Raw genomic sequence first — 140,898 nt, forward strand, 5'->3', positions numbered from 1 at the left:
GATTGTGCATCGAGGGATATCTTGGCAAACCCGGCATAAGGAGATAGAGAGAGAATTAGAAACACTGAGCCCAAGAGTAAAGGTGATTTTCTCTCTCGCCAAATTTTGCGTATTTTTGTGCCTGTTAGGTGGACCTGGCGTAACCCTTTGCTGATGCTGGTGGAGGGAGGCAGAGGAGAAAGACAGACAGAGAGCGAGAGAGAGAAAGGCACAAAGAGAGATGGAGCAGGAGAGAAGGGAGCGAGAAACAGAAAGTCAGTAAGGTAGAGAGAGAGAGATTTATCAGCCATACTTCCACACAGGGCCCAGGGACTGCGAGGCACTAAGACCCAGTGGAGAGCGTCGAGGCTGGTTGCTGCCTGCCTGCCCGCCGCCTGCCTGTCTGCTCTGCAGTTGCCCTGAGCGCATGCCGGAGCCAGCACACGTGTGTGTGTGTGTGTGTGTGTGTGTGTGTGTGTGTGTGTGTGTGTGTGTGTGTGTGTGTGTGAGTGTGAGTGTGTGTGAGAGGAAGTGTCTTTGTGTACAGCTTTTGCGCATCAGAGGCTGGAAGACAGGAGCCTTCTCCTCCTATTTGCTTGGTCTGCCCATTCCGCTCCTGCTCTGCCTTTTGCCACCTGGATCGAAGACCTGGCTTGAAGAAAAGTGATAGGGAGGTGTGTTACTGGGCGTGTGTGTGTGTGTGTGTGTGTGTGTGTGTGTGTATTGTATGTGTGTGTGTGTGTGCACGCGCGCGTGTGTGTGTGTGTGTGTGTGTGTGTGTGTTGTGAATTTATGGGGATGGGGAGATCAGGGTTGGGAGGGGAGGGGAGGCTGGAGAGGAGATGAAAGGCCCAGGTGAGGAGGAGACACAGGAGTGCCCCTCTCCTCTCTCCTCTACCTCTCTCTGACGTGGTCCGTGGCGTTGTCTGTGGGCGCGTGCCTGTCTGTGTGTGTGTGTGTGTGTGTGTGTGTGTGTCTGTGTGTGTGTCTGTGTGTGTGTGAGAGAGAGAGAGAGAGAGAGAGAGAGAGCGAGAGAGAGAGAACGAGCGCGAGACACAGAGAGAAAGAGAGAGAGTGTGTGTTTTTGTGTGTTAGACTGACAGAGAGAGAGAGAGAGAGTGGGAGAGACGGTGTGTGACTGTGTGTCTGTGTGTGGGAGCCAGAGAGTGAAACGGGTCCACTTCCTTCAGCAGACTGGGATCCTGGACAGGGGGGGAAGCAGCCCTCTTCAGACTGAGGTATGTCATCTTCCTGTTATATCCTAGCATAGCTCCACACACACCTGCGCTAATGGTCGTAGTCGGTTGGCGGAGGTCTCAGAGCCATAATAATGTTGAAGAAGTTAGGACGCTTTAAAGGTGGGACAGTCACGGATAGCTAGGCAGCCTGGATGGAGAGAAGGGTTATGATCTGACTGAACAAGAACAAAATTAGGGCTGGCGTTATATCATATCGGATATCATATCATAACATATGATATCAAATCATAACTTGATTGTGATGTCTCATTTCTCTCATGTGATTTCTTGATAAATCCTCCAGCTGCAGACTGTGTGGACTGCTGTAACTCTTGTGTACTGTGTGTTGTTAGGTGTGATCTGTGGTACTCTGCTGTCAGAGAGTGGAGATGCACCGTAATGAGATAGACAGTTGAACAACAGGCTAGTTTTCTCCTCGCTGCAAACACAGAGTCATGTGCATATAACGGGGTCATACGGTCTCCAATTGCCGACTAGCAAGATTTTGTCATGGCCCTAAATTCCTCCTTGAATGTGAAATGTTCGCTGCTCCTGGGAAGTGGGATCAATGGTTCAGTGCTTTTGCAAAAAGGAAAAAAAAGTGCTCCTTTCATTGAGTTTGATCGCATTAAATGGAAGGCTTTGTTACATGCAAGCCATGCAGTATTCATCTCGGTTTCATACAGGCAATAAAAACAATTGTTACCCTTAAAGACTAAAAAGAAAATAGACATTGGTTTGGATTAACTGCGATAAATCTCTTTTTTTTTAGGATGGTCACTGTTATCTTTTAATTCTCACATGTCACGTTTTAATAGGGAGAATAAACATTTCACTCAAGTGCGGAGTGGGTATGGAGGTTGGGTGGGTGGGTGGGTAATGTTGGTTATGTGTTTTGTTTTTTAACGAGAAATATACCTCTGGTATAACCCGAACCTTGAGCTGCAGAATAGGTGACCCTTGCATAATGGTCCCTCGTAATGTGGTCAGGAAGCCCTGGGCGCTGGAGAGCAATAAACCAATCAATGCTGATTGGAGTGAGCATCTCCAGAGAGCTGCTCCACAGTTGTCACTGCATCATAACTCAGACATTGTTTATAGTTTACCTAACTGGGTTGAAGGTGACTGTAACCCTTTGACCCATTTTTCACAAAGGCCACCGGCTTAACCCTGTGCGCGTTGTGTGATCGCCATGCTCGATGTGAAAGAGGGCAAGGAAAAGAACAGGCGCCTCACAGCAATGGATCCTGTCACAGTTGTGACATGGAAAACTTGTGCATGCAGGTGCATGGCGCATGGAAATGTACAAAGGGCCCAGTGATCGTTCCACAGCTCTGCCAGTGTGTGGGGTTGTATCCAGGTGAGGTTGTGACAGTAAACAAGGCACGGGGCCTCCCGGTGTCCACAGGTTGTAAGAAAAACTTTCACGCACCACTGCTGGAGCTGTGCCCAGTGCCACCATTACCCCTAACATGAGACCACATCTTTATTTAGCTATTTCCTCCTTTTCTTGCCCCAGTTTGAAAGACTCCCCACGGATCATAGCATTTACAAATAGATGGCAGAGAGATTATCTGGAGGTGTTTGAAATTTGGGGCGCTTATCTACACGTTCAATCAGTCGTCATTCTGTGTTCAACTTGCTTATCACTGATCATCATATACATCCACAGATATGCTCAGTGTTGTATCACTCTTTTCTCCACATCACAGTTTTACAGTTTACTTCCCCTTCTTCCCTCCAGCTTGCATCTAAACTGTGTTGGGGGGGGCATATGGTCCACTTTGTGCTTTTAGCTTCTCCCCAAGGCACTAACTGTCCTGAATACATGCATCTGAAGATGCAGATGTCAGCGATGTAGCAAGCTGGGACCCTAGCTAAAAGTAAATAAGGAGTACATGGAGTCAGTGGTGTGTGGGCTAACACAAGCATTTTTTTTTTGTGTGTGTGTGTGCAGATGCCCAATTTTCTATTAATTTTAAGTTTGTTTGATATTTTTTTTGTGCAGATGCCCAATTTTCTATTGATTTTAAGTTTGTTTGATTCTGATTCTGTAGAAAATATAATGCCGTCAATTTGAATGCTCGATGGATTTCAAACCTGCCCCCAGCTAATCTAATATTTTGAAAAAAAAAATTTTTTTTCAAAATTGTTGCGTTAAAACTACATTGACCAAATTATCAGTTGGGACTATTTCCTGTGAAACCACTAGATCAGTGTTTTCTCCTGCCTACGTTATGTCACATCTTTTGACTTCACATTTATGGCCACAGTTTTTAGGTTTTCACACAGCAAACATTTAGGTTTCCAGTCAAACTTTGAGAAGCCCAGTATTTTCAAGTAACTTTAACACACAATTATGCTGAGATGGAGAAATCAGACAGAATAAACATCCATCAGATATATGACTCTTAGTTGAATCTTTTTGGAAAAGAGCAGCTTCCCTTATGCCTATTTTTTTTTATCTTAAATATATTTCTTTTATTGCAGATCACATATCTCCAACTGAAGGTTATGTTGAAGAGAGAGAAGCAAGAAAAAAGAAGAATGCCCGTACTCAGATAAGAGAGATAAAAAAAAATTGTAACCACAAGGAGCTGACTGAGACCTGTTACCTCTCCTGCAAATTCCAGGAGAGAAGCCAGTCCCCTGAACAGACTATCACCAGGGCCATGGTCTGCACTGCTCCAGCTGCTATCACAGGCAGCCTGAGCACCTGAGCTCCTCAGAGACACCCGGGAGGATGGGTGATGGGCCCGTGAAAGTCAACGGCCTCTCTCCTCCTCATCCCTCCTCATCCTCTCATGGAGCATCCTGCCACACCCGGCTCCTCTTGGAATGCCTCTCTCTCTGGCCTCCCCTGGCTCCCAGCCTCCCTGTACCCTAATGCCTCCGCCAACAAGACCCAGGCCAGTGTTGTCAGTGGAGGTGGGCTGGATCTGACCCGTTCCCTGGCTCTGTGTGCCATGCTCATCATGGACGTGCTGGCGGTGGTGGGGAACTTAGCTGTCATGGCTGTCATAACCAAGACGCCGCAGCTGCGCAAGTTTGCCTTTGTGTTTCACCTGTGTCTGGTGGACCTGCTAGCAGCTCTGGTGCTTATGCCTCTTGGGATGCTGTCAGACCGTGTGCTGTCGGACGAGGCCCTCTGCCGGAGCTACCTATGCTTGAGTGTGTGTCTCGTGAGTGCGGCCATCCTCACCATCTCTGCTATCAACGTGGAGCGCTACTACTATATAATCCATCCTATGCGCCACGAGGTGAAGATGACTATGGGGGTGGTTGTCATGGTGCTGGTGGGGATCTGGATCAAGGCTGTCATTATGTCGGCCCTACCTCTCCTTGGTTGGCTCCTGCAGGGCGACCAGGGGCCGGGGACCATTACAGTCTTGCGTGCTGGCCAAAGACAATGCTCCCTGCACTGGACAGGGGGTGGGACCACACACTTGCTGTTCATGGTCTTCTTTACCTTCATCTACTTCCTGTGCCCCATGCTAATCATTTTGGTGGTGTACTGCAACATGTTCAAGGTGGCCCGCGTAGCCGCCATGCAGCACGGCCCCCTGCCCACCTGGATGGACACACCACGACAACGCTCCGAGTCCCTCAGTAGTCACTCCACCATGGCAGCAAGCTTGGGTGGGGCTGGGGCCCGCACCACCCCTCAGAGGGCATTTAGTGGAGGGAAAGCTGCAGTAGTACTGGTGGCAGTGGGTGGTCAGTTCCTTTGCTGCTGGCTGCCATATTTCTCCTTCCATCTTTATTCGGCCCTGGTGTCTACCTCTCCTGCCTCCCTGGCCCAGTTGGAGGATGTGGTCACGTGGATTGGCTATTTTTGTTTCACCTCCAACCCCTTCTTCTATGGCTGCCTGAACCGGCAGATCCGCGAGGAGCTTGGGCGCCACCTGGCTTGCCTCTTCAAGCGAGCAGGACCAAGTGAGGGGGAGCAGCTGCCCAGCCGCGAGGCCTCCATTGAGGAGAACTTTCTTCAGTTCCTCCAGGGCACTGGGTGCAATCTGGAGCCCTGCAACTCTCACAGCAGAGCCAGCCCAGAGGCACCAGAGACTGAGAGCCCTCAGGACTTGGCTGTTCAACAGAACATGCCAGCTGACTTCCATATCCCAGGGCAGATCCTAGAGGAAACCTCAGAGTTCATGGAGCATCAACAACTGCACAATGTGCTAAACCCATCAGAAAACTGCTGCAGGACTGTGCCTGAGCTGTAGCTGCCTCTCATATGCTGTAGATAGTCTATTTTGATGGCTGGTAATCCAATTGATACTGTTGGGTTTATTCACATTTTCTACAATTTGTTGAGTGAACGCAGACCTTGTTTATACTAGAACAGTGCTTTCAAGCTGAAAATCCAGTTAAGTGTAGATAACAGTATCTTCTTTGAAGAACTATAGTTGAAGGAGCACTTCACACAAAAACAAAGCTGATATGTTATCATCTCATGGATACACTAAAACAATCTTTTTTTTAAAATTTTGCTTGCTCTTTAGAGAAATGAGAGTCATACAGCGTGAGGTGGTTTTTTCCCCCCATGTGACATCACCTGATGGATGTCAGACTCCTGTTGTGTTAAACACAGTTTTGCAAAATAATGTACCTTACCTCAAATAATGTTGATAGACAAACTAAATATCTGTGAACAAGACAGCAGTGGCAAAACAAGCAGTTACGCTGCTGAAATGTCCCTTTGAGCTCAGTATTTATTCCTTTGGCTTTGAAACATGGGCTGTTCATTGAACATTAAATGCTGATGGCCTAATGAAGATATAGGTTTTGCTATTAAATGACCAGACACTTTCTTCAGATACATTTCAATCATTGCCTCCCCTACTTAATGACGTTATTATATGTGGTCCCTGTAATTTGGCCATATGGGGAATCCTTAAGACACTGCACCTGACAATCTTTAACTAGTGTAAGGAAATTCCTAATCTTTGTTTTCAAAATCTGAAAAAGCCCCCCGACAATCAGTTGCAAGAACTGACCTTGAATCAGCTCATGAATCGAGTCTCATGAACTGATTGATTGGACACAATTGTTTTGACTTTCACTGAAATGCCATTCCTGTTGTCAGATTTGTTGTATGTTGTGTTAACATTTTGGATGGTTAGCAAACTATCAGCATCATTTCATCATTCTATTTGACTCCTGTTGCCATATTTTAGTGTTTTACTTTACAGCAGCTTAAGAGCAAATAGAAAAGCGGTGGAAATTGGGATGGACACAGTTACTGTAGTTGTCATAGCCAGTGTGTGGAGAGATCAGCAAAGAATATGTTTTCATCAAAGTAGGTTTATTCCAAATGCACACCTCCTAACACAAAAACAAAATCAAATGTTGCTGTTTCCCTCAGAAGACATGGAAAAATACTCAAAGATCTTTTTTTTTCCGTCTGCCTCTCCATCTGCAATATTCATTGTGTTAATGGGATTGTTTCACAGCTGGTGCTGCTAATGGTATTTATAGTAAACAAGCTCACACACCAGTGTATTTTTAACCTTATTCTTGGGAACATTGTTATCATGTTTATCTGTTGGTAGGCTCGTGATCGTTACCTCCTCAACAAAATCATCTCACATCAGTGGACTTGTGATCTTCACCTCCTCAACAAAATAATCGCCCCTACTCTAAGAAAAACATAGTCTTATGTGCAGGGTTTTTTTTTCTTGCAGTAAAGGGGTGAAGGACTGAAGGAACATGCTTTATTGTTAAAACACTAGCAAGGATATGTTAAAAAAATGTCAATAAAACATTCCATTGAAAGGATGCCCTACTACAGGGATAGATTAGAAGATTGAGAATAGTGCCCATTGCCCACTGATGTCAGTGCTGTTTACTGGTAAACCTTGGCCAACGCTGCACACAAGAACAGTATGAGTGCCGTTGTGTTTAGCCAAAAACAACCAGGCTTGTTGTGGCTACAGAGGCACACAGGTGTGACGATGCTTACGCATGGCAAGGCTCGCCTTTGGCCTCATTTAGCAACAAATGGAATGGCATTGGTGATACTTTGATCTCAGGTGGGGTACCGACAGCTCGCACAAGTCACACATGGCAATGACATCGATGCAGAAAAAAAATTACAAGGCAAAAGTCTCTTCCCATTCATTTTTTTTCTTTTATAGACCTCTCCCTCTCTGTTTGCTGCCTTTCTTCTTCTGTTTCAGATCACCTAATACTGGTCATGGTCTAGTAGCATGATCACAAGACGCTCAACACAAGGCAAACAGGAAAGTTCTATATTTTGAGGGGTTGGAGAGAAAAAAAGACCTCTTTGTTAATGGAAGACACAACGTTCCTAATTTTCTTGTGCGGGGCACATCAGTGCTCATTGCGAAACAACTCGGCTACTTCTTGCTAAACGCTCCTATCATCTTTTTAAACGCTTGTGCCACCTCACTGAAAGTTTCTTTTAAGTCAAGAAATGGGTTGGGAAACAATGTTTAAATGAGTGCTTATTGAGTTAGACAAAAACAGTAGACATCCGTTTGATCGAGTGCCACGCCAAGCAGCTACCTAATTTGCTGCCATGTTTGCTAGCACAGTTCTCTGAGATACAACACTACAGGAGTATTACCGCACAAGTACAGCAGCAAAAAAGTGTTGACTCTATTACAACAGCTCGCAGCGGATAACAAGAAAAAGCATTTGAGCTTGACTTAGATAAGGAGATAAGAAATTCACAGGAAGATTTCTTGTGCTCTCCCTCACAGAGAATTCTTAAAGGTGGAACGAGTAGGATTTTCCTAAAAATCAATGACTGATACAAAAATGATCCCTCTCCGTAATCACTTACGACCCATTAGACATGTGTGGCGATGTCTGTATCTGAAGAGACCCTGTCCTCTGCCTGTATTTTCTCTTTTTTTCTTATTTTTCTGTGTATGGGATGTTTCTGGGCGTTAACCTTTGGGCAGCGGAACGACCAGGTGCCAGATCGAGATCGTAAGCATGCATCCAAGAGGAAGCTATGACAATGGAGGACACCGCTGAAAACACGCAAATATAGCCAGGTGAAACACCAAGCGGACAAAGCTCGTTCGTAAACAAGAGTGAATCTGTGCTTGAAGGAGAGGATGGGGATGAGGAGTGACGAGGAGTTGGCCTGTACACTAGGATGTGTTCTGGCTACAGTGGTCAGGGGGTGTGTCCTTCTGTGACGTTGAGCCGGGGAGGAGGGGCCAACTTTGAACGTTGTGTTTACAAGCCGCAACCGACAAATCCTACTCGTTCTACCTTTAATGTTGCTCATAAACTGTCTGTCTGGACGTCTGCATCTCTTCTTTATGGCACAGCATGCTAGCACGTACTGTACCGTTGCATACTGGGGAAGGTCAAATAATGTATAGTCTGAGCTCTTTAAACAGTCTCGTGTTGAGTGTTCATCAATCCACCCGTCAATCAGCTGCATTTCAGTTACTATAGCAACAAAATTGCCCCAAACAAATCTGATTAATGTTTAAAGGTTTGTTTCTGTTCCTGTCTGTTGATTGTGACAAGAGAGACAAATAAGCTGAAGCAAGAGCAGGACACTCCTAAATGTGTACTGTAGAAATATTTTGGACATTGTTAACAACAGATTTTGGCTATTGTTTGTATGGGTCATTATTTTGCCTTTTCCTCTTTGTATGTCTTTTGTACCCGAGCTGAAAAGACTGTTTGGATCCTTCACTATTAGGGGTTGTTTTCCTTGTTGAGATTTTCACTGTATTGGTTACCCGTGAGATGTATTGATTAAAGAAATGGCTACAAGATTAGCATCAGCTTTGTTACCCTTCTCGCCAAACAAAAGACCATTCATTCATCCATCCATCCATCCATCCATCCATCCATCCATTCATTCATTCATTCATTGTGTGTACTCACTAAAAGCAATTCAAGGTCATGGATGGGTTTAAGACTTCCCAGTAGGCATTGGTTGGAAGGCAAGTTTATTTTTGTAGCCCTAAATCAGAGCTGCAAATCTCAGAGGGCTTTAAATTAACACAATGAAAATATGTAGATATAGGACGACGCCCTCTACCCCTCACACCCTCAGTTCGCATGGTGGTGATGCTGGTGACCTATCCTGGGTGTCTCCCTGCCTTCTGCAGACATATACCCAGTGAAAGGCAAGGAGACACCCAAGACAGGTCACTAGTCCATCAAAGCGCCCTGACACACACATTCACAGCTAGGGTCTCCTTATTCAGCTGATAAGTGTTTTTACAGCCTATATCTTCAGCTTGCGGGAGGAAACCCACACCAATATGGGGAGAGCATACAAACTCCACAAAGAAGGTTTGGGATCTTTGTGATTCAAACACACATATGCATATGATTCAATTAGACAGAGCATTTAATCTCTCTCTCTCACTCTCGCTGTCTATCCATCTATCTCTTCTCCTCTCCAGCTCGTGCTATGTCTTTGCATGCATATGTCTTTGTATGCACGTCTATGTGCAGTTGTATGTGTGTGGGATGTGTGGGCGCATGTGTTTGTTCATGGTGCAGGTGGGGGCACAGAGACAAAGTGGTGAAATATATCTCTCGGGACGAAAGAGGAGGGATATTTCGAAGGAGGCAGCACTGATAGGCCCATTATCAATGTGCTATGTGTGTGTGGGGGGGGTTGTTTGCTGGGGGGTAGGGTTGTGAGTGAAACCGTAGTACTCAGTGGCCCAACTGATGCCCACCCTCACTGACCTGTCTCTCTCACTGACCTTAACCATACAATGGACTGACAGTCAAATGAATACGCAACGTTGGGTCATGCACATCAGAAGTAACATCAAAGGTAAGTGGTTCATTGGCGGTAACATTTCAATTTCGGTATGTAAAACTTCACACATTCAAAGAATCTGCGGGCTTTGATCAACACAAACAATATCTCATTGCCGATTGCCTCCTATCTTACAAAACAACAACAACAATGCAGTCATATAGAGGGGACCACCATAAACATAGCACCACCAAAGGTTCATCCTTGTTCTTTACACTTCTATTTACCGGATCCCATTTTCCTTTGTCCTCCTATCCTGATGTTCTTATTCTCCCTTTTCCCTCTCACTAACTGATGCAGTGACTCAAACATTGCTTTCATGTTAAGTCGTGGAGAGCTTAGTGAAACGGTTCAAACAGCCTGACCTTTCTGATGGTTTTACAACAGTCCATTGAAAGTACACAAGGACAGGGAGAAAAAAAGAGAGCGAGAGTTGGCTGTCTCTCTCCAGAGGACCATTGAGTACACACCCAGAGGATGGGTTGTCCACAAATCTACAGTACATTGCGTTTTAGCACCATCAAATCTTCAAGACCCCCCCCCCACACACACACACACACACGAAGAGAAAGAACAGCTCAGGGCATTAGGGAAAGGCTTATGGATCTCTGTGTGTTGACTAGTGCCAAACGCATCAAAACATGTCCGTCTGTGATGTTTGCTTCACTGTGAAGTCTTCCTCGGTGGAGATAGGGTGAGCTCACTCACATGAATTTCTCACTTACTTCCAAGTTCTGACTACCCTCAGATCATCTGTTGCCTTGGTAACGTTTGCCGATGACATTTCAAAAGGGGGATGTGGATGCGAGGATGAGCGGGAGACTGGAGCTGCTCAGGTAAAAGGGGCAAAAGTCATCAGAAATGTGGTTTCAGAAGTGGGGTATCCATTGGAATCCTTGAGGAATTAGTACAGGGCCCTCATCAAAACGTTGAATAGGTTAATTACATTATCACACTGACTCTCAGCACAATGAGAAAATGTACAAATGAGGAAACAAAACAAAAAAATAACTGTTTTGACCGAAGGTTTTATTGTCACTCTGGGTGTCCCACCTTCAGTATTAAATGAACGTTATATAACTGTGAGCTTAATAACAAAAACTTTTTTGAATAGCGATGCCAGAGATAAAAATCTTTCCTAAACTTTTTGTGGGGCATTGACATGATAAAGACTGGGAGTTCATAGATTATGACATGCATACTGACACTGTATAATGCTGGAAATGTAGACCCACTGTGTATCACATCACATTTCAGAAAATGTTTACACAGAAAATGAACGTTAAATTTGAGCTCATTGCCAATTTTAGACAGAGGAAAATCTTTTAAGTGCCCATTATGAAGGTAGAAAAGAACCATAAACAGGTAAAAAAAAAGGTTACAAAAAAGAACCATAATATAAATTTCTGTGATTATGGTTTCCTTATAATAGCAGGTAGTTATCAACTGTCTACACTGCAGATAATATAATAAACGTGTCTCAATAGATAATTATTATAATCTAAATTAGACCCTATCATGGATGGGCAACATAATCCAGAAAGGGCCGGTGTGGGTGCAGATGTTTGTTCCAACCAAGCAGTTACACACACGAGTCTACAAATCAAGGTCCCTAGCGAAGACTTTTGGCTGACTAATAGAATCAGGTGTGTGACTGCTTGGTTGGAACAAACACCTGCACCGAGACCGGCCATTTCTGGATCAAGTTGCCCATCCCTGCAAGACAAAATGAAAAAAATACACAAAGCAAGAACAAATTAAATTATGAGATTTTGAATTAAGTTAATCGTTATTTGAGTTGATCTTTTTTGTCAATGCATTTAAAAGCTGTTTTTCTGTTCGCGAAACGACGCTAAATGTAGTTACATTGAAATCCCACTGGGGGCGCTCTGTCATCATACAAAGTCTTGCATGGATTCAAAACTTGTAAATGCACGGGAAGATGATGATGATGATGATGATGATGATGATGATGAAATGAACGGGAGCCGCTTTGAGAACTGTTCGCTGCCTCGTACCTTCATTACCAGCAGTTAGTCGTTTAAGTCAAGGTTTTTCGGGAAAGCATTTAGAAGAGCACAAAATCTGTATCTGAAGAGACCAGGTCTCCTCACCCTCCGTAAATACACGGTGAACAAGGACCGGCTGTAAGGAAGACTACATTTCCCGACCAACGGAGGAAGCAATAATTTTTTCCCTCCCTAGCAGTTTTTTCTCTACATCTGGATCAGCGGTACACAGCGAGCGCGGCTGCGCAACAGCAAGTTGAATGATAAACCGGGATATTTTTTGCGTGTGAATTTCTTTCGTCTTCTTCTTTTTCTTCTTTTTGCTGAAACGGCTGGATAAAGCTCACTAAAAAGAAGCTACATTTTGACATCTTTCGCTTGGAGTATAAGTGTTTTTTTCCCCCCTGCGTACTATTTTGGTTTGAGATACTGCGCTGGCTTTCTTGACACTTCTAGTCGGTTGGCTGTGGACGAGTGTACGGATAAGTTGGACAAGACATAACAGATATCCACATTATTAGGGAACATCCCCCCCCCCTCAACTCAACACTACTGTAAGTAGACTCTAGCACTGCGTGAGATTACCATCAACTCCCATGTGGGGCTAAATTGGCGAGACAGACGTATAGTGCCAACGCCTTTCCCTTCCCTGTGTGTGTGTGGCAGGGGAACTTGACGCACCGATTTACAGCCGTTCATTTGGACAACTTTCATGAGCAGCACTGCCGGAGCAAGAGGCCACTAACAGTAGAAAGTTTGAGTAAAATGGGTTGCACGATTAGCGCCGAAGACAAAGCTGCCGTGGAGAGGAGTAAAATGATTGACAAAAACTTGCGAGAAGATGGAGAAAAGGCATCAAGGGAAGTGAAACTGCTTCTGCTCGGTGAGAACACGCATGATTTTCTGCACACTTTCTGTAATGCAGGAACCGATTTTTGTTTTAGGACTACACTCGTCACTCAGACTGAAGGCTTGATCGTTTATGTTTGGATATTTCTGCAAATCGAGACTAAACCTCGGGGTGTTTGTCTTGGCTATCATATACATTACCCACCCCCATCCCTTCAAAACACACACACACACACACACACACACACACACACACACTGTCTTGTTGATAGTAGGCAATAGGTTATTGCATATATAGTTGAACTCAGCTTTATTCTGAAATTTGTGAGAAGGTAGTGTTGGTGAGAACAGGCAAACTCAAGTCCTTCAGAGCCTCAATCCATTTCCCCTTGAATAAACAAGCAAAGCATGCATATCAAATATGCACTCTTTAAGGCAAAGGTCTACAGGTGAAAAATCAACTTTCACAATCTTCATTTTAGCACAGGCCAGCTGTGCAATAAAAATTTACAGCTTCAAAGAACATGTGTTTATGATAATCCCTAGATAAATTGATTAAGTCCACCTGTTAGGGCTAAGATTAATGTGTGGGCCTTTAAAAAAAGGTTTTCCTGGTTAACTTTTATCACAGTGAAAGAACTCATGGACCAGATGCATAAGAATGGAGGCCTGCCAGTTTCATGTCATGATCTGTCCCACAGTGGGTACACAAGCTGAGCAGTAAGGGAGACCACCCTGTGACAGAAAAGTCCTAAGTTCGATCTCTGCAACTGTCAACATCTGTGTGATCTGCCTAGTAATTGTATATTGTTGGTTTTACCAAAGTGCCTAAAAACATTAATGTAAGGGAGACGCATAAAACATGTAGTGTTTCCATCTCTGAATTGCTGGAAATTGTACCCATTTCTCATGGGCGTCTGTTGAAATCCCTCTGTAAAAATCAATGAAATCCAAACTACCCTGAGACCTTGACCATGCCAGGACTTTGCCAGTGTTTTTTCTGTTGTGTTCAGTTCACAGATTAGGTTAGGAGCTACAAAAGCTTGGAAGCAATGTCACAACAGGACCGTTTTGATTTATTGCATGCAAGACAAGCAGTTTTAAGTGGGTGGAATGAGAGGTGTGAAACCTGAACTAGATTTCAAATGAGCTAATGTAGATTTGGTTGCCAATGAAACTTTGCCGCAAGAGTATGGATGGATCCCAAGCGGTTGAACTCGCCAGCTAACCGCTCTCTTGTGAATTAACTGGAAAGTGATAAGGGCCATGCTGCAAGAGTACAAAACGGCCTGAAATCCCTTCATATGGAAACATTCATTTTCAAGGCCCAACCACAGGGCTACGCGGAAAGGGATTTTTCCAGGCACAGCCTGCCTCTCTTGTCTGTCCTGGGATAGGAGAGTTATAGGGAAAAACAAAGGGGAGCTTGGCTGGTTTCTTTATGCAAAACCACAGTGCTGGAAGGCAAGAGCACCCTTCCAATGAAAATGACCTCCTGTTTAACCACCAATAGTGATTCATATAGAATATCTATTCAACATTCTTGTTAAATGAGGCTTGGTTTGAAGTCTTACTCCGTGACGTTTCCCTAGATGGGTTTGGATGACACCCCGAATGCCTGTGTGAAGTTCGATTTCTGGGCCAAAAATGGCCAAAAAATGCCATGAATGAGAAAACTGGTGAATGGGAATATTAAAGAACGACCTCGTCACATTGTGTGCTCTTCTCCCTGCTTTGCGCACACATCTGAAGATGCAGTATTATGCATCTTTGGGCCTCTTTGGGTAAAATTCTGTGCTTTGAGGCAGTGGCAATGCCAAATATCTCGCCACCTAGGGAACATATCTTTAAATATACTTAAACTAAAATATAAGTTTAAACTAATTTCTACACTTATCTTGGTTGTCTCAAGGAAATGATAGTCACCCATATTTCTAAGTCCAGTGCCTGAAATCTTCATGCTGCGGTTGCTGATAACTGTTGTGGCTTTGCTTTGCTTTGCTACAAGCAATTCCCATGCCAGTGTAAACTCACCCCAGATGTTTATGGAAAGCAATTTCTTTCCATTCGACTCAGTCAGTCACATAAAGTCCAAGTCAATATAATGGGCATGAACCTTTCACACCTCTTTTCTGAGAGTCTACCAAGGCAAGGATGAAATGGATGATCCGCTGTGGCGACCCCTAACGGGAGCAGCCGAAAGTAGTAGTAGTAGTACCAAGGCAAGGATGGATTTTGTGTAGTGGATGGGCATTTTCCTAGATAGCCAATAGCCCCGCAGAAAAAAATCTGTATTTTTTTGCCCTTTGTGCTCCCTAATGTCCCAAACAGCATGATATCTGCAACTGTCTCTCTAACATTAGTGGAAACATTTGGGCTCAGTCAGCAGCATGACAACTGTTTCCTGTTTGGATCATTCAATTAAGAGATAAAGATTCTTTGTGGTTAAATTCTTTCCAAATTTTTCTTAATGTTATCTTAACTGCTGAAAAGTTTAATCATTGTATACCATAATACAGCCAATGACAGGTTTTTCCTTGTCATTTTTGTTTATCAAATTAACTGCAATCATATATACTAACCATGTAATGTACCACTGTAATCAGTTTCATTGTTTCCTATAGGGGCAGCCATTAGTGTCTGTCACTATTTAAGAATTGCCATGTTGCCCTGCAGCTGTGCTTCACCATCTCCCAAACTCCACTGTAGAAGGGGCTAGCAACTGTTTGCTGATTCCTGAAATGTATTGGTGTTCATGTGCCTTCCTATCCTATAGCCCACTCACTTTGTGCTATAAATATGATCCAATAGAGGAGTCAGATTTGTGAGGCAGAATTCACAAACTCATCCTCCCAAACCTCTGCTTGGCGCATCAAATAGTTGTATTAGAAGGGAGCATGTTATGACTGTAGTCACAGCCTGCTTCTGTATAAATGTCATCCTGTAACATTCATTACGTGGCTGCTTCTGCTTGATGCCAACATGTGCACAGCATTTAGAATGAATAGACTTGAGTTCAAAGTAAGTTCACACAGAATGAAAAGCTGACTTTGTATTTCTCCATTTCAAGATATTAATGTGTAAGATAGCTACTAATGCAAATGTGAGAATAAAGCTTCCTGTAAGAGCGGTCTAAAACTGTGACACATTGCAGACTAGATGTTTGTGGCTGATGTCATTCGCAGTATTGTTTCTCTTTTTCAGGTGCTGGGGAATCTGGGAAAAGCACCATAGTGAAGCAGATGAAGTAAGTTCCAGTCAATCACATAGCCATATTAATAAGTCCAGATGATATTCAGTCATACTTCTTTTTACTGCAGAAAACTTCAACGCAATTTCTGTGATCCACTTATAAAAGACATAGCCACTGTGGTCCAAATTCAGCTCTCTTGTCAGAGGTTAATGGTGCAGGAAAAATTGCAATTACAGGCTGAGTTCAATCTTTGTGGAAGTGCTGTGGAAGCAGAGTTATAGAGCCTCATTTTGCTCGGCTCAGGCAAAAGAGGAAGTACCCTTTTATGTAACCTGCCAAACAATGGTCACCGAGGCCAGCCATAGCCTGGCAAGACCTGAATAGACTCCCCCGGTTTCCCACATTAGGCCTGCTGCATACTCATTCAGCCACAAATTCCAACACTAATATCAGTGTTTGCATGAGAAAAAAAAATTCAAATCTTTTATTTGTTCCACATTTGTTACAGACATCCCCACTGTGTTCTGACTGTCACTCAGACTCACTCAAAGCCTAAGAGCTCAATGGGTTTTTTTCTATCCCCCAGAATTATTCATGAAGATGGCTACTCAGAAGAGGAGTGCAAGCAGTATAAAGTGGTGGTCTACAGCAACACCATCCAGTCTATCATTGCAATCATCAGGGCGATGGGCCGGCTAAAGATAGATTTTGGGGATGCTGTACGTGCGGTAAGCTGACTCTCGGCCTCCATCCTACAGTGCTCTGGCATTCAGAGAGCTGATTTGTAGTGGTTCTCATCGAGCTCACTGACCTTTACACAACTTTCACAAAATTAATCAATGCAAGAGAAAGATTCAGAATGACAGCAGGTATTGTCTCTGTTACCAGGACGATGCCCGCCAACTGTTTGCTCTAGCGAGCTCTGCAGAGGAGGGGGTGATGTCAGCAGAGCTGACTGGTGTGATTCGGAGACTCTGGACGGACGGTGGAGTTCAGGCCTGCTTCACCCGATCCCGAGAGTATCAGCTCAATGATTCTGCATCATAGTAAGTCTGTTCCCTTTTCTGAATATTTGACTCACCACCAACAACCACATTTAGTGAATCTCTCAGGTGACCGCAGTGTGTCCGTAGCCCAGGATTCAGGCAAAGATTGAACTTTCATTCCGGAGATGAAGAAAACATCCAAAAAATAACAATCATGATAAAATTAAGATAGCGTTGAGTCTTAAGAATCTTATTATTCTTGAATCTAGAATCCTTAAGATTTACATGCCAACAGATGTCCTTTTTAAGACAAATGCTAATCCATGAATGAATATGCAAATTGTGAATGCTTTTGTAGATGCTCATTTTAAAAGTTATTGTCAGGCAGGAAAATATACAGCACTTTGTGCTGTATATTTTCATAATTTATAATTCTCACACAGCAAGTTTGAAGAAGAGAAGTTGCAGTGGCTAAAAAGTGGATATGATGAAGCCCATAGAAGAGCCTTTACTAACAGAAAGTGCAACATCAGTCATTGAAACTCAGGTTCAACCTTGCTTTTTTGGTATGGTGGTTTCAAATGCATCCATGGGATTTAGAGGGGGGGAGTCAAACAGGGTGTTAAAACTGCAAGTCAACTCCAAAAAAAAAAAGTTTTTGAATCAAACGTTCTCTTGGTGCTAAAGCAGTACTCTTCTCCACACTCGATTGTATGTATTTCTGAAACAAGTGAAACTCTTCAACAGATAGCTCAACTCATTTCTCGAGCTGAACTTTCTAACCCCTTAAGTCGATATTTACACTTTGCATGAACCATTCTTCTTCAAGCATGACTTACTCTAGGCTTAAGAAAGGAATGCCTCCTGCTCTTATTTTCATCACTACATGGAGGGTGACAGTTTTTTGCTGTGTAAGAATGAGAGCTGTTTTTTTTTTGTTTCCTGCTTGTGCGTGAAACGTCTTTCTTTGCAAGAACAGGACGGAGACAAGATAGGTCTTGTTCTTTGTGCTCTTGTGTCAGCTTGTTAACAAAATACTTGTTCAGCTGAAAATTTTCCCGAAAGGAACAAGAGGCAAATATGAAACTGGCAGTTGGAACCGGCAGTATTTCTGTCCATTTGATCCTTACCTTGACTTGTGTTTTTAGGTTAAGATTAAATTCAGTCAGTTAAAAATGCTGAGTGCGAAGAATGCATATTTTTCTTAAAAAAAAAAAAGTCAAGTTTATAGCTGTTTGTTACCTTTTTGTTTGACCTCCCCCCCGAGGTATTCATTTTAGTAGCTTTTCTTTTGTAGCTCCCCCAAAAGAAGGTAGCCGTGTGTGAAGGGCATGCTCTTTGTTGTGAAAACAGAAGATGTGTGGTGGCTCTAGGTTCACTTGGTCTGTAATTCCAGATTGCAGAGACCAGTGGAGTTAGTTTGGGATGACTCTGTTTTCAGTCATCCTATAAGCAGTCAGTGTTTATCATCCATCAAAATATGAACCCATATTTAGTGTGATTTTGCAGGGTCCTTGCATATCTGTCTTCAGTACAAAAGCTCCAGTCCACCTGATTGGCCCAGAGAACATCTTACTGTTTTGCTATGTTTAGCCTGCTTTGGATGCACAATTATTTGGTTATTGATTATAGGTTTTCCACGTGAAGTGTTTCGACAGGTTGTTAATAAAAAAAAAAGTTTCAAAAATGAAATATTTCTCCCTGTGGAACAGATATTTTGAGTTGACTGTTGGTTGTGTTTTGGGTCTAATGTGGTGTTTGTTTTTGTAGTGTGAACTTCTGTTGCATGTCAATGTGTATGTTTTGTGTCCATGGGCATCTTCATATATATAATGTGTGTGTGTGTGTGCCTGCGTGCGTGTGCGTGTGCGTTCCTCAGCTACCTCAATGACTTGGACAGGATCTCTCAGCAGAGCTACGTCCCCACTCAGCAAGATGTGCTGCGTACACGTGTGAAGACCACTGGCATTGTAGAAACCCACTTCACCTTCAAAGAGCTCTATTTCAAGTGAGTCTGAGTGATCTCATTTCTCACATGTTTGTAGCATACATCTTATAGGACTATCTTGGCGACAAATGTGTGCCATTTGAAGTTTAAAATGTTCCATTTGTGTCATACAACATATCATCAGCCTTTAGTAGTCTCTCTGAGTCAGTTTATTTGCTCAGCAAATAGACAAGTTCACACGAGCAAAGATTGCACCAGACTTTATCAATGGGAATTATTTTGACATAGATAGAATTTGTACATTCACCTGACAGTCATCAGCTGAGAATTTGAAACAGCCTGAAAATAATTGTCAACAATTAGCAAAGGAGGCCGTAAACCACAAACAATCTCTTGGTGACACACTAACTTAGAAGACTTGTCCATTACACAGGGCTTGGTTTCCTGAGAAATGTAGTCATAGATTCTATTCAAGACCACATAACAATTTTTCCTTTTTTCTGTTTGTTGAATTGGCTCAGCGGCACAGTGGTGCAGTGGGTAGTGCGGTTGCCTCACAGCAAGAAGGTCCTGGGTTTGAACCCCGGGGTTGTCCAACCTTGGGGGTCATCCCAGGTCGTCCCCTGTGTGGAGCTTGCGTGTTCTCCCCCTGTCCATGTGTGTTTCCTCCGGGTGCTCTTGTTTCCTCCCACAGTCCAAAGACATGTAGGCCAGGTGAATCGGTCGTACTAAATTGTCCCTAGGTGCGAATTTGTCGGCCCCGAGATGGCCTGGCAGCCTGTCCAAGGTGTCTCCCTGCCTGCCCGCCCAATGACTGCTGGGATAGGCTCCAACATCCCGAGACCCCAATTGGGATAAGCAGCTTGGATAATGGATGGATGGATGAATTAGCTCAAAATAGCCTCAGTTTGTCTTAGAGGACCTCAGGTGGAGGGAAAAACAGCATGACAGGCGTGCTACAGAGATAATGATGATGATGGAGAGGTCTGTAGACTTGTTCAGTTATTTTGTAAATTGTCCTTTTACTCTGATTTTAAAAAGGCACCTTGCTCAGTTGCATCAAGGCTAGGGGAATGTGCAGTGGTGTATTTTTGCAGTACTTGTGTGCATGTGCCCCTGTTTACAGGATGTTTGATGTTGGGGGACAGCGATCAGAGAGGAAGAAGTGGATCCATTGTTTTGAGGGCGTAACAGCAATCATCTTCTGTGTAGCACTCAGTGACTATGACCTTGTCTTGGCTGAGGACGAGGAGATGGTAAGACACAGTGCTGTTTTGATTGTTTTCTTTTTTTTATTCCCACCCCCCCCTCCCCTTTTTCTCCCCAATTGTATCCAGGCAATTACCCTATTCTTCTGAGCCGTCCCGGTCGCTGCTCCACCCCCTCTGCCGATCCGGGGAGGGCTACAGACTACCACATGCCTCCTCCGATACATGTGGAGTCACCAGCCGCTTTTTTTCACCTGACAGTGAGGAGTTTCGCCAGGGGGACGTAGCGCGTGGGAGGATCATGCTATCCCCCCCCCCCCCCAAACAGGCGCCCCAACTGACCAGAGGAGGCGCTAGTGCAGTGACCAGGACACACATCCACATCCGGCTTCCCACACGCAGACACGGCCAATTGTGTCTGTAGAGATGCCTGACCAAGCCAGAGGTAACACGGGCATTTGAACTGGGATCCCCGTGTTGGCAGGCAGCGGAATAGACCTCTATGCTTCCTGGGCACCCCCTTGATCCTGTTTTCTGTGTTGTTTACTTGCTTACATTTTAGGTTGATCAATTTGGCCTACCTTTTGGCATACAAAGAAATTTTGATTTTGTTTGATTTGATTTTGTGATATAGTAAGTTCAAGTGTAGTTTAATGTGTGATTATTAAAGGGACATTGTTGACAAGGTTGGAAAATTGGGGTTTGTTTGATTTGTTTTCCTCAGAACCGCATGCATGAGAGCATGAAGCTTTTTGACTCCATCTGCAATAATAAATGGTTCACAGACACCTCCATTATACTCTTCCTCAACAAGAAGGACCTGTTTGAGGAGAAGATTAGCAGGAGTTCACTTACCATCTGTTACCCCGAGTACTCAGGTAACACATATTTTAATACATTTTACAAGCCTTGATTGATATGTAATCAGTATCACATTACAAAAAACACGGTAATCCTTTTTTTTCTTGTGTAATGTTATGTTGTCTGTGTACATGGGTGTTTTGTTCAAAAGAAATATTTTGATCCATTTCTATTACTAATACTTTGGAATTATTCTCAGCAACTGAACTAAATTCATTGTTTATTTTTTGATAGAGTTTAAAGCAAGTTATTCTTCATTTTAGCAAATGCTGTTTTTATTGCTCCTTTTTTATGAATTACAAGCAGATGAAGTGATGTAACACAGCCCTTGCAATGACAAGAACAGCTATCAGTGGACAATCAATAAAAATACACAATCAATAATATATTGAAAAAGAAGAAACTGTTCAGTATCTGTTGGCAGATACTGAAGGTTTTAGTCTCTCCAAACAGACAAGCAGTTTTGTGGTTGGTGGTCTGTGTAAAATGATCTTTTGAAAGGATTCAATTCCCAGACATAGGCATAATAATAAATCTAGTTAAAATGTTATCCTCCACACAAGAGGTTGCCAGCTCTACTCTGATCTATGGCTTCTGTTTTCAATTCAATTAGTAAGACAAGCCTTCCGTTGCCTACCAACACGGGGCTTGGCGATTTGAATCCCCGTGTTACCTCCGGCTTGGTCAGGCATCCCTATAGACAAAATTGGCTGTGTCTGCAGGTGGGAAGCTGGATGTGGACATGTGTCCTGGTTGCTGCACTAGCACCTCCTCTGGTCGGTCGGGGTGCCTTTTTGGGGGGAGGGGGAACTGGGGGGGGGGGTAGCGTGATCCTTCCACGCACAACGGCCCCCTAGTGAAACTCCTCACTGTCAGGTGAAAAAAAGCGGCTGGTGACTCCACATGTATTGGAGGAGGCATGTGGTAATTTGTAGCCCTCCCCGGATTGGCAGAGGGGGTGGAGCAGCGACTGGGATGGCTCGGGAGAGTGGGGTAATTGGCCGGATACAATTGGGGAGAAAAGGGGGGGGGTAAAAAAAAATATTATTAAGACAACCTACCTGCCCTGAATAGTTCAGATTTTGTTAATGACTAAAAACATGTCTATACAGAAATGTAGTTTAGCCTAACACTAAGTATTAGTTTGTTTTTTATGGATAACCATATAGCCAACGAATAATGCAGCCCAGCTGCATCAGAAATGGAGTTGAATATGGGCCTTAGATATCCATGCTGCTTCTTCACTGTTTTGGGTGTTTTCTTCCCATTGGTCAGTTTTTGTAGCCCAGACCTTTCTTTTGTTCCTAATGGATTCGGGCAGACCTAATTTTGTACTTGGAAAACAGGGAAGAGTGCTGTTGTTCCTCTTATTTAATTAACCAGCATCACAGAGGATAGATTTACACAGTAGTACTGTAATAGCATTGACTTTCCAACTTCGTTTGCTCAGTGTTGTTTCTGATTTGTACAGCATTTTGGCTTTTGCATTGGTGTCCCTCAACCTCATGTTTACATTTTGTTACATTTTGAATTCATTTCTCCATTGGTATTTTTTGTACTCTTTCCCTAACACCGCTTTCTCATTATTTTATTGACTTAAGGTGCTAACACATATGAGGAGGCAGCAGCTTATATCCAGTGCCAGTTTGAGGACTTAAACAGACGGAAGGATACCAAGGAGATCTACACCCACTTCACTTGCGCCACAGATACCAAGAATGTCCAGTTTGTCTTTGACGCTGTCACCGACGTCATCATAAAAATCAACCTGAAGGAGTGTGGGTTGTACTGAGGCAGCAGGCCCTGCAGGTCAGCACCGTCATTTTCAACATTACTGCATTTCATCAATGATTTCCTCTCATTCAGATCATTGGTGAGATGTGGCAATATAGTAATGAAGTCAGAGCCACGAGAGTCAGCCATAACAGATTGTTGCACAGCCTCAAGGAACATGAATCAAGTCTCGCTCCCTGTGATTATTTTTTTTTTTTATCTCACATGTAGCTAATTTTTTGGGACTGCTTTTGATGAAAATTACATGCTTACTGAATATTTATAGATGTTTTTTGAAATGCATTTTTCTGATCCTGACATGATGCAGTGCTTGCTGTGTTAACAGGGTATTAATGATGTCATTCCATCTTTCTGTGACGCAGGTGATGGGAGCCGAGTCGGGACTAGGGTGCCGGTATGTCTTATCTGCAGTAGACGGTTTGGGAAGTAGGTGTGGTTAAGGACTGAGACGGCGGCCATGCTGCATGCCGAAACCTAAATTCTACAAGTTGGGGACTTGTTACTCTGATTACTTTTTTCTTAACAGATTTTACAATGGTCAATGCAGAGCATATTGCAGGGAAGCTGAGTAGTGGAAAAAATGCTTGTGAAGCGATCACTGTGAGTTCATTTGGAGTCCTGTCTTATTTATGGTCTTTGTGCCAGTCCTGGGGCTGGCAGTTAAATTTCCTTTTTGTCTTATTTCATATCCACTCACCAAATCTTTAGATTGCCACAGTACCATGTACGAGGACCAAAACAAACTGCTTGCTTATCAAATCCAGTGCTGAATCTCAGAGTTTAACAACCGATATGTACATTTTGTTCAGCTCTCTTTTTATGTCGCCTCTTTTCTTAGCCGTAAGTCTGTATCACATTTCTTTTTATTCAATATTTGATTGATCTTTTTTGCATTTGTTATATTTTATTTGAACTTTTGGTTGCGCTTACATAGAATACCCATCTGTCTGATGTGTGAATGCAATAACTTAATGTATTGAGAATGATTTTGTTTGAACCTTTCTGATGTATATACTCTAATTAGTTGTGTCTGATATTATTAAGCAAGAGTCTAATGAATCCAGTAGTTTTCTCATCTAAACACAAGGGGTTTTAACAGTGCAGCATAGTTGTGTATTTAGTTATTTTTATTTTGATCAGACCACTTTGTATTGAATATTTTTATACTTAGCACACTTCACTCCAACACAGTTTCTAAGATGTCTTGTTAAGGGAGAACTGTGATTGTTTTGTTGTCATTTTATCAGACTTTTAAGAGAAGAATCATATTAACTGCAGTAAAGTCAATGCAGATATGGATTTTAATTGAAAAATTGGATCATTGGGATGTCAGTAATGAAATCCAAACACAGCAAACGAGATAACTCAAAAAGTCGTTTGCTACAGTCAGTGTTATTGTGCTTTGGCCTTAACCACGCCGTAATTCTGTTCTGCTGTAAGGAATCTGTTGCCAATAAAATCAAGTGTGGTTCGGGTCAGATCGGCTGCTTTCTCCACTGAGAAGTGTTTAGCAGCCATCATTCCTTAAGGGCAGGCAGTAGTTGCGTGTCTGGTTCAGTGTGAATTTGTGCAGTTATATTGTTCATCTTGACACAATTAAATGATGGCACAAAGTGGTCATCTTCCTTTGTACTGTCACTTGCTTGATCATGACCAAAACATAACAAAGGGAAGCTCTCTCTGTTTTATCCAGTCATCGGCCTTTTTTGGCCTGTGGTCTGAGGTATGGGCCTCGCACACAAATGGAGAAGGATTTCATAAAGCAGATCTCCAATAGCTCCCTTCTTTTTTTTCTTTTTGATTTTATCCCACCTTTTCCCCCCCCAATTGTACCTGTCCAATTACCCAACTCTTCCCGAGCCGTTCCGGTTGCTGCTCCACCCCCTCTGCCAATCTGGGGAGGGCTGCAGACTACCACATGCCTCCACCGATACATGTGGAGTGGCCAGCAGCTTCTTTTCACCTGACAGTGAGGGGGTTTCACGAGGGGGACATAGCACGTGGGAGGATCACGCTATTCCCCACAGTCCCCCTGAGCAGGCGTCCCAACCAACCAGAGAAGGCGCTAATGCAGCGACCAGGACACATACCCACATCCGGCTTCCCACCCGCAGACACGGCCAATTGTGTCTAGGGGCGCCCGACCAAGCCGGAGGTAACACGGGGATTTGAACCAGGATCTCCATGTTGGTAGGCGACAGAATAGAGCGCTATGCTACCCGGACACTTCAAATAATAACTCTTTATTTTCTACTCTGGCATTGTTCCTTTGTTACCTTTTTTTTTCTTTCACTTGGAAAACTTGAACATTGAAAACATTATCACTCAGACACAGGTGGAGTTAATGCATCTTTATTTCATGCCTCTACATTTCATAAGAAAGGACAAACTCGGTAGATTTACAATCCCTTTTGAAAATAAAACGTCGCCCCTCTAGTGTTTTTCCCTCTCTCATATATTCCTCATAGAATTATGCATCGCTTTTAAAATATAGCAGTTGATCTAGACTTATGTACAAAGTGGTTCTACCATGTTTCATTCTCTTATATTTTAATGTGATGAATAAAATTTTTAAGTTTCGTAAGTGAATTGAAATACATAAACACTATCGAGCATAGATACATGAACAATTTGGTTTGTAATCTGGATATACTGTATGCACTGGGATATCTGCTCAGCAACTTTTTACAGTTAAAATATCGAGACCACAGAGACTACTGCACTTAAAACAAAAACAAGGTCGCAATGTTGCTATTCAGTATATCGATAGTTTTCCTTGGCTATTTTATCCATTTGACAGGCTCTGGTTGCCAATTTCAGTGTGAGCAAAAATACAGTAGTCAAAAACACATCCTAAGAAGCGGTTGAGAATTGACTGAGCAACTATCTTATTTTCATACCAGCAGCCTCCGGGAGGGGGGGCATACTTCAAACGCTATCAAATACATAACTGGAAAATCATTGTGTCGGACCTCTTCTTGTAGAAACTGGACAACCACAAGGACATCTTGACTTAATAGTTGTTTCAACCCAGCTGCATGTGGCATGCACTGCATAGCAGGGATGACTGGTGGTGGGGGTGGTGGTGATGGTGATGGTTATACCCAAGGAGCAGCTGAGGACCCAGGACTTGGCATGGAAGTGGTGGCGTGAACACAAACACTGGGCAAACTGAGGGTCCTCCAGGCTCCTCCTTCAGAACGCTTCTCAGATCATGCCAATATGTGAGGTGAGGGGTTAAGGTAGGAAAGGAAGTTCTGCCGAAAAAACAAAGAGATCAATCACAGGTTTTATTCTTCATGATCTATCACTGAAGTATTTATGCTCAGTTGACGGCTACTAGATACCCATCACATCACACAGTTAAGGCTTTATTGAGGCATATTCAAATATTACTTTAAACATACAAGCTGTATGGTTTAATATATTGTATCTCAGACTAGTCGATTTGAAAAGTTCTCATGATCTGTAGCCACGGAAGGTATTGACTGAGATACTCCATTGGAGTGCATCATCATCGGAGAGGTAGCACTTGATCTGACTTCCCTCATCCTCGGCAGTCCCAAATGGTCAAAACTGTCTATGCAATATGAGTTCTTATTGGTTCAAATGGTATTATGGCTAACAGTTGTTGCTTGGCAACATGAGAGGGCCAGACATGATGTGTTGTTGTTGAGGTTTAAATTGAATTGCGAGAGGTCTGCCTCCCCATGACTGGCTGCAGCTGAACCTTATTACGCTGTATCAACAAAGTCTCTGGTTTGGACGTGGCTACTTCACAAATCTTTCTTGTCAAGCGATGGCATCAGTTGTGCTGCACTGTACCTCTTTTTTCTTTTCACTGTGGAGCTGCTTAGAAAAGACCGCAGTCTTTTAGGTTTTCTTTGATGATGATGTCCGTCACGGCGTTGAACACAATCTGGACGTTCTCTGTGTCTGTGGCACAGGTCATGTGGGAGTAGATTTCTTTCACACCCTTCTTCATGTTCAGGTCCTGGAACTGTGTCTTGATGTAGTTGCTGGCATCCTCGTATGTGTTTGGCCCTAAAGGAAGTTGGGAGTGTGCAGTTTAGAGTGGTTTTGGTTCAGTAGTAATTTTGAAAATGACATTTCTTCTATAAGGGATCTGTGAGTATCACTGGATGTTAATCAACTGACTTGATGCAACTTATATGTCATTGTTTGCATAATACAGTCATACTGAACCTCTAGCCTCCACACTTTTTTAGCTGTTAACTTTGTCTGAGAAGAGAGAATCACTGAGTGACTGAGTGACCCTCTCCCATGTACTGTTAAGCTGGTTAAATACAAATCATAAGGAATCCATCATGAAACTATAAGGGATTGTTGGGCCTTTTGTGCAGAAAAGAAAATTGCATGATTTATTACATTACTGCAAGACTCAAAATAACTCTATTTGTAGCCTATGCATTCTAGCAGTGCTCAGTAAAAACTGTTGCATGTCACTCCACAGGCGCTCACATTTTGCTGTGATAAAACTAGTTTAATATTAACCAAAAGGCCCAGGTTGTAAGATATGGCCTGGTATACTGAGCATGCCCTGACCATGCATCAAACCTGAAAAGCCCCCAATAACATTTGTCAGTCATATAATGGGTTAAAATTGAAACTGAAATTAATGAACAAGGAAAACAAGCATTTCATCATGAGAATAAGTGTAAACTTGCTTTACCTTATGAAAAATAAACTTGAAACTAAGGTAAAGCTGGCATAATTCTTGAACTTTTAAAGCACTCAGGATTTTGCCTTATGGGCACTCTGGCTTGATGGACCTCAGATGTTTTTTTGTCTACCGCTGTCCATCAGACTTACCATCATAGTCTGGGAAGCAGATGCTCAAGTGAACCTTCTTGATCTTCTCTACGAAGAGATCCTTCTTGTTGAGGAAGAGCACGATGGAGGTTGTCGCAAAGAATCTGTGGTTGCAGATACTGTTGAATAGATGGAGGGACTCGTGCATGCGGTTCTGAAAAGATCACAGAGGAACAGAGTAGGTACAATGATCTCCTCTGTCTTTGTATACTTTGGGGCTGAGCCATAAGTTCTATCTCAGGGTTGTGACTCTCTTAACTCACCACTTCATCATCCTCTACAAGCACCATGTCGTATGCACTCAGGGCTCCACAAAAGATGATGCAGGTCACACCCTCGAAACAATGGATCCACTTCTTTCTCTCTGACCTTTGGCCACCCACATCGAACATCCTGTCCGTCGAGGATTGCAAAAAGAATCAATGAGATGTAGTAATGCTCAAATAGTTTGCAGTTGTTGGGGTTAGGGGTAATAATTATGACGTTTTTAAGGCGGAGTTTATGTTATTCTTGCTAGTGACTAACCTGAAGTGCAACTCTTTGCAGGAGAACTGTTCTTCAATGATACCAGTTGTCTTGACTCGGGATCGCAGCACATCCTGCTCGGTGGGGAGATAGTCTGGCTGGCAAATTCTGTCCATGTCGTTGAGGTAGCTGTGGATATGATAGTAGAAAATAGCACTTGATCTCTTGTTTTTGTGTTTGCAGTTTTACACCACCATTCATTTTATTAAGATAGCCAGCTCTTCAAACAACAGTAGTGTCCTGGTCATGTTTAACAGTTGTGACCAAACCACCAGTCCCAGAAGTATGTACAAGGGCTAATCAAAGAGGAGGCTGTGTGGTTAACTCACTAGCCAGCAGAGTCGTTGAGCTGGTACTCGGCAGCTCTATCATAGGAGGCCTGCACGCCACTGTCTTTCCACAGTTTCTTAATGACGTCAGCCAGCTCATTGGGCATTGTGCCTTCCTCAATGGAGTCTGACAAGTTCTGCAGCTTCTGTGCATCCTCCTACAGTTGTATACACATAAAGCAGCACAAAATGAATAAAGAAGAAATCATCAGTACTCTCAAGTATTATGATCACTAAAGTTACATATTACAATTTTAATTTATGATATATGGACTCCATCCAAAAGTTTACTATGTCTACTATATGTGTGTATTTTAGTGTAGTATGAGACCTGTGCACTGGGTGAGCCAAAATCAATGCCCAGCATCTCCATGCCTCTGATGATAGCCAGAGCAGACTGCAAGATGTTGCCGAAGATGATACTTCTAAACTCCATCTGTTCCTCTTTTGTGTAACCACCTTGATGGAGAATCCTTTACGGAAGAGGATGGGTGGGGGAGAGGAAATGGTGTCAGAGCAAGAAATTATCAATCTTTGCTACAAATAGTTAAGCCGAGTTAGCAACTATGTCATCTCGCTACTGATAATATTGAGGTCATTGGTGGAATTAGGTCAATTTTCAAGCAAAGTTATTATTTTCTGCGACAATCAAGGGCACTTTCACAAGGATAGAGTTTACGCTTGCTAAGGTCAGATGTCTATGCATACTATTAAGACCTAACACCCTCTCTAGCATGCTGCAACTAGTTATCTGTTTACAGTGCCATCCTGTGGTGTCTTGCTAATCATGTCCAGCTCCAATAGCTGACAACCACCATCTTGGCTCTGTGAGCAAACTGTGCACAAAGGCAAGTGCTGACAAATCAGTGCAAGCGGATGTCTGCCCTGATGACCTTTTTGTTTCGCTTCACTGCAAGCGAAGCAGCCAGAGGTGCGGGGGCATGTTTGGCCTGCTATCTGCACTCTGCACCCGTGAGCTCAGAGAGATTTTTCAGCTGCTTTGTTATTCTTCAACAGCAGCACAGCTTACCCTGCATACATATCACACGTGCAACACAATACACAGACACACACACTTATTCAAGTCAGAACAGAGACACGTCTATACTTACTTCATTTGTTTTACAATGGTGCTCTTCCCTGACTCACCAGCACCTAGAAGAGAGCACAACATAACATGAGCATCTTGTTGGAGGTCTGATAAAGCAGCCTCTTTAATTTGTATGGTAGACAATCATGGCCAGGGCTTTCTTAACATGATTACAGTCTTAGTTACTGAATTGGATTTCCGTGACTTTGCAGTAAGCGCCAGTGTTATAGGCCACAAACAAAAAGCCTGTAAGGAGATCATGAATCTCGGGACATTCTTGACCGTTAGTGATATCAGGACAGGGGAATTCTCCATGCCACATGGAAAACACAGACTTGATATAAACCTCCTACTAATACCAAGGTCTCTCAACCTCCAACATGTCATTCCTGTGGCCATAGACAGTCCCCCTGTCATCGGCTCACTGCTGCATAAATTGACTACAGGTTTCTCTGTGTGTGTCATCATTGATATTGACATTATTTTTGCTGGTTTGTGACATTAGCAATGTAACAGTATAAGAATTGATCCCTAAGATTTTCATAGTGACTATATTCTGTCTGTGTGTATCATTTATATTGTTTTACTCATTGTCCATTGACTTTTGGTGTTCCCTTGTTATTCTGCAAACAAACATTTTCTATACTTTTTTCTGTTTCATAACGTCTTTATTGTCTTGCAAGAAAAAAAAATACATGGCCGTGACACTGTCAAAATTCATAGTGGAGTAAAGTTAAATGAAACAGTGCCCACTTTGCTCACATCTGGTAGTTTTTATACATTTGACCAGTTGACAAGGCAGGAAATGAGGGTGTAGCTGCATCCAAATATTTCAGTTATATGGTACTCATCACCAGCTGACAGAACTGCCAGGATGCCCCCAGAAAGAAGATTTAGAGGCTTCTCATGTTCACATCAACCATCCACACTTTTCTTTCTTTCATAATTCTAGCTGTTTAGTGTAGATATAGGAACTGAAACTGGCCAGATAAGAAATAAAGATGGGCGCAGCCATCTTAACTCTATAATTTGTTTTTCTGATCACAAGTGGTAATAGCTCAAAAATCCTCAGACAACCTGGAAATGTCTGCTTATGCATTATTGTGGGGCAATTTGGGTGGAATTGTCAATTTAGCAACCCCATGAGTAATGGGATTACTGATGCTCCTTTTAACGTTTTTTTTTTTTTTTTTGCATTAAGCTTCAAGGACAATCCTTTACAAAAGACCAAAAAAAAGAAGCATTTCTTTTTACAATTATCCAAAATGCATATGGATTTTAAACCACATGGTCATATTGGTGATCATATCCATGCTGGTTAAAGGGCAACTCCTCTCCTGCTTTCGTTCATGTCCCACAGGCCGGCGCTCCTGTCAGCTCTTCGGTTCCTATTCCAGCTGACTGATACAATTACAGGCTATTGCTGGCTTGCAGCACCTACGTAGATCTAATTACTCTAACTGTTCAGTCTGAATGCATTTCGTTGTCGTTCTTAGTTGTACATATTTTGAAGTTAAGTATTTAAATCAAGGCTGGACATGCCCCAGATACCATAAAAAAAAAGTAATTTCATGGGGGGGTGGTTTTGTCATAGAATGGGTCCTACATTACATTTCTAATACAATGATTTAGATTTCGAAATAGAGTTCCTTTTTTTTTCACATTATCACCGAAGTGTTTACTTTTTTGACAAATAAATCAGCAACATTAGCAATGTGGAGCAGAACTTTTTTAAAGTGATAAAAACAATTCTTCTTTCATGATACGTGGTACATGCATGAACATGATAAAACAGAATTAAAGGCGCGGGTGCACTGCCATTATCGTTCATCCTGTATTCATGTTATGTACAAAGTTTTAGGGACCAACGAAGGATTCACCAAGCCGATCTGGACTAAACCAGTTAGCTAAGCGGATTGGCATATTATCACTGCTGTACCATGATTCATTTAGACCAAAGGGTGTGATCTTTTAATCACTAGTCTCCCCACATTACAGTTGAAAAGTCATCCTGCACTTTGAGGAGACTGTTAAAAAGAGGTGAAATTTGATAAGCTGCACGTTCCTCACTGATCTCTTTAATGTCGTTCCTCACATGTTGGTCAGACATATTCTAAAAAGTTGCTTGGACGTGGTGTCTCTCTGTTTGAATCCTTGAAGGAAGTCAAGCGACCACTGTGAACGCTTTGAAATCTATTCCTGGTGTCTGTCTGTGATACTGACTTGCAGTATTGTCCAGCCAAATCTCCTGTCACCAGCTATTGGTGAGCTACCCATGCTATACTTACACTAACTGTACTTGACATGATATGCACTATGATCAAATTTACTATCTAGTGCTCCAAAATAGTAGGAGTAATAGCAGGCTAATTGTTGACTCTTGTAAAGTGCTTTGGATAAAAGTGCCATGCAAATGTGTCCAAACCATAGTCTGGCTGCAAAAATTAACTCCACAACAGCTACAGTCCTCTGAAATTCTTACTATGTAATATTTTCTCGGGCATTTTTCCTGGCGAGGTAGGTTGGATAACTCATGTTTGACCAAAGACAGGACAGCTTGTAACCTGAGCTCCATTTCAGATCACTAACCCTCTCTCCCTCCGTTGCCCTGTCTCCCCTCATATGCCCTTTCAAATGAGTTAACTTGTCTTCTTCCTTTTCATGTCCAATAAACTAATTAAGAAACTGAAAACTGGAACTAATAATCTGTAAGTGCCCATAAATCCTAAAGCATCTCTCACTCTTGACTAAACAAAGAACATATGTCCAGCTTTGTGCCTCCTGCGATGGCTCAGGTCCAAGACCTCAGCAATACTCAGAAAACTAACCCACAGATGCGCCAGGATGTCCTGAGGAAAACATCTGGCCCAACAAATGCAGCTATTTCTCTTAATTTGTTTGTTGTGGGGTTTTTTTTAATCGGTTTCAATGGTTTTCAAGACCAAGATGTTGAATGACTTGCATCTTAGGGGCCTGAGGAACATCACAAAAATAACCCCCATTTTCACACAAATAGAGTCAGCATTTCATTGAGTAATCCTTGAATGTTGTTAAGAAGAAGCTGAAGTCTACTCCACTTCATTACAGACTTCTACAGTGCAGTCCTCCACCTCGGTAGATGATATGGCAGAGTTCAAACTGCAAAGTTAGATCTGTGATCTAAAGAACATTGCTAAACTGAAATCTGCAAGACAAGAGTATATGGTGCGATTGTCTCCACTACTGCGGCTTTGGTCTAAGGGTTTCTATGCCAAGTGGCACCGAACGGACTTTGCTTGATTTCTGGGTTCACTTACCAAGCAGTAATAGCTTGACTGTCTTAGAATCCTTATCGGCATCCTCCTGGAGTTGTTTCTCCAACTCCTTAGACTTTTTATCCTCGGCGCTTGCTCCTGCACCCATACTTTCTTCCTCCTCCAAATCAAGATCCTCCAGATAAGAAATTTTGACGGTTACTCTGTGGATAGCTACAGAGAAACTGGGCACAGCACTAATCGTGCCGAAAGGCGATTTCCAAGCGGAAGGGGATTGGGAGGGAGGTGCTTGAGACTTCCTTGCTTCTTAGGCCCTTTTCGATCAGATGATCAAATAGGTGAGGTTCAAGGGTCAAATCAATTCAGCAGCTCTGGCTTCCTCCAAGAGCCACTCTTTAATTCCCTCCCCTTAAACCCTCTGTATTAGGAGGGTGCCTCTTCCTGATTGGCTAGTCAATCCAATTAGCCTAATAAGACAATGGCGCAGATTGGGGAAAAGGAAGGATACTCCTAGTCTCAACTTTCTTTTTTTTCCTTGTCATAATGACATGGGAATAGCATTTCAAGTATACAGTGTGTTCACAGTAGTTGATTTTTATTCCTTGTGTATGTATTTGTGTGCAGCTTGTGTCTAAATTAATCCACACCTATAGTGCAAGAGTATTGAAAAAAAGTCACATTTTCAACAAACACCACACAAGTCCTAATGGACCCACGGTATATTCTTCGATTCTAAGTGGCGGTCACATGGATATACCAAGGAGGGAGGCATTAAGGGCTTGTAAACGTCTTATAGTTAAGAAGTTTAAATCCCAGGTGGTGTGGTCATGGCTAAAAACAGCAACCGCCACTGTACTGTGACATTTAGAGGGGGCTGACTGAACAGGGCCCAAATGTGACCAACAATTTACTTGATATTTACTCTCAGTGACGTGACCCTCAATGCCGATAATGTGCCAACGTAGTCGAAATGATCCCAGACGTAGTCTAACTATTCAAATATCATGACAGTGAGGGCAGTCACATTTAATTTGTTGTGTTATGTAAGGATGATATAGCAGAGATGTAAATACTGATCTTTGAACCACAGAGGTCAATGGTCGAGGGCTGAGGACGGAGGTCAGTGGGCCTGTCGCTCAGGACATCTGTTTTTTTTTCTGCTCAAATGTTTGGCTTTGTTAACTTATGTGTTCCTGATTACTAATTTGACAATAATATAAGTTAGTATATTTCAACTAGCAGAAAGAGTCACAGGTGTGCACATAGCATATGTAGCTCATATAAGCTTTGTTTTATTTTTTGTCACTGTGCATTTGGTGCATCAGCAAAGCTTTCCATTTCTGATTTCCTTTCTGCATAAACCTCCATTTTTCACCTGCTGAACCTGCTAGTGTGATTTTATAATGACGTGAAGAAAGCCGATTCATTTATGAAATTTAACAGTGACTGTAAGGAAAACGAATGTGGCTTAATTAATGTTCAAAGTCATTTTTGTTAAAAGAAAAGGTCGTGGTCCATAAAATTGTGTCGTGTGGACTTGTAATAGACTCTTGGTGTGCAGAGTACAGCAAAATATAGAAGACTGCCACAAGGAATATGAGGAAGAAATATGAATGATCCATTGAGTAGGCAGTTTCTACAAAACTTATCTGAGCAAGCACTGACAAATTTAATTTAGAAAATGTAATTTTACTGAGGCACAGCTGAAGTTCTTATTTTAACTGCATTTAACAAAGATCTTATTACCTAGTCGTTAGTTTGCTTTGAGTCCAAATTTGCAAAGTGGGCTACAAGCTATTGGCATTTATGAAGCGACCAGACCTCTCCTTCATTAAAACTACATGCTTGTTTTGTTTCTGTTTATTATGAAGCATTTCGTGTACTAGTAATGTACTATTCTTCTTTATATAATAGTTATTGTTGTTTTTGTTTGTTGTTGTTGTTGTAGTCAGTACGGTGGCCTAGTGGTTAGCACTGTTGCCTCAGAGCAAGAAAGTCCTGGGTTCGAACCCCAGGCCATCCCAGGTCCTTTCTGTGTGGAGTTTGCATGTTCTCCCCATGTCTGCGTGGGTTTCCTCCGGGTGCTCCGGTTTCCTCCCACCATCAAAAAGACATGCATGTTAGAGTTAATACTCCTGCCTGTGCCCCTGAGCAAGGCAATGGAAAGAAGAACTGGAGTTGGTCCCCGGGCACTGCAGCTGCCCACTACTCCTATACAATAGGATGGGTTCAATGCAGAGGACAAATTAATTGTAAGAATACGATGACAAAATAAAGTGGCTCTCTCTTGTTGTTATTGCTAGTGTTGTTGTTGTTATAATTTATTATTATTTATTAGCAGCAGCAGCAGAAGTAGCAGCAATACCATTACTGTTACCGTTACTATCATTGTTGCTACCACAACAACTACAATACAATAACGCTGGGAGTTTGACATCAAAAATAGACACTGATGTAGATCCCTACTACAGAAATGAAGATTAATTTACATCTCTTCATTGTAGGCCAAAGACACATGTGCTGTGTTGGTTGTATTGGTAGAGAAGAGAAATATCCATTTGGCATTGTTACTGATTTTTCTTTTTTGGCCCAGCGTAACGCTCTGTCTCCCGCTGTCCCATTCAGGCACTCTGCCAGCTGCAGACACATTGAATGCCTGTATTTCCAGTCACCCAATTCATCCTGTTAAACCTCTTTGGTTGTCTAAAATACCTGTGGGTTGAGGTTTCAGGTGTATCCTTTTATCCATAAATAAACATGGACAAAAGTGTCTTTCAATGTCCTCTAAGATCTGGATTCTGGATATGTGAATACAAAATATAGAGATTTAATATGAACATGGAAACTTTAATAGCAAGAAAACTTAAATATATTTTTTCACCCAAAAAAGGCTCTTTATTTCTGCAAATATTGTAATGAGCAATCACATCCCATTTGTGAGCCAAAGCTCAAATTTTGTTGACAGACCAGTAAGTTTGCAAATACAAGGAATTTACCTTGGTTGGATGATGCTTTCTCATTTACATGTAATGGAGGAATTAGGGGCAATTGGTAAGGAATGCACACATTTGCCTATAAAAACCTAAAAAAAATTTTTTAAGTGAAATTAAAGAATATTTAATGGACTTATTGAAGTATAAAATGTACCTGTACTTTTGCAAGACATGATTGTGTGAAATAGATTTTTTTTCTTTCTGCAGAGAGCTATTAAGTTCAGACTTCAGCCCTAACTCGCCTATTTGGAAACCATTGCAACGAAACAAAACAAAATCAGTAAAAGGGAGTCAGCGTTGAGGAGACTGGTTATGTTATGTCCGTAGTCTCCCCTAACTGAACAATCACCGTGGATGTAACTGAGTTAGCCTGTTGCACAGTTAGGGACACCAACTATGTCTGCGATGTTTAAATCAGTTTTTACCGGCGAGTTAGGTTTCTTTTTTAACCAGTCGCTATGCACCATGTGTTATCTCAGTCGTCACAGCCTTGGTGTGTCTTTTAACTTCAGTTCTGTTCTGTTGCTGCATCCACTTGCTGTGAGAAAATTCACTCCGCTTCCATATACAACAAAACAACTAAATACCCTTTGAAACCCCCTCTTTCTTCTTTTTTTTTTTTAAGAAAAACAACTTTAAATAAAGGAATGTTGTAGAGAAAAGCCCGGTGTTAAAAAATTTTCAGACTCACCCACAGAATCTGTCTCCCCTTGTCGTGAACGGGTTATGGTTATGGTTGGGGGTAGGGTTGGAGGGTTAGCATTGGGGGTGTGGTAGGGTTAGGGGTTAGGGTTAGCCTAACCTAACCTAGCCTCATGCCAAGGGATGGGGGGGTGGGGGGTCAGAAAATACTATAACACCGGTACTGTGCAGCTGAATTACACCCAATCCTCCACCTACCCAAAACCTTTTTAGACACGTTCTGTTGAAGTTACAGGTTTCTGTCTGCACATGTGCCTTTTCTGTTTGGGCTTATTTCATGTGTATTGGTTTGACATTTGCTGTGTGAGGGAAAGCAGGTTGAATGGCACTTGATTCTGTCCTTCAGGTGGCCAGACAGATAGTCCCAGATTCAACTCAATGACGTCAGGGTCAAATAGGCTCAGAGGGTATCTAAGGGATTGACAGACACCGGCAACGTAGAAAGAAAAGTTGCAAGAAGGGGATGACGGTAGAGTAAAACTACTTTCAGAAAGTGAAAATGGGAATGCAAATACCATCTGACTGCTGACAGGTCGATCTTTTCTGTCCTTTTTTTCCCCTCTCTCTCTTTTTTTTTTTGGATTCCCTGGGTTTCAAATGCTAATCCTAATACTATAGCATCTCATATACCTGACTACTGTAGCATCAGATGCCACCTGTGTTTCCACACAGTTGATCTAAAACAGTGGGTTTCAATCTATGGGTGGCAACCCGGAAGTGGGTCTCAGCAGGGGGCCAAGTGGGGGTGCTGGATATCCACAATAAACAGAGAAAACTGCACATTTACACTTTTTGTTATCAAATATATGCTTTTTTTTAATAAAAAAATGAAAGAAAACAAATGTCATACCTTATGAATCAATTTAAACAATGCAATGGTTTAACTGTATTCAAAAATATCACTAAGATAATATTCAGTGTTAACATGTCTTGTCTACTTCAAGGTCAAGGTAATCTTTATTATTCCCGAGGGGCGATTTGTTGCATAGCAAGCAGTAAATACCATCATCATCAATGATCAACACAAACCCATCAACACAAAAACATAGAATTACATAATGTTATTCAATAGGCCAATAGCAGCAGGGACAAATGAATTCTCAAATCTATTGGTCCTGCACCTTGGCAACCTGAACCCACTGAACAAGGGGGTGACTCGGGTCAGCAAGAACTGACCGGGCCTTCTTTGTGGCTCTGACTAAGATGAAAAAGGGGAATACTGCATTAATGAACAATATAGAGAGGACTGTTAATCATCTCACTTTTCAACAGGTAATGTGACTTTATTGCTTATTTCGTTGCACAAAGTGTTTGGTGTGTACTGAGTCAAAAACTAGCTTCACAGGTGGGTCATGGGATGAAAAAGTTTGGAAACTCCTTCTGAAAAGAATCTGCAATGCCCCAGATATGCTATAAAATATATATAAATGCTGAAAGAAAAAATGTTAGTGTTGAAGATCAAGTACTTTGTTTCCTATTTCTCTTTCAAGGATGGAGCCCCTTCCATTTCATACTGCTCCAGATTGACCCCTCAGCCCATCAGGCATGTCAGAACTCGGCTCGGTCCAAAAATACAGACCATCATGCTCACGTCACTCTGCCTAAGCATGCACACTAATTGCCAGGGGCAGGATGCTTGCAACCTTTAAATCCCCCAACTCATCCAAGCAGGCTAATCATGGTAACCCCTTGAGCAATAGCGGCCAATCTCATTAAGCACTGGGTGGCGTATCCCTGCCTTGCGCACACTCCCAGCATCTCTGATCTGTTGACAAGATTACCCAGAGCACCTCGGATAAAGCCTGGGAGACAGGCCTTAATGCATCCTGGTAGTTTCTTCTGAACGACAGAGTGTGATAGAGAACTTATGAAGTGTGTGTGGGAGGGTCGATGATCAATAATTTTGTGTTCGTGAAGGGCTTTGTTCATGTCTTTGTTCATGTCTTTGTGAGACAAATTCCTAGCATTTGTTAATCTACTTGGTGTCCAGTAAACTTGAAACTTTAAGCTAACCTTCTACAGCTTAGTAATGGGTGTATGAATAAGTTTCTCCCATGTGACCAGATGGCTGTGTAGTGGTAGATTGTGTGATTATAGCACCTCAATTTGTGGTCATGGGTGGCACGGTAGCACAGTGGTTAGAGCGGTCACCTCACAACAAGAAGGTCCTGGGTTCGAGCCCCGGGGTAGTCCAACCTTGGGGGTCATCCTGGGTCATCCTCTGTGTGGAGTTTGCATGTTCTCCCCGTGTCTGTGTGGGTTTCCTCCGAGGGCTTCGGTTTCCTCCCAGAGTCCAAAGACATGTAGGTCAGGCGAATCAGCCATACTACATTGTCCCTAGGTGTGTGTGTGTGTGCGTGTGCGTGTGTGTGTATGTGTGTGTGTGTATATGTTGGCCCTGTGTGATAGTCTGGCGGCCTGTCCAGGGTGTCTCCCCGCCTGCCGCCCAATGACTGCTGGGATAGGCTCCAGCATCTCCGCAACCCTGAGAGCCGGATAAGCGGTTTGGAAAATGGATGGAGTTGGCCATACTAAATTGTCCCTAGGTATGAATGTGTCGGCCTTGTGATGAACTGGCGTCATGTCCAGGGTGTCTCCCCACCTGCTGCCCAATGACTGCTGGGATTCTATTCAATTCATTTCAGTTCAATTCAATTCAATTCAATTCAATTCAATTCAATTCAATTTATTGTCATTAAAAACAATGTGCAGGCACATGTTAAAAATTAAATAACGGCTGCAGCTTTGCCAAACAGTGCAACACAAACATAGACAAACACAGTATAAGATATAGACAGATGAAGACAAACAGCTTAAAGTAAGTTAAAAAAGAGCACGAGTACAAAATATTTAAAAATATCCACAGACATTCATTCAGTGGGTAGCCAGGTTCAGGTGGGCAACAGCTTGGGGAAAGAAGCTGTTTTTAAGTCTGGTAGTGTGGGCTCTGAGGCTTCTGTAGTGCCTCCCATAGCACTGGGGGGAGAACAGTCCATGGTTGGGGTGGGTGGGATCTCTGCTGATGCTGAGACCCCTTCGAAGGCAGCGTTTGTGATAAATGTCTTTTATGGCTGGGAGCTGGGTACCGGTGATATGCTGGGCCGCCTTGACGACCCACTGCAGAGCTTTCTGGTCTATGGGTTCAGTTGCCGTACCACACTGAGCTGGTTAGGATGCTCTGTATGGTGCAGTGGTAGAAGTTCATGATAATTTTGGGGGATAGACAGGCGCTCCTCAACCTCCTCAGGAAATGCAGGTGTGGTTGGGCCTTTTTCACAAGGGCTTGGGTGTTTGATGCCCAGGAAAGTTCCTCGCTGATGTGGACTCCAAGGAATTTAAAGCTGGAGACACGCTCCACTTCCACCTCATTGATGTGAATTGGGGAGTGGCTGCAGCTTCTAGACCTCCTGAAGTCCACAATCAGCTCCTTTGTCTTCTGCACATTAAGGACAAGATTGTTGGTAGTACACCATGATGTGAGGTGCTCAATCTCGTCTCTGTAGGCCATCTCGTCATTGTTGGTGATACGGCCAATGACTGTGGTGTCATCTGCAAACTTAACTATAACATTTGAAGGGTGAGTTGGCAGGCAGTCGTGGGTGAAGAGGGAGAAAAGGAGGGGGCTCAGAACACAACCTTGAGGGGCACCTGTGCTGAGGGTCAGAGTGGAGGAGGTGTAGTCACCTAACCTAACAGACTGAGGTCTGTTGGTCAGGAAGTCCAGGGTCCTGTGACAGAGGGAGGGGTTAAGGCCAAGGGAGAGGAGTTTGGTGGTTAGTTTGGTGGGGATGATAGTGTTGAAAGCACAGCTATAATCTATGAACAGCATCCAGATGTATGTGTTGTTAAGTTCAAGGTGGGCCAGAGCAGAGTGCTATGGGTCGGTATTCATTCAGACATGTGGGTGTTGATTTCTTGGGGACAGGAATGATAGAGGTGGTCTTAAAGCATACCGGAACGATGGATTGGGACAGTGAGAGGTTAACTATAGCTGTGAAGACCTCAGCCAGCTGGTCAGAGCATTCCCGGAGGGCCCGACCCGGTATGCCGTCCGGTCCGGCAGCCTTCCGTGTGTTCTCTGGCCTCTGTGATCAATAGAGTGAACACCTGGTTTTCTGGATGGCTGGAGATTTTTGTGGCTGAGTCAGTATTGTCCTTGTTGAAGCGGGCGTAGAAATGATGTAGCTCATCTGGCAGGGAGGCATCATGAACAGTGGGACCGCCATTAGAGATTGTGTAGTCTGTGATAGACTGAATGCCTTGCCACATTCACCAGGGATCGGAGTTATTGTGAAAGTGGTCCTCTATTCGTAGGGAATAGTTATGTTTGGCTGTTCTGATACCCTTTTTGAGGTTGGATCTGGCTGCACTGTAGGCCTCACAGTTATCTGACTTGAACGCTGCAGGCTCCAGCATCCTGCGACCCTAAAAGTGGTTTGGATAATGGATGGATGGATTTTGTGGTCATAAGGAAAGACACATGGGCAAATTCTCTTTAGATCTGAGGGGCCCTTCGAGGCAGACTGTCAACCCAGAAAACAAACATGACAAGCTTGAGAACCTCTTCATAATAGGGACACACTGAGTACAAGCAATGAGTACAAGTACAAGCAACAACATTATCAATAACACAGTTTACAAGTAGTTAGACATACATGTCATCCAATTCTCCTTTTCAAGGATGGTGCAGTTTTATTTTACTGATGCAAAGCAGGTGATGGAAATCAACATGCACGTCACCCAGTGTGACAGCATGTCCCCGGCCTTCTCCATCTGCATGCTGGGAAAAACACATACAGGTATTAAGAGAGGAGCGAAGGACTGGCAGGTATTACAGTCGAGACAACCTCTCATTTTCCCTGCCTCCAAACTGATGACTAAAACCACGCCCCGCAACAAACACACATACAAACGTGAAGATTGAAATTAAATTGATTTCATGTTGTGTTAAACTGTGTTTTGATAAATTTGGGTCCGAAGGATCCTCTCCTCTGAACTCCATGTTTTGTCGGTGAACGTGAGAAAAGCTGAAGTGCCGGTGTAATGAAGAAAACAGTTGTATGTAGACACATTCGGATCTCTCACTAGCTCCATTACAATTAGCTGGTCAGTTATTTATCCCTGCTGATGAGCTTGGGATGCTAAGTCAACAAGCGTCGTACATGGGGTTAGTCCCCGTGCTGACGTATAGGGAACCATGGTGATACCACAGTATTTACACTCAAGATGCTGTGGTGCCCAGAGTCAATCCTGTTACATAAAAGTCTTGTACTGCCAGTGATGTATCCCCCATGCCATGAATTCACCATGAACTCTGCAAACTTAATTCAGTTTTATTTTCAGAAGAAATCGTAGGAACAATTACTCGAAACAATTTGGATTGGTTTTTCTCACACACAATACAAATGTAAAACCTACTGTACTGTCATCACAGAATACATTCATGGCATCACCCAAATACTCCCCATTGTGAAGCAAAAGAAGTGAAACTGACGAATAAAGAGTTTCATCATGAGGCTTACTGTTATTTGTAGTATTTTGTAATGTAACATAAATGAACGTGCATTAGACATTTATTGCAAAAGTAAAAACAGCCCTTTTCCAAGGAATATCTCACCAAATATTTGGTATTTGGTTACATTTGGTATTGGTTATATGAGTTTTCTGAGAAGGTTAGTTAATGTTACTTGATTCAGGAATCAGGAACACTTTATTTGTCAGTTCATTTCATGCACTGTTGCACATGAAATGAAATAAAACATTGTTTCCCCCAGCCCACAGCAGTGCAACACAAAGACAAAAACACATATCCAAAAACTGTAAGAATACATATATCCAAACTAATACATATATCTGAACTAAAAAAACAAAAAAACAAAAAACAAAAAACATTGTCCAGGAGAATGAACGCCAGCCAGGATGACTTGGAACTGCCGGTCTGCATGGGTTAGCATTAGCTTAGCCTGCCCCACTTCCGCGCCCTGTCGATGTATAATATGGAAGTAATATGCAAGTAATATGCAAGTAGTGAAACTGGAGGTGTACATATTCTGAAATTATAATAAATAGATAAACAGATTTTTTTTTTATTGTCCTTTTGGAGGAAATGTGTTGCTATACATTAAAATACATCTATATAGCTCACACAACTTTGTGGCTAATTGTTATTAAGGAAGAAAACGTACTGGACAGCTGGTATATCTCCACCATATCTAGCAGCATTTTACTCTTATGTTCAGCTTTGGACAGGAATGCATGGTCCATATGAAGGAAAATATACTGCAGAAAAGCAATTTGGAAAAACTGTGTTTACATTTGCTGCTGGGAAAGTGTCTCGCTGTAGGTCATCGTGTTACATAATTGGTGGGGTATTTTCATGGGAGGTGAGAGCTTGTCTGAGGTTAAGGTGTATTTTACTACAGCTGAAGAGGGATGATGCAGTCAATCACATTATAGGAAAACAGGAGAACACAAATAAGAGGAAATCTTGCAAGAATGTACTTAAGGCAACTTCATTGACAGAGTCTGTCAAGCCTGCTGAATCCTTTTAATTGGATCACAACCACTCTCAACGTCTCACCAACAGTCCGTTTTTATACACCATCTATAAACAGCAACTTGGCATCCTATCATTCATTGCAGGCTGTTCAAGTCCCGTCCACATTTGGTCCAAGGTTAAGCCCCTGCTGTGCACAGTTTGGTGTGTCACCATATCAAGAAAATGCACGACACCAGGGCAAAGAATAGGGGCAGAAAGGGCTGGACTGTCACCAGCCCTGTCCACCCAGACTGCCAGCTATTTGAAAAGCTTTAGTATCAGGCAATCTTGTGTTTAGACAAATGTCACACATCATCAACAACTTACCAGAGAGGTGGTTTAACCAGTCCTCCATGCTCACTCACTATGCTTTCTTCTGTTGTGCACCGAAACCACACTGTATGCAGAGCTACTAGAATGCACACAGCTGTAACGTGCTAAATGTAGTATAGTATAGTGCTAAATGTAGTATAGTACAGTATAGTATGTAAATTAGTTAGTATCCACAATATATCTTGCATTGTCACTTTGTAGACCCGCTATATCAAGTCCTTTTGTCCTAGCGCCAAATCTTTTACTGTTTGAACTTGACATAGCTATATGCATATGAATAATCTGCAATATCTCATATTTCAACAGCAATGTATTTCCAAGAGGGTTTTTTGTATAATTGATATTGATGTTCTCTATCGATGACACTTCATATTTGAACACAAATCACACAATTGCAGATTTGGGGGAATGGGGATAGTGTGTGTGTGTGTGTGTGTGTGTGTGTGTGGAGGCAGGAAGCAGTTTACTGTCTTTTTGATTATTGAGGGAAATATGTTGTAGCTTATCACAGAAAGTTGAATCAGTTCATCTAGACACAACGTTTATTAAATGTTTCATCACTCATCTCAGGGACCTCTTCAGTCCAATCTAACACAGTCTGAGACTGAAGAGGTCACTAAGATGAGTGATGAAACATTTCTGTCTCAATAAACATTGTGTCCAGATGAACTGATTCAACTTTCTGTGATTTCCTTACCAGGATTAAGCTATATGTTGTAGCTTGTGTTTTTTCCATGAATAATCAATCAATCAATCAATCAATTTGTTTACTAATGATCAAAAATTGACCTCTCACTCTGGACAAGACAGATAGGTGAATCAAAAATGATGTTGCTTATTAGAATTTAAGTCGGACATGTTTCTTATTCTTTAATATTTGTGTCTTACATCATTGCAAGAAAGTTGCAGAGGGGAGACCTACATTCTTTAATGCGTTTGTAGCAAACCTCTGAGGGCTTTTTAAGGAAAAGGGTATATGAATATAATCAAGAGTGATATATTCTTCATATTATTTTGAAAAATGTGATGTACATTCAGCGAGATGTTCGAGATAACATTAAAGATTACCTCAGACACAGCCTACTCATCAAAATCGTTATTTTTTCAAATATGTTGATCTTTATTAGCATGAGACAATACCTGCTTATTCCAGAAATGTTCACTAAAAAAAGGAAAATGTCTACATAATCCACCACTTGTGATGATCAAATTCAAAGCGCCTGATAAGCCCTCTTTAATGCACTTTTTTGGAGGTGTATATTGTGCTATATTGTGCTATACTGTGTGTATGTACCATGGATATTATCCTGTTAGATGTACCTTCCAGTGCAAAGCATTATACTGAGAAGTCTCTCTCTCTCTCTCTCTCTCTCTCTCTCTCTCTCTCTCTCTCTCTCTCTCTCTCTCTCTCTCTCTCTCTCTCTCTCTCTCTCTCTCTCTCTCTCTCTCTCTCTCTCTCTCTCTCTCTCTCTCTCTCTCTCTCTCTCCCCACATACTGCAGTGAATTATGGTGCAGTCAGTTCCATTACTTCCCTGTATTTGCCACAAGAGGTTGCTAGAGCCATTCTCCACATGTCCCCACCCCCTAGATTGAGTTCTATAAAAGTAGAAAAAAAAATCATGCAGTCAATCATTTTCACCTTGGCCATATCAGAGGTGTCCACCTAAATTAATATTTTGCACCTAAACTTTAATCAAAAAAAAAAATTAATCAAACATACACATTTAATGTTACTCTTTTCCATGTTTTCAATGAAATATGAAATACAAATGCATATATCATTGATTTTAAACACAGAACCCATGCAGAATTTAGCAGTGAAATTACCCCTCCTGCATATCTCTGTAGCATCAGCCCATGCCTTAACATCTGATGGTCCTTCCATGAAAATGTTCTTGGCTTTCTCAGGACTGAACAGGGGGCAGTTTCGTCAGACAGTTGGGTTTTGCAGGCTTTCAGGCTGTTTTCAGAGGGCCATTGTTATGTAAACCCGAAGAGCCAGTAGGGGGGCAGAAAGCTTTGGAAGGGATTCCATATGTGCTGTCATCTGCATTTCTGGACCGCCTATGTGGAAATATAGCCCAGAATCGATCCCTCTAAGTTCTCAACAGACATTATATAAGGCACTTGTGAGGATTTTGAGCTATTTCACATGTATGCTTGTGGTTTACACAACAGATGCACCCACACATGGTGTTTTTCTGAGGGTTTCCACCAAAATGAGAGAGGGTTTATTTGTTCGACATCTTGATTCAATTGAAATGATTGCAATCAAATAACAAATAAGAAGACTATGCTAATCACAAGTTTCTACCTGACCTTTGTTACCCCCCCCCCCACATAGCGTGCGGGTGAATTTACAATTCAGTGCAAACTCGACAACACCAAAATTGCCATATTGCCTAGGATATAAAACTTAACAAATTTGGATGTATGGTATAATTATGTCTATGAGTGTGTCTGCAACATGACAACGTTTCAGAAGCCATAAGGCAGATGACCTGAAGTCTATCCAGGTCTCTTTCTCTCTCTGCTCATCCTTCCCATCAAATATTTCACAGCCCAGTCAACTCCAAGAATGCTTTGCCTCTCGGCACGGACTGGCCTGTCACTCCATCTCACAGCTCTATCTCATCACATCCTCGCTCCTACCCCAGTCCTCTGTTTACATCACATTTTGGGGAGCGTTTTAACACAGCCATTCAGTCACCACAGATGCCCGGAGACTGCCTTGGTAGATTCTGTACATTTTTGATTTTGGGGTTTTTTGGTTTTTTTTTAAACCATAACATCATTTGTGCTGTGACCACAACTACTACTGCACACTACACATTGATTTTCTCCCACGTGGATTTGTGGTTGTCACAGCAACAGATCCTACTCGAGTACGGAGCTGGTGTGTTCCCGTTGTACTCTACAATATGCTTGTGTACGTGCAGTGTGCAGGCATGGGGGGCTAAGCAGAGGGGAGTCTAGCCTCTGTGTCACGCCCCCATTTTTCGTCAACACTGCAGCTACAGCATGGGGGTCTTTTTAAGGGGGGCGGAGTCTCTCTTACTGCAGCAGGAAAATTAGTGGGATGCTCCAACCACTCTGGAGATCCTGACAATGTACCACACATACACACACACGCACACCATCGCAATCAAACCCCCTCAAGCTCCCATTCCAGCATCTGTGCTGCGCCTCCCCTCTTCTCATCTTCTGTCTCCTGCCCTTCTCGCTGCACTATAAATCTCCCCTCTCTGCCTTTCCTCCATCCCTCCCTCTCTCTCTGTTCTCACTCTTTCAACTCCTCTATATGTTCTTTTCTCCTCCTCCTCCTCCTCCTCCTCCTCCTCCTCCCATCTCTTACTCTGTAGCTCCCTGACACTCCATCTGCTGCAGTTCTGACTCACATAGCTTTCCTCTCCCATCCACGCTGAGCACAACCACAGACTGGGAACATGTCCTCCAACGTGCCCGCCGGGATGGCAGCTGGGGTCGGGGCTGGGGCCAAAGCAAAGCCCCTGTCCCCCTTCCGGAAGCGGGGCAGCCTGCAGTACACAGCCAGCCCAGGTAAATGGAGGGTGGGGGTGGGGAGGGGTGTGTTGGTCCTGTTAAGGAAATAATGTATGTCACACTACTGACACTGTAGAGCCAAGGAGAGTGTAAAGGCTGGGGTAGTGTATTTAAAGTGCATGATGATCACAGTAGTGTACTGCAGTATGATACAGTATATTCTATCATTCAATTTAGTTTTCTTAAAAAAATTCTGAAAATGTTTAATTAACCAGTGGGACAAAGCCGCATGGGGGAAATTGTCAAAAGAAGCCTCAGTGTAAATACTTTTATTGCTGTGAACAGTTTGGGGAAATGAAAACCTGTTGCTTGTGCTGATAAAGCAGTGGATAATTGTACATTTAGGAGATGGTCTCTGTATTGGCTCAGTAACCCGTCACACTGTATATGTATTAAACCTCACAACATATGTAAATACTGTACATAATGTAACATCAGCTGGGTGTGAGAACACAATTTACCACGAGATCCTTCGTGCTCTCTGAATGGTGTTTGTGGTTGAGAAGTTAGACATGGCGCTAAGTCATATGTAGCCTGATGCTGACATTTTTCAGGGGGTGCCTGTTGCCAGCTACTACCCTGGAGAGAGATACATACATTGGAAGCGTACGACCACATCTGTGCTTTTGATCCACTTCTGAATGAGAGGATTAGCCTCCATGCTCATATATGCACACCCGTCAGCCATTCATCCCCGCTACAAAGAGTAGGGCCTTTTGAATCGACTAGAACGGAGAATGCAGTTCGTTTAACCGCCACTCTGTTTAATTATTCACATGGCATTCTTTATTACGAAAGCAATCTTTCAGAGAAAACAAGTTTCATGGCTTCAGTCATTGATGCTAATGCTGGTGACATTTTCATCCTGATGAAATAAGGGGGGGGGGCTGCCTCTGGACTGCATCATCTGTCCAAAACACACTGGCCTTGTTGGATTTATATCACTATTACGTAACATTACATTAAATATATACATTTGTTATCGACGTCTCCCAAAAGAAGAATATGTTTGCCATGAGGGTTTCTAATGGTTTGCCATGGTGAGGTGATATAACTGACATATATTGCTCCTGGAGCAAACATGTCTGATTAACTTTTAACTTCAACATGAATAAGATTTGCTGAATATCTGAGGGAAATGCATTGCTTTCTCCATCAATCACTTTCCTCCGCCTTCTTCTCTTTCTCTGCTTTCTCTCTCTAATATCTCTCATTCACTGCTCATGGCTGACCAGTCACGACAAAAACTATAATAGTTCACCAGACCGTGAGAGACTTCCTGAGTTGATATGAGGCTATCTTAGCTATTGTGTTTGACAGAGGCAGAGATGGGTTCTTGTTTTTAGAGGAGAGGCAGACAGCCTGCAGACTCGGTCCTGAGGCCCTCAGGGTCAGATTTAGACAGGCTCTGCAGCAGCACACAATGATAAGATTCAGATTTCATGTTCATTAAAGCAATCGAGGGACCATCTGGGTAAGCACAGATGACATGCAGGTGACTCATCCGTCTGTCTGGTTCTGGAAGAGGTCATTAATCTTGTCCAAGGCACAGCATAAAAGTATAAAATGTATGGAACTAGTCTACAAATATTAATATTTGTGAGCCAGACTATTCATGGGATGAAAATATAGTCCAAAGATATAAATGACAATTTAACTGCATTGGAGGGATCATTAAATATTAAAATCAGCATTCTGTCTTCGTATTCTTAATGAATTTTTGATCGTCTGGTTACAATTTCCATTCCTTTTCAAGACGGCTCACAATCCGTTCATATATCATGAATCACCTGCTTGATCCCTTTCATCGATCCACTTTGAATTCTTTTCAAATACTTTCCATATTCCTCAAATATTTATTACTTCTTGAAAACAAAAGTTTTCATTTTTCTTGAATGACAGTAAGAAGCATGCAAGAGCTTTGATTACTTTGATTTTTAATCCTCGCCCGCTCAATCACTTTCTGACGGTCTCCCAGCCAATCATTAGTATTTCATCAGAAATGGCCGGCACTTGAATCTCCTAATGTTTTCCTCTCTGTAAGGTTATAAATTCCCAAAATATGCAAGAAAAGCAGAGGACACTGAACATTGGACACTCCTCCAGCCGTCATCAAGCACTTTTGTGTTCTTGTTCCATTATCACAGGCTAAAGCTGAGGCCCCACCACGGCCCTCGTTCAGCAGGTCATTGCAGGGTTTACGGTATGAAGCAGACAGCCAGGGGTGAATCACTTCACAATCTGTGAAAATTGTAGCCCTATGATTACTGTGCCACCCACTCACCGCCCAGCACAGATCGTGGCTCACATCCCTTTGTACATGTTTGAGCGCTGACACTGCCACACCTGCAAAGCACTACATGTATTTATAATGGATGACTATATATTGAAAACGGACTCCATAGGGCGTCCGGATAGCGTAGCGGTCTATTCTGTTGCCTACACGGGGATCGCCGGTTCGAATCCTCGTGTTACCTCCGGCTTGGTAAGGTGTTCCTACAAACACAATTGGCCATGTCTGTGGATGGGAAGGCAGATGTGGGTATGTGTCCTGGTTGCTGCACTAGCACCTACTCTGGTCAGTTGGGGCGCCTGTTCGGGGGGAGGGGGAACTGGGGGGAATAGTGTGATCCTCCCATGCGCTACGTCTCCCCGGCGAAACTCCTCACTGTCAGGTGAAAAGAAGCGACCGTTGACTCCACATGTATAGGAGGAGGCATGTGGTAGTCTGCAGCCCTCCCCGAATCGGCAGAGGGGGTAGAGCAGCGACTGGAATGGCTCGGAAGAGTGGGGTAATTAGCCGAATACAATTGGGGAGAAAAGGGGGGGGGGCACCAAAAAAAAACAAAAAAAAACGGACTCCATGAAGTAGACTGTAGAAGGCGATGATGTCATTGCAACGTGACGACAAATGGCCACTATAATAATCGTGATGTAATAGTCATGATGCTGGTTAGGCCTAACTGTAAATGTCTGCTAAGTGATGTGTCTGGTCCTTGGGAGCTTGTAACAAAATGTGGGCCTTGTAATGTGGGTGCTCCCATTTCCAGGAATATGATAATAGAACAGAGGAACGGCAACAGCCCATTTCCTATGATCCCATTTGCTCGATTGATCTTTGAACCCATTGCCCTTTGGGCATGTGTGGTTTACAAGTGGTTTTGTTGAATCATGTCTTATCACCACCACATGCATACACATGTCAGGATGTGTGACATGACCAGACACAGTCCTGACAGGAAGGAATTGCAGAGCATTAAATGTCCAGGCCTCCATGTCTGGTGGAATGCAATCACCCCACCATCACAAGTTGAATTGTGCTTAATGATTGACTGAGAATTTGCTTTCACACCCAAAAGTTGGCTAATACAGCTGATAACCTTCAGTCAGTTGCTTCACATCTGCATCTATGCACTGTCGTACAGTCGTAGCCTCTCTCAGGCCCACCCTTTGTTTACGCAGGTGAACTGGTGGTTGGCCTGCTAAGTTTCCTGTGGGTTTCTCCCCCTGTGGGTTGGGCCATCTCTCACTCCACCATTACTCAGAGTAGATGGGGTGGGTGAGGTGGGACATATACTGTAGATATAGGGATCCAAAGACTTTGCTGGACTAGCCTTAGCTGCTGTATCACACGTTGGGAACCCGACACCCGTGGACTACCAGGGCCTGCTTCCCACCTGGTCATTAATAGCACTATACATTCAGGAAAGGACCAAAGGTATTCTCAGCAACGCTCTCCCGAGATCTTTTGAACCTGTTCATAAATTAAGACGATACCTCATGATTGATATGATGCAGCGTTTTGATTCACTATAGTCGGTTTATTCGTCGTCAATATTCCTTTTTAAGCTGACTAGCTCTCACTGGACTTTTGGATGTTCAGTGTTTATGACTTTACAGTTCCCTGATGTTGACTTGACAGTGTGTTGACCCTGTGTGTTGTTCAGCATTAGGCCATGGGAGGGAGCCTGGTGGAAATAAATGTAGCGGGACTGATGAGGCTATTTGACAAAACACTTGAACAGCAGCCTTGTTGGGTATGCTCTCCTCCGAGCCATAGGGATTTGATTAGTCATATTGCTAGATTGCATTTACGCACGAATAGGCATTTAGATCGAAATGATCTTCGAGAGCCTTGAAAGAGCACAATTATTTAACCTTGATGTCAGGTCGAATTTGATTTCCCTCCATGCTCCAGTATGTTCTGGCTACACTGAAAAAAAAAATTGCTTTGGAAACTGGATTGCTCCAGTTTAGTGGCGGCGTCTTCACAGACCATTTAACAGACATGAGAGAAATCTGAATTTGAAATGTCTTCTTCTTTCTTGGTGGAGTATGTTTCTAAATGTCAGTGTAAAGTATATTCTACCACAAGACCTTGGATTACATCACAGATTTATTAGTTTGTATGGAATGCATTGGTTTGGGTATTCAGACACCTCATCAGCATCCTGAAATGACAGGAAGCTATTTGTTTCAGTCGTGATCGCAAAAGAGTAAAGCAAATTAAGGATTTTTTCAAGGTACGGCCATGGTCTATAGTAACATAACACAAAGCATAGTTGCATGAAAACCCATGTTTACAAGTTTGACTCCATATCATCAGTCTATATTGAATTGTTTCCTAGGGGAATTTTGATTTACCTAAGACAATATCTAATGTTTGATTTAATGTCTGAGTGAGAGAAAACAAGATTGGCAGGAAAATGCCGTTCAGCCTAATGGCAAATTAAATAAATTGTTTAGTTTCCCTGACATTCAGTGGAATAAATCTGGTCAGATGATGCTCATTTAGGTACCTAGGTACATCGTGTGGAAGTTGTCTTGACTTCAGCAAAGGTCAGAATCCAAGTTAAGTGGAAGAGTGATTTTTGAGTCTGGCATGACTCGAAGATCCTGTCCTAATCAAATCACATGAGGAGCAGTCTGAGCCAAATCAGAAAATATCTGCTGTCCAGCTACTCCGGCCATAGCCAGTCAAATGAACCAGTTAGTTGTCAAAGCATGAACTTTTTTTTGTTCATTTTTTACATTTCATTGACAGTCAAGAAAAGATTTGCAATGGTGCACAAAGTGGAAATTCCTTGATAACTACCATTGCAAGCATCAATGTTAACAATGTTAATGTTAAGGCATGATAAGGCCAGACACATAGCACCTAGATGATATATGTAACCAAATACTCCTGATGGCCTAGTTTAATCATATGCATATGGGAAAAGTAATTGCAGTGATAAAATTAAAACATTAGATTTGTAAGCACCCTGAACATGTAAAAAAGTGACCACAGAAGGACTGTGGTTGCATGAACTGTTCATACACATGTACATGCATGTACATACACAAGTATACAGCACATGTCCAAATACGATCAAAGGTTTCTCAGGCATTTATACTTTCATGTGCTTAAATGGTCTCAACATTGTGTGCTGTCGCACAAACGTTGACTTGAAATCATTTGTTTTGTGTTTTACAGGTGATATTTCCGAGAGACATGCATGTGGCATACACAGACTTCTGTGTTAGTGGCATGGGAAATAATGTTCTAGAAAGTGTTGTTGCATGAATAACGGGCGATGTGAGGGCCCTTTAATTTCATTCATGTGAGAGGAGATGTAGGGGAGGACTCATTTAGGCGGTCATCTCCCTCCGACCGCTGCTTCTCAATAGACAAAAAGACCATGACATCTCAAGCCTTTCCCCAGGGACTGAACCATTTTATTCACATAGGGACTGTGCAAATATTCCGACACATGTATTTACATGTGAGCGCGCGCGCGCGCGCACACACACACACACACACACACACACACACACACACACACACACACACACCCACACACACACACTAGACACATTTACACACAAACATCCCACACACATGCTTGCTTCCCTTGGGGAAACAAGGTTCAAATCAGGAAAAGAGAGGAGAGGGGTGATGAGAGAAAAACAAACATGGCAGACTTGGTTGAGAAAGCTCCACATCTGCAAGTGATGTGCATTCTTATTCCCCCTATCCCTCTGCTCCTCTTGGTACAGTCCAGAAAGATGTCAGAGGCATTTAAATGACGAGGATCAGCTGCAGAGGCAGCTAGTGCAGCGACAGCTGGCCTAAACCAGGAGGCAGGCAGACAGAGAGGGGGGCGGGGGGTCACACACTGGGATGTGAGAGGGAAGTGCATGGATCTACTGGACCAGCTCTGTGTATGTATGACAAGGGCAGGCTAAGGGAATAGCGGAGATGTGTGTGTGTGTGTGTGTGTGTGTGTGTGTGTGTGTGTGTGTGTGTGTGTGTGTGTGTGTGTGTGTGTGTGTGTGTGTGTGTGTGTGTGTGTGATCTTGTATATTGATAAATATGTGTGTGCACGTGTGCGTGCACGCTTTGCCAGAGTTGTCACTTGACTGAGTGTATGTGGTGTTCCTTTCTTTCTCTCTCCTCTTTCCCTCTCTCCATCCCTCCCTCCCGTCATGTTTAACCCACCTTGCTAGGACAGCAGATGCCATCCTGGGCCCTTTGCTGTTTGGCATGCTCCATCTCTCTGGCAGGGCAGACTCTTTCTTTTCCAGTCCCGTTAGCTGCTGGGTAACGCAGGCTTTGAGGAGAGAGGTACGCTCCACTACCCTCACCCTGCACAAAACAACAATAATGCTGTCCTCTATTCCACTCACCCCGCCACTTCCCCCTTTCTCCCGCTCACTTCAGCTCTGTCTCCCTGTCTTTCTTCACTGCTTCGTGTAACTGCCCTGAGCAATGCTGTATATATAGTGCTGAGCAGTTCTGTGTGGACCGATTGCAACTGTGCACAAAGACAGAGAGTATAGATCGATTTATCATGTGCTGACACCACCAACACCAACTGTAGGGATCTGAGTGGGAGAGAGAAAGAGAGAGCGCTGTTTTGTAAGGATAGTGGGAAGTCTTAACTTCATTGGCTGTTTTTTCTTTTCTTTTCTTTATCATGACAGTAAGAAGGCTGAGAGATATATAGAAAAGACAGAAAAGAAGTTTTTGTCAGACTGCAGAGATATACATGGCCCCAACTACTATGCCATTTTTGGGGACAGAAAGAAAAACTAGATTTACAAATTGTGCATGACAGCTGTTTGTTGCGGAGGAGTGTGAGATGATGAAGGTGTAAGCATCCCTTAGAGGTGCACATGCACATTTTCAGATGCTGCTGCATTCTCTGTGCTATGCCCACTATCAGGTTGCAAATATGATAACGCTGCAGTAGTGTGTGTGTGTGTGTGTGTGTGTGTGTGTGTGTGTGTGTGTGTGTGAGAGAGAGAGAGAGAGAGAGAGAGAGAGAGAGAGAGAGAGAGAGAGAGAGAGAGAGAGAGAGAGAGAGAGAGAGAGAGAGAGAGAGAGAGAGAGAGAGAGAGAGAGAGAGGAACATTGTCTCATGAAGCAGCAGACATTTTGTTTTCCAACCGCACCTGTGAACAAAATGTGATGATTGCTGACAGTCTACATTCTTATTGTCTGTGAATGTTCTCATTCACCCAGGTCATGGTTATCCAAAGGAATTGAATCAAGTGCAACTGATACCAAGTCCACTTGCACTTGATTCAATTCCTTTGGATACATTCTTATTGTTTTCTTTTCCTCGCAATAGTGATCCACTAAGGATATAAGTATGTGCAGCTTTCTCAATGGGAGGATGCCCTTGTCATTTCTTGAGGGCTTGACATTGACTCTGCAGAGTCATTGGAAGCCGGTGCAGGATAGTTGTAGAAGCATGACAGAAAAAGGATGAGAGAGTGATAAAGAAAGCAAAGAAAGGAGAAGAGGGGAAACTCTTGTCTCTTTAGGCATAATCGTCTATATGCCAATATTGCATGCCCGCTGTGTGGCTAGCACTGATTCTCTGCTATGTGTCCCTTTGCTCGGTCAATAGGTGAAGGAACAGAGACTTTTTACTCCCTGTGAGATGAATGAATTAGACTGTCACACAAGGCAGTGTATTAGGGTAAACTAATCTCTGACATCGGATCAGCGTCTGAGCTCTGATACACGCAGCACTCTCGTAACAATTTTTTTCCGAGACTCATCAAAAGGAGGAAGAGAAAAGATCCAGTGCTTGGATGGAGTTAATTTCACAGGAAGTCTCTTGACCCTGACTTCCTGGTTTTCACCTCTTAGGGGGTTTTGGGGGATTTTCCATTCCTTCTGTCATTAGTAATGACCTTGAGGACCACGAACACCACACTATTTTGTTTGAAAAGGATCGAGTGAGACTTGGTTGAGTATGTGCCACGCTCTCCATTGCTGATGAAATATGCATGCAGTGGAACTCACTTAACAAGATGATAGCATCTGACCTCCTTTTAGGACTCAGTCACAGAGAGATGAGCTTTGGAAGGGCGCTTGTTTTTTGTTTGTTGACAATGTGGAGTTTGCAAGTTGTGCTTTAGGTGTTAGAGTCAATAACAATTCAATAGTTTGTTTTTTTTTTGTTGAGATTTGTTCCAGTGAGCGGGCCAGTAAGAAGCTGGAGGCATCCACATGGTTTGGAATCCAATAGGCTTGCATTAACACGGCATACCTCTCCCCTGCTGATCCCATCTGATCCATAATTCCTTCAGCCAAACTAACTTGTGCATAGTTTTGAGAGAAATATGCCTGACTGTAATTCCTTAGTGGTGTGTTTTCAAACTGTGTGTGTGTGTGGGGGGGGGGTGGTTATGTAACCATAGATGCAACCATCCCAAATATAGCAGCCATTAGGGGATTAGCTCTAGGCCCGGTGGGCTTTACTTGGCTTGGCTTGGCTTGGCCAAGCTTGGATGCCTTTGCCGTGGGTTGCATCCTGCCCTATGCACCAATGTCCACTGCTGTCATGACAAATTGATCTGCCGCCCCCTGACAGTGGTAATAACATGCTAGCTGACCACTGGATGGCAATGATTTACAATACACAGGCGTTCTTCTTCCTATCACTAGCAGAGGTGCTGGTATCTTGACTCAGCTGAACTTTGTGGCTGGGATTTAAGGCCAAAGTTTCTCTGTTGCATAAAAAAGCATCCTCTTCTATTCTATTCACAACAGATCTTCTCAGTTAAGACTACAGATTGCTGGTTTTGTTATAATGATAAAGTGATTTACAGAAGTGTTGAAGTACGCAGCCTCAAAATGTTGAATAATTGCTAACATCAGGAAACTTGATAAATGAGATGTCAGCTGTGATAGTATTCATTCATCCTAAAGTTTTCTGTGAAATATTATTTAATGATAAGGTGATTGTTGTTATTCAGTATTGTATGCAGTGATGGTGCTCCCTTGTCGAACAGTGAAAGTTGTTGCCTGTTGAGTAGGAGGTGTTGATTGGGCTGTGTTAGGCAGAAGGTGACAAGCACGTGGTGTGATGCAGTCTGGCCACTGATTATAAAATCACCTCTTGTCTCTTAAAAGGTGTCCGTCTGACTCAGCACAGGCGTATTGCTATTCATATCTGCTAATGAGAACTTTCTCTCGAGTCTTAATTGGCCAAGCTAAGACACTAATTGGGCTCCCTTGGTCTCTTCTGCTGTCCCCCACAGAGGAAACACTGACACCCTCTGTTAGATCTTACTCTTAATCAGGCTGAACACATTTAGATGATGCAAAGTCAAATTGTTATATAATACTGTTTTGTTATCATGCTGCAGGTACCGTATGAACTATCTGGACTTTTTGTGCGAGTATAAAAATGTGTGCGTGTGTGTGTGTGTGTGTGTGTGTGTGTGTGTGTGTGTGTGTGTGTGTGTGTGTGTGTGTGTGTGTGTGTGTGTGTGTGTGTGTCTTTGGGCAGCAGGCCCAAAGACATTCTAGCACACAGAAGATGAAATATTCAGCAAGATGATGAATATTTCAAAGGCAGGTGTGGTGTTTCGAGGGAAAAATTAATATGGTCACACAGAGATGGCTAAATACTATACCCCAGGGGGGGACAAAAAGGTGAAGACACCCACTCTCCCTACTTTCTCTGTATGGTGCATAAACTCTCTGTATTCGTGTTACTTTAAACAAGTTCCAATCCTGTTTCTGGCATCTGCTCCCAGCTGCTGCTGGGCCTGAGCCTTTTTCAGTTGCAACCCCCCCCCCCCCCCGGTACCGTTCCATGAGAACTGGGAATGAATCGAGCTTGAGTCTTGTTGAAGTAACAATGGAGGGCATTAATCGGTGTATGTGCTAATGGGCTTCTCCACCTGAATGGTCTATTGTGCCTTGAGGCACAGTCGCTGAGCACAGACCTCCACTGCTGTGTGAAGGCCAACTGACTGGTGGACTGACAGAGGAACAACAAGCATCTGTAGTCTGGGTTTTGGCCACTGTGGAGTGGGTATTAGCTGACATGATGAGGGCTACCGAAGGGGGAAAAAATACACTCATTGAGTCACGGTTGATTAAGCTACTTTTACTGATTCACTTTTTTCTTTCTAATCCACTCTTCACATGAATCCTCACTTCCCTCGACTGCTGAGTGAAATAGGAAGCTTTTTGCTTGTATTGTCAAGAAGATGGTAGCTATAAGCTCACAGCTCATGGGCCATATCAGCAGCGAACCAACCTGAACTTTTACTTAGCCAACACTGTTTGCTAGGAGTTATAAAAGGTTGTGTTATTTAAAGGCATACTTTGTAAAATTGCCTCACCACAGCATGCGTGTACAAATACGGAGTCTGAAAACACAGCTAAAAGAGAACCTGTCTCCACTCCTCCCCCTTGGCTCATACCCCTCCCACAACCCCCACTGATATTCTCTATTTATCCTTCCATCGTTTCCCCCCCCTCCCCTTTTTTCGCTCCCTTTATCTCCAGTTGATCTCCGCAGTGCCCGCCACCTCCTCACTTCCCAGCATTCCCTTCCTGGGATCCCTTTGGCCTTAAAGCAATCCATTGACCTTCGCACATCCATGGACGGAAAGTACAAGGAGATCGCCGAGGTCAGCGCCCCTCTATTCTTATCGACTCAACAAATCAAAAGTTTTCCCTGACACTCTGCTACCACTAAATTCATGGCTATTCTTAATGTGTGTGTGTGTGTGTCCATGTGTAGGAGCTGTTTACGCGCAGCCTGGCGGAAAGTGAGATGCGCAGCGCCCCCTATGAATTCCCAGAGGACAGCCCTATTGAACAGCTGGAGGAGAGGCGGCACCGCCTGGAGAGACAGATCAGCCAGGATGTCAAGTAAGGATGGGCAGGCGTGGGTTAAGCGACACACTGACCCGAGCAACCGTTTGATTGCAAAACTGTGTTCTCAAGGGTGATCCTAAAAGTCAAACACAGATGCTTCTTCCCAAAGTAAACTCCACTCCTTTGTCCTCAGGTTTGAGCCAGACATCCTCCTGCGAGCCAAACAGGAGTTCATGAAAACCGACAGCGCAACAGACCTCGAGTAAGTAAAGTGGAAAAACACCGCAGAGAGCCAAGGGCACTCTCCTCTTCTCTCTGTCTCAGCTGACATCTTTAATCCCCTCATACGGAAAAGTCACGTTATTTCTTTGGTCTGCAATCAGATACATGAAAGAGCAGAACCAATCTCCTGACCTGCAGGAAAGGGAAATGATCCCAGAGAAGGAGTACCAGCGGGTCACCATCTCTGGGGAGGAGAAATGTGGGGTAAGTCAGAATATTACTGATGCCAAGGGTAGTATTTCCTCCAAAAGCTACTACTACTGCCTTTGGCTGCTCCCGTTAGGGGTCACCACAGCAGATCATCCATTTCCATCTCTTCCTGTCCTCTACATCTTCCTCTGTCACACCAGCCACCTGCATGTCCTCCCTCACCACACCCATAAACCTCCTCTTTGGCCTTCCTCTTTCCCTCTTCCCTGGCAGCTTCATATTCAGCATCCTTCTCCCAAGAAACCCAGCATCTCTCCTCTGCACATGTCCAAATCATCTTAATATTGCCTCTTTTGCTTTGTCTTCAAACCTTCCAATCTGAACTATCACTCTGATATACTCGTTCCTAATCCCATCCTTCTTCGTCACTCCCAGTGAAAATCTTAGCATCTTCAACTCTGCCACCTCCAGTTCCACCTCCTGTCTTTTCATCAGTGCCACTGTCTCCAAACCATATAACATAGCTGGTCTCGCAACCATCTTGAAAACCTTCCCTTTAACTCTTGCTGGTACCCTTCTGTCCCAAATCACTCCTGACACTCTTCTCCACCCACTCCACCCTGCATGCACGCTCTTCCTCAGTGTTTCCTCCAGAAGCATTTTGAGTTAATTTTCTAATGATCCTCAATCGTAAGAGTGAAAAATAAAGCCTCCCCCTTAAGAAAACGGATACCCTCTCTTTTTTATTTTTATTTTTCCTTTCACCTTTCCATCATCTGTCTGTTGTCCTTCCCTTTAGGTTCCCTTCACAGATCTGCTGGATGCTGCCAAGTGTGTGGTGAAGGCACTCTTCATAAGAGAGAAGTACGTAGGCCTGTCATTGCAGAGCTTTTGCAAGACTACATCTCGATACCTGCAGGAGCTGAGTGAGAGACCCCTGGATATGGGCATCTATGAGGAGGAGATCCCAGAGGCCAATGTTACTGCTGGTACATACACTGACACTACACACCCACGCATAAAGACAAAAACAAACACAAGGCTGTAAATGAAGTATGCACGAATGTACTTCACAGAACTACACTAAGACCCTATGGACTACATGCTAGAAAACTATTGTTTAAGCCTCGGATAATCAACAAATACCAGTTTCAAACTCTTATTATGCAAAGGATTTGTTCTCACACAAAATACACACACATCTTCGAGCACACATAAACACACACGCACACATGCACACACACAAATATACAGAGACAAATGAAGACATAGATTACAGATTTACATCACAGGACTACATTAAGAACCCACATACTGCATACCAGCAACAAATAATTGTAATTATAATCAGTTAATATATTCAACAAATATAACCATCTCCAACAAATGATACATAACATATAATTAATTACAGTTATTATTTTCCAGCTTCATGTAAAGATTAGGATTCTGACCTTATTGTTGGCATGATTCCTGTTCCCTGTGGCATGCACAGGTTCCCCTCTACAATACATATGTACTACTACTACTTTCAGCTGCTCCCATTAGGGGTCGCCACAGCGGATCATCCGTTTCCATCTCTTCCTGTCCTCTGCATCTTCTTCTCTCCCACCAGCCACCTGCATGTACTCTCTCACCACATCCATAAACCTCCTCTTTGGCCTTCCTCTTTTCCTTTTCCCTGGCAGCTCCATATTCAGCATCCTTCTCCCAATATACCCAGCATCTCTCCTCCACACATGTCCAAGCCATCTCAATCTATAATCTATATTCCCTCTATAACACATATCAGGGTCACAAATTTAGGATTTCACAACCCACCTGTCACTCAGCTTTGAACAAACAGTTACAACTTTCAGGCTGTGAAAACGAAACTGTGAACATTGGACCTGTTTGGTTGCATGCACTCTTCCACCTTGTTTCCACACCACAACACAGGATGACATCCTGTCTCCTTTCAGATGCCACAGTGCACCCACCTGTTTCTGAAACACACCCCTATGAGAACCAGGACCCTGCCAGCCAGCCCCCTGACATGGGTTATGGCTGCAAGATGGTGAACGGCGTGGTGCATGTGTACACTACCAGAAACACAATGGATGAGTGAGATACATACACTTGATATAACCTGATGTATAATTCTGCTGCATGATGTGGACATACTGAACAACAGAGACCCATTTTCACCTATGTTCCTTATTGTAAACTTGTCACTTTACCTCTTATACAAATAGACCTAAGTGGCATTATCAACTACTTTTGCATTAATTCTATATACATAGAATCATGAATTTCCCTATGCATGCATTTCCTAACTCTTATTTCATGTATATGCTGCCCTTCATAATCTTATGTAATGTCTACATGTCCCTTCTGTGCAACCCATCAAGTCAAAATGCATATACAGTAAAAATAAAATGGCAAACAAAATTGCTTCTAATTTTGATTCTGATAACGTACTACAACCCAATGTAACTGCAATGAACCACTTGATACATGCATGCTTTTTGTAAAAGGCCTTGATGGCAGAATGCCAGGAAGTTTTTTTTTAAGTCTTTTGCTAAAGTGTCTGTGTTGCTATCAGGAGCACAGAGCTGGATCTGCCATATCCAGACCTGCAGGAGTACATTGCTGATATGAACGTCATGATGGCCCTCATCATCAATGGACCAGTGTGAGTGTCATGTTTGATTCTGAACATATTACAGTAGTGAACCGTGTTAAACCTAGATCCTCTGAGCCCCCTTTTATTTTCGGGAAAATAAGCACACTACCCTAGCTTACTGTGTCCTCTCCTATAGTACTGCTAAAGTTACCTATGACAATTCCAGCTCTGAAACAAAAACTAAGACGCTAGTCCAGCCTAGGCAAAGCAATGAGCAAACAGCACAGAGAGTGTTATCTAAAAAAAAAAAAAACAGCTGATTTCTAAAGCAAAATGCAAATCCTCCCTGCATCATCACACAAGCTGTGTGTGCCCTTCAGCGGGATATGGTGACAATGGGCCAGGGTGCAAAGCACATGACAGCCTCCCACCACCACCACACAAAACCAACAAAATGTCATGTCAACCTACATATCATGACAGCGCACACAGCCAAGCAACCATTAGCGACAGACACTTCAGAACCATGGACAGTGAACCGTGATCATGGTATCTTGGGAACCCCCCATATGACATATATATATATATATATATATATATATATATGCTATGACAGGGTTCCCCAATGAGTTTTCCCCAAGGGACAAATTATGTCATGCATACCAAGCCAAGGGCCAAAACGTTCATTTTTTCCCCCATTGCGTTAGCAGAAGTTGTTTTACGTGCAGATGTTGTTATTATTATTATCATCATTATTATTTTTATCATTAGTAGTAGTAGTAGTAGTAGTAGTTATAGTATAATTTAAGTCTGGGATTCTCAAAGCCTGTGTTGGCGGTCACACAAGAAGAAAAAAAAGCACTCTTGAAACAAAATAAGTCCAAAACCAACCATTTAATCATGGACAAATGGGAAAAAATAAATGGATGTTTATTCACCAATCAGTGAGAGCGATGGGATGAGGCAATCCTTCTGATGCTGGGCCTGTTTTCCGCTGTGGCAATCCTGAGGCACTGGCCAAGATGTACATTGGAGAGTCTGTTTCTTTCCTGGTTCTTGACTGAGTTCATCGAAGAAAACAATGACTCACATATGGAGGGAAAACTTGTGAGTAGGAGCATTGCAATAGCTCTCATGCTTTTGAATCAAGCTTGGGAACCACGGTGATCCAAAAGTCACTCATCCCAACGTCCTTGTGTTGTGCTTTAAGCAAATCAGATGTTCCCATCTCCAAGACATCCACCTGAAGAGGTGGCTCACCTATGGAAGGTACCAACCTTTTGGCCTCCGCAGTCAACTGGCCGTCAGTTGAAACGGAGAATGGCTGTCTCAGGAAGAGGAGGCTGTCACCTGAGAGTTTAGGGGAGCTTTCAAATTGTTCCTTGAAGTTTTCTGCCAGGCTCGTCACAAAATCCTTCATCTCTGGATCCTCCCGCATTTCGTTCTTCTAAGCAGACATGAAAAGTGCACCTTTCTCCTGTGAATGTCTCTCTCCAAAAGGTTCAGCTTTGACCGCAAAGCTTCAACCGCCTCATACATGTCTGCAACAGTGTGGTTCTTTGCCTTGTAATTGCAGATTAAGGTGATTTAAATATAACATGTTACACAAAACATAACATATGCCATCACCTTATTGTCACTTAAAAACCTCTGATATTCTTGGGATTTTTGGTTCTGCAGTCTGGATGACACAACCTCATCGCGCAGGTCACACACCCTCTCCAACACTCGGCCTTTGCTCAGCCAGCGAACATCATTATGCAGCAAAAGATCCTTGCGTTCAGCTGACATTTCCTCCAGCAATGCTCTGAAAAGGCGATGTTGCAGACTAGAACTCTTGCGAACGAAATTTACCAGTCTTGTCACAGCATCCATCGCCTCTTTCATTTCCCCACACAGTTTAGTGCAAAACACTAATATGTGAATAATGCAATGAAATGCAAAGAGAGCTGGTTTAACAGTGGCAAGCCTGCTTACTAAGCCCTTGTGTTGTCCCACCATTGATGAAGCCCAATTGGTGACAACAGACACAAAATTGCTCACATCCAAGACATTCTTCTCAAAGCGCTGTGTTAATTCATCGAAGATGATTTCACCAGTTGTGCGCCCAGGCAGAGAAAGCAAACAAAGTGGCTCTTCCTGACCATCTAAATACCTTACTATCAAAATATCTTGTGAACACAGATAGCCATTCCATATCGGTTCAGACACGGGACAAGTCTATGGCTAGTGATATGGCTTCTGCTTTCTTCAAATCGGTGAGTAGATTGGAAAAACACTCCTCCACTAAAAGTTCTACTCTTCTTGTTGCCATGTTAGCCAACAATGGCACCTGCTTTAATAGCTCCACAACCGTTTTCTTGCTTTTCTCATCATGACTTAAAACTTTGCCAACCATATCAACCGCACACATTTTAATCAACTTAGCATCAGCAAATGGCTCCTTCTTTTAGCAAGGCCATGAAACATGCGCCGATGTTGATTTACAGATGGTAGAAACGGAGTGCTTCTATGACGTTATCATATTTGCTTTTGTAGGATATAGTTGGCATTAAAACTGGCATCATGCATAGTGTTGAAGTGCCACTTGAGATTATCTGCTTTGCAGATAGCTACAGTCTGCATGCATATCAAGCATGTCGGTTTGGCATTGGTGTGGTCTGGTAAAATAAAACAAAACTGATCAGTCCAGTCAGATTTGAACTGACAGTTTTCCTGGTCGACTTTGCGCTTTTTTGCGCAGGCCATGTTCTTGGTTTAGGACAGTTATTGATTATCTGTGACTTAGCTGGTGATTTGCTCTGTCTAGTCAAGGACCGTAGAGAGCGTGGAGTACATTTTACATCCACGCGCACTCTACAGCATAGGTCAGGTGTACGGTGTGGGGTGAGGTCAAAATAAAGTAGAGCAGCACACACTTTATTTCATACGATATGACAGGTGTGTTAGTGCCAATGGATCGGCACGGGCCTGACATTTGGCTCTCGCGGGACGGACGTGGCCCGTGGGCCACTTACTGGGGTTCAGGGCGCGGTCAAGTCAGGTCAAGTCAATTAGCCCAATATCACAAATTACAAATTTGCCTCAAGGGACTTTACAGCAACACAACATCCTGCCCTTAGACCCTCGCGTCGGATAAGGAACAACTCCCTAAAAAAAAAAAACCTTTAATGAAAAAAAAGAACAAATAGGAAGAAACCTTATGGAGACAACAGAGGAGTGATCTGTCCCCCAAAACGGACATACGTACAATTGATATTGCGTTTACACAATTTACAGAATACAACATTGAAAGAGGATAACAGGACGGTAAATGTACATAATGATCGCTGAGTTGGTAAATTTACAGATTGACTGGTAATTCTGCATAATGACCGTTTCCCCATACAAAACAGTGGCGGTGGTGACCAGAATAAAATCAGTTGGCACGGCGGCCAGTTATATTAAAAAAAAAAAAAGAAGAAAAAAAGTATCTTTTGTGTAGGTCTTCCATTGCCGATTATGTCCAACTTTTGATTGAAAATTAATCTTGAAAACGACGTGGGTAATAATTTGTGCAATGATGTCCACCAACAGGTTAAATTGGTGGGTTTTTCCCCACTATCTTGTGATTCGTGCCCCCCCCCCCCCCCGCAGTGGGTGGAACTTGTCATAAAGTTAGCGGCAACAGCCCAACCATTTAGAGGGAAGATATGATTGGTCAATTTTACTTTCATTTGAAATTACTCCCTCACTGAATTACTATTGCTCGGACCTCTGTAGAATTACGACCAGAGAGGCAACCATCAGTTAAATTTTAACATCAGCCATTTAAAAATACTCTGTCAAAGATGCCACTTTTTGGAAACAACTTTAGTCTGAAAAAGACACCTCCTCGAGAATCTGCTTCTCTGTCCAATCGTCACACAGTGGATCGTTCAACAAGGGAAATAGAATTGGGCCTTGAACATGGAGCTCCTGTGATGAACATTGGGGGTCAGAGCCTGAAGTTTGAAGATGGAACGTAGATATCAGAAAATGGGGGGAATGTGTCAAGTAAGGAAGTGTAGAGGTGGAAGAAGAGGAATTTGCAGTTGGAGGAGGAAAATAACCTTTTGAAACGGAAAATTGGACATGCTGTCAGAGACAACAGCAGAGTCCCACCTGATGGAGAGAGCTGGAGGAGTCGAAGAATCCACATCGGAGGAAAAAAATAAGGAATTTGATTTGATCTGGGCTCCGATTGATGTTATCTGATGTCTTGGAAAGGTTCTCTACGTGTCTGCATCTGTTGGTGCCTTTATGGCGACAGGCATGGGTGCAAGTCCGTGAATACTGGGATGGCATCCAACGCTTTACCTATGCCCCCGTCCATAAGGTTAGTGGTTGTGTCAGGAAGGGCATTCAACGTAAAATTTTGCCAAATTATTATGTGGATTCTCAAGACCATACTGGATTGGTCAAGGCCCGGGTTAACGATGACCGCCATCAGTGCTATGCCCTCACAGGGTACCGATGGAAACTATCAAATCCGCTGTGGCGACCCCTGGGAAACAGGGAACAAGCCAAAAGAAGAAGAAGAGTGAAGGTTCTGAGATTCTGTTCTGAGATGAGTTTTATCCCTCTTTGTTGACAAATTGAAAGATACAAGATGAAGAGGATTCATGTGATTTTTAATTTAATTCATGAGATTAATTACAGGTCATTGTCCTGTGTCCATTCATTTAAAAAAGGACAGACAAGTAGAACAGTATTTAGTAGACAGTTTGTATGTGCTGTAGTTTGTTAAATAATTACCTCCATGATTTGATACAGGTGAATGTAGGAGTTTAACACTAAACTATCTGAGAAAAGGGCAATGCTAAGCGCATACAGATGATTTGTGAAATGTCTTGATTATTTTTCTACTGTTTGGTATGGCAAGTTTCAAAAGCCTATTGCATTTTAAATACATGCTTCATGTTTTCTACCTTTAATAAAAAATGTCAAAGCCATTGTAAAATAATAATAATAATAATAAAAACCTCTGTAGAATTACAGCTGGACTATCAATTACACAGCCGACAGCATAGCATTTTCTTCCCAGCAACTGCAGAGGCAGCAAAATTCGGAAAGCAAGACAAAGGGCTTCTTTCATTTAACCCTTCAAATTTCAACACAAACTGAACAGGCAGATTTGAAGAGTTTATTTCCTCAGAAACAAATTTTGTTTGGATGTTGATTGTCAAATTGTGAATTGATAAAATAAAATTAGAACTGATGACTTTTTAAACATTGTTTTTTAGAATATCTTAGGCCCTCTCTGAGGGCTCTCCTGACGGTTCCTCTCTGGCACATAGGCTTGTCATATATTTTAGAATTTGCATAAACTAAGGATTTTTTTTATTCCCCTCAGATTAAACCGGTATTTGTTTTTCTTCCCCATTTCAACAGAAAGTCCTTCTGCTACCGTCGTCTGCAGTACCTCAGCTCCAAGTTCCAGATGCACATCCTGCTCAACGAGATGAAGGAGCTGGCAGCACAGAAAAAAGTCCCCCATCGAGACTTCTATAACATCCGTAAGGTGAGTTCTCTGACTGCATTGCCTTAACTTGTCTAGAATGAATTTGTCTTTTGTAGGTCACTGTAAACTTGTTTCTTTTGCCCCTTGTTCTGATGAGGGTTCTTATCCTGTCCATCCAGTCAGCTCACACACACACACACACACACACACTCTTTGCATGTATGTGTGTGAAACATACCCGAGTCCATATTCCCATTCCCACCCCTCTCAGCCATCTATGTCTTTTAGTTTTGCTTCTGCCCAATCCTAGTGCGGCAGTGTTTGAGTCTGTTTTGTTTGTGATTGTGAAACATGTTGTAAACTTTTGTCAAGGAAAAGTGCCACTCAAACAGAGATGTTACTATTTTGCAGGTCGACACACACATCCACGCCTCGTCTTGTATGAATCAGAAGCACCTGCTGCGTTTTATCAAAAGGGCCATGAAGAAATATCCCGCAGAGATTGTTCACGTGGAGAGAGGAAAGGGTCAGACACTTATGGAGGTGTTTGAGACCATGAACCTCACGGCGTTTGACCTGAGTGTGGACACGCTGGATATGCATGCAGTGAGTAATGCTAAAATGCAAATCAAAACATACAGCAACTGCTGCAACGCATAATTATATATAATGATTTGGCATAACAACCGCAGTAAATGGAAGACTGATAGACTCATGTAACAAAAACAATCTCAAATGTTTTTCCTCGCAGGACCGCAACACTTTCCATCGCTTTGACAAGTTCAATGCAAAATACAACCCCATCGGCGAGTCAATCCTGAGAGAGATATTCATCAAAACCGACAACTATGTTGAGGGAAAATACTTTGGTCACATTATCAAGGTGCTTGCAGAATGCATCATCAATTAGAGGCACTGGCTTGCACTTCTTGCATTGCCATTGGTGTCTTAATAATGGAGAGTTTGTGAGATAGATAGTTGCACCCTCTGCTGACTCTGTCTTTCATTGCCGTTTACAGGAGGTGATGGCTGACTTGGAGGAGAGTAAGTACCAGAATGTAGAGCTGCGGTTATCTATCTACGGTCGCTGCAGAGATGAGTGGACCAAACTGGCCAAGTGGGCTGTCAAACATCAGGTCTACTCAGACAACGTGCGCTGGCTTGTGCAAGTGCCCCGACTCTTGTGAGTTGACCTCCATTAAAAAAACTCACCCGTAAATCCTCACATATCTAGTTTATGTGTGATAAAATAAAATTTGCTGGACAGCTGTGCATCTCTCAATGGCAAATTTGTGTTTTTCACCCCCCCCCCTCTTTCTTTAAAGCGACGTCTACCACACCAAGAAGCAGCTGTCCAACTTTCAGGAGATGCTGGAGAATATCTTCATGCCTCTGTTTGAGGTTACAGTCAACCCAGGCAGTCACCCCGAGCTGCACCTCTTCCTTCAGCATGTAGGGACTCTGTTGTGCTGGCAGAGCTGTGCGCTATCATAGATGACCGTTTGTTGTACAAATCCTTTAATTATGAATGTTGTATGTGGTTCTCATTGGTCCTACTTCCAGGTTGTGGGCTTTGATAGCGTGGATGACGAGTCGAAGCCAGAACACCATATTTTTAACCTGGACAGTCCTCTGCCTGTCAACTGGACAGAAGAGAACAATCCGCCCTACTCCTACTACCTCTACTATATGTATGCTAACATGACTGTGCTGAATCACCTGCGCAGGTATGTAACCATCACAGTCCCCCTCCCCCATGAACTTTGAAACCTCTGATTTTTAGCCATATAAATAAATTATCTGTGAAGTCATAACACAACCAGAACTGCTCCATTGACAGTGAATGGGAGGCTGTCTTTGTGGTCTCTTTTCAAAATGTACCCTTATCCATAAAAGATCATCCACTCTTACCAAACGATGATCAAATATATAAGTAACTTAATTAAAACAGGAAGGGGGTTCATTTCTGTCAAAGTTCTTCAAAATCACTTTCTTTCCCCTCTCTTATCTGTGTCACTGGTGATCTCAGGCAGCGGGGGTTCCACACACTCGTGCTGCGGCCACATTGCGGTGAGGCGGGTCCAATCCATCACCTGGTGTCAGGCTTTATGTTGTCAGAAAATATCTCCCATGGCTTGCTCCTCAGGAAGGTACGGCATCTTTGTCACAACAGCTTCAGCTCATGTGTCATTCAAAGGAAAACGTTGTCCCTCTATGACTCTGTGAAGAGATAAAGTATTGAAGCAATACAGGGCCTGAGCTCAACTTTTTAGTTGTAAAAAAGAGAGCGCTTTTCTAGTCTACCGACGAATCAAAGCACACACTCATTCATACACTGATGGTGGAGGCTGCCATACAAGACACCAACTTGCTCATCAGGAGCAGTTAGGGGTTCATTGCCTTGCTCAAGGACACTTCGACACGCTCTCTTGGAGGAGCCAGGGATTGAACCAGTGACCTTCTCATTACTAGATGACCCGCTCTACCTCCCGAGCCATAATTTGTATTAATTGACTATATTTCAGATTTGATCCTTGTCATTGTATTTCATTATTGTTTTGTAATTCCCTCGCTCTCTTTTTACTAACTCTTACATCTTCTTTATCCTGTTTCGTCAAGGTTTACATTTTCAGTTTTTATCATTAGATTTCTTCTCTTTCCTGTTATCCAGTAATGAGATGAATGGGAGCTGTTTACTCATATCATCTTTCCCCTGCATTGCATTGTACTTTAAATGCAGATAATGTGTTGTATGAATAGAGTTTGATTGATTGACTGACTGTTTGATTGCTAATGGGACATCTTCCCCTTCATATCCAGGCTCCCGTACTTCAGTATCTGTACTACCTGGCTCAGATTGGTATCGCCATGTCCCCGCTCAGTAACAACAGCCTGTTTCTCAGTTACCACCGTAACCCCCTCCCAGAGTATCTGTCCAGGGGCCTCATGGTGTCTCTGTCCACAGATGACCCCCTGCAGTTCCACTTCACCAAGGTTGGTTCATCCATTGTTGTTCCCCAGTTCAGATGACAAGGTCCAGACTCTCTATTTGCACCACCCCGTTTCATTTTCCTGAGCAGAAAACATTTTCCGTGACAAGATCCAGGCTCTATTTGCGCCACACCCTGAGAAATACACTGTTGTGTGGTTCCAACATTAAAAAGAAAGCCCGCCATGCTGTCGTTTTCACTTCTCAGAATAGCAGTAGTTCAACAATCAGCATTCCCAAAACGCAACAGTTCATTCCATTTTGATTTAATTCTGAAAATCTGTCCCAATATGCAAAGACTTCTCACCTTGTCTGCCGAAATATACACACACAGTGGAGTTAATGGTAGACAGGTGTACATCTTCACCCACATGAGTTGCTCAACTTTCTTTCATGTTAATGTCTCCTTCCAGGAGCCCTTGATGGAGGAGTACAGCATCGCCGCCCAGGTGTGGAAGCTGAGCTCTTGTGACATGTGTGAGCTGGCCAGGAACAGTGTACTGATGAGTGGATTTTCTCATCAGGTATTCCTTACCTTACATTATATAATATGACTCGTATTACACAACACAACTGCCGATGTTGTCTTCTCATCATGTTGGATACCAAAATGTACCCTGGCTCTGCCAAATGATGCAAACTAAGAAGGTATGGGCTTGGCTAGTACTTGGATGGGAGACTTCCCAGGAAAACTGAGTTGCTGCCGAAAGTGGTGTTGGTGGGCCAGTAGGGGGGAGTTTTCCCTCTGGTCCTAAAAAAAAAAAAAAAATCAAATCCCAATGCCCCAGTGCAGCGATGCGGACACTGTGCTGTAAGAGAGTGGTTTTCAAAGTGTGAGGCCCGCTTCCACTGGGAGGTGCCAAAGAGTTTCAGGGAGGCGCAGCGGGGGGAGAGTAGGGCAATACAAGAAAATGTCTGAACCCTGCAGGTAGTATGGCGATGTGTATTTAAAGTTGGGATTTTCTTGGACGCAGACTCTGCTCCCATTAAGGTAGAGAAGGCTATGTAGGCTATGCATTGTAGGGCTGAAAAGAGGGACCATCCTGTATTTTTCCCCAGAGAGCTTTTCAAACTTTACTTAACAGGTCAGCATTGTGTACCAATGCGTTGTGTACATTTTCATATTCTCCGTTCTGTTTTGTTAAAAGGTGACAGATACACTACCGTTCAAAAGTTTGGGATCACCCAAACAATTTTGTGTTTTCCATGAAAAGTCACACTTATTCACCACCATATGTTGTGAAATGAATAGAAAATAGAGTCAAGACATTGACAAGGTTAGAAATAATGATTTGTATTTGAAATAAGATTTTTTTTACATCAAACTTTGCTTTCGTCAAAGAATCCTCCATTTGCAGCAATTACAGCATTGCAGACCTTTGGCATTCTAGCTGTTAATTTGTTGAGGTAATCTGGAGAAATTGCACCCCACGCTTCCAGAAGCAGCTCCCACAAGTTGGATTGGTTGGATGGGCACTTCTTTGAGCAGATTGAGTTTCTGGAGCATCACATTTGTGGGGTCAATTAAACGCTCAAAATGGCCAGAAAAAGAGAACTTTCATCTGAAACTCGACAGTCTATTCTTGTTCTTAGAAATGAAGGCTATTCCATGCGAGAAATTGCTAAGAAATTGAAGATTTCCTACACCGGTGTGTACTACTCCCTTCAGAGGACAGCACAAACAGGCTCTAACCAGAGTAGAAAAAGAAGTGGGAGGCCGCGTTGCACAACTGAGCAAGAAGATAAGTACATTAGAGTCTCTAGTTTGAGAAACAGACGCCTCACAGGTCCCCAACTGGCATCTTCATTAAATAGTACCTGTTAGAGCCTGTTTGTGCTGTCCTCTGAAGGGAGTAGTACACACCGGTGTAGGAAATCTTCAATTTCTTAGCAATTTCTCGCATGGAATAGCCTTCATTTCTAAGAACAAGAATAGACTGTCGAGTTTCAGATGAAAGTTCTCTTTTTCTGGCCATTTTGAGCGTTTAATTGACCCCACAAATGTGATGCTCCAGAAACTCAATCTGCTCAAAGAAGTGCCCATCCAACCAATCCAACTTGTGGGAGCTGCTTCTGGAAGCGTGGGGTGCAATTTCTCCAGATTACCTCAACAAATTAACAGCTAGAATGCCAAAGGTCTGCAATGCTGTAATTGCTGCAAATGGAGGATTCTTTAACGAAAGCAAAGTTTGATGTAAAAAAAATCTTATTTCAAATAAAAATCATTATTTCTAACCTTGTCAATGTCTTGACTCTATTTTCTATTCATTTCACAACATATGGTGGTGAATAAGTGTGACTTTTCATGGAAAACACGAAATTGTTTGGGTGATCCCAAACTTTTGAACGGTAGTGTATGTGTTCAATTTCTTTTCTTTTTTTTAACTTAAGAAACATGCACAAATAGGCATTGACCTATAAACTAATTCTTAACCACTTTTGTTGATTTTGTTTTTGATTGTGGGAGATTGTACTAGGATTGAGTGTTCAAACTAAACATTTCCAAACCCTTTATGGTCACAACCCTTTATTTTAAGAGAGTGGATTCTTCTATTTTTTCCATCATCCTCTTTTTCTTCATCATCATTCTCTTCATCTTCTTCACCATCATTTCTTCTTCTTTTCTTTATCATCATGTTCTTCATTGTCTTTGTAATCATCTTCCCCTCATTATTGTTATTATTATTATTATTATTATTATGTTTTTATTAAAATGGGGAGGCCCAGATGACCTGATGTTCTCTGAAGGGAGGCTCACTGTCTTACACTTTGAAAACGCCTGCTGTAGGAGATGCCGTCCTTTGCATGAGACATTAAACTGAGGTCCTGACTCGTTGTGGTCCCTGTGGTGATTAAAGATCCCATGGCGCTTATTGCAAAGAGTAGGGGGCTCCCTGGTGTCCTGGCAAAATTCCCAACCTGGCTCTCCGTCTGGCCACCTAATCGCCCCCCCCCCCATGTAATTGGCTCAATGATTCCTCCCTCTCAAACCTCAAGCTAATGTGTGGTGAGTGTTCTGGTGCAAAATGGCTGCCGCGCATCACCCACATGGGTGCTACACATTGGTGGTGGTTGAAGTGAGTTGCCCCCTTCAATGTGAACCACTTTGGGTGTCTAGAAAAGTGCTATATAAATGTAATAATAATGATGATGGCGATGATGATGATTATTTATCTAGATGATTAGGAGTTTATTTTTCCTGTTTGATGTTTCCTCTTGATCAGGTAAAGAGCTATTGGCTAGGCCCAAATTACATCAAGGAAGGCCAGGAGAGCAATGACATCAGGCGCACCAATGTCCCTGACATCCGTGTGGCTTACCGGTATGAGACTATGTGCGAGGAGCTGAATTTAATCACACAAGCCATTCGCACGGATGAGCTGGAGACCATCGAGGAAGAAGGGAGTCTGTGTATGGGAGCCATACGCGTGGAGAAATGAACACGTGCTGCTCAACAAGGGCAAAATTTGTATGATATCCCCTATCTTTCCACTAGAATTTAAGGATTATATATATATATATATATATATATATATATATATATATATATATATATATATATATATATAAAAAAAAGTGCTTTGAAAGAGATTGTATTGTGAAAAGACTGTGAAAGTATCAAGTGTGGTGTAATGAGGCAAAGGACCTAAGACCTGATTCTGATGCTCAACCCAAAGTGTTTGCCCTCATTTTGTTTTGTTTGTTACTGTTAAAATGGTCATTGTGAGTTTTGCTCTGTCCCCTAATCTATTTATTTGGAAGTGATTATACTGTATTTTTGCTGTATGGCCACAGTCGGTCAGTGTTTGTGCAGTCTGTTATGCATTTCCTATGGCTAGTCATGCACAACACCCTACTCCACATCTGGCTGGTGTCCTCAGGGCTTTCTGATCACAGCGATGCACATCACATTACTCAGACTAGCTGACATGACAAGGGAATATAGTTAGGGACTTCTCCAACATATTTTTTGTTGTTGTCTAAAGGGAAGAAGTTCTCGAAGTGGGGTCCAGGGGATATCTTGAAGTCCTTGATGAGCTTCCAGGGTGCCCCCGGCAAAATCAGTGATGGTTTAATTTTGCTATAATTTACATCACTAAATACTGTCCAAACGAGAGGATGTATAAGAAGAAAGTATATTATAGTCATACAGTAGATTTCACTCACGACACCGCTATCTCCTCATATATGTTGTCAGTGATCATACGTAATGAATTAATGATAAATATCTTACCAAATGGGACTCCCCGGGGACTAAATCTGATCAAATTGTGATCTGTTGTTATCTTTCTGGAGAAAAAGACATTAAAGTCCCCCTGATAAATTGCAGTCATACACCGGATAATAAAGGCTTTCGCCAATAGCCAGCCTTTGGACTTGTCTTGGGGAATCAAGCATACATTTGATTGCCTTTTTTTTTTAATTACCTATCTTGTCACTGATGTTGATAAGGACATATTTCTTTTACGGGACTCTGATAGGCCTATTCTGTCTAATCACAGGACAATACCTCAAACTGTGTGGCAGGTGGAAGAATCATTACTTATAGCATGTCTACAACTTTCCGTATTCTTGCTAATGGTACCAACAGTGACAACACAATTCTTCCTACAGCTGCTCCTTGTATGTATCTGTGTTCTCGCCTTTTCATCCTTTGTGGTGTTTCTCTGTTTAGTTCTAGCAGAGCTGCTACTCCAGTAACCGTTGTGGCTCAGACTCGTCAGTGGTATGTGACCATAGTAACTCTACCAAACCAGCATTACTATGGTATTGATCATCTGAATTCTGTCTAACCTATATCTGATCTGAATCCAGTATCATGAGCTTTAGACATAGAGATGGTTTGAAATGTGAATGTTATTTCTGACTTATAGTGCAGTGAATGATGTATGGTCATCGGTTCCTCTACGTTTCACTCCATAGACAAGTTCAACCAGTGCCAAAACCCTAAAACAAGATGTTAAACGTGATTTTTTAGTTATTGTTATCTTTTTTTACTCTATTTTAACTATTGTTAGTGACCTTTGTATGAAGGCCTTTAAAGAGAACTCCGCTAAAAGAAGTGACGGTCAACTGAATGTTTTTATCCTACTGTCCTCCAAACTCTATTTTTCTTTGTGCTCTGAAAATCAACGCTGATTATTTTCAAAATTACCGTGACCTCCTTCAGATTTTAATGTGTTGTTTGTGATCTAGTATTATTTCCTGTTGTAAATGTGTCTAATGAATAAATGTTTCTTGAACTTTACAGAGCTTGCCAATTTAGGTTTACAGGTCACAGTGAATGTTCATGAACTAAATGACCTGCTGGTTCAAAACATTTAAAGCATTTTGCGACAAATGCAATACTGAAATCCAAATACAGACAGACAGTGTAGGGGAGTGAGAGAGGTGGATTTTCTGATGAGTACATCATCAAGGGCATTTTTGAATTTTTAAATTTGTAGTCTATGTTGAGGTCGATAAGGGGTTCAATTGACATTAGCCAAAGATGTATTACGTTAAGGGACCGTGGCATGTTTTTGCATGTTTATTCGATTTACTATATATTGTGTATAATTTACATTACCCCCAACAATTTTTCAAAACATACCGTAGTCTTTGAGAAATTACCCAATACCCCCCTCCTTTTTTGTTTTATTTAAGCATAACCCAGCATCAAATTCTCTGCCTCTCTGGCTGGTATTCGTTTTACCATGAAGAAGTCATGGACGTTTGAATTTTGTTTGTATAACAATATTTTTTTCCCCAGGGATTAGATTCTCCAATCAGGTTGCCCTGTCAACTGCCCTTATCCCTCAGTGATAACGTAACCTTGATTCAAAATCAAAAAGGCACCTGTCTCAGGTTCCAAATGACTGCAAGTTGATTTTCACATATCGCTCTGTAATGAATGGAAACCTATGGCTGCCTGGAGGAAAGGGAAAACATTAAAAATATCGCAAACACTACGGTAAGCTTTGAAAATGGAGTAATATAAAGTACTACAGACTGATTTGTGTGATTTGTAGTAAATGGCCTGAAACATACAAAAAAAAAATTTTAAGAAAAAATACCGGAATGGTAATTTAAGTGGCAAACTATATTGCAGGGGTTCCCAAACTTTCCATGCCAAGGCCCCCCAAACAGCATTAGATTCTGGCCAGGGCCCCCCTTTTGCAAGATGTCTTTAAAAACACAGACAAATGTAAAAAAAAATTTTTTGAATATATTTCCTTATATTTTTAATGCAATAATAACTACATTTGTATTTCAAATCTTTAATCATTCCATTAGATTCAATATTTCTGTTTTCCATGATAAGCATTTTTGTCAGTTAAGTTTAACGTTCAACAACTTTATATTTACAAATACATTATAAATATTATAACGATATATCCATCCATCCATTATCGAAGCCGCTTATCCCAGTCAGGGTCGCGGGGATGCTGGAGCCTATCCCAGCAGTCATCGGGTGGCAAGCGAGGAGACAACCTGGACAGACCGCCAGTCCAAAAATAATGATATATTATTATAGATATTAATTAATTATATATTGACTTAAATTATATTTTATGTCATATATCATGTTTCATAATAATATACTTAATAATAATTCCATTTTATTTTCAAAATGTCCTTTTTAGCGTTTTCTCTCATCTTCCTGCAATTTGCTGAGGCCGCCTGCCGACCCCTGGCGGCCGAACTCCCACTTTGAAACCCACTGAGCTATTGGAGAGCTGCTAAGAATTCTGCCTACTTAAAGACTGAAGGTCCAAAATTTGGTGAAGGTCTCTCGAAGGGTGAACGTGAAAGCGCGTGCAGAGGGAAAGGTAGCTTATTTCGTTGGAGCCAGAGCATTCATCCAGGGCCAGGATGAATTAACACCTAGAGGTTAACCTACTACGGTGTAATAAATGTTCAGCCATCTTCCACACATGCTCCGTCTTGATATTGTTTTTGTTTTGTTTTGGTGAATTAAATTCTCAGGGACTAGCAGTTGTCAAAGCCTATTTAGAGGCCAATGGAGCACTTTTTTTCCTTCTTTTTTTTGCTTTGAGGCTTTTATTCTGAACTAGATGATGACAGGAATATTTCAGTTTTATTACCAAGACCTGTCTTTTTCAGTGTAATGGTGCAGCTGTATGTTATGTCTGCACACATCGACAGTGCTGCATTTGATTTGGTGCTGTTCTATTGTGCTGGGATCGATTGGTGATGCCTGCGGTCTCTGGGTTGTTTGATCGGGTCTGCCTTTGATGCTGTGTCAGTCTAAATAAAGAATGCAACGTAGAGGTTGTGTCGAGCGACAGCGCTGTGTCCTGACGTGATTTCTAAATACAATATTGGCGACGAGGATAGCTGATATCTCTCTCCCACCACCTGCCCCCTTCCTGGCATTACCTGGCGAGCCCCCGGTACCATGGACTCGCTGGCTACATAGTTTTGAAAATTACATCATCGCCCCAGGGCTCGACGACGTGAGCCAGGCTAGGAAGACGGCTCTGTTGCTACACTGCTTGGGAGCAGAGGGTCATCATGTGCTCGGGACTCTGGGGAACGTCACAAACTTTGACGAAGCTGTGGGACTTATGAGCACCCATTCACTGCTCCACAGAGTGCCCTCCTTCGGCGATTTATATTCCGTCAGCGACACCAACTGCGTGGTGAGTCTGCAGCAGTATGTAGCTAATTTGCGAGGGCTAGCTGGCTCGTGCAAGTTTGGCGCGCTTCAGGACGAGATGGTTCGCGACCAGCTTATCGAACACACCAACAACGCAAAGGTGCGTGAGACTCTCCTGCTGAAAAAAGACGATCTGCTGCTGTCCAGAACAATTAACATCGTACTACAGGTTGAGAGAGCAGCTGAGTGTGCTGCTATGCTAAATACACAGCAAGTGGCCACCTCCAGTCAAGCTGCCAACGTCTCCTCCCTCTACTCACGGCTGCCCCTCGGGACGCAACCCAGCCAGAGCGAGGCGGGCGCCGACTCCACTGGGGACGTCTTGCAACTGCCACGACGGCGTTCTCGGCCCCGCCCTCAACAGTCCTGTGGTAACTGTGGATCTCGGTCTCATGTTTCAAGGGCTCAGAACTGCCCTGCCCTTGGCCAGACATGCCGTAGCTGCGGTAAGCAAAATCACTTTGCCAACGTCTGTCGATCTTCCCCGGCTGGGTCAGAGGGCCACACCCCCCAGTCTTCAACCGCCGTCATTCACAAGGTGAGCTCTGGGCCAGTGTCATTCAAATCATGCACAGTCAACATTAATGATGTGTGGGGGCGTGGCCGGGACGTCGAGGATGTAGGACACGTTTCTCTATTGCTCCTGAGTTAGTGACCAAATTTATATATTTAATCTCGCTAAATCGTGCATGTCTTTGGTGGTCAAGCGTCTAAAGAGTCCTTTAAACGATTCACACTATATTTGAGGACTTTGAAGGTGAAATGACATCTAATCGACCGAAAACGGAGTCTGCAAGAGCAGGCCGCAATAAGCCTGCGCCCTCTCCTGAATCTGATCCGCTCCCAACATCGGGTGCTACAGCTAGTGCTGACAGCATGACAGTACTGACCGCGGAAATGCTACAATCCATGATGGGCTCCCTCAAAACCGATATTTTCGGTAAGATTGACACTTCAGCTACCACTCTCAGATCAGAGATGATACTGGTCAAAGACGAGCTTAAAAGATCTATCGAGAGGATCCAGAATAAACTCGACGCACATGGAGTCGTTTTATCAGAGCTGGAGCGCAGTGCTACAGATCACAGCACTCGGATTACCGAGCTAGAGGCGAACGTCGGCTCACTAACAACTAGGGTGACATACCTGGACAACAGATGCGAGGACCTGGAAGGTAGAATGCGAAGGAACAACATCCGTCTTCTGGGAATACCGGAGGGAGTGGAGGGCCCGCGACCGACAGAATTCGTAGCCGGGCTGCTTCAGGAGCTGCTCGGCCTGGATGAGAAGCCGCTGCTAGACCGGGCCCATCGCACCCTGCGGAGCCGACCCCGGGAGGGTGAACCTCCGCGACCATTTGTCATCAGGGTGCATTTCTTTCACGTCCGGAACGACATGCTGAAGAGATCTGGAGATGCGTCTCCTCTCCTCTACAAGGGCAGAAGAGTCTCGATATTTCCGGACTACACCACGGCTGTGGCCAAGAAGCGGGCTAGCTTCGGAGATGTTAAGCGCCAGCTGCGCGCCTGTCCCGGCGTGAAATATGGTCTCATCTACCCTGCGGTTCTGAGACTGACCCTGCCGGACAGCTCCACACACAGGTTTGAGGACCCGGCTGTTGCGGCCGATTTCATCAAAAACAGGGTGAAAAAAGCTGTCATGCCACCGCCGGGTCTGTAGCTCAAAATATCAGTTGGCTGGTCTGGTTAGCAGGCTAGTTAGCGGGCTGGCTGGTAGGCAGATTAGCTAGTGAAGTTGGTCTTGCAGTGCTCATTGTTGACATTTGAACGCAGCTGTTTTTTTATTTTCAGTACATGTTGGAGAGTGAAGCTAGCCTTGCAGTGCTCATTGTTGACACTTGAATGTAGTGGGTTTTTTATTTTTATTTTCAATACATGTTGATGAGTATACAGCGGACTACTCACATTAAGGTGATATAATGTGGAGATATATTTTATTCCACTTACATTACTGCCTACTATTTGTGTCATTCTCATTTCATTTTGTTTTGATCTGAGCTGCCTGCACTGCCAGTATTTGGTTGTTTACATGGTTGAAGTTCAATTTTGCCACTTTATAGATTTTGTACCTCTCTTAACTGAGTTAGTTTTCCTCGGGTCCTAATGTTATTGGAGACCGACTTATGCACATTTGCTTTATTCTAGTTCAATGGTCACAAATCTCAGGTAGCTAAGAGTAAGCTAGCTAAGTTGGTATGCGTTGCTCTAAAGGTTTTTTGTATTTAGGGGTTTGCTTGCATCTCAGTTGGGGAGATGCTTCGGCAAGAGGGATTTTGTGGGAGGGTTTTTTTCCTTCTGTATTTGTGTTTTGTTTTCTTGTGTTTTGTCACTTGTTTTTGTTTTTTGAATTTGCACTATTGAGGTCAGCCAAAATATTTAATTTGCATTATGCCTTGTCCTTAACATGTACTCTCTCTCTTAAGACATGACTCAGCCTGACGTAGCTCATCCTGCTGGAGGGAATGGTTTTAATTTTCTCACTTGGAATTGTAGGGGCATTAACAACCCAGTTAAACGCAGTAAGGTTCTCCACCACCTCCATCAGTTGAAAGCTCACATTATCTTCCTCCAAGAAACTCATCTCAAGGTACCACAACACTCAATACTTAGGTGCAGATGGGTGGGTCAGGTGTTCCATTCCTCATTTCAGAGTAGGTCAAGAGGGGTGGCTATCTTACTTCACAAATCAGTACCTTTTACATGTTCTAATGTGATAGCTGATCCCAATGGTAGATATGTAATTGTCAGTGGTAGGTTATTCGATACGAAGGTGGTTCTTGTTAATGTTTATGGTCCTAATTGGGACAATGGGGATTTTTTCAAATCGGTTTTCTCCACACTCCCTGATATGTCCTCCCATATGCTGATCATAGGCGGTGACTTTAACTGCTGGTTGGACCCACATTTGGATCGATCCTCCACTAAATCTACTACTTTATCAACCTCAGCTGGGGTTGTCCATACCTTTATGTCTGATTTCGCTGTTTCAGACCCTTGGAGAACATTTAATCCATCTGGGAGGGCATACTCTTTTTTCTCTTCGGTACACCACACTTTTACGCGCATAGACTACTTCCTTGTAGATGATAGACTTCTCCATTCCATATCTTCGTGCTTATATAATCCAATTGTGGTTTCGGACCATGCCCCTGTCACTATGGGAGTAGTCTTTCAAACAGCTAATAATCAGAGACCGCCTTGGCGGCTTAACACTCAATTACTCAGTAACGAAAATTTTATTAACTTTGCTTCGGCCCAAATTGACTTTTTTATGGATACAAATAGAACCCCAGGTATCTCTGCGTCTACCCTATGGGAAACTTTGAAAGCTTATCTTAGAGGTGAAATTATTTCCTACACCGCATATGAGAACAAACTTAAAAAAGATAAATTGTCCATGCTAACACGCCGCATTGCCCAATTAGATAACGCATATTCCGTTTCACCATCTCCAGATATTTATAAGGAGCGCTTAACTTTGCAAGCAGAATTTGACACTTTGCTAACAGATCGAGTTACTGAGCTGCTTGTCAAGTCTAGGAGCACCTACTATGAACAGGGAGACAAAGCCAGTAAGTTATTAGCACACAAGTTGCGTCAAGTTTCATCATCACATCAAATTCCCAAAATTCATACATCATCCGGAATATCATTAGACCCTAGGGAGATAAATGATGAGTTCAGAAGTTTCTACCAGTCTCTATATACACTACCGTTCAAAAGTTTGGGATCACCCAAACAATTTTGTGTTTTCCATGAAAAGTCACACTTATTCACCACCATATGTTGTGAAATGAATAGAAAATAGAGTCAAGACATTGACAAGGTTAGAAATAATGATTTGTATTTGAAATAAGATTTTTTTTACATCAAACTTTGCTTTCGTCAAAGAATCCTCCATTTGCAGCAATTACAGCATTGCAGACCTTTGGCATTCTAGCTGTTAATTTGTTGAGGTAATCTGGAGAAATTGCACCCCACGCTTCCAGAAGCAGCTCCCACAAGTTGGATTGGTTGGATGGGCACTTCTTTGAGCAGATTGAGTTTCTGGAGCATCACATTTGTGGGGTCAATTAAACGCTCACAATGGCCAGAAAAAGAGAACTTTCATCTGAAACTCGACAGTCTATTCTTGTTCTTAGAAATGAAGGCTATTCCATGCGAGAAATTGCTAAGAAATTGAAGATTTCCTACACCGGTGTGTACTACTCCCTTCAGAGGACAGCACAAACAGGCTCTAACCAGAGTAGAAAAAGAAGTGGGAGGCCGCGTTGCACAACTGAGCAAGAAGATAAGTACATTAGAGTCTCTAGTTTGAGAAACAGACGCCTCACAGGTCCCCAACTGGCATCTTCATTAAATAGTACCTGTTAGAGCCTGTTTGTGCTGTCCTCTGAAGGGAGTAGTACACACCGGTGTAGGAAATCTTCAATTTCTTAGCAATTTCTCGCATGGAATAGCCTTCATTTCTAAGAACAAGAATAGACTGTCGAGTTTCAGATGAAAGTTCTCTTTTTCTGGACATTTTGAGCGTTTAATTGACCCCACAAATGTGATGCTCCAGAAACTCAATCTGCTCAAAGAAGTGCCCATCCAACCAATCCAACTTGTGGGAGCTGCTTCTGGAAGCGTGGGGTGCAATTTCTCCAGATTACCTCAACAAATTAACAGCTAGAATGCCAAAGGTCTGCAATGCTGTAATTGCTGCAAATGGAGGATTCTTTGACGAAAGCAAAGTTTGATGTAAAAAAAAATCTTATTTCAAATACAAATCATTATTTCTAACCTTGTCAATGTCTTGACTCTATTTTCTATTCATTTCACAACATATGGTGGTGAATAAGTGTGACTTTTCATGGAAAACACGAAATTGTTTGGGTGATCCCAAACTTTTGAACGGTAGTGTACTTCTGAAAGTGATGCTGATTTATCAGAATTTGATGACTTCTTCCACTCCCTCGATGTACCTTTAGTCAACCAGGATTTGGTTAAAGAATTAGAACAACCAATCACTGTTGAAGAACTGTCTAGAGCTGTCAAATCCCTTCAATCCGGGAGAAGCCCAGGGCCTGACGGTTACTCGACAGAGTTTTATAAAAAGCTTCTCCCCAAAATAGCCCCTATTCTAATTGAAATGTATAATGAAGCATTTGTTAATGGTATTCTTCCACAGACTCTCACTCAAGCGACTATCTGTTTAATTCTTAAAAATAATAAAGACCCTCTTGAATGTGCATCATATCGTCCAATTAGCCTGTTAAATGTTGACTATAAGATTTTAGCCAAACTTCTGGCAACACGCCTGGAAACAGTTCTCCCATCGATTATCTCTCCTGATCAAACAGGATTTATTAGAAATAGACATTCATTCTTCAATCTTAGGCGACTATTTAATATCATGTACAATTCCTCTGACACCAACACCTCGGAGGCCATTATATCCCTGGACGCGGAGAAGGCGTTTGACAGGGTGGAGTGGAAGTACCTTTTCTATACACTAAATAAATTCGGCTTTGGTTCAAAATTCACTACTTGGGTAAGACTTCTGTATGCGTCCCCCCAAGCCTCTGTCAGGACTAATAACACTCAGTCAGGCTGTTTCCCTCTGCAACGGTCAACACGCCAGGGTTGCCCTCTAAGCCCTTTATTGTTTGCTCTCACCATAGAACCCCTTGCAATAGCACTTCGTTCCAACCCTCTTATCAAAGGTATAGTTAGATACGGACATGAGCACAAGGTGTCTTTATATGCAGATGACTTATTGCTATACACATCTAATCTTTCTGTTTCTGTTCCTGCTGCCCTTGCTACTATTACATCCTTTGGTCATTTATCAGGGTATAAACTGAATCTCAGTAAAAGCGAATTGATGCCGCTTAATGTGACTGCGGAAAAATTCCCATTACATACCTTGCCATTCAAAGTTGCTCATAGTTGTTTCACTTATCTTGGTGTACAGGTCACGAGTCGATTTGAAAACCTTTTTCGGGCCAACTTTTCCTCGCTTTTAACCCGCACTAAGGATGATTTTGAACGCTGGTCAGTGATGCACCTCTCTTTAGTAGCGAGAATTAATTCTGTTAAAATGAACACACTCCCTAAATTTTTATATCTCTTTCAGTGCCTACCGATTTTTCTTCCCAACACATTTTTCAAAAAAATAGACGGCCTAATTCTACCTTTCATATGGGATAAGAAGACTCCTAGGATACGAAAACAGCTCTTGCAGAGACCCAAGTCAGACGGAGGTATGGCGCTACCAGATTTTAGATTTTATTATTGGGCGGCTAATCTTAGGGTCATTCAGTTCTGGTTGCGAGGTGGAGAGATGTCCCCGTCCCCAATTTGGTTAAAGATGGAAGCTGCTTCGTCTGTACCGGCATCATTGTCTTCCCTCGCTCACTCCTCCATTACAGGCCCTTATTCCTCTTTCACCAAGAATGTGTGTGTCAAAACAACATTGAGGATCTGGAATCAATTTAGACGCCATTTTGGGTTTCAGACAACCTCTCTTTCTGCTCCGATGGCCTCGAACCCTGCTTTTGCCCCATCTATGGTTGATAGTGCTTTCTCAATATGGTCTAGTCTTGGTATAAAAAGGTTTAAAGATCTCTACATTGACAATACATTTAGTACGTTTGAGCAACTAGCAGTTAAATTTGGTCTTCCCAGGCATCATTTTTTTAGATTTTTACAGATCCGGAGTTACGTCCGCAATTTGGATCCTCATTTCCCCACCCTTCCTGGTGAAACACAGTTTGACACCTTTCTTACCCCGCTTCCCACTCTGAAAGGTACCTTGTCAATAATTTATAGACAAATTTGTTCTTTAAGAATTGCCTCACTTAATGACATTAAATCCTCATGGGAGGAGGAACTGGGGGAGGGAATATCTGATGGGCTGTGGGAGAGGGCACTCGGAAGGGTACATACCTCTTCGGTCTGCGCCCGACATGGTCTCATTCAATGCAAAATCATTCATAGGGCTCATTGGACCAAAGCGAGACTAGCGAAAATTTACAAAGACATAAATCCTAACTGTGTGAGGTGTAACCAGTCTCCTGCTAACCATGTGCACATGTTTTGGTGTTGCTCATCTCTTGATGGTTTTTGGAAAGATATTTTTAGCACACTTTCAGAAGTATGTGACACACAGATCAAGCCAGACCCTTTTATTGCGCTATTTGGGGTGCCCTCGCCCACATTGCAACTGACCAATATTAATAAGGATTTTATTGCCTTTGTTACCCTGTTGGCGAGACGATTGGTTTTGCTTAGTTGGAAATCCTCTGTACCCCCTGCTCATGCTCTTTGGATTAAGTCTGTTTTAAATTGTATAAAGCTGGAAAAAATTAGGCACACACTCAAAGGGTCCCTAAACAAATTCTGGGCAATGTGGACCCCCTTCTTTTCTTATGTTAAGCGACTTCATTTCCCTGTTATTCCAGAGTGATGTGTGTGTATATATATATGCATATTTTTTCCTTTTTATTGATGTCCTTGTTGGATGGAGGTGGGGGCGTGGCAAGCTCCGGTGATGAAGGAGGTAGGGTGTATGTGTACATGATGTCTGTGAGGGACTGTGCTGGGTTGGCTGGCCTGCGGACAAGTGCATTGGAATATGTGTACTTGTATTTATTTAGTTATTTTTATTTATTTTTTTAATTATTTTAGTTAATTTGTTTTGATTTGATTTGATTTTTTTTCTCCTTTGAGGGTGTGTTTTTATTCCTCATTGTATTCTGGTGTGTTAGTGTATTGTTGGATGTGTTTTGTGTTCATGCTGTACAACTTACGAGGACAATTATTTTGTAAATGTTGATTATGCGGAAAATTCAATAAACAAAGTTATAAAAAAAAACAAAAAAAAAACCATTAATGATGTGTGCATCCCCCTGCTGTTGGACACCGGTGCAGGTGTGTCTCTCCTGAATGTTGATACCTACAGTCAATTTTTCAGTTCACTGCCACTGTCCGCACCCTCAGCTGTCCTCTGTGGGTATGGTGACTCCAAAATCGATCTGGTTGGCTCTCTCCAAGTGACTGTCCGCTATGGAACCAAGCTGGTGCCCAATGCAGTTTTTCATGTGGTACGCCGTGGGGCCAACCTGATGGGCCTGGACCTGTTCTCCGCTCTGGGGTTCTCCCTCTTAGACACAAGGGGGGCAGCAATCCTGACTGTTACCACACCTTGGCAGCAGACGTGGCCATCGCTGTTTATGGGGCTGGGCTGCCTCTCCGCCTTCACCCATCAACCTCTCCTCAACCCTGCTGTGAAATCTGTCATCCAACCACTGCGCCGCATCCCGTTGGCTCTCCGTGATGGGGTCTCCGCCGTGCTGCAACAACTGCTGGAAGCTGGCATCACTGAACCGGTAGATGCGTCACCTTGGGTCTCAAACCTCGTGGTGGCTAAGAGGAAGTCGGGGGGCCTGCGTGTCTGCGTTGATCTACATGCAGTAAATAAGGCAGTGGTCCCTGATAAGTATCCACTGCCCACCTCAGAAGAACTCACTGCTCAGTTCTATGGCTCTGAGGTGTTCTCCAAGCTCGACCTCAGACAGGGGTACTTACAGGTGCCCCTCCACCCCAGCAGCCGAAACCTCACAGCCTTTGTGACACATGCAGGAGTGTTTCGCTACACCAGGATGCCTTTCGGTCTCAGCCCCACCCCTAGCTGCTTCCAGAAAATCATGGTCTCCGTGCTGGCTGGCATACTGGACGTGGCCATTAATCTGGACGATATAGTGGTACACGGGCCCACCAGTGAAATCCACGACAAGCGCCTCAACATGGTCTTCGCAGCCCTGTCCAAGCACAAGCTAACTCTCAATGCTGAGAAATGTGTCCTCTCTATGCCAGCCATCGAGTTCGTGGGGTTCCGGCTGTCAGCGAGCAGTGTAACTCCACTACAATCCAACGTGGACGCCATTCAGGCCATCCCTGAGCCCAGCTCGGCCGCCCAGGTCGCCTCCTTCCTGGGTATGACAAATTACTACCTGAGGTTTCTTCCCCAGTACTCTGCGACCACAGCCCCCCTGCGCCAGCTGCGTAAGGACGAGCCATGGGTGTGGTCAAAGGCATGCAGTGACGCTGTGCGTGATCTCAAGACTCAACCGACTTCACCACCAGTGTTGGCTCACTTCGACATCTCCAGCTCCACCTTTGTGACCTGTGACGCATCAGCCACAGCGATAGGAGCTGTGCTGTCTCAAACTCAGAACGGTGTGGAGAAGCCCATCGCCTTCGCCTCCCGTGCCCTCAACCTGACTGAGCAGCGGTACTCCGTGGGTGAGCGTGAGGCATTAGCCTGTATCTGGGCTTGTGAAAGGTGGCACCTCTACCTCTATGGCCGCTCCTTCACCCTCAGGACAGATCACCAGGCCCTGACAGCGCTGCTGTCCACATCTGGGACAGGCCACAAACCCCTGAGGCTGCACCGCTGGTCTGACCACCTCCGCCAGTACAACTTCAGCCTGCAGTTCACCCCAGGCAGAGACAATGTTGTCACCGACCTGCTCTCTCGCTCTGTCTCCACCCCAGCTCCACAGACGGACACTGACTGTGTGGAAAAGGACATTGTCCAAATGCTACACACACCCCTTCAGGCCACTGTCTCTCTGCAGAAGCTGAGGGCAGCCTCCGAACAGGACCCTGTCCTCTCCCAGCTCCGCACCTACATCCAGAACGGCTGGCCTCACAAGGTCCCAGAGGAGCTGGCTGTGTTCGCCTGAGTCAGACAGGAGCTCTCCTGCTGGAACGACACCTGCGTGGCACGTGGGTTTTGCCCAGTGGTCCCAGCTGCTCTCCGTGCGCGTGTTTTGAATATGGCGCATGAAGGCCACCTGGGCATCGTGAAACTGAAACAGCACTGCCGAGACCTGGTGTGGTGGCCGGGGATAGACAGAGATATTGAGGCTCTGGTGAAGGACTGTTCTGCCTGCCTTGTGAGTGGCAAGACTGGCCACCAGGCTCCCCCACCCCTGCAACCTCTCGCCTGGCCCTCTCAGCCCTGGGAACACCTGCAGTTGGACATTTGTGGTGAGATCCATGGAGTTCCCCACCACCAATGCTTCATGGTGGTCGCCTACGATCTACACTCAAAATGGCCTGAACTCACCACTTCCGGCACTGTGACCTCACAGATCATCATCGACTTCCTGGACTCTCTTTTCTCTTGCTGGGGCCTCCCAAAGACCATGGCCCTCAGCTGGTCTCTGCTGAGTTCACTGCTTATCTCGAAAGCAAGGGCATCCGTCATATACGCACTGTGTACTACCACCCCCAGGCCAATGGTGGTGTTGAACGTTTTCACCAGTCACTGAAGAACGGCCTCAGAGCACACATGGCCCAAGGGTGCTCTTTCACGCAGGCCATCCGTCACACTCTGCTGCACTATCGGGCCACACAGCACTCGACCACAGGCGTCTCCCCAGCCTCTCTCATGCTAGGCCGGGAACTGTGCATGCCCCTTGACAGGCTCCGCCCCTCCACACCCCAGGCACCTCCCTCTGGGGTCAGAGCCTCAGTCACTCGTCAGCAGACGCGGATGAAGCAACGGTTTGACCAGTCAAAACGAACCAGGGTGCCAGACATCAATGTGTCAGACTGGGTCAGGGTCCGCAGGCCCCACAGGGACAATAAAATGGCTTCATACTGGTCCTCTCCTCTCCAAGTCACCCGTCAGCTGGGCCCAGCCACCTATCTCCTCAGCGATGGCACTCGGTGGCACTCCAGTCATCTACGGAAGGTGTCAGCTCCGCCACACACAGCTGGTGACACAACCTTAGCCATTCCCTCAGCATGGCAAGACGCCCCGGGGCTTCATGCAGCTCCTACACGGGCCCCAGACATTCCTGGGCCTCAGCTTCCCCTGCCTTCTCCCTCCCCACCTCGGCCTGCCCAGCCTCAGGCCGCCCCGCAACCTGTTCGCACACGTTTACGCCCTGCCCACCTAGAGGACTTTGTATCAACCTTTCATGTTTGAAAGCCTGCCGGGGGGGGGGGGGGAAGTTATGTCTGCACACCTCGACAGTGCTGCATTTGATTTGGTGCTGTTCTATTGTGCTGGGATCGATTGGTGATGCCTGTGGGCTCTGGGTTTTTTGATCAGGTCTGCCTGTGATGCTGTGTCAGTCTAAATAAAGAATGCAACGTAGAGGTTGTGTCGAGCGACAGTGCTGTGTCCTGACGTGATTTCTAAATACAATACTGTACACTTCAACATATTTGTTCTACTTTAAGTCTTTATTACTAATAAGTTGTTCTATTGTTCGTTCTTTGTGTTTTTATGTCTTTTTCTATCTTTGAATGCCAGGGGGTTAAGAGATAATGTCAAATGTAAGGCCTTATTTTTGTTTGCAAAAAGTTTCAAAACTGATTTTGTATTTTTTCAAGAGTCCCATTCTTTTCCTAGTGATACCACTTTTTGGAGATCACAATAGGGCAATGATATATATGGTTATCTCATGGAACAGAAAGGTCTGCAGGGGTCTCATCTTTGAAAAATAATTATGATGGTGTTATTTTGCACTGTGATTCTGACCCAGAGGGTCATTTCATCTGCCAAGTCTTAAACTGCGTCAGTGCTACCTTTATCATAACAAATATCTATGGGTACAATTCAAAGTCCTACTAACGGACCTAGAATGCAAGCTTAAACAGTGGCTATCTAAATATTAGGGAGTAGGCACCTGGATATTTAGATATTTCGTTATTATTTTAGTACATCCAAATGAAACAATGTGTGGAAGGGTTTGCTTCACTGAAGCCATAAAAAACAGTAAGGCTGTCCATACTGTTTTTCATTGGGAGTTTACCACTTCTCCATATGTTGTAGCTTACTGGTCCCAGTTTGATCAGAATATTCCCTGGGAAAAAAGTTGGACATTATCTCATAGATATCTTCTCACAAACAAAGTAAAGGAGGTTTCCTTTAAAATGATTCACACATCCAGTTAAGCAATTTCTTTCTAAATATGTGAGTGATTTTGAATTTGGGGGGGGGGGTGCTTTTGTGATCAACCTCATTCTCTTTCTAGCAAAATTTCACACTCATCGATGCAAGTTTTCTACAAGGACTTAGACTTTAGAGTGTTTTCACAAAGGACTTGGAACATTAAATGGACACTATCTTTAAGTTACAATAAGAAGGCTGGAAAAACAATGACTTTATTTAATGACTTTTTGTTATGGGAACAGAATTGATAGCCTTGCCGGGTATATTACAGTTAGTTTTCTTTTCTTTACTTATTTTGTTGCATCTATTACGCCCTTTTACTTCACTTGTTTTGTTGTATCTTTTTTACATTTTTTGTAAGTTCATGCGCATGCAACAAAATGATTGGGCGGGAACTAAAGCAACCACTGGACTGCTTGAGAGTGGAGCCAGCCACTGCACACGAGAGCCCAGGGCTCCAGAAAGCCAGAACTCAGGTCCGAAGCTCACAGGCCCGGATGAAACAGAGGTTTGATGCATCCTGCCGAGTACAGACTCCCTCTCTGTCTGTGGGGGACTGGGTCAGGATCAAACATGCCCACTGCCAGAACAAGCTGTGGTCATACTGGTCAGGGCCCCATCAGGTGGCTCAGCAGCTGGGACCGGCTACCTACAGACTAAACAATGGGGCTCGTTGGCACTCAAACCGCCTGCATAGGGTTGTAGCCCCTACAAACCCTGCATCATCCCTGTCCCCAGCTGCTGCTTTTAGTTGGCAGCCCAGACCGGAGGCAAACAGGGTGGGTGGTAACCCACCGCCATTGCCAGGCCCTGCTCCCCAGCCTGCTCGCCCTCAGAGGGTGAGGGTTCCACCTGTCTGGCACAGGTACTGGTTAAGGGACATCTAGGGTAGGGACTGATATGTTACTGTAAAGACGGAGGCTCCACTTTCACACAAGGACCACTTTATTTGGATTCTCCCCCAACCGTCATCTCCACAGCAAAAACACTGCGTACAGCACTTCCGCTCTCTCTTCCGCCTTCAAAATAAGAGCTCGAGGCATATACTGTGGCGACAGCTTATAACAGGAACTTAAAATCACTAACAGGCAAGTCCAGAAAAATAGGTTACATACCTCCCCTCCTACAAAAAGAAACGTCCTCGTTTCAAAACAGTAACACTATATAAGTGCAAAAACACAGGCTTGTCCAAAACATTATCAACCTGTCCTCCTAAATATACATATATATAGCAGAAAACACACCCTGACACCAAAAAAGTGCATATCAATCTGCGAACCCCAGAAGTAACCCAACACCATAAAACAAAATCTTAACAATAACATTATGCATGTTATCCCTCACGTCACTGCACAGTCTCAATAAAGTATTGTAGCGAATTCGGTGAACAACGCAACCACAGGAACTGCCGCGGCCGGGAAGCGAACCCGTATCGCCCGCACCGCAGGAGGCATCGCTAACCGCTCGACTAAAAGGTCAAATCCACCCGCCAGCGTGTCTACTTATCCATGAACGTTACATCACCCCCCCTCCTTCGGGAAGCGCGTCCCCGCGCTTAAGCATATCAGCTCCTTCACGCCTCAGGGCGCCTACGCTTCCGATTGCCTTACGGTCGCCATCCCACTTCTGACACCAATGTAGCGAATTCGGGGGACAACGCAACCACAGGAACTGCCGCGGCCGGGAAGCGAACCCGTATCGCCCGCACCGCAGGAGGCATCGCTAACCGCTCGACTAAAAGGTTAAACCCACCCGCCAGCGTGTCTACTTATCCATGAACGTTACATCACCCCCCTCCTTCGGGAAGCGCGTCCCCGCGCTTAAGCATATCAGCTCCTTCACGCCTCAGGGCGCCTACGCTTCCGATGGCCTTACGGTCGCCATCCCACTTCTGACACCAATGTAGCGAATTCGGGGGACAACGCAACCACAGGAACTGCCGCGGCCGGGACGCGAACCCGTATCGCCCGCACCGCAGGAGGCATCGCTAACTGCTCGACTAAAGGGTCAGACTCACCAGCTTGTCTACTTATCCATGCACGTTACAGTATGCCACACTATGCCCCATGTACACCGGAAAGTTCTGATACACCATTGCATCCAGACATACTATATACATCTGAAAAAAATATATACCACCACAGTAAAAAAACATGTCAAGTGACCTCGACAAACATTCAACAGAAATTCCAACAGTCATATTTAATTGTCTGTGCTGTTTTTTATCCTTTCCACAAACAGCTAACCAAACGTGACAAAGTCCTTGAAACGAAGTGGTTTTCTCACAATCCTCCCAGAACGAGCAACAGTCTGTAGTGGCTCACTGGTGCCTGTAATCCGAACAGTCCCTGTTTCACCAGAGGCCAGCGGCTCCTCAGCCACAAAGTCCCTCTCTGGCGACCCCTCGTCCAGCAGCGAGGGAGCATGAAGAGGAAAAGCCGGCAGGCTATCTGAAAAACCAGCAGCCACCGGTAGTGTGTATGGTTTCAGTTTATCATAATGGACGACCTGCCCCTGTCCATCAAAGTCCAAAGGGCTGCCAATATGATAGGTGAGTCCAGGTTCCCCCTCAGAGCCCAACACAGACAGGACCCTGTAGGGCCCCTTCCAGTGGGGAGCAAGTTTCATACGGTCCTCTGTCGGATTATGAAGCCATACCAGATCCCCTTCTGCATACGGCTGGTGACGGACCGTTCCATCATAGTACAACTTCTGCTTCTCGTGAGCGTCAGCGCCACCCTGCCTGGCACCAGCAAACGCAGCCTCTTCGGGGGAGTGGGTTCGAATCCCACCGCTGCCACTAATGCAGCTGAGGGTTTGTAGATGTCGCCTATACTGTATGAAACTATAAAATAACAAAGACGGAGGCTCCACTTTCACACGAGGACCACTTTATTTGGATGCTTCCCCAACAGTCCACAACACTGCGTACAGCACTTCCGCGCTCTCTTCAGCCTTCAAAATAAGAGCTCGAGTCATCTACTGTGGCGACAGCTTATAACAGGAACTTAAAATCACTAACAGGCAAGCCCAGAAAAATAGGTTACATAATGTTATGTTACTTTCTCAAGGGGGGATGTTGTTTCTGGTTGGGTGGTGTTCTGGCTTGTATGGTTGAGCACTAGTATTTACTGCGGCTTTGAGAGGCGCGGGGAGCACTGTGATTTACGGCAAGGTGAAAAGTGTCGTGAGTTGATGTTGGTTAAGTAAAAGTTATAAACGTGGCTCCCGTTGTGGTCATTGACTGAATACATAGGCTGCGACAGAGATGTGAGACCAGACGAGTTTGCAATCTTGCCCAAGCACATTTAATTAAAATTTTAAAAAAAACGATAAAGAACGAAATAAACGTGGTAGTTCAGTTCATGAGCAAAAAATGACGAGCCCCCGCCCCTGACCAAGATCCTGCGAGACAAAGAAGAACACAAAACCACAGGCGCCCCTAGTGGAGCGGAGGGGTCGTCACACTATGCATGTGTGAACGTCACCATATACTCCTAAGAAATGGAAATGTGGATGCAAATAAAGAACTGAAGAAAGAAGTGAACTTGCAGTTCTGCAGACACTGGACATCTACTACTACTTTCGGCTGCTCCCGTTAGGGGTCGCCACAGCGGATCATCCCTTTCCATTTCTTCCTGTCTTCTGCGTCTTCCTCTGTCACACCAGCCACCTGCATGTCTTCCCTCACTACATCCATAAACCTCCTCTTTGGCCTTCCTCTTCTCCTCTTCCCTGGCAGCTCCATATTCAGCATCCTTCTCCCAATATACTCAGCATCTCTCCTCCACACATGTCCAAGCCATCTCAATCTTGCCTCTCTTGCTTTGAACAGTATTATGTATTATGTATTATGTATTATGTCCAGTGTCTGCTCTGCAGACACTGGACATAATACTCAAAATTCACAAGCAAGAAAAAACTGTTAATATTAACCTCAAGACAGAAATGTTGGATATGTGTTCATTTAGTTTTATTTTTTTTAAATGTTCGCATTTGTTAATGTTTACAATTATTTTTGCTGCAATAATATCTTTGTAATAGTTCCCATCTGTTATATATGTTCATGTTTAAAACTCTTTTTGCTGCAATCATATCTCTGTAATAGTTATTTTGTCTCAACACAGCAATCACTGGGCCACCACTGTCCTTCTTAAGGTTGGTGAGACCAGCACTTATGTTTACAATACAATCCAGCATATCAACTTGGCTGATGGGTATCACAGTGTTCAGTATCTGAAAGGTTTTAAACTGACCTAAAGCTCGTTCCACATGAATGTGGACTCTTGACAACTGGCGTGAAGTGTCAACAAATGAACCTGACAACTGAGACTTCCCCTTAGTGAAACTTGGGATTCTTAGTGTTGCTCCTACTCTGGCCAATTCCTCTCTAACAAGGAAACCTCTATCTGCAAGGATCTCATCCCCATACTCAAGTTTTCCCAAACAGCCAGAATCTAACGTTATTAACTTGTCAGAGGCATGACCTCCTCACCCATCAGACAAAAAAGACATAGCTCCTGCCGGTGTTATTCCAATTAGATACTTGACTGTGTTTTGGTGCTTATAATTTGACCAGATTTCAGTTCTTGCTCTTAGATTGTATGTTCTCTCTCCAAAAATCTCAGTACAGTCTAAAATACAGCGACAGTTTTTAAATTTGGGTTTGAAACACTTTGGCATTTTTGCTCTCACTGCATCCTTACTTGGCCACATTATCAAAGGGTTCAATATTGAGGATAACATGGGGATCCACTGCCTTAAGATTTTTGATACAGTTGAGAATGGAAGCCCAAATCTGTAGGACAAGGTCTCTGTCGGTGAGTCCAAGTCAGACTTTCATTAGAACCAAAAGGATGTGGTTCTCCCAGCTTAACCGACCCTTCAGCATAAGTGTGCTTCTTTTTACAATGTTCAAAAGCCACATGAAAACCTGCAATGACTGTAAACCGGTTAAAAAAAAAACCTAAAATAAATTTTAGAGTTTGTGTCTTTTATGGAATTAAACCTAAAATTGGACTGCTTAAGCTGCTCCTTCAGTTTTCTATTCTCTTCCCGTGCGGCCTCCAGTTCTCTTTTCACAGCTTCGTAGTCGTTACGGAGCTGGTTGTACTGCAGGTTGAGTTGATCCATCTCTTTTTTGGCTACAAACTCGCCTTTATCTACAACACAAAAAAATGTTTTTTAAAACTTGCCTCTCCATGTGCGACACATTACAACAACCAGCCAGCACCAAACATTCACAGACATGCACACAACACACACACAGAATCTGTTAATAAAGTCACCAAGCAAAAACAATGTGACAAACAGAAAGACAGTGGTGCCACAACACAGAGGGTCAAAATGAGAAATCAAGGAAACTGCAAAAGATGCGGCTACAGGCATGAGCCAAATAAGTGTCCTGCCTATGGACCAGAGTGCAAAGCCTGCCACGGGAAAAATCATTATGCAAAAATGTGCAACTCACGCAAGCACAAAAACAGCCATAAGGTGCAGCATATAAACAAGGCAGAGTTAGATGATCAAGAATTCTTTATTGGCTCAATCCAAGCAGAAAAACAAGACCACTCAGTCTCACAAATCAATGCGGTGGATGCAAAGAAAGAAAAATGGCACGAAGATCTGATTGTCAACAATAAAGTTTTGAAAGTTAGGCTGGATACTGGAGCTGATTGCAACCAAATTTCCACGAAAGACCTCAGAAAACTGAGATTGGATAAAAAGGTGAGCGAATCTCACTCCAAGCTTGTTGCTTATGCAGGCCACCACATTCCAGCCAAAGGCATGTTGACATGTCAATACAAAGATAAAAACTATGATGTGGAGTTTGAGGTCATAAAGAACAATGCACCTGCAATTCTAGGAGGAGAGTCATGTGAAGAAATGGGCCTTGTCAAAAGACTGCATGCACTTAAAACAGAGAGTGACATTCTAAGTGAATATGAGGAGTTATTCACTGGATTAGGCTGCAAACCGGGAGTATACCACATTGAGACAAATCCAGATGTCACTCCAGTAGTTCATGCTCCCAGGAAAGTGCCTGTCGCCCTAAAAGACAAAATTGAGACAGAGCTGAAAAGAATGGAAAACTTGGGTGTGATAACCAAACAGACAGAGCCTACAGATTGGGTGAATAGTATGGTGACTGTAACAAAACCTAACAAAGTTCGGATCTGCATCGACCCAAAGGACCTGAATGCAGCCATCAAAAGAGAACATTATCCACTGCGCACAATAGAAGAAGTGGTAGCTGAAATGTCAAATGCCAGATTCTTTTCAGTTGTAGATGCTAACCACGGATTTTGGCAAATCCAACTGGACGAAGAAAGCTCTCACCTGTGTACATTCAACACACCATTTGGGAGATACAGATTTAAAAGACTTCCATTTGGTATATCGTCAGCAACTGAAGTGTTCCAGAGGTGCATAGCCAGACATCTAGAAGGGCTAGAGGGTGTAGTCAATGTAATAGATGACATCGTGGTCTGGGGAGAGAGCAGAGCAGCATGATCGTCGTTTGAGACAACTGCTGGTCCGCCTGAGAAGCATCAATCTGAAACTGAACAAAAGTAAGTGTAAGATAAGGCTGACAGAAATCAGTTACATTGGTCATGTGCTTAGTGAGAAAGGACTCAAGCCTGATCCTGAAAAGGTCAGAGCCATACAAAACATGCCCGCACCAGAGGACAAAGCCGCCCTCCAGAGGTTCACAGGGTTACTGCAATACCTCTCTAAATTCATCCCCAACCTCTCAGACTTGAGTGCTCCTCTGAGGAAGTTGGAAGGAAATGTGGAATGGCATTGGGGGTCAGAGCAACAACAGAGTTTTGACAAACTAAAAGCTCTCGTCAGCCAAGCACCAGTACTCAAGTACTATGATGTCAGCCAGCCAGTTACCTTATCTGTTGATGCAAGCTCTGAGGGTCTGGGAGCAGTGCTACTTCAAGATGGACAGCCAGTAGCATATGGCTCCAGGGCATTGATTGACTGTCAAAAACGTTATGCACAAACCGAAAAAGAATTGCTTGCAATCGTGTTCGGCTGTGAAAAATTCCACCAGTATCTATATGGAAGACATGTCCATGTAGAAAGTGATCACAAGCCACTGTAAGCGATATTCAAAAAATCACTCCTCAGCGTGCCAGCCAGACTACAAAGAATGCTCATGAGACTACAAAAGTACAGTCTTGAGGTCAAATACAAGCCAGGCAAGGAGATGCATATTGCTGATGCTCTAAGCAGAGTATTTCTAAAAGAGCACCATGAGAAACTCCTTGATGAAGAGCTGGAAGTCAACTTTGTAAATCACCAACTCCCAGTATCAGAGGAAAAGTTGCAGGATTTCAAAGAAGCAACAAAAGAGGATGCTGAGTTGATACTGGTTGCAAATGCAATTCAGAGAGGCTGGCCAGATAAACAGAGACAGCTTCCAGACAAAATCAAACAGTATTGGACATTTAGGGAAGAGCTGTCATATGTAGATGGACTTGTATTCAAGAACTCAAGGTTAGTAGTACCACATACATTGAGAAGTGAAATGCTCAGGAAAATCCACGAGTCACACATGGGCATGGTTAAGGGCAAGGAGCGAGCCCATGATGTACTGTACTGGCCGGGCATGGCCAAACAGATCGGTGGATCGGTGTGCTGTATGTAACACACACAAGAACAATAATCCCAGAGAGCCACTTATGTCACATCCAGTGCCTGAGAGAGCATGGGCAAAGATAGGTGTGGATTTGTTTCACTTCAATGATGCAGAGTACTTACTGTGTGTGGATTACTTTTCAAAGTTTCCTGAGATCATCAAACTGAATGGAACCACAAGCAAACACATCATCATTGGGTTGAAGTCTATATTTGCAAGGCATGGTGTGCCAGATGAGTTATTCTCCAACAATGGCAGACAGCTAGTGAGCCAAGAGATGGTGGATTTCAGTGCTGAGTGGGGTTTCAAACACACCACCTCAAGTCCCAACTTCCCGCAGTCAAATCGGCAAGTTGAGAGGGCAGTTCAGACAATAAAAAACCTGCTGAGAAAAGCACAGGACAGCGCTGGTGACCCGTACCTAGCACTGCTTGAATACAGGAACACGCCACTGAGGGGGGTTGGCCTCTCACTTTCTCAGATGCTCATGGGAAGAAGGCTCAAATCAAAGTTACCTTTGACAAAGACATTGTTGCAGCCAGCTGTCTATAAAAATGCCAGGAGCAACCTCGTGTATAGACAACACAGAAACAATACTTTGACCAAGGAACCAGGACACTGTCCGACCTCCAAGATGGTGAAAATGTGAGGATTATGTAGCACACTTGATAAGAATGACACTTACAAGGGCTGGTGTTTTTGTTGTTTTACTCCATCTGTCAAATAGACATTACAGAGGACACGTTTTCAGAGCATAGCTCACTATACGAAAGGCAACACTCATCTGACGAGTCTACCCGAATGCCCCAGAGTGCACCGCGAGAGCCAGCACTACGTCACACAGGCTAGAAGCAATTAACCTGCAGTGCCCTCCTGTGGCGAGAACCGGCTATCACAACAACACAGCAGACAATTCTCCTCTTTACTAGTAGTGAGTGGTCAATGAAGGTAAGCATATGAAATAGAAGGTAAGTATATAAAATAGAAGGTAAGTATATAGAGTAAAAAAATAGATGGGGGGCTACTAAATCCCAAGTACCCCACACTCTCCCCTCAAAAAGATAATGGCGTCCCAACATAACAAATCTACCAGTCCACATTGCATAACTTTTCATTGAAAAGATAGGTTATTACTAAGCAGGAGTCAATCTGGATACTGTACTGTAATCAGTCATAACATATAGCACACATCTCCTATTAATGGTATATGTTTGCAGTAAATAATGTGCACTTGAATCCACTGCTTCTTCCGTCTTGAGGCCGGGGAGCTATAGTATCCGACTAAAAGCAAATAACTTTGTAACGGTAATATCCCTGGTGGTAACAGGTGTGTTCTAAAACACTAATGCTACAGTAACTCTATGTCTGGTGATCACAGGACAACTAAAATCACAATAGCTATAACAACTGTAACATGTCAAAAGTTATATATTTTTTTGTGTTTTTTATTTATTTATTTATTTATTTATTTATACTGACTTGTCTGATTTGCTTATCTACCAGACACACTAGGCTGTCCTAGTCTGTGATAAGTAAACACTGGTGTAGGTTTTCTATTTCTCAAAGGATATGCTTTTTCTCTGGCAGGCTGCACAGCTTCCCCTGGAGGAGGCTGCAAGGCATCTTCTGGTGGAGGCTGCAAGGCATCTTCTGGGCTCTTGTCGTCATCGGGCTCATCCTCTTCTTCAGCTCCAGATGTCTCGCCATTCTCTGACACTGTCCCATTGTCCTCTATTGTTGCAGGCTGCTCCGCAAAATCCTCTTCATCTTGACCGTCTCTTTCCTCCGGATAGAACTCCAAGGCGTCTGGGCTCAGCTGACTCTGGATCCGCTCACTGGCTCTGACTGTTGGTCGTCCCACGATGCATCTCCAGTTATCCTCATCATCTGAGTCACTGTCCTGTTCCTGGTTCCACTGCATTTGTCTGTCTGTCTTCTTTCTCTCCCATCTAGGTTTCACAGGTAGGTTATCTCCTCTTGGGTCCACAGGTTTCTGTCTCTGTTTCACAGGTAAGTGGTTCCACCGGCAGGAAGTCGCATGGCAGAAGAAGGTTCCTATGCATGATTCTGGTTCGTCCTTTTCCATTCTCCGGCTTCAGCTCATACACAGGGCTGTCAGCGTGCTTCCTCTGTGTTACTGCATGCACCTGGTCCTCCCAGAATGGTCTTAATTTCCCCGGTCCTCCTTTCTCGTTCAGGTTGCGGATGAGAACCCTGCATCCGGGATACAGCTCTGTCCCGTGGGCCTTTTTGTCGTACAGTGTTTTGTTTCTGGCCCCCTCCTTCCATGCTGTCTCTGATGCTAGGCGATAGGCGTCATTCATGCGGGCCTTCCACTTCTCTGCATATTCTTGATGGGATAGCGCCTGGTCCTTTGCTCTAAGGCCAAACATCAGGTCAATGGGAAGTCTTGGATTTCTGCTGAACAACAGATAGTAAGGTGCAAATCCGGTCGCTTCACTTCAGGTGCAGTTGTATGCATGTATCACATTTGGGAGTGACGCTTTCCAATCCGTTTTCGCAACCGCTGGCAGGTTTCTCAGCATCGCCAGAACCGTTCTGTTGAAACGCTCGACCTAACCATTTCCTTGTGGGTGATACGGCGTTGTGAGAGAACCCCTGACTCCACTGTACTCCTGCAGCTTGGCGAAGAGCTTATTGTCAAACTCCTTCCCTTGGTCATGGTGCAGCGTCACCGGGAAACCAAATCTCAGCACAAAGTCCCCGAATACCTTCTCTGCGGCGGTCTTGGCAGCTTTGTTTCTGCATGCATAGGCTTGAATGAAACGGGTAAAGTGGTCCATTACCACCAGTATATACTCGTACCCTCCCTTACACTTCTCTAAGTGTTAGAAGTCAATGGAGACCATCTCAAATGGGTGTGTGTTCACGATGTTTGTGAGAGGGGCTCTGGTTGGTTTGTTGGGGCGCTTGGTCTTCAGGCAGCTACACACCTGTGTGATGTAATGTTCCACGTCTTTCTGCATGTGAGGCCAATAGAAACGGTCCCTCAACAGGTGCAACACCCTCTCCACGCCTAGATGGCCCATGTCTCCGTGCAGTTCTTTATACACCAGCTCGTGGAACTTTTTCGGCAGGACTAGCTGAGTTTGGGTAGCTGTTTTCCGGCGCAGGATGCCATCATCATCAAGGCACAGCCGATGCTTCTCTCTCATGAGTGTCGCAACACCCCTGCTCGCACACTGTGTTTTTCCCCGAGGCCACTGATTGGAGGTTATGTACTTCAGCACCTCACCAATGACAGGATCCTCCCTCTGGGCGTCTCTCACCGTCTGACTGGGTATCTCTGCCACAGGTGATGTATGTTCCTTCTCAAACTCGGCTAGTGCTGTGGCTATGGTTACCGGACACATCCATGGCTCAGCTCTCTCCAGCTGTACTGACAGCACCTGGGTCACACTGTTCATGACCTCGGGGTGTACCTCTTGTGAACAGTTCTGCATGTACTGCTCCATCGGCATGCGTGAGAGGCCATCTGCGTCCCCATTGGCTCGTCCAGGCCGGTACTTGATAGAGAACTGGAAATCAGCTAACTCTGCTACCCACCTGTGGGTGGTCGCATTCAGTTTGGCTGTCGTGAGCACATAGGTGAGGGGATTATTGTCTGTGTAGACAGTGAATGATGGAGGGTGGTAGAGGTAATCTCTAAATCTCTCACATATGGCCCATTTCATCGCGAGGAACTCCAACTTCCCTAAGTGGAGATGGTAGTTCTTCTCAGGAGTTGTCAGTGTCCTTGACCCGTACGCGATGACTGCCAGCCCACCCTGTGACTGTCTTTGATACAATACTGCCCCGAGGCCCTCTTGTGACGCGTCGCAGTGAAGGATAAAGGGCTGTTCAAAGTCTGGGTAGCCCAACACTGGTGGCTGGATGAGGAATTCAATCAACTGACAGAGGACCTGTTGGTGTTCAGCTGTCCACTTAACTGGGTGAGAGGAGGGCAGATGGTCTCGGGAGCCCTTCCTCCCCTTGTCCTTTCTCTTTTGTTTGAGCTTCCCTGCTGCTGTCTTCTCTGGGGTGAGGAGGTCATAGAGAGGCCTTGCGATTCGGGAGAAGTTAGGTATGTAGGGCCGGTAATATGAGATGAATCCCAGCATCTTCCTGAGCTCTCCGATGGTCGTAGGTTCTCTTTCCTTCAGTGCCTGGACCAGGGCCACATCAGCGGGGTCCATTGTGTATCCATCCTTGGTCACAAGCCTTCCCAGGAACCTTACTTGGTTTTTGAAGAGTTCACATTTTCTCGCCGTCAGCTTGATTCCATGGCTTCTGTAGCGGTGCAGTACTCTTCTCAGGTGCTGGAGGTGTTCGTCGAATGTGGTTGAGTGGACCAGGTTGTCATCTAAATACAGCTGACAAATGTCGTCCCTCAGCCCAATCAAACATTCCTCCATGGACCTCTGGAACTCTGCTGGTGCTGAGGACAGTCCGAAGGGAATTCTCACCCATTCATATAATCCCCACGGGGTGATGAATGCAGTCAGTGGGCGGCTGGACTCCTCAAGAAACCCCTGGTGATATGCCTTCCCCTGATCCAAGACAGAAAACCAGGAACTCCCCTTCAGGCTGTCAAGCATATCCTGGATGCATGGTATTGGATGGCGGTCTGGGATGGACCTCTTGTTCAACTCACGGTAGTCACAGCAGAGGCGGAAGCTCCCATCCTTTTTCCGCACACACACGATTGGGCTTGAGTAGGGTGATTTTGACTTAGTTATCCAGCCTCTGCTCAGTAAATCCTCGAGGTATTCCTTCACTTCTTTATGAAGAGGCTTTGGGACTGATGTGTATGTCCGCTTCACTGGTGTGGTGTCACTCAGGCAGATCTTGAGCTGGAGTGATGGAATAGTCCCCACATCATGGTCATCGCGTGCGAACACACTACTCTCCTCCCGCAGTAGCTCTCTCACCTGCAGTTGTTGTTCAGGTGTCAGGTGGTTCAGAGGGACAGGCGGGTCCCATAGATCTTCCTCCTGCTGTTCCGTCTTGACATCACCTGGCCCTTTCAGCTTTGTTGTGTCTCTAATCACAGGTCTTCATTCTGTACCTGTTGTGGAGGTCCCTGGGATGACTGGGTTCACTGTACTAGACTCATCCACATCCAATGGCTTCACAGCGGCAGGGTAGATGGCTCTAATTCTTTGGGTCTGCCCCAGGAGAGTCCATGGCGGCAGTGTGATGTCATGAGCTGTGACGTTAGTCACTGGGACAGCAATGCGTGACCAGGTTCCCTTCTGTAAACATACAATGTTTTCATCCACCTTCAGGCCCTCTGGCCACTTTGTGTTCACATTAGGCTCAAAGAGGACGTTCTGGTCTGCTTGGAGGGGCCCTGCTCTAACACCACACTTAACAGTCTTTGTCTGGCCCGCCGGAATAGTCATGCTTTCTCGGCCCACTTTAACCACCCCCTCACCTTCCATATCATCTCGGCTCTTTATCAGCTTCACGAGGACTTCAGCCTTCTTGTAGTCAACTGCGAACGCAACGCTTAGTGCCTTTGTGATTACACTTGATGGCTGTCCAGGTCCAGACTCTAACAGGTGTTCAATTACATTGTAACCGATGATCGGTTCTTCTGCGGTGCCCTGGTGTGTGGTTACTAGTATTGGCACAGTGAGTTCCATTGGTGGGGTCTGAGTGGTGCTATTCGGTGCTAACTGGAAAGTCACTTCCACCCATCCAGAGAAAGGAATGGTTGTCTGGTTTGCTGCTTTACCAGTCAGGGTGCCAGGGCCAAGGATCTCTTCTGTGCTTCTCACCTTGGCGTGTGGGAGATGTTTTCTCCTCCATTCTTCACTGATTAGGCAGACCTGCGACCCGGTATCCCACAATGCCTGTGTGGCTACACCATCAATGTAACAGTTTATCATGTATTTCTTTCCAATTAGGTTCAGCAGCTGTGACTGGTGTTTTGAGGAGATATGACTCACTGTGGGTGCTTGCTGTTCCCGCCCTGCCTCGTCTCACTGTCGGGCAGACACTCTGGCTTCTAGTAGCTGAATACTGTCGTCGATGAGCTTGCTGGTGACAGTACAGCTAGACGTGTCTACCTGCTCCGATTTTTCAGGCCTCTGAGCTCTACACCCTCTTGAAAGATGGCCACTCTGTCCGCATTTGAAACAGTAGTTGCACTGGTCGCCCCTTTCACTGTCTTGACAGGCTTTGCATCCGCGTTTCCTCACAGGCTGCTGCTGACGAGAGGGTCTTTGGCCAGAGGAGTGGTCCATGACTTTTCTCATCTGTTCCATTTCTCCTTTCAGCTGTCGGATTATCTCGTAGAACTCAGACTCCTTTTGGTTCCCTGCCTGTGTCTTGAGGGCTTTCACACTCGTGGATGTCGATGGCGACGACTCCTGACCCCCGACCACTGCAGCTTCCGCTCCTAGATACTGATGTGCCTCGGCTCGCACTTCCCACACTCTGGTTTCCTTACTGTGGGAGCTCTTGAATTTCCGCTGTCTCTCCGACTCGAAACTTGCGGCCTCTATCATCTTAGCAATGAGAACATCATCAGTAGTTGCTTGATCATCGAGATAGCTCTTGAGCTGATATTTTACCTGGTCACTCACTAGCCCAGTTCCCACTGCTCTTAGGAACTTCTTCTGTATCAGTTCAGGGCTGTATTGTTCATCAGAGCCAGGCTCTCTCGCTGCTGCTAAGAGTCTCTCTTTAAGTTCTATGGCTCGGAACAGGAAGTTCTGTGGTGACTCCTGACTGTCCTGTGTGATGTTGATTAGTCGGTCATATAGGTCCACAGAGCTATCCTCTTTGAAATGGCTTTTCAGAATGGTCCTCAGCTGAGGGAGGGTGAGTTCAGTTTTGATCTCTAACATGTCACAGAGTCAGCCCAGGGCTGATGGCTCAGATTACAGCCTCTATTATCTCCAACTCACTGTGGCCTTTTCTCACCCCCATATCAATATGATGCGTAACATTTGTATAAGACAACTTTTCTTTCTGCCCCCGTTCTCCTATTTGGCCATTTATCTTAACGTCTCTGCGTATGGTCTCTTCAGGGGGTTGGATTACTGACGGAGTTGGGTTTGAAGGTTGACTAGGTCTACTGGGTTCTTTAAGACTTAGTTTCTCACTGAGGCGTGATATCTCTTCCTCAAGCACTTTTGTGGATGCAGTAAAGCTGGACTGTAAGGCCTGATATTGTTCATGTAAGCTTGCCAATTCGGCAGCATCATTGTTAGTACTGTCTGCACCTGCACCAGTATGTGACTCCGCCCCTCTCTGCTTCATTTCACTAGAGAGGTCCACTAGTCTGGTCAGAAACTGACGTGCTACCTCTTCATCCTCCTCCTCAATTGCTTCATCCACAGTTTCACTACTAAGTCTGATCAGCGCATGCCTCTTTGTCTGGTTTTCAGTGGGGACTTTAGCAATAACACACACCTCTTTTAACTGGTCCAGCCCTAACTGCAGGAGGGTCTCACTCAGCCTGTCTTGCAGTTGCTCAAGCTCCAGTTCCATTGTTGGTCACGTGTTCTCACTCCGCTTCCCACTTCTTCTCCTGACAATGGTGGCAATGGCGCTGATCCCGGGTTTCGGCACCAATATTTGTAGCACACTTGATAAGAATGACGGTTACAAGGGCTGGTGTTTTTGTTGTTTTACTCCATCTGTCAAATAGACATTACAGAGGACACGTTTTCAGAGCATAGCTCACTATACGAAAGGCAACACTCATCTGACGAGTCTACCCGAATGCCCCAGAGTGCACCGCGAGAGCCAGCACTACGTCACACAGGCTAGAAGCAATTAACCTGCAGTGCCCTCCTGTGGCGAGAACCGGCTATCACAACAACACAGCAGACAATTCTCCCCTTTACTAGTAGTGAGTGATCAATGAAGGTAAGTATATGAAATAGAAGGTAAGTATATAAAATAAAAAATATATGGGGGGCTACTAAATCCCAAGTACCCCACAATTAGACAAGGCAACAAGTGGGAACCAGCCACTGTGGTACAGAAACACATTCAGCCGAGATCATACATTGTCAAAACCACAAGTGGAGAAATGTACAGGAGAAATCACAGACACCTGCTCAAAACAAGAGAGACTTCATTCCCAGGGACACCTGATGACATCACACCAGAGCATTCATATCATGCTGAGCAAGACACTCTGCGAAGTGCTGATCCACCCAGCCCTACTCCAGACTGTTCCACTGTACCGCATAGTCCAAGAGTAGTGACTGACAATACTGTATCCACAAACAGTCCTGTGAGAACAACATGCTGTGGAAGGCCTGTTAGAGTGCCAAGGCGTTATCTGGACTGAGTAAAAAGAAAGGAAAAAGAAAAAAAACTTGAGAAAGGGAGATGTAGTGTATTTGACAACACACTCACACATAGTTATATATGCAAACCACTGGACACCACACATAGTTTATTCACACATTCCACTAACAGAACGTTTTTGCACCATACATTCCCCCCACTCTATTCCATTTATTATTTAGTGGCAGTATTTGTTATCTTCCCTCCTTGTTCTTCCCCTCCCCCAAGAAAACTGCCTTTTGGATTTTGAACTGTCATCCTGTGTCTGTCTGCCTTGGGTTTTGCCACACGGGTCGGGTTCTGGTGCGTGAGCATAACATACATGTTAATCAAGAGAAAATCTTTCTATTACAAAGACTGGATGGGGAAAGGTATCTGGTCCATTTTGTATCTATTGGATAGTCGTGGGAATTTCTTAACATATGATGCTTTCATTGGAAAATGCAATCTGGTTTGTACTAATAAACAATACAACGCAGTAATCAAGGCAATTCCACAAGCAATTATTATTTTAATCAAAGGCATGCTGACTTATTCTGTGGTTATTCCACCAATGCCTACTTTAGTCATAGATGGATGTAGTCTTTTAGATAAAAAATGCAATAATAAATTATTAAGGACTAATCTCACCTCAATTTGTTCCTCTTCGCCATTGAAGAGGAAATTTTTGTTCAAAGAATACACCAGAAATTTTATAATCAAGATAAGAACCAGTTACCTTTCCTTTCCAATCCCACCCAAGGCTAAAGAAGTTCACTTTAAAATGTTGAACGAGATCTACCCGTGTAATGACTTCTTACACCAAAGGTTTGATTTAGATTTAAATAGTTGTACTCTCTGTAATGCAGACGAAACAATAGAACATCTTTTTTTCACTTGTAGCTTAATTAGGGCCTTTTGGGATACTTTTCAAAATTGGATAACCTGCAATGATCAAATTACTCAGATTCTAACATATGAAAATATAAAATTTGGTTTACAATTGGAGGACAAGAAAATAGAATTTGGGAATAATAATTTAATTATTTTGGCTAAATTTTTCATACACAAATGTCGCTTTTTAAAATGTTTTCCAATATTTGCTGCATATCAAAATGAGATAATACTATATAAAAAATATGTAAAATGTAAAACTCAAAAAGCCCCGTGTCTTTCAGTATCTATGTACCTTAATTCCTGATTGACCACTTGTCTTTTATTTTTATTTTATTTTTTGTTGTGATTATGCTCGCTCAGTTTCTTTTGTTTGTTGTAAAAAATTATATTCTCTTGAATTAAAAAAAAGTTGATTTGTCGGCCCCGCCCACCGCTGCCTCTCTTTTGATTGGCTGTTGAGTTTTGCTCTCCGCTACAAAGGCTGTCGTTGCAGTAAAGTTATGCCCTTCTTCCAACGCCGTGAGAATAGAAGTTATTCAAAATGACCATGAAACTGGTTTACTGGGACATTCGTGGGGTAAGAACCGCCAGCTGCGTACCTGAGTTATATTTCTGTTTTGCATCGCAAGGCCACCGCCGCTGGGCGTCCCTGTTAAAGCCCCTACATTCATCGCTAAAAATACGTCATTTATTAACTTCTGAGTCGCATTTATTTTCCGTTGAAATTATAAATTATGTTTATGCACATCGTGTCAACAGTTGCGTGAGTCGGCAATCTTTGCGGAAAATGTGAGATTAGGCAACGTCGAAACACCGATTTAATGCATTACACGTGGTTCAACAATGGTGAACGCTGATTTACAATGGGCCGAGGGGTCCAACATCGTCTTTCAAGGATTTATTTCCACCACTCAAACATCGAGCCCATCTGTCCTGGGTTTGTCTTGTACGAGCGTGAGTCCCCGCTGAGTCTCCAGTACCATCTGGGATGGGAAAGGCGAAGCTGCAGGCGTAATAAGAAGCTGATATCAGACTGAAGGCGATTAGCGGACTCGTGAAATTCTTTTGATTGGACTTTCATTCTCCATTCATGCATGCATACATTGAAAACGGTAAAACAACAATTCAAATTTCATTTAAATATTCACTCGTAGAATGCATATTTGTTGATTATTAAAGATTAAAAAAAATGAAAAATATTAAATTAAAAAATATATTTTTACATGCTTTTGAAAGCTACAGTACACTTTGGACACTAATATCAGTTAACGTGATCAAAATGTGAATTCCAGTTTGAAACTGCAGTAGAGTAATTAAAACCCATTTTCCCCGTCAGCTAAGATCTGATTAAAGTTAGCTAGCTATTTGTGTCATAGGTTTGCACTGCAATATGTCAGAATAAAAGCTCCATGCAACACAGCAATGCAAAACACCAGTTTATTGGTTGAGCTTTCGGTAAACTTTGAGATTTTCAACCACTTTAAGATTTTCCTCCTTTCTCACCCACACAACATTTTTGGTGTGCAGATTATTTGCTATGTATCTGGACCTTATTTCCACTCTTTTACTTCATGCAGCTTGCTCAGCCTATCCGGTTGCTATTGGAGTACACCAGCAGCAAATATGAAGACAAGTTCTATGTCTGTGGTGAAGGTACCTAAACTTGTTAACCGTTAAAGAATTGTCACAAATTTACAAGTGAGCTGATATAAGTGCAATGCAATGAACTTTCTCTCACACAGCTCCCAATTATGATAAGAGCTGTTGGTTCGATGAGAAACACAAACTTGGGATGGACTTCCCCAATGTAAGAGAGTTCTCCTTAAGTTGATAAGAATAATAAGTTGGCTGGTGATCATAATGACTAATGGTACCTGGTATTTCACCCTAGCTGCCTTATCTGGAGGATGGAGACAGGAAGGTAGTGCAGAGTAATGCCATAATGAGATACATCGCTCGAAAGCACAACCTCTGTAAGTCCTCTAGAGTACTCCTACTGCATTATGAGAAATTATATACTTAGTACAAAAAGTAAGGAAATTTGTGTTTGGTAGATTATTTCTTTGTTGTAACAATGCTTCTTGGCAATAAATCTTATACTGTTGGAAAGCCTGTTTATTTCCCTTTTAAATGGTAACACATTTGTAAGGAACATGCATTTGTGGGATGAGCAGCAGAGCTGAGTATGTGGGTTGCGCCCATGAAAAATTGGCCAAATCTTCTCTGCCAATGCCAAACAGATTATTTTGCTGTTGACTCTTGTTTTGAGCTACCCAAAGTACCCCAGGTGCTGACAATCAGGTGCCTGATATAAGATTTATTGCCAAGAAGCATTGTTACAACAAAGAAATAATCTACCAAACACAAATTTCCTTACTTTTTGTGCTAAGTTTAGTAGCGTGCTCAAACAGTCGAGCAGTTTGAATAATAATCTTTTAGTGTGAAAGAAACATACCCAATTGTACTCATTGCTGGTTTTGATAATTATTTACCATCTTGATTACTCTAAAAATCACCCATTTTGATTTCATTGGATCACAGGTGGAGAAACAGAAGACGAGAAAGTGCGAGTGGACATCTTGGAGAACCAAGCAATGGACTTCCGCAATGGTTTTGTGATGCTTTGCTACACTGACTTTGTAAGTAACAGTCTCGTTAAAGGTGATTGTTAACGTTGGCCACATTGAAATCTCAACCAGTGTGAAAAATTCATTACAACAGGACAAGATGAAGTCAGGGTACTTGGAAAGGCTGCCAGGATTGCTGAAGCAGTTCTCAGAGTTCCTGGGAGATAGGAAGTGGTTTGCTGGTGACAAGGTATTCAATTTCTCATTCCTGAAAGGCTGCATGTAAATGCTTTTTCCTTCATATAGAAATTTTTCTCATTTGAATGTGTTTTCCATCAGATCACTTTTGTGGATTTCCTCATGTACGAGCTGTTGGACCAACACAGAATGTTTGAGCCCAAGTGCCTGGACGACTTAAAGAACCTCAAAGATCTTTTGGATCATTTTGAGGTCAGACCTGCTCATGGCAATTGATAATCAAATCACATAGGGGAGATGATGTTGTGACCTTCCCTTATTGCCCAGCTTGCAGTTGTAGAAAATAGGACCTGCTGGACCAAGGTTGCATTCAAGCTAAAAAATTGTTGATTGGCACTAATGATTCAAAGCACTTTGTAATGTGATATTGTACAGAATTTTCCTGGTAGAACATACACAAAATGTACCACGTTTCCAAATTTGTCACACTAAACCCCACCCTACCTTGTCTGAATGAATACCATTATGGTGTCCAAATAACCCCTGCGGGGGCATTCGGGTAGCATAGCGGTTTATTCTGTTGCCTACCAATATGGGGATTGGCAGTTCAAATCTCCGTGTTATCTCCGGATGGGTCAGGCGTCCGTCCCTACAGACACAATTGGCCGTGTCTGCTGGTGGGAAGACGGATGTGTGTATGTGTCCTGGTTGCTGCACTAGTGCCTCCTCTGGTCGATTGGGGCACCTGTTCGGGGGCGGGGAGGGGACTGGGGGGAATACCGTGATCCTCCCACGCGCTATGACGTCCCCCTGGCCAAACTCCTCACTGTCAGGTGAAAAGAAGCGGCTGGCGACTCCACATGTATTGGAGGAGGCATGTGGTAGTCTGCAGCCCTCCCTGGATCAGCAGAGGGGGGGAGCAGCAACCAGGATGGCTCGGAAGAGTTGGGTAATTGGCCGGATACAATTGGGGAGAAAAGGGGGGGGGGATGCCCCAAAATGATGATGATTTTATACTTATCTGTTGTATTAACTTTTTATTGTCTGCCCTGCTTTGTTTTGATTTTATGCTGTCTGATACAGTGCTGCTTTTTTTTTACTGTGTTCTGTAAGGTTCTTTTACTTTGTTCTTTTACTGTGTTGAGTGCTCTGACAGGCGCCCAGAAATAAAATTTATTATCATTATTGTTAAAAAAAAAAAAAAACAAACCTGCAGCTTTAACTATCTGGATATGTGAAAAATGCTTGTTTTATATTTCTTTTCTCAAATAGGCTCAAGAGAAGATTTCTGCCTACATGAAGTCAAGCAGATTCATGAAGACTCCTGTCAATAACAAGATGGCCAAGTGGGGAAACAAGAAAGAGTAAAAAGCAGTGGTTCCATCCTTGGTACAGTAGATGGCTACTGAATAATAAAATTGGAGCCCTGTTATTCGTATTGGTGAATAATGTTAGTTAACTTGTGCACTGTTTATATCCAGAATAAATGGTAACAGGCAAGATGTATAGGTACTGTATATCTCTTACCCTTTGTCCACAGGATATACACACAATTTCAAGAAATTTTTTGGATTTACTAGCTTCTGTGTAAAAAAAAAAACCAAACAAACAATAAAACATGCAGTTTGCATCATCACATTCTTTTTTTTTTCAAATAGAATGATGGATTTCCTTACTAATGATGTTGTAAAAATTATGAAAAATGTATTTGTATTGGACTTGACTTTGAATAAAGACCCTGACAATGCCCTGACAAGTGTATGATTCTTGTCATGAACATATATGTACAATTTGATAGCACAATTTGATTTTTAGCAAAATCAGACAGTCTCTATTCTATGCAGTGATCTATTTTTTTGCTTTCATTTGTGAAAGTTTTCAGGTTAAATTCTATTCAAAATCTAATTAATTTTCACATCCTATGCACAGAGGAGAAACCAAAATGTGGCAACAGTTCAGAGGTTATTTTTAAAAGAATTCCCACTTTGTTAACAATCTTAAACTCTTATCAAGCGTATATTGCGATGACTATGCAGTTAAAGGTTGAATTATTACTCACTGAGGGCATGTGGTTGTCAGCAAACCTGCTGAATCTCAGGGACTGAACTTTAGACCCTCTGGTTATGAGTCAATCTTTCTTCCTATAGTTTTCATGAATAACATATTAGACTTACACTGGCATGTCTGTAAAATAACGTGGTTAAAAAGACATTTATCCTGCTAGCCTTAGCTCCTTAGACAGGTTGATCCAGACTGTATAGGGAGCCTGATGGCAAAAGATCAGCCACCTTCATGATCCTGAGCTTTGGACCAGGCTGAAGGGGCCTGATGGAGAACCTAAAGCTTTGCACTGGTTAATATGAAGACAAAAACAAACATGGCTTGGCACCAGAACTATTTTGTGAAAATTACCTCAAGTCTACCCTAACCAGTGAAGAGATGCCAGAACTATTCCACTGTAACTGTTCTGTTTGGATTAGATAAAATCAGCGTCAGCATATTGAACAGCTAATGTAAATCTAAATGTGGGGAAATATAAGTAGAGGGTGGAAACCACTGTCTATATGCACCTATTTCTTTCCTATAAATGAAAGCCTAATTTAGCAATGAACATGTCTACCAAGTTTCTGGCAGCCTGCTTTGCATAAGCCACCAGTACAACTTCAATATGATGCAAACCAGAGGGGTTTTCAGGAGAAATAATGCTATTCCCATTAAATTCAGGGTTGTGTCTCTACAGACACAATTGGCCGTGTCTGCGGGTGGGTATGTATCCTGGTCGCTGCACTAGCGCCTCCTCTGGTCGGTTGGGGCGCCTGTTCAGAGGGAAGGGGGAACTGGGGGGAATAGCGTGAGCCCCTCACACGCTACGTCCTCCTGGTGAAACTCCTCACTGTCAGGTGAAAAGAAGCGGCTGGCGCCTCCACGTGTATGGGAGGAGGCATGTGGTAGTCTGCAGCCCTCCCCGGATCGGCAGAAAGGGTGGAGCTGCGACCGGGACGGCTCGGAAGAGGAGGGTAATTGGGGAGAAAAACGGGGGGGGGGGGTGTTAGGAACAGTATAGTTTGAGGGTCACTTGTACATTGCATTAAGTGTCTCTGCCATGTAGCAATGCTCAGAAGACTTTGTAAGGTCAAAGTGCATCTTCAACTCATCCCACTGGTTCAAAATGCGGTCAACTGCGGGCTCAATGGACCGCCACCGTGTTGCACACCCCTGAGTGATTTGAGGGGCTTTTTGCCAATGTTTATTGTCTCATAGACTGGCCTGTAAGCATCCCTCCATTTAGAAGAAACCGAAAACCAATTATAAGTCTCCCTTATAAAAAATAAATTGTGGCATCTTTAATTCTAGATGTTAGAGGCATAAATTGAACATATTTCGTATTGTATCCTTGATGTCAACCCAGAATTTGAGACAATCAACTAAAATGATTGATATAGTGGAAGAGAAAGAATATGCTTTATTTTCTATGTATCTCTGGATAACATTAATAATACATAAGGCATGAATAGGAACAGGTCATTAAGAGAGGAAAACGGATCTTTGCAGATTACATTTAATATCATTATACACCATTCATAAAAGCCACAAAAAAAAGACAGGTAAACCATTGACTGGAAATAACTACAAGTATAGTGAACAGTAAAAGACATCTTTAGCCGTGCAAATTATTTCTGATCAACCCAAAATTATTGTTACCCTTCATGTACTCCATGTGTGTACAAGTTCAACTGACAGAGAGTACTTCATCCCTATGAATCGAGAAAACACTATTTGCTGGTTGACATGTCAGAAAAGGATACATTTGTCACAGAGTGTTACAGATGTTGACTGATTGAAATACTGTAATGGAATGATGGAAAATAATCAAGACGAAAATAGCAAACAATGTGATTAACTCGAGTCAGATCATTAGTAATGGCCATACCCTGGTTCACTGGCAAGCTGTGGAGAATGGGACAGAAATATGGACATTACAATGGGCGACACTGCTATTGCAGGGAGCGTGCATGCACGATAGCATGCACATGTGTATGGGGAACTTTACTCACTGCAATGGCTGACTTGATGGCCTGAAGCTGGAAGAAGACCTTGGCTCCTTCCTCTGGACAAACCATTTTCATGTCATCCCTGGTCATCCCCAGTAGAAGCTTTCCATTCAGCACTCCCAGGCTGCGCACGGTTCTGTATGAGTCAAGGCATAAGAACTTGTACACCACTATATGATTTATTCAATGAGCCATTAGTGAAAAAAAATCCTCACATCCCCGGGCCCCACCCGCTGGATCATCAGGCTTACATTTTTGAGAAACCTTTGAATTCCAGCCAAGCTTTAACATCTGCAGATGTGGACCTCATGTCGAGAGGTGGCTGGGCACGTATCTCCTGATATAAGGCGGGTCCAAAGGGAAATTATATCAGTGCAAAAAGAGGAATCCATTTATATACAAACAGCCTTTGACTGCATCTATTCGGTGGAGCTAACTGTGCCTTAACTCACCTGGTGGTCCACCATGTGCTCAGCCCCATTTAAGGGCTCCAGAACATTCTGAGGAACATGACCTTCCTCGTTACGGACATTACGAACAAGCCACCATTGCCTGGACTGGTTTAGCACCTGTGAAAATACACACAAATACAATTCAAAAGTGCTTTTGGACCTTTCAACTGTTATGATATCACCAACAGTGCAATAACAAAACGGCTTGTAAAATCACGTGATTTTTAAATACAGAAACTATGGCAAAAAAGTGTTCCCCTCTCTGAGATGAAGTGCTGCTGTGCCCACTTATGGAAGGGCAACAGAAAATCAGTTTATTAGAATAGGACCTCTTTAAAAACACCTGCTTCCTAACAACACACGTTACTTCTGGAGGTTACTACTGCCAAATTGGTCGAAGATCGGGATAATACTGTTGACCAGTATTTTTTCACCAGTATGTTTTGAGGCTAGATGATCACACCATGAAAATTAAATATAGGTCTGTGCATGTTTTTGCATCATAACTTATTTCCCTTTCTCACCTGAACCACCTCCCCCTTCATAACACTCAGCTCCTGGTGATTCCTGGCCATGAAGTCATAAATGACACGCATGCTCTGGGGTGCCTCCCTGTGACTGAAATGGAAACACACGAATTGCAACGGCAATGCAAATGGCATTGAGTCAAAGTAAAACAGGGTCTAATTTTGAGGCATGTGGAATAAGTGCTTATCACAGAGCCTACCGTGTTGGTGATAGAGAACCAGATGGGTTGTACCTCACAGGCTGTAGAAGATGGAAGAGATAAAATGCAATATGTGAAAAGGGATAGATTACCTGTCTTGCATTATTATACCTTATATGCAATTTTCCATGCTTAATTTTTCTTTAGAATCATTATTCCCAGCATAGTATTTAAGGAAGTGATTCCAGAAATTCAAGCAAAGTATAGCGACTTGTTTGAATGAACAATCCATTGTCACTTTAGATTTCAATTCTACTATGATTTCTATCACACTTTGGTATAGTCATTGGTATTCTTTACTAGGAAATGAACACCTTTACAAGCAGTTATACCTCTTCAGGCTGCATGTCTCTGTTTGGGTAGCTCTGGATGTCAGTCATCCGTCCATTTTGAGGGCCAGGTGAAAGGCGCGGGCTGTTGCTCCAGCTGACTGGACTGTTCCGATAAGGGGACGGGGAGGGTATGAGGGGCAGATGCCAACCACCATAAAATTCTGGGATATAAGGTGGGATCATATCACCATCCGGCCACTTAGACCTATGAAAGGGCAGGAAAGTGTCACTCAAGTAAGAAACAAACGTATCATGGGTGAAGAAACCAGCCCGAATTTATACTTTAGCCTTCACTAGTGCTTCAGTTCAAATCACCCAGTCTATTTTCGATATTCATCAACCATGGAGGTCTTTTTTATTTTTTTGGATCCCCCCCCCTTTTTCTCCCCAATTGCATTTTGCCAATTACCCCACTCTTCCGAGCCGTCCCGGTCGCTGCTCCACCCTCTGTGCTGATCCAGGGATGGCTGCAGACTACCACATGCCTCCTCTGACACATGTGGAGTCGCCAGCTGCTTCTTTTCACCTGACAGTGAGGAGTTTCACCAGGGAGACAAAGCATGTGGGAGGATCACGCTATTCTCCCCAGTTCCCCCCCTCCCCCCTGAACAGGCACCCCAACCGACCAGAGGAGGCGCCAGTGCAGCGACCCGGACACATACCCACATCTGGCTTCCCACCCACAGACACAGCCAATTGTTTCTGTAGGGATGCCCGACCAAGCTGAAGGTAATACAGAGATTTGAACCGCCGATCCCGTGTTGGTAGGCAATGGAATAGACCGCCACGCCACCCTGATGCCTGCCATGGGGGTCTTTAACATCACCAAATATTCTGTATACACAGTTCGGCTATACCTTGGAAGATTTAGATGCACATAAAAAGTAATAATGTACAAACAGAAGAGGGACTGTATCCAATAAGTTGTGGCCACTCTACCTAGGGATGTTCCAGGAGTCTCCAAGAGACCTCCACAGCTTGTCCTCCTCTGGACTGACCACCTCACTGAGCAGCAGTAGGGCTGGCTGTGTCAGCATGGGGCTGAGGACTGTTGGGGGCAGGTCGGTAGGGTACTGACATACTATCTGAGGAAAGACGGAGAAATGAAATGAAATTTTCCTCATTGCTTCAGCCACAGTGAATTGTCTTCCATGTTATGCTGAAGAAAATGATCAGTTTAGCTGATCATCAAGTTCAGCTTTTATTGATTACCAAATACACACATACAAGAAATCTAACCTGTTTGCATACACAGATGAAATAAGCCTTAGGAAGTGGATTCTGGAGACAACAACATGCTAGAGGCTGTCTGAAAACAAGAACTAGCTTCTATATCACAGACAGACTCTCGAAAGAGACTCACCGAGTCCAGGCAAAAGAAGAGGATGGGGACAAATTCTTGAGCACTGGGGTTGGCCAGCTGCCCATTCAGTTTTCCCTGGAACAGCAAGTAAGTAATTTACCACAAAACTGATCTGCATCACACCACCACAGAATCACTAGACCACATTCTGGTCTAATCAGCTCCATGATTTCCACAGCAAACCAATGCAGCAGAAAAAACACTTTGTCAATATCCACTGCAAACAGTAAATTTTTATTTTGACTTTATTAATCTTGACTTTTTTTATATAATGTTTTGTTGTTTATTCATAGTAGGTTACAAAAGTACATACCAGAAGATTGAAGCCATACTTGAACTTCTGAAGACAGGAGACATATTCTTCCAAAGGTGGCAGACTGGTAGCTGGTGCAGCAAAAGGGACCAGGGCAAATAAAAATAAATATACACTGCTCAAAATAATAAAGGGAACACATAAGCAATGCAATGTAGCTCCAAGTCAATCACACTTTTGAGATATCAACCTGTCCAGTTAGGAAGCAACACTGATTTGTGAATCAATTTCACCTGTTGGTAAATTGTCTAATTTCCACCAGGTGGAAATTAGACAATTTGCAAGACAACCCCTATAAAAGGAATGGATTTGCAGGTGGTGGCCACAGACCATTTGCCTGTCCTCATCTTTTCTGGCCAATTTTTGGTTAGTTTTTCATTTTGCTAGTGCCCTCACCACTAGAGGTGGCATGAGGCGGTATCTGCAACCTACAGAAGTTGCTCAGGTAGTGCAGCTCATCCAGGATGGCACATCAATGCGTGCTGTGGCAAGAAGAATTGATGTGTCTCCCAGCACAGTGTCCAGAGCATGGAGGAGGTACCAGGAGACAGGCCAGTACACCAGGAGACGTGGAGGGGGCCGCGGGAGGACAACAACCCCACAGCAGGACTGCTATCTGGTCCTTTGTGCAAGGAGGAACAGGAGGAGCACTGCCGGAGCCCTACAAAACGACCTTCAACAGGCCACTAATGTGCAGGTTTCTGCTCAAACAGTGAGAAACAGAATGCATGAGGATGGTATGAGGGCCCGACGTCCACAATTGGGGCCTGTGCTCACAGCCCAACACCGTGCAGCCCGATTGACCTTTGCCAGAGAACATCTTGGTTGGCAGATTCGCCATTGGCGCCCTGTGCTCTTCACAGATGAGAGCAGGTTCACACTGAACACATGTGACAGACGTGAGAGAGTCTGGAGACGCTGTGGAGAACGTTCTGCTGCCTGCAACATCCTCCAGCATGACCGGTTTGGCGGTGGGTCAGTGATGGTCTGGGGAGGCATATCCTTGGAGGGCCGCACAGACCTCTACGTGCTAGCCAGAGGTACCATGACTGCCATTAGGTACCGGGATGAGATCCTCAGACCCATTGTCAGACCATATGCTGGTGCAGTGGGCCCTGGGTTCCTGCTCATGCATGACAATGCTCGTCCTCATGTGGCCAGAGTGTGTCAGCAGTTCCTGTATGTCGAGGGCATTGATGCTATGGACTGGCCTGCACGTTCCCCAGACCTGAATCCAATCGAGCACCTCTGGGACATCATGTCTCGTACCATCCGCCAACGCGATGTCGCACCACAGACTGTCCAGGAGTTGACCGATGCCCTGATCCAGGTCTGGGAGGAGATCCCTCAGGAGACCATCCGTCGTCTCATCAGGAGCATGCCCAGACGTTGTAGGGAGTGCATACAGGCACGTGGAGGCCACACACACTACTGAGCCTCATTTTGAATCATCTTGAAGAATTTCCACAGAAGTTGGATCAGCCTATGTTCTCATTTTCCACTTTGATTTTGAGTATGATTCTGAATCCAGACCTTAATGGGCTAATGATTTTGATTTCCATTGATCATTCTTAGGTTATTTTGCTCTAAACACATTCCTCTGTCTAATAAATAAAGATTTTCAGCTGAAATATTTCATTCATCGAGGTCTATATTGTGTTTTTAGGTGTTCCCTTTATTTTTTTGAGCAGTATATTTATTAAAACTGCAACACCAACAAATATTCACTCATTTTCTTTACCTACTAACTCTCTTTCAGGGTTGTGAGGGGCAGACTCAAGAGACACTGAGCAAGTTGACAATTCATTGTAGGGACTGTACACCGTTCAGCCAAACCATTAAAACCACTGACAGGTAAGTGAATAACATTGGTTATATCATTACAATGGCACCTGCCAAGGGGTGGGATATATTAGGCAGCAAGCAAACAGTCAGTTCTTAAAGTTGATATGTTGGAAGCAAGTGTAAGGATCTGAGCCACTTTGACAAGTGCCAAATTGTGATGGCTAGACAACTGGGTCAGAGCATCTCCAAAACAGCAGGTCTTGTGGGGTGTTCATGGTATGCAGTGGTCAGTACCTACCAAAAATTGTCCAAGGAGGGACAACTGGTGAACTGGCGACAGGATCATGGGCGCCCAAGGCTCATTTGTGCATGTGGTGAGCAAAGGCTAGCAAATCTGGTCCGATCCCACAGAAGAACTACTGGAGTTCAAACTGCTGAAAAAGTTAATGCTGGCTATGATAGCCAGGTGTCAGAACACACAGTGCATCACAGCTTGCTGTGTATGGGGCTGCGTAGCCACAGACCAGTCAGAGTGCCCATGATGACCCCTGTCCACCACCAAAAGCACCTACAATGGCCACGTGAGCTTCAGAACTGGACTATGGAGCAGTGAAAGAAGGTGGCCTGGTCTGATGAATCAAGTGTTTTTTACATCATGTGGACAGCTGGGTGCATGTGTGTTGTTTACCTGGGGAAGAGATGGGCACTAGAATGCACTATGGGGAGAAGGCAAGCTGGTGGAGGCAGTGTGATGCTCTGGGCAATGTTCTGCTGGGAAACCTTGTGTCCTATGATTCATGTGGATGTTACTTTGACACGTACCACCTACCTAAAATTTGTTGCAGACCAAGTACACCATTTCATGGCAACGGTATTCCCTGATGGCAGTGGCCTCAGGTGGTTTTAATGTTTTGGCTGATCAGTGTATACAGACAGTCACAAATACATGCCAATATGGGCACTGGTATGTATGAATTAATGCCTAAATCACCATTTTTCTTTGACTCTTTCTTCTTTTTTTTCTTCTTTCTTTTTGCTTCATTTGGTTTAGATGCATCTGCAGCCAGGAAGACTTTGTCCAAGAAGGTCTCTATGTCACTAAAAATATGGTTTAAAATGTCCTGTGAAGAAAAACATGAGCACTCTATTACAATATGTATTTCCTGTGGGCCAAAAAAACCCATAATAAATCCAAACAATTGAGTGCTATATAGGAGTGACGATGATCTGTGATGATGGGTGCTGTTTATACAAGGCCTCCGGTTGTTGCTTATTTAACATACGGGTCGCTACCTCAAAACAGTAAAACGGTGTAAGGGATGATGCTAACCGTGTCCCTGTCTATCTCTGTATAATCATGTGGAGGAGGATCTTCTAGTCCATTCCGAAGTCCATCAAACCCTCTTCGGAACATGCTTCCATCTTTGTGTGTGTGGACCCGTGGGAGAACCATATTATCTAGGGGTGTCAGAAGAAAATAGTTTGCAGACAAATATCAACATGATTTTAACTTAGGTAAATGCCAACACGTTTATTTTTCTGATGTGTGTGCTGGATAATTCAATTTTCAGGAAGCAGCCAGGGCTGTGGTTAAATTCTCTATTTATCTCAGCTGCAGGTTAGTGTGTGTGACTGTAATAATGATCACTACAGAAGATTTGACCTTCTCTCCGTCACCTGCTTTGTGAGATTATAATGAAGCTGACAGGCCACACCCCCCCCTTTTTCTCCTCAGTTGTATCTGGCCAGTTACCCCACTCTACCAAGCCATCCCGGTCACTGCTCCAACCCCCTCTGCCAATCCGGGAGGCCTGGAGACTACCGTGTCTCCTCCGAGTCGCCAGCCGCTTCTTTTCACCTGACAGTAAGGAGTTTTTCCAGGGTCACGTAGCACGTGGGAGGACCATGCTATTCCCCCCAGTTCCCCCTACCCCCGAACAAGCGCCCCGACTGACCAGAGGAGGTGATAGTGCAGCGACCAGGACACATACCCACATCCAGCTTCCCACTCGCAGACACGACCAATTGTGTCTGTAGGGATGCCTGACCAAGCTGGAGGCAATAGTAGGCAATGGAATAGACCGCTACGCTACCCGGACGCCCCCAGGCCACATTTCTTTACTTGACTAGATTTAAAAACTTTTGTTCCAAGGCTTTTCCTAAGATGCTAAGATTTTCACTGGGAGTGATGAAGAAGGACAAAATTAGGAACGAGTATATTAGAGGGACAGCTCAGGTTGGACGGGTTGCAGACAAAGCAAGAGAGGCAAGATTGAGATGGCCCGGACTTGTGTGGAGGAGGATGCTGAATATGGAGCTGCCAGGGGAGAGGAAAAGAAGAAGACCAAAGAGGAGGTTTATGGATGTGGTGAGAGAGGACATGCAGGTGGCTGGTGTGACAGAGGAAGATGCAGAGGACAGGAAGAAATGGAAACGGATGATCCGCTGTGGCGACCCCTAACGGGAGCAGCCGAAAATAGTAGTAGTAATAGATTTCAAGGCTTATCCTGCACTGATAAGAGCCCAATACATACCTGAGTTTCTGATGTTCCACCGTGGGGCCGGCTGATCTGGTGGTGGCGGAGGAGGGGTCCACTCCCGCTGCACAGGATGAGACCCAGACTGCCAGAAACTTCCTGGAATGTGCTGCCCTATGATGTGCTCCAGATTACTCCTGGTAAAAGTAGAGGAGAAAAAATATGCATCAATCCATAAAACACACATATGGACCAGCTATTGTAACTATCATAAGTCCCTGTACACAGGGGTCAATCATTCAACCTTGTCTCAAATGCACAAGACGGACACAACCGTTCATGTGTCGACCTCTCTCCACTGGCTCCTAGTTTTATAATTGGCTGCAATGTTTTATCGTTTGTTTTTAAAGCACTGCTTTGGCTGGCATCTTCCTACATTTCTGACTTTGCAAACTTTGGTCAAAGTTGTTTGTTTTTAACTCTTCTCTACTTAACTTAAGTAATGGTGCAAGATGGACAACAAACACGTATACAGAAAAACTGATGTAGTGTATTGGTGTGTGTGTGTGTGTGTGTGTGTGTGTGTGTGTGTGTGTGTGTGTGTGTGTGTGTGTGTGTGTGTGTGTGTGTGTGTGTGTGTGTGTGTGTGTGTGTGTGTGATGCTTCCATTGTGTAATTGTTGACTCAGCAGTTTTGTAAGACAACTTCCCATTTGAGCGTTACCATGCACAGATCCTGTTTTTCTGTTTCTATCTTCATGCATAAACACCTCTTCATGTACCTCATGAATATCATGTTTTGTGTTAAACTGATGTCTAAATTTCAAGATAACAAGATTTAGTTTAGTGTCATTTCATTATGTGCCTGTGTACATAAAAAAAAAAATCCCGAAATGCCGCTTCTCCCAGCCCACAGCAGTGCAACACAGAAGATAAAAAATATATATCTAAAAATTCCCTAAAAACAATACCACTAAAATATATATAAAAACAGAACAAAAAAAGCACAAACAGTTAACATAACAGTCAATCAAAGTGCCATTTCGGTTCTCGTTGACAGCTCTGGTGTCTGTCAATGAGTGACCAGCACTAATTGGGGAGGGGGGGTTAGAGGGTAGGTGGGGGGTTGGTGGATGGGCGGGGGGGTAGGGAGGCATGACTGTGGGGGAGGGAGGGGGGACACAGATGTTAACCGTTAAATGTTAACCGTCTTAGACTCTGCTTTCACGCTTATGCTTTCCCTGGAAAAGACATCATTGGTTAATCTGTGTTCGTTCATTCGTGCGTTCATGGGTTGTAATGTACCTGATGTCAGACTGCTCTCTGGGTGGTTCCCCGTCAGCTCCTTTGTGTTGGACTGCTTTGTCCAAATCATGCCTGATGTGGTCTGCCTGGTGAAACAGGATCGCTTTAGACACTAAATCCAGTATCCCACCAGAATACAACTGCGTCATGAAGTTACGAAATACAAACATGGTTTCAAGAGGACGCCCAGGGTTTTCAGAAAATGTAATACGCACTGCAATGTATTAATATGGTGATACTCCGCATGTTTCTTTGGAAGATGTGCAATTCAGGAGGTCACAGGCATTACTGTAAACTGACACACCCCAACCTCCTTACACTGGAACAGGAAGACCTGTGGAGGTCACAGGCATTAGTGTAAACTGACTCACCCCAACCTCCTCACACTGGAACAGGAAGACCTGAGGGATGCGCTTGCTGCGTTCCTGCACAGTGATTGTCAGCAGAGAGTTGTACACACAGCTGTCCAGCACAGCCTTTGTTTGCAGGATGCTATCCAGAGGAAGTGACTCCAGTTCTGCCTGTAGGGAACATAAGGAAGAGGATGACAACAACAGGTTCACAGCATTGCTTACCCCTTTTTCCTCCCGAATTGTATCCGGCCAATTACCCCACTCTTCCAAGCTGTCCCGGTCGCTGCTCCACCCCCTCTGTCAATCCGGGGAGGGTTGCAGACTACCACATGTCTCCTCCGATACATGTGAAGTCGCCAGCCGCTTCTTTTCACCTGAAGAATTTCTCCAGGGGGACATAGCATGGGGAGGATCACGCTATTCCCTCCAGTTCCCCCTCCCCCCCGAACAAGCGCCCCGGCTGACCAGAGGAAGTGCTAGTGCAGTGACCAGGACACATAACCACATCTGGCTTCCCACCCACAGACACAGCCAATTGTGTCTATAGGGACGCCCGACTAAGCTGGAGGTAACACGGGGATTGGAACCCCATGTTGGTAGGCAACGGAATAGACTGCTACCACACTCCGATGCTCCTGTCCAATATTACGAGTGAAACCTTCAGTTGGGGACTCCTGTGTATAAGATCTGAGGTAGGCAATGATTTTAAATCTTAGTTATCTTAAGCTTCAGTAAGGTGTACATTTATGGTTAATATAAGTATAGGCTGTGTGCCCAGAAGTAGTTCACTGAAAAAAAATCACTTTATACCTTGGTCTCAATGTCGCTAAGCTGTAGATATCTGCCCTGAACCTCCAGGATCATCTCCTGAGGCCACAGACGGCTTTTAGCGTCCAACCTCTTGAGCTTGGCCACACAGTCATCCAGGCCCCGTACTTCCTGGCCATCCAGCTCAATGCTCAACAGGTGCTATGGGGTCAGTGTGGAGACAGTCAGAGGATGGCTGGAGATCTGGAGGTTGGGCTATTGTGATCTATGTCCACCAATCCTGGCACACATTTCACATTCATTTCTTGAGTGTTAGAGACGGTAACACTTACCTCCACTCTGTACTGAAAGTTGTCAGGTTGCGTGCTCAGTGTTTCTGAGTACTCCTTTCTCTGTGCTGACATAATCAAACATATTCGGCCACAACAGTAAGAAATATTTTTCATTTTTAAGCAGAAAGGAGGAAATCAATGGGATGAGAGTGTTAACACCTTAACATACTGTATATGGATTTGCCACTGGGCCTGGCCATGCCATTTCTTTGCAACAGGGAACTCTTGAAGTCATCTTGTTGGAAACCTTGCCTCTGCTGGGGAAGGTCCTCTTGAAAAAATCCCCTTAAACATGATGAACAGGTGATTTATCAAGCAGGACAACTGAGGCACATTGCATTTCAATAAAACCAGCCATCGTCATCAGTTACTCGGTGATGCGAAGATAAAGCCTAAAGGTTGGATAGTTAAACTGCAACAAGCTGTGTAATTACTACAGTTGCAGTTTACATCATAAAAAGGGTGTGAGCAGTTAGATGTGATGTTAGACATATGGAATGTTGCAAGAGTCCAAAGTCAGCGCCCACTTCGCATTTAAAGGCTTTACCAATTTATCATCACCTGACAAGCAAAAAAAAAGCCACGTCGTTGTTAGCTCTGGGCGATTTGGACAACATTATCAAGTTTATCACAGCAAATATTACACAGTCTCAATACATATCACGAAATCTACTTACATATGCAAAAATACCATAATCAAGAATCCAACTGAAGTTCATCAAGTTGAAGTTTGGTGGTGTAAATTATAACGTCAAACCAAAACTAGCTTTTAAATAATACTACCCCATCGTCATATTTCAGACCTTATTTTCTGAGAAATATTAGGTGACAGATTGTTGTTATCATTACTGTAGACAACAAAACTGGGTAAGTAAACATGACAATATCCAATTTCATGCCAAAACAATTTCAGTGAAAGATTATATTTAAATATACATATATATATATATAAAATGGAGCAAAATAATCCAGTGATTCAAGTATTTTGCTCCTTATTTGTTGAGCACTTCCCCTACTGTTGAGTGTTTCATTTAACGAAGTTTTATATCTATGATCATGTTGAATTATTGCCAAGCCCAATCAGACATTGATACTGACCTTGGTGAGTAGGAAAATGGTCCTGAGTGTCCATACATTTTCTCTTCTTTGCGTAATTTGCAGTGGTACGGATGCTCTGTAAACTTGTACACCTAGAAGAATCAATTGTCAGGATGGGTAAGAATGACTTGGAAACCACTCCACACAAACCCAAAGCCAAAGACAGAAATTAAGACGATGTGACATATTTCTTCTCTCGTCTACGAATTTGGCCATGTGCTGATTCTTAAGCGCCATACTGTTAAACAACACAGTTAATAAAAAGAAAAGTTTCTTAAACAATTGTATATATTTTGACAGCTGAATAACCATGTAAATGCAGTGCATACCCAAAGTAACTATAGGCTTCAGTATTAGAGCATTAAGAATATTTAAGAATTCAAGAATAATGGAAAGGATATTTGTTCCAACCCCCCCCCCAGTTGTACTTGGCCAATTACCCCATACTGAGCCGCCCCGGTCGCTGCTCCACCCCCTCTGCTGAGCCGGGGAGGGGCTACAGACTACCGCATGCCTCCTCCATTCATGTGGAGTCGCCAGCCGCTTCTTTTCACCTGACCGTGAGGAGTCTCACGTAGCGCGTGGGATCACGCTATTCCTCCCAGTTCCCCACCCCACCCCCAACAGGTGCCTCGACCGACCAGAGGAGGCGCTAGTGCAGCGACCAGGACACATCTCCACATCCGGCTTCCCACCAGCAGACACAGCCACCAAGCCGGAGGTAACAAGGGGATTCGAACTAGCGATCCTCGTGTTGGTAGGCAACGGAATAGACCGCCACGCCACCCGGACGTCCTACTTGTTCCAAATGAACCAAGAAAATGGTTTAACATGTTTACAAGACTGACAGAGTCTTGTTAAATTGCACTTTAGCTGACTCTTAACATCCAAAGAAAAATTAAAGCGTAACTCTGAAATTGTGCTCAGGGCAGCTCCGTTTTCCCACAGTGCAGGTCGGTTGCAGGTTATAATCACATTTATGCCCATTGTGTGACTGAATTTACAATCAAGGTTTAACTTTTACGGCTGCCAGGTGTAAAGGGAGCATTAGTTCATCAACAGTCAGTAGGACATAACACTAGCCCGACCTACCTCCCACAACTATACTTTATAATCCAGACAATGTCCGCATCACGTGCTTCGTTAATCCAGTCAGTATTTCAGTGTCTGCCCTGCTCCGATGCCAGCGATGCGTTCAGTCATGGAGATATTCTACTGGAAAACAGTAGAGCCTTGATCCCTTCCACACAGCTCAATGACAAAATCCCCGGATGTCCTGCATGGAGGCACCACGATCAAAGGGCGGTGGATCCACAAGAGTGACGACTCGGTGAGGTTGCACCGACGTGTGTATAAGCTACGCAATAAAGGCATAGCAGAAAATAAGAAACGTCTTGGTGCTTATGGGTCCAAAGGTTTAGGACCGCCATGCAGTAAAACCATGGGTCAAATTCGTAAGAGTCACAAAATGCTCTTATGCAATTATATTGTAGCTGAACCTCTGCTATCAGTTGGGGATGGTTTTGCATATTGTACACTTCGCCTCACATTACTAAGACCAATTGCATAAAGAAACCGGGGTTTTACAACTCAGCAAATAAACATCAATACGCCATGACCAAAAAAAAAAAGCCCACACAAAGCCAGGTTAGTGTATAAGCAAACATTTTATTTTATCATCAGATGACGTGTATGTACACACTCACAATTATGACAGAGACCATCTTAAAACAGAAAAAGGGTTTATTCTGTAAAGAAACAGTGATGTCTTGTCACACAACAATGAGTCTGGGTTTTAGGGGGTAGCCTTCTCTGAAGACTTAACAGTTTAGGCCGTAGCCTTAGCCTGGGTGGCCTTGGCCAGAGCCTTCAAGTCTGTGATGCACTTGGCGATGCTTTCTTTCTCCTAAAGGAAAACACAGGCAAACAAAATACAAGGTCCCAAGAATTAGCCCTTGATTGTGCATTCAGGAAAACAGTATGTGGGAAAACACTTAAATATGGGTAGGTACACAACAAATTAAAATGATGAAACTATATGGGTAAACTTTAAGAAAAATTCTACTTGTGGTTCAGTAGCGATCTCTAAATGAATGGCAGAAAAACAAATACAGAAAAGCACTGGCAAACAGAAACAATCAATCACCTAAAACTCAAACTCCCAGATGTGCTAAACAACATTAACGTAAATCAAAGCTGACTCAATGAATAGCAATGGTTTTTTTTGGTTTTTTGGAAGACTTGCTATCCTCATAAGAGGTAAATACTTGAAATTATGACTGAGCGACAATCACTGACCTGCTGAGGGGTGAGGCTGCCGACGACATTCTTCTCCACCCAGTTGACCATGTGGTCACGCTCCATCTGGCGGTGGAGGTTCTGCAGGGCGAGCTGGTAATCCAAGCGCTTCTTCACCTGGTTTGTCACCATGTGTAGTCTCTCCCTGTAGTTGATCTCCAGCAGCATGGCCACATTGTTCTAAAGAAATGGAAATAAAAGTTCAGGTTCAACAGGACAGACCTATGCCCAGCAGACTTGTCACAATGGTACTGCTTTTTGGCATCAGTGTCTAGTAACACGTTGCAATAAGGCATTCCTTATCAAGGGTTTATAAGTCATCACTAATTTACTTTTTTAATGTTAACTCATTTGTTAATGTGTTATATAAATCAGTAATAAGATGTTTTAATGCACAAAAAGACTTTCTGGGTTATTAGATTGGGAGCCTACAAGGGGGAGGGGCCTCTACTAGTGCTGTACGATTAATGTAATCACAATCGCAATGTCAGCCTGTGCAATTATATAATTGCAAAAGGCTGCGATTTAATTAAATAAAATATACGCGTGTGAACGTCTGTTTGTGTGCAGTCTGCATATCTACGTCCATAATTACGAGGACCAATCAGTCTCTGTTTAGGCAGTGAAGCGTGTGCAGTCTACAGTCACATACTATTCAGTGTGCTGTGTGCAGACCAGAAAGAAGGAAAAAATGGATACCGATGACAACGAGCAGGTTAACACTGATGAACTGGTGGTTAAAAAAAAAAAAAACATAAACACGACCTCTGTTATATGGTGATATTTTGGATTCAAGCTTAGTGACATTGAGCAGAAAGCATACTGTGTAAAACATGCAAAATGAAAGTCGCTACATGTCGCGGCAACACGACAAATTTGTATTATTTGTATATGTATACATTTATTATATCGCAATTGCAAATTGCAATACTGTCCACAATAATTGCATTATGACTTTTTTACCAAATCGTGCAGCATTCGTCTCTACAGACATTTTCTCAGAGACCACATTTTTAGACAAAGATAGCCAAACATATGGCAACCTTACAAAATAGTAATTAACTTTAACCACTACCTAACCTGAAACCTTAACCACTTACTAACCTTAAACTTAACCGCTACCTAACCTTAACCCTAAACTTAAGAACCATTGCAATAGAAATTACCATTACTACATAAAAATCCGACTTTTGAGTATGCATTGATATTTTCAAGTCATGTCATTTGTACACCGCTCAGTGAGAATGTGGATTGGCAGTCCTCACTGTGCATGTGGTTTCTGAGAGAATGTCTATGGAGATTCTCTTGTGTTGATCAAATCTGAGCTCCCAACTGGGCAACCCAAAAAGTCTCAATACATTATAACACGTTATTATTACCATTTATAAATGAGTTATTAATCACTCATTAAGCATTTAGTAACTACATGTAAACCCTTTGGAAAAATGCTCAGAAATTAGACTGACTTTTTGTTTTTTTTTTTAACTTCATTTAACAGACATTTCTGGGAAATTCCACAATGTGCATTAAGAAAAGCAGTGTAATTACATCCCCATGACTCTCTGCAGAACTTGTGCTGAACTAGGAAACTAAGAAAAAAAATACAAATGTACGCACACAGTATGTTGGTGTCCCGTGCTTTAATTTACCCGCATCAGCTCTAATAATGTTTTACTCTCTGGGCAAAACAATATAATTTGTGCTGACATTTCCTCTTTATTTTAATATTCCATATACTGATCACTGATAAAATGTACATGGTTAATTCTTCTCTTCTAACAACTACAGTTGATATACCCTTAAAACCCAGCTGTTCAGAAAAAAAACAGTAAGCTAGGTGTGAATGTAAAGGAAAAGGTCACTGCTGCTGCTCACCCTCTTGGCATCGAAGAGCATTGACCTTCCCTCCACTCTCCACTGCTCCTTCTTCTCATCTTCAATGGCCTGAGACATGATGGTCATGGCATGGTCCTTCACCTCCTGAGCCTTGGCCACTTTCTCCTACGAAGCATAACACACATACATCAGAGGTGTGGACTTGAGTCACATGACTTGGACTCGAGTCAGACTCGAGTCATGAATTTGATGACTTTAGACTCGACTTGACAAAATGTAAAGAGACTTGCAACTCGACTTGGACTTTAACATCAGTAACTCGTGACTTCACTTGGACTTGACCCTTTTGACTTGAAAAGACTTGCTACTTTCCCCAAACCCAAAGATTAAAAACTATGTTGACATGGACCGCTCTGTCTCTCTTTGTACATACACATGTGCATCTGCGTGTGTGTGTGAGAGCAAGCGCGCTGTCGGCACGACATCCAATCAAATTAGATCCACGTTGTTTTGATCCGACAGCATCCAATCAATCAAATTACAGGACAACCAATGAAGAATAACAGATAACAACGCGCCAGTTGGCAAAATGATACCAAAGATAGTTTCGTTTGGGTATAAAAATTACGAGGTGGTCAACAAAAAACAAATTGCAGTATGTAAAACATGCGGGTCGAAGATTACGGACGGAGACGCAACAACTTCGAACTTCGTTCGACATTTGAAGTTGCACAAAGAACGGTAAGTTTTGAATGAAAGCTAACACTAGCTTATCGGCTAAGTAACTTAATTGCTAGCTGCATAGTTAAATCAACGAGACTGTAAACTCACTGTTAATGTAACCTTGCAAACACGGTAATCTGCATCCACTGCGGGTTCATTCCCTTACTCATACTTATATTGTAAAAGGATAGTTTGGGATGTTTGAAGCGGGATTGTATAAGGTGCTTGGTCAGTGTATCACACACAGTAGACTGCTGTCAGCAGTAAAACATAAGCAAACCTAATCAAATCAAGGTCAGTTTAAATGTACTCTATATTGAGAATATGTGTACGTTACCATTTTAGCTTTCTGCCAGACGAGTTTTTCCGACAGGAAAGCGAAGTATATTTTACTCTCTCTAGCACACCAGATTCCATTGACAAAAATAGCCATTTTACTTTGCAGCACACGGGAGTTGCTTGTTTACTGCTGCCTCATTGAGGTCGTTTATGTAATTTCGGTAAATCACAACTAAGTTGAACTATCACCGAAGACATAACATAGCACAAATAAACTTAATGATTGAGGTAGCAGTAGACCAGCAATTTCTGTGTGATGCGAGGTAAAATTGCTCTTTTTGTCAATGGAATCTGGTGTGCTGGAGAGAGTGAATTAACAAGCATATAACTTCAGTTTCCTGACGGAAAGGGCTGTTTGATGGCAAGGTAAAGCAGTGAAAATATTATTAATATAGCGTACAATGACAATGAAATTGATTTTATTAATGTAATGTTACAACACACACACTAATACAGTATACAATTAATATTAACACAAAATTAATATTAACACAATGTTACGATTGATACATGAGTAAAGAGTAGTTTCAAATACAATTCATGTGTGGCTACAAGGGATTTTCTAACATCTGTTTCATATGCTTACCTGTTACAGATTTGAAGAATACCAGATGAACAAAAGCATCATAAATGAACCACAACAGCCTTCAATCTCACAATTCCTGGACAGTCGTGTAGGGCATTACAGCACGAGTCATCCACAGCATAAAGCTATCACCAATGCAATACTGTCCGACTTGATTATTGATTGCAACTTTCCCCTGTCTATTGTGGAAAACAAGAGTTTTCGGCACTTTCTGACGGTACTTGACAGTAAGTACAGCCCAGTGTGTCGCAGAACGTTGACATCAAAAACAGAGAGCCTCGCTGAGGAGAGACGTTCAAAATTAAAAACTCAATTGAGCAACACTGACCATGTTTCAGTCACTGTGGACATTTGGTCTGACCGAAAGATGAGGGGATTCCTTGGTGTCACTGTCCACTGGATAGAGAAAGAGGCAGAGAGGATACAGCTAAAGACTAATCTCTTGGCCTGCAACCGCTTCAAAGGCTCACACACAGCTGAACGAATCTGTGACCAATTTGAGTGAATATGTGATGAATACAATATCAAAGATAAATTGTACTACATTATTAGTGACAATGATGCTAACATGCGAAAGGCATTCACTGTGTGCTTCCCCAGTGAACAAGAGGATGATGATGACGGAGATCATCTTGATGACCCTGAGCTCTGGTGTGACTTAACCCTGGAAGATCAGCAAACGGTAGATGCTGCTATGGCAAAGAAACAGCGCCTGCAGTGTTTTGCGTACACTCTTCAGCTGGTGGTGGGAGACGGTTTGAAAGAATCAAAAGTGGTATGTCCTTCTCTTTCCAAGTTATCTAAACTTAGCTCACTGCTGCACACAAGCACAACATTCAAAGATGTGTTTGATAGTGAATTTGGGGAACAGAAAGGCATCCCTGCTGCAGTCAACACAAGATGGAACTCAACACTGAGGCAAGTGAAGGCAGTTCTCTAGTGTGATCGTCTAAAGCTCTGTGCTGTTCTAGAAAAGGCTGGGCGTAAGGAGTTGTCATTCACACCACGAGAGTGGAATCTGTTGAAGGAGTTGGTGGACATCTTGAAGCCGTTTGGAGAAGCAACTGATTTGACACAGGGGGAGAAGGTCGTCACAATCAGTGCAGTTGTTCCATCCGTCTTGTCCTTCAATCACCACCTTGAGAAGCTGAAGTCTCAAGTTCGTTTCCTGAGCGGCCTGGTCAGAAGTCTCCAGGTATCCCTGAAAAAAAGATTTCTTGGGATCTTCATTAACGTGAAAATGGCCAGGACTCAAGATGGGATCACTGCCCCCTTTTCAGACCCAGTGTACCTCAAAGCAGACACCTTGGATCCAGCCTTTTCTCTGCTGTGGGTGGAGCCCCATGTGCTGGTCAATCGTGACATCAAGGCAGAGGTGGCACAACAAGTTAAAGGTAAATATTGACTTTAATGCAAATTTTTTCCTCATAATCTGATCTAATTGACTGCAACAATAATTACATTTTTCAGTCTAACACTATCACCAACATCAATGGTAATAAGGGCTCTTTTGTTTCTGCTGTTGCTGTTACATGTTTTGCCAGAATTGATCCTGCAAGATGCTGTAGAGACTGAGCAACCTGTGCCTCTGGTTGATGAAGAAGAGCAAGAGGATCTTGGAGAAGGAGAAGGGCTGTTTGCTGCATACCATAAGTGGCAGAAGAAGGATGTTGGGACCACTCCAGTACTACAGCTAAGTCACTACCTTGACATAGCCAAAGGACAGGCTGCCCTTTTGTTCTGGGCACTGAACATGAAGACTCTTCCTTCACTCTTCCAAGCGGCCATCAGAGTCTTGGCGGTGCCTGCCTCTAGTGCTCCAGTGGAGCGAGTTTTCAGCCATGGTGGCATCACACTACGTCCCCATCGTGCACAAATGACTGACAGACTTTTGGCCAATTTGATCTTTTGCAAATGCAATGCAGCATAGGGCCCTGACATAGAAAAGCACAACCCTACTCATTGTTATGTTCATGTATTTGCCCTCTGGCCCCCCCCTTCCAATCTCTCTCTCTCTCTCTCTCTCTCTCTCTCTCTCTCTCTCTCTCTCTCTCTCTCTCTCTCTCTCTCTCTCTCTCTCTCTCTCTCTCTCTCTCTCTCTCTCTCTCTCTCTCTCTCTCTCTCTCTCTCTCTCTCTCTCTCTCTCTCTCTCTCTCTCTCTCTCTCTCTCTCTCTCTCTCTCTCTCTCTCTCTCTCTCTCTCTCACACACACACACACACACACCAGTCTCAGTCTCTCTATGGATGCATACCAATTATTTTAGCGGTTTAGCCTCCATGTGTGTATATATATATATATACAAAGATTTTTATCAAGGGAACAACAGGAACTGACAGAGGCGTGAATATATTACATGAAGATTTATGTTTGTGCGTGTTTCTATATCTGTGAGGACCGTAACGGAGGATGTGAACATGCTGGAGTGGAAGGAGAGTTTTTGGAAAGTGTGGATATGTTGAAGATGTGAAGACATTTTTAGAGAAAATGTTTGAAAACTAAAAAAATTAGGACCTCTTTTGCAAAACTGAGGATATTGTGATGAAGATGAACAGTCTGAAGAGTCAGGAAACTTTAACAGAATGCAGATCATTTTTTGGGAGTGAGGATATCTTTTATAAAGTGGTGACATGTTTGAAAAGGTTACGGTTACACTTAGGTTTTGAAAGGAGTTAAAAAGACTGGAAAATATTTTTTAGAAAGTGGTGACACATTTGGAAAAGTAACATTTTTTGGAGGACTGTTTTTGTGATCCTCACTTCATCCAAATACCTGTTTGAGGGTGAAGACATGGTTTTTAGTTTAAGGCTAGATTTAAGTTTTAAGGTGAAGACTGTTTTACAAAAATGAGGATATTTTGAGACAGAAACAAACACTTTTGGAAAGTCAGGACACTTGAATCTTAAGGAAATTTTTCAAAAGTGAAGACACTTCCAGAAAGTCGGTGCAGTTTTTCAGAAGTGATAATTCAGATAATTTTTTGGGGAGTGAGGATTTTTTTTTTTTTAAAGTGATGACATGTTTGGAAAAGGTTAAGGCTAGATTTAAGTTTTGAAAGGAGTCAAAAGGACCTGTCTAGTTGAAGGTGAAAACGGTTTTGCAATATGATATGAGATCAATACAATACAGGACAGAAACTGCTGTGCAACTAGTTATAGTGCAATATGCTATGGAAATACAATGTCAGCACTTTTTGTGCAAATTACATTTGCATTTGTTTCTTTCAAATGTGTTTGAACAATGTTCTTGCAAAAAAAGGTTTGATAAATACAGATCTTAAAAGCATACATGATCTGTGTAAATATTATTTCTCTGTTGTTAAAAGGACTCGAAAGGACTCGAAACTCAAAACGGTAGGACTTGGGACTTGACTTGAGACTTGTCGGTCTTGACTTGGGACTTGACTCGGGTCTTGCCTGTCTTGACTCGGGACTTGAGGGCAAAGACTTGAGACTTACTTGTGACTTGCAAAACAATGACTTGGTCCCACCTCTGACATATACATACACACCAGGTGAGATGCAGGCCCTATACTCCCCTGTGGGTTTTCATGTTGTGTCATTTCAACGTCAGGGCTACTAACCTTTAATGCAATGTATCATTGCCCTTTTTGGCCAGTAGAGGGGGTCCACTTTCAATTTTGTGCATTAAATCCAGTCATTGACAGGGCTTACTTTGTAAACCAATATGAGCAAGCGACATCCCATTGCCTGGCTAATTATTTTACACTATCACTAATTAGTGATCAGCACTTCATGCTTGCTATTGTGTGTTTGTTAATTTCACCTAGTTGCAAATCAGCACTTGGCAATAATTTCATCTTTCACTTTGTAATTACAAATTAATGTTTTTGGTGTTGTGAACTTAAAAAGGGAAATTTCATCGATGGTTTTGTCTATGTGCAATCAGTACTGATGAGTAATGTAGTCGACTGATGCAATAAAGTTCTTACTGCATACTATATTGATGAAGAAATAGGGTGTTCTCCTGCCCAGAGCACCTACATGTTGTGTAACGTCATTGCCACCATCGTAAGTGTAGCTTAGCTGAGAGAATGAGGATATGTTTTTTCAACAGCATGTTTAGAGGAGATTAGACTGTTAGAAACCCTGTTAGTTTTTCCAGCCAGAAAAAAATATATGTTTCACTGCCGCGCCAGAGATGCAGAAACGATCGGGAATAACTGCAGATGTTTTTTACATGCTATCCCTGTCGCAGATACATAAACAGAGATAAGGTTGAAAACTCTGTGAATTTTCCCTTTAACACCAATGTTGCCATTATACCCTAGGGCAGGGCTTCTCAAAGTCCAGACCTCGGTTCACATCCGGACCGAACAGCAAGTCAATCCGGACCTAGCCCATACCTCGGGTTATAAATACAATATGTCATGAAGTGTAACAGTTTCTATTTTGTGTGCTGTTGCTATGGAGTTCATGTTTTAACGTTACACTGGATAATTTGCTTTGGAGGTGGTGCAAAGCTTTTATTTCACGTACGGTAACGTAACAAGTGTAGTTTCTGTCAACTCAAGTAACACTATACTCACTTCACCTGGTTCACTGCCTCTCCTCTGTGCCGTGCGTGTATGCATATGTGTGTGTGTGTGTTTGTGTGTTTGTGTGTAGGGGGTGAGTCCCACCCTAGTTTAAACACAGAGAGCAGAGGAACTAGTCCCATAAATGACAGTAACAAGTTGCCTGCCAGTATGCAATTTTTGTTAGGGTTAGAACCAATAAGAGGCAGAGAAGGGCGGGTCTTCACAGAACATCCTGTTGCCATCCTAGGAAACAAAAACCTGCTGCTGGTACTTCTAACTTGGTAAATTAGTTAATGAAGATGTCACTGTCAAAATTTATTTCAATTTATGTTGCTTAAAAGTTATAAGTGAGTTGATTAAATGTTATTTTGTTATTTCCAATCATTCCAGACCTGTGACCTTGAATAAAAATAAATGTGGACCTTTGAGTAATAAGTTTGAGAACCCCTGCCCCAGGGATCCCCCCCCCACACACACACAGATAGACTATTGACAGTACATGACACCAATATAAAGACACTAATCTATGTGTTCAGTAGCCTACCTCATTCAGTTTGTCAGCAAAAGCTGCAACATTAGGGCCAAACTTCTTGACACCATAAATGATGGCAGTGCCTATGGAAAGGGCGGCAAAGGTCTCGTGGTTGATGACGTAGATTTCCTTGGAGAGCAAGTAGACAAGGAGGCCAGTACCCAGCATGTAGGGACCTTGTGAAAATAGGAATAAGGGCAAGCATCAGCCATTTCCAAAGTCATTTCCAAGCAAGTAAAAAAACTATACTAGTTAAACAATGAAGCAGCTGAACATATGGCGATATAAAGAAATTAATTCGTACATTTGCACTGGAGAACAAAAATAGGTGTATAGTGTACCACCGTTGTGTTAGAATTTTGGAGAGATGAATGATGATTTAGATTGGCTTAGAGAAAAATAATCATATATAGTTGTGATGGCTAGATCTTAGGGACTGATTTCATAAATGTTGAACTGATGCAATTTTGGACATATGAACTGCAATGCAAAATAGCATCGCAGACATAAAATTTGAGTACTGATCATTACTGGCAATCTTAAAGGAGTAGTTCCAGATTTATGATTTTTTAGTACGAGTTTCCCACAAGTAGATATATTGATGCAAGGACATTAGCCCGGTTAGAAATTCCCAGGTCCCAGAGATCTGGATGCTTGTTGCAGTGAATCACGAACTTGTCAAAGAAAAATGAACGGCAGCAAACAGGGTGAGCTAATGAAAACCTTTTAAGTAACAACATGCAAAAAAACGGCTTTTACCACAACAGAATACATCTGCCATGTATTACCAACGCTTTTTCCTCACAGACCTTTCTTTGTGAGGAACTATTTTGTTTGTTGAAGGATGCTTCGTCAACAAACAAAATAAATTCAAAAATTCCAAGATACAGCACTTGTCCATGAAGAGAAACAGCATTGCTAATACAAGACAGATGTATTCTATTTTGGATGGGTTAAACCTTTTTTTGCATATTGTTGCTATTATTAGTCAGTCCTATTCACTGCTGTTCCATTTTGGGACTAACTGACCAAATGGGACTAACTGACCAGGCTAATGTCCATGCATCAACATCATTAGCAGTGAGTAAACCATACAACCTTGTGTCAAAAAATCTGAACTTTCCCCTGTACGTATTTGTGCTAAATGTTAATTTTATTGTGCATGTTCTTTGAACTGACTGGAAGTGTCTTGGGGCATGGGTTGACCTCTTTTCATAATATGAGAACAGGCATTCTGAAACTAGATGATCAAATGGCAAGCATAGATACTTATAATTTTATGTATCAGTAAATAACTCTGAACAGGAAAATTGTTGCTGTCCAATTCCTCTGTCAGTGTACAGAGAGAAGTTGCTATATTTGACATGAAATATTAACAATTTATTCTGCCCTTATTTCAAAAGGTATGTGTATGTAAGGAAATATGTTTTGTGATCTATGTAGCTAGAACATGAATGGCCCATCTGTTGTTTATGACATTATTCTGAAGCATGCTTTTACAGTGTGTGCCCACTTTTAGTAACTAGTACCAACCTGTGACCCCAGTCTTGGGGTACAGGAGCTGAAACAGCTCCTCAGGGATGAAGCCATGGCGGACTTTGCCTCCCTTCTCTGGTAGTGGAGGTACTGGTGCAAGACTCTGGGAAGATGTGTGGAGGGAATGGGAGGCCTGGACCAAACTATGACACACAAAAGACAACAGAAGCTATAGCTATACCTCTGATTGAATATGCAAGTGCCAAAGAGACCTTCAGGAGATTAGTCTAATCTAAACACAATATTGTACAAGTAGGACATCATTAAATGGACAAACAAAAACAGTGAATATTTGCGTTTGATAATAAAGTATCATATATATACTTAGCACAAAAAGTAAGGAAATTTGTGTTTGGTAGATTATTTCTTTGTTGTAACAATGCTTCTTGGCAATAAATCTTATACCGTTGGAAAGCCTGTTCATTTCCCTTTTAAATGGTGACTCATTTGTAAGGAACATGCATTTGTGGGATGAGCAGCAGAGCTGAGTATGTGGGTTGCACCCATGAAAATTTTGCCAAATCTTACCTGCCAATGCCAAAGAGCTTACTTTGCTGTTGCTATTGACTCTTGTTTTGAGCTTCTGGTACCCCAGGTGCTGACAATCAGGTGCCTGATATAAGATTTATTGTCAAGAAGCATTGTTACAACAAAAAAATAATCTACCAAAAACAAATTTCCTTACTTTGTGTGCTAAGTTTATATATATGTGCTAAGTTTATATATATATATATATATATATATATATATATATATATATATATATATATATATATATATATATATATATAAAATTTGGGTATTAATGTGATGTGTTGGTTATAAAAAATATAACGGCAACAAAAGTAAACATCACTATTTTTAAGAAAACATCCATGTCACATACCCAGCGCCAAGGGGACCACTGCCTTTCAGGGCACTAGCTGCAAGCAACATCAAAAAAGAGAGACAAAAAAAACAAAGAATTAACATATAGTGCCTTCAATGGGAACGTTAGCAGTCAATAAGGTCCTGGTGCTATTCAGTATGAAGGTTTCAAAGCTTCTATGGTGGTGTGCAGGGGCACATGTGGGTGTCCGTTGTTTCGTGTGACTAGAGTGACAAACAAGTGTGGCAAGTAGCACAAGGCCATATAACCAGGACATAACGTCTGTAAAAGATAAACTTGTTTATGCCCAAAAGTATGATAAGTGACATTCCATTACTTAAGTGTAACCATTATTATGCAGAAAACAGTAGCAGCAGTAGTAGCAGCAGCATATCAAGACAAGCATTAGACTGTCAAAGGGGGAGGACTGAAGACATCCTAACGTCATCCTTACATCGATAGAGAGGCCAACATGTCCTGATCAACAAGGTCCCTGATTAACAGCAGGACATTGACCGACGCAAGTAGATTGTTCACTAGATTTGTAAATGGTATAAAGACAGGGAGGCTTTTGTCTGATTTTCAGTCACTCTGCAGACCTGACTCAGACTTTATTGATTCGTCAATAAAAGTCTTATTTTGAAGGATCCTCGTCTCATTGAGTTTTTTTTGCAAGTTCTCTGTATCACTGGCCACCACACTTCAAAGAAAGTTGCAATCGCTAAACGACCCAGCAAAAGCAGAACTATCATTTAAATTGGACTCTTATCTGCTGTAAGTACTTAACGTAGCGTAAGACTGCAAACAGTCTGCTATGCACAATAACAAATCTATATGTGTCAAAAAGGTGACATTTACAATCATGCAGGGCTAGCCATCATCCGACTTTGCTAGGGCTTGCTAACCAGTTGTTAAGACGGCTGTACAGACTTATCTACAAATGTGATTGTGAAAACATCTATTAGCTAAACAAGTTTGATGACAATCCCCGAAAAGCTGCTGGCATAAATCTATAATATTCAGATTAGATTTGTAATTTAGCTTTAGAACTGCTGGTCAAAGTCGCTAGCGTTAGCATGTCTCTCATTCAATGTGCGGCCTTCACTTTACCCTTCAGCTTCACATCCACGTTTAAATGTACACCCTCCTCGTTTGTAATTCCGTCAAGCCAAGATCGGTTTGTTTCTTTACGGTGTCAAAGTCTGGACTATTGCATACCTGATACGAAAACGAGCCTAGACAGCATGTTTGGTGGATGAAGTGCCAAAGTCTTTAGTACTGTTGACACCCTTGTTCCAGCCTTTTCGTGCCCTTCTGCAAAGAGCCACAAGTATGGCGGAGCCGGAGTAAATCCTCGTAAAACATCGCGAGATAATAGCTTCTCACGCCACTAGGTGTCCCTGTTCGCAAAGATAAGCGATCTTAAAAAAATTATATATATATCGATAGATAGATAGATAGATAGATAGATAGATAGATAGATAGATAGATAGATAGATAGATAGATAGATAGATAGATAGATAGATAGATAGATAGATAGATAGATAGATAGATAGATAGATAGATAGATAGATAGATAGATAGATAGATAGATAGATAGATAGATAGATAGATAGATAGACAGACAGACACACACACACACACAGAGCTGATGATTGACTCACTGGATTATTTTGCTCCTTCTTTGTGGAGCACTTTACCTACCGTTGAGTTTTTCTTTTAACAAAGTTTTTGTGTGTGTGTGTGTGTGTGTGTGTGTGTGTGTGTGTGTGTGTGTGTGTGTGTGTGTGTGTGTGTGTGTGTGTGTGTGTGTGTGTGTGTGTGTGTGTATAAAATAACTATGAAAGGTTTGTTATATTGAGCTAAGTTTTTATAATAGTAAAACAACATTACTTGGCTCTTAAGATATTTTCTAGATTTTTTTCCACTTTTGTATAAGAGGATGCATACTATTTTGCAGTGCCCCATGCACTGCTCATTCAGTTTCAATTTGAGTAAAATATAGTCATATCATCCATCCATCCATTATCTGAACCGCTTATCCTGCTGTCAGGGTTGCGGGGATGCTGGAGCCTATCCCAGCAGTCATTGGGCGGTAGGCGAGGAGACACCCTGGACAGGCCACCAGTCCATCACAGGGCAAATCATAAAATCTAACATTTTTGTTTTCATATTATTATTTTGTTAAATAAGATATTACTCAAATTAAGGGTATTGATCATTTGGTAATAAAAAATCACATTTTTATTTAATAAAAAAATAAGAGTTTGTGTGTGTCCCTTAAATGGTTGTCCACCCTGTCAGATTGGGGAATCCACCCATTTAGAAAAAAGGCCATCCACTTTAGTGACATCACGACGACAGTTTTTTTTCCTCTCTTCCGTGGCGGGAGATTCAGCAGCTAAGGTAAGTGAGTAGCTGACTTTCCTATTTGTATAAGTTTGCTTACTTGTCCTGCCCAAGCTTAACATGCCCACTCTGTTGGCGTAAAATATGCCAGGAGTGATTATAATACAATATTTTCAAAATATGTAGGTTTAACTATACTAAATTCTCTTCACCAACCAGACTAACTAGCTAGGCAGTTTGTTTTAAGTCAATATGCTAACTTAAGATCAAAATGTCCACCCTATCGGCCACTTAGACCTGACAGGGTGGACATGCACATGACAGGGTGGACATAATGTTCATTTGTCATTTGTAGATGGATGTTATTTTATCATCATCATGGACTCAAACACACACACACACACACACACACACACACACACACACACACACACACACACACACACACACACACACACACACACACACACACACACACACAAACCTTGCTCACTACAAAACATTACTCACTACAAACATTACACACACAAAGGTTACTCACAGACATATTGAAAAATCTATACAGAAAACTTTTGTCTGAGCTGTATGGTCAGCTGTTATACAGCACATTTTTCTGGTTTAGGCCATTTTGGGTTGTTACACCCACAGATCCTGACCGCAAGACATGTTTGTGCAAAACACATGAGAACACACAACTCATGGCCAATATCCTCTACAGTCGTGGTATATTGTCTACCAAAAGCATCAAAGATATAGCCATCTCAATCATGTGTGATTCAAAGGTGAAAGCATGTGCTTACAGTGAGTGTAGGAAGTGCCTCCTCAATGCAAATCCAACCCTTAAACAATGTGTGGAAGCAGAGGTTTGTGTGGCTCAATGGACCACAGAAAGGATCCATAAAGAAGAAAAATCCTCCATGATTACAGTTAAGAGAGATCTCAGAACAACTGAGTCTGACCTGGTTAGCCAATTTCAAGAAAGGCTCAGCAGATTTAAGCAACACATCTTCAATATCAGATGGCAATATACAGCCTACAGGCAGACCAGGGAGACCGTAAGAAGAG

General features: G+C 43.2%; 7 protein-coding genes across 8 annotated transcripts; 4 read left to right on the forward strand and 3 right to left on the reverse strand.

Moving 5' to 3' along the window:
* Positions 1-2,184: 2,184 nt before the first annotated feature.
* gpr61 (G protein-coupled receptor 61) lies at positions 2,185-5,443 on the forward strand. The gene is made up of 4 exons (XM_056299098.1): positions 2,185-2,254; positions 2,502-2,577; positions 3,851-3,893; positions 4,073-5,443. The coding sequence occupies exons 1-4, from the start codon at positions 2,185-2,187 to the stop codon at positions 5,441-5,443; spliced, it is 1,560 nt and encodes a 519-aa protein (XP_056155073.1).
* A 7,176-nt stretch (positions 5,444-12,619) lies between these two features.
* On the forward strand, positions 12,620-57,823 carry gnai3 (guanine nucleotide binding protein (G protein), alpha inhibiting activity polypeptide 3). Of its 2 annotated transcripts, XM_056302230.1 has the most exons (10): positions 12,620-12,885; positions 16,056-16,098; positions 16,631-16,772; positions 16,933-17,090; positions 18,910-19,038; positions 20,105-20,234; positions 20,911-21,064; positions 22,649-22,856; positions 23,204-23,235; positions 57,802-57,823. In XM_056302230.1, the coding sequence occupies exons 1-8, from the start codon at positions 12,768-12,770 to the stop codon at positions 22,837-22,839; spliced, it is 1,065 nt and encodes a 354-aa protein (XP_056158205.1). In that variant the 5' UTR covers positions 12,620-12,767; the 3' UTR covers positions 22,840-22,856; positions 23,204-23,235; positions 57,802-57,823. The 2 variants fall into 2 exon arrangements, with proteins under 2 accessions (XP_056158205.1, XP_056158204.1); XM_056302229.1 differs by lacking the exon at positions 57,802-57,823 and having other exon boundaries at positions 23,204-24,471.
* gnat2 (guanine nucleotide binding protein (G protein), alpha transducing activity polypeptide 2) lies at positions 26,695-33,020 on the reverse strand. Its single transcript, XM_056302232.1, has 8 exons — positions 32,915-33,020; positions 29,641-29,683; positions 28,860-29,001; positions 28,529-28,686; positions 28,200-28,328; positions 27,938-28,067; positions 27,675-27,828; positions 26,695-26,885 (listed from the first exon to the last, which is right to left on the reverse strand). The coding sequence occupies exons 1-8, from the start codon at positions 33,018-33,020 to the stop codon at positions 26,695-26,697; spliced, it is 1,053 nt and encodes a 350-aa protein (XP_056158207.1).
* Positions 57,816-73,064, forward strand: ampd2b (adenosine monophosphate deaminase 2b). Its single transcript, XM_056302228.1, has 17 exons — positions 57,816-57,926; positions 58,040-58,170; positions 58,310-58,378; positions 58,500-58,602; positions 59,348-59,537; positions 60,510-60,651; positions 61,133-61,222; positions 66,566-66,695; positions 67,047-67,241; positions 67,387-67,518; positions 67,655-67,818; positions 67,961-68,087; positions 68,199-68,362; positions 68,665-68,785; positions 69,456-69,629; positions 70,038-70,148; positions 72,849-73,064. Exons 1-17 carry the CDS (start codon positions 57,897-57,899, stop codon positions 73,062-73,064), a joined length of 2,289 nt encoding a protein of 762 aa, XP_056158203.1. The 5' UTR covers positions 57,816-57,896.
* A 33,496-nt stretch (positions 73,065-106,560) lies between these two features.
* Positions 106,561-110,618, forward strand: LOC130107457 (glutathione S-transferase Mu 4-like). The gene is made up of 8 exons (XM_056274078.1): positions 106,561-106,683; positions 107,684-107,759; positions 107,849-107,913; positions 107,998-108,079; positions 108,648-108,745; positions 108,828-108,923; positions 109,013-109,123; positions 110,144-110,618. Exons 1-8 carry the CDS (start codon positions 106,648-106,650, stop codon positions 110,237-110,239), a joined length of 660 nt encoding a protein of 219 aa, XP_056130053.1. The 5' UTR covers positions 106,561-106,647; the 3' UTR covers positions 110,240-110,618.
* A 1,701-nt stretch (positions 110,619-112,319) lies between these two features.
* On the reverse strand, positions 112,320-125,551 carry eps8l3b (EPS8-like 3b). Its single transcript, XM_056274809.1, has 20 exons — positions 125,320-125,551; positions 124,228-124,319; positions 123,299-123,414; positions 123,130-123,194; positions 122,840-122,998; positions 122,048-122,197; positions 121,677-121,762; positions 120,430-120,569; positions 119,226-119,353; positions 118,887-119,016; positions 116,111-116,181; positions 115,798-115,872; positions 115,374-115,519; positions 114,435-114,639; positions 114,103-114,143; positions 113,900-113,993; positions 113,376-113,492; positions 113,175-113,260; positions 112,927-113,059; positions 112,320-112,819 (listed from the first exon to the last, which is right to left on the reverse strand). The coding sequence occupies exons 2-20, from the start codon at positions 124,263-124,265 to the stop codon at positions 112,787-112,789; spliced, it is 2,013 nt and encodes a 670-aa protein (XP_056130784.1). The 5' UTR covers positions 124,266-124,319; positions 125,320-125,551; the 3' UTR covers positions 112,320-112,786.
* Positions 125,552-125,875: 324 nt separating this feature from the next.
* On the reverse strand, positions 125,876-138,823 carry atp5pb (ATP synthase peripheral stalk-membrane subunit b). The gene is made up of 7 exons (XM_056274707.1): positions 138,702-138,823; positions 137,502-137,538; positions 136,613-136,758; positions 135,092-135,255; positions 128,401-128,526; positions 126,526-126,705; positions 125,876-126,133 (listed from the first exon to the last, which is right to left on the reverse strand). The coding sequence occupies exons 1-7, from the start codon at positions 138,727-138,729 to the stop codon at positions 126,056-126,058; spliced, it is 759 nt and encodes a 252-aa protein (XP_056130682.1). The 5' UTR covers positions 138,730-138,823; the 3' UTR covers positions 125,876-126,055.
* Positions 138,824-140,898: the final 2,075 nt, after the last annotated feature.

Source organism: Lampris incognitus, chromosome 2 (genome assembly GCF_029633865.1).
Source record: "Lampris incognitus isolate fLamInc1 chromosome 2, fLamInc1.hap2, whole genome shotgun sequence".
Taxonomy (NCBI): Eukaryota; Metazoa; Chordata; class Actinopteri; order Lampriformes; family Lampridae; genus Lampris; species Lampris incognitus.

What these genes read in the sequence shown, in the direction of transcription:
- atp5pb (XM_056274707.1), bottom strand. Translation starts at nt 138,729, where the DNA reads ATGCTGTCTAGGCTCGTTTTCGTATCAG. An exon ending in AGTGGTCCCCTTGGCGCTGG is followed by an intron (nt 136,759 to 137,501) that starts GTATGTGACATG and finishes TGTGTGTCATAG; the next exon opens with TTTGGTCCAGGCCTCCCATT. An exon ending in TTGCTGACAAACTGAATGAG is followed by an intron (nt 128,527 to 135,091) that starts GTAGGCTACTGA and finishes TATGCTTCGTAG; the next exon opens with GAGAAAGTGGCCAAGGCTCA.
- gnai3 (XM_056302230.1), top strand. Translation starts at nt 12,768, where the DNA reads ATGGGTTGCACGATTAGCGCCGAAGACAAAGCTGCCGTGGAGAGGAGT. An exon ending in ACCATAGTGAAGCAGATGAA is followed by an intron (nt 16,099 to 16,630) that starts GTAAGTTCCAGT and finishes TCTATCCCCCAG; the next exon opens with AATTATTCATGAAGATGGCT. An exon ending in CTCAATGATTCTGCATCATA is followed by an intron (nt 17,091 to 18,909) that starts GTAAGTCTGTTC and finishes TGCGTTCCTCAG; the next exon opens with CTACCTCAATGACTTGGACA.
- eps8l3b (XM_056274809.1), bottom strand. Translation starts at nt 124,265, where the DNA reads ATGTATGGACACTCAGGACCATTTTCCTACTCACCAAG. An exon ending in GTGGAACATCAGAAACTCAG is followed by an intron (nt 119,354 to 120,429) that starts GTATGTATTGGG and finishes TGACACCCCTAG; the next exon opens with ATAATATGGTTCTCCCACGG. An exon ending in TCTTCTTTTGCCTGGACTCG is followed by an intron (nt 115,520 to 115,797) that starts GTGAGTCTCTTT and finishes GTCTTTCCTCAG; the next exon opens with ATAGTATGTCAGTACCCTAC.
- ampd2b (XM_056302228.1), top strand. Translation starts at nt 57,897, where the DNA reads ATGGACGGAAAGTACAAGGAGATCGCCGAG. An exon ending in ACCAGAAACACAATGGATGA is followed by an intron (nt 60,652 to 61,132) that starts GTGAGATACATA and finishes TGTTGCTATCAG; the next exon opens with GAGCACAGAGCTGGATCTGC. An exon ending in GTGCTGAATCACCTGCGCAG is followed by an intron (nt 68,363 to 68,664) that starts GTATGTAACCAT and finishes TGGTGATCTCAG; the next exon opens with GCAGCGGGGGTTCCACACAC.
- gnat2 (XM_056302232.1), bottom strand. Translation starts at nt 33,020, where the DNA reads ATGGGTGCAGGAGCAAGCGCCGAGGATAAAAAGTCTAAGGAGTTGGAG. An exon ending in TGCAAAGAGTTGCACTTCAG is followed by an intron (nt 28,068 to 28,199) that starts GTTAGTCACTAG and finishes CTCGACGGACAG; the next exon opens with GATGTTCGATGTGGGTGGCC. An exon ending in TTGTAGAGGATGATGAAGTG is followed by an intron (nt 27,829 to 27,937) that starts GTGAGTTAAGAG and finishes TGATCTTTTCAG; the next exon opens with AACCGCATGCACGAGTCCCT.
- gpr61 (XM_056299098.1), top strand. Translation starts at nt 2,185, where the DNA reads ATGGTCCCTCGTAATGTGGTCAGGAAGCCCTGGGCGCTGGAGAGCAAT. An exon ending in ACCAATCAATGCTGATTGGA is followed by an intron (nt 2,255 to 2,501) that starts GTGAGCATCTCC and finishes TTGTGCATGCAG; the next exon opens with GTGCATGGCGCATGGAAATG. An exon ending in GTGTGTGGGGTTGTATCCAG is followed by an intron (nt 2,578 to 3,850) that starts GTGAGGTTGTGA and finishes TGCAAATTCCAG; the next exon opens with GAGAGAAGCCAGTCCCCTGA.
- LOC130107457 (XM_056274078.1), top strand. Translation starts at nt 106,648, where the DNA reads ATGACCATGAAACTGGTTTACTGGGACATTCGTGGG. An exon ending in TTGGGATGGACTTCCCCAAT is followed by an intron (nt 107,914 to 107,997) that starts GTAAGAGAGTTC and finishes ATTTCACCCTAG; the next exon opens with CTGCCTTATCTGGAGGATGG. An exon ending in ATCTTTTGGATCATTTTGAG is followed by an intron (nt 109,124 to 110,143) that starts GTCAGACCTGCT and finishes TTTCTCAAATAG; the next exon opens with GCTCAAGAGAAGATTTCTGC.